We start from the raw sequence: 144,179 nt of genomic DNA on the forward strand, positions 1-144,179 counted from the left end.
GGCACTGCGCCCCTTTTAATCACTGTTTTCTTTGTCCTGCAACTAAAAGCTTAAAAGCTCCGGTGGGCGCGGCCTTGCCTGTTTTCGAGTTTTTCCTATTGGTCAAGACGCCGTTCTCTTTTCTCGCCCTCTGATTGGCCACTTCGAGCAGTTACCAGGGGGCGTGACGCAGGTAGCGGCTCGCCTCTGATTGGCTGGACCGAAAGTGAGGAGGATTCCTGTCAAAATGACAGAACCTGAGCCTGAGCATGAACCGGGGCGTGGAGATATCTGAAAAGAGGCGTGGTTATACAAATATACGCTATGCGGGCGTGGTTATTTCCTAATAAGGCGTGTGCTGGGTGTGGTTTTACCATATGTTATAAATACCAGCGCTTAGTGGGCGTGGTTTTGGAGTCAGATGGCTAACCAGGGGGCAGGTCAGTACCGCCCCCTCTGTCCCTGTCTCTCCGTCTCCCCTCCTCCTCCTGTGCCCGGTCTGTGCTCTCGGGTCGGCCCGCAGTACACAGCTCGCCGGCTGCTCTTGTTCTCCCCGAGCCACAGCTGGAGCACCAGGCGGGGAGGTGACACCATGAACGGCACACAAAGCGGCGACTATGTCATCTGCAGCAACTGCCACAAAGTGCTGAGGAAGGTGAGAGCCCAACAGCCCGAAAGTCCTGCAAAAGCAGCTGAACCCCCCTGTAACTGCCGCAACAACTTCTGCCTGCAAGTCCGGGCATATTCCTGCAGAGGGCTTGCTGGGTCTTGTAGTCCTTCTGCATTTTACAGCTTGCCCTACAATAGCGTGCACGTAATGATTGGGACGGGGGCTATTGCGCCATTTTTATCGCCGCTATCGCAACAATGGAGTGGTGATATTTACCAAGATCCGGTCACTTTTTATGGCAACTTGCAACAATTTGATACTTGCTATGATTGGTTCATCTTCCATTGAGACGATTGCACCAACTCTTCAATTAATTGCAACGATCGGAGAGATTCGCAACAATCGGACTTGAGATTTACAATAGCTGGGTCGTTTTTCGTTGAGATTCCGGACGATCAGGTCGCTTTGCCAAGAGATTGGCGGCGATCGGGGGCCGCTATGCGACGCGATTGGCGGCGATCGGGGGCCGCTATGCGACGCGATTGGCGGCGATCGGGGGCCGCTATGCGACGCGATTGGCGGCGATCGGGGGCCGCTATGCGACGCGATTGGCGGCGATCGGGGGCCGCCGTGCGACGAGACTGGCGGCCATCATTGAGATTTGCCATGATCTGATCGCTTACCATTGAGATTTGCGCAAACCCGTTCATTGTCTACTAAGATCTGCGTTAGCCGGGTCACTTTTCATTCAGATCCTCGAAGATCGGGTCGCTTTGCGCTGTGATTCGCGGTGACCGGACCGCCTCACGTTGAGCTCTGCACCAGCCCCGTTGTTTTCCGACGACGGCATGACTCCGCATTGAGATTTGTGACGTTCATTGTGAATTGTCCCAAGCGGGCTGCCGTACAATGCGGTTTTCCACGCCGGGTCGCTTTTTGTTGGCAATCGTCGTATAAAATCTATTGTCTTTGTCTTAAATGTTCCAATCAGGAAAAGTCTTGAAACGTTTGTCTGGTGGCTTGCAAATGTCTTGTGTTTTTTTGCCGCTTGTCGACGTAAGGTGAGCGCGCCAATATTCTCCTAAAATATCATTTTATCCGTAACGAATGTCCTTATTATTAAACGGTGACAATAAAAATTAACCCCCGAGGAAAAAAATGGTTAAACGTACAGAAAACCTTTTCATTGGCCGCCATGATGATCCTTCGGAGCGCTATTTATCCGCACGGCCGCATTGCATTATACATCGGTGGTTTCTGTAGAACGCCATCCTGTTGCTATGTGAAAAACATCTTCTTTCTTCCCAATGACCCCCTTCTAGATCAACATGGTTGCCCAATTGGCAACTTAGATGTGCCCCTCAGTGGACTGCGTAGACCAGCTGCGCCTCCAGCACTGAAGGGGTTAATGTACTGGTATTGTTCTCTCCATCACTGTATATACTATACGTCTTGTATATTTCTGGAGGCGGGGGGTTTGGGTAGAGGGTGATACACTGGTGGCACTTGGATACATTATACTGTTATGTTCTGCACTAATATTAAGGTTGCGCCCCTTTAAATCCCCTGAATTAACCAAATACGGTCCGGCACTTGTATTCTGTGTGATGATGAACACTGCTGCTGTGCTACGGAGCTTGCAATCTAATTTGTATTACCTTGGTTTGCCCAAGGTCACCAGGATCCGATACCGGGATTCGAACCGGCGGCGTCGGTTTTTATTTGTATGTGTCTGAGCTTCATTGACGGTTGTTGTTGTTTTCTACAATGTTTCGTTCCGGTTATGTAATGGTCACGGTCTAATCCGCCGTAGGACGTAGAGATGTAGTAAACGGCTAACTCGGCTCTGCTGCATTTCATCCCCTAAGACGGTTGATAGAAGGAAGGGTTAAATGGCGCATTCGGCTCTGCTACATCTGTAGTGTGCCGTTTAACTCGCCCTCCGGCTGTCACAGAGATTGCAGTGGGAGCTGTTGTTTGCATCATTAGCCGGTCGCCAGTTGAGTTTTGTTCTTTGTCGCTGGTAGGTGCCAGGTAACGTACCCGGCGCAATCCCATCATCCTCTGCATTCGCGGTGCCCGGCCTCATCTGGACAATTATTCTGCCTTCCTAAGTGGCTGACACATTCTTGTCACTGGCGGTTTGTGTTCTGGTCGTTGGTACGCCGCGGTGTAGGTAGTGTCAGCATTTCTTCTTGTACGCTTCGCTCACCGTCTACATTTTGCCAGGATTAAAAGGAATTTACCGCGAAAGTTAAAAAAAAGTCGCCGGCGAGTAAAAGTCCTTCAGTCGTCCTCTAATGTCAGGCATCTGTTAAGCAAGAAAGCAGAGTTAGGTTGGATTTACACAAGACGACTACGGGCTGAGTAGTCGCTCAAAATAGTCGCTAAAGTGTACGAATATTCGTTGACTAATATGGGGGCGTGAGGTTCTTTGGCGGATCTGTGTTTGAAATTTCGCCCCCCCCCCCCCTCCACAACGCACGCTTGGGGGTTGTAAAGTCCACTAAATGCAAGAGGCTGCAGCACCAAGTGTTCCATCAGACGCCAAAACCAGCAATAAGCCGCAGGAGCAAGGGTATCTAAGGCAACCAAAACCGACCAGAGCTGCTAATGTTCTCTCGAAGACTGTCAGGGACTGTTCAGTCGCGCATAATTCGTACGTTTTTGCGTTTCCAGGAACCAAAGAGCGCTAAAAGGGGGCCGCTAAAATTAACTGTTTAAATGTAGAGTCAGATACGTTAAAACACCAAAATAAACACTATTTAACTGTTCTCAGCGCTGCAGCTACGCAATTCTTCTGATCTTGTTGACAACGAAAGTCAGGTGACTGCCTCTAGCCAATCGGAGGCCGCAGCTTCACCATTCAAAACTCTTGGCATCATGGCGCTCAGGATGTGAGCGGTGATTCTGGGAGAACGGGCAGTGACGCTACAGCCTCCGATTGGCAGGTGGCTGTCACCTATCTGAGGCCGCATTGTCACTGCCCGTTCTCCTGGCATCAGCACTTGCGTCATGGGTGCCATGATGCCAGGAGTTCTGAACGGTGATGCTGCAGCCTCTGATTGGCAGGTGGCTGTCACCTATCTGAGGCCGCATTGTCACTGCCCGTTCTCCTGGCATCAGCACTTGCGTCATGGGTGCCATGATGCCAGGAGTTCTGAACGGTGATGCTGCAGCCACTGATTGGCAGGGTGGTCACCTGACTTTCACTGTGAACGTAAACCGGGTTGCAGCACAGGATCGCCGGCGCTGAGGGCAGGTAAGTACACTTTTTTTATTTTGTTGCTATAACCATTGGTGTAACTATAGGGGGTGCAGGGGATGCGGTTGCACCCGGCCCAGGAGCCTTGGGGGCCCATAATGCCTCTCTTCTGCATATAGGGAGCCCAGTACTATGAATAAAGCATTATAGTTGGGGCCCTGTTACAGGTTTTATAATGGGGCCCAGGAGCTTCATTACACCTCTGGCGGGAGCCAATCAGTGTTCAGTGGGAGATGTGCTCCAAAAAAAGGGCACACCTCCCTCCAAAGTTGTTGACTCGTCGCTCTGAGACAAAGATTACTTGTTTACACCAAACTAGAATTAATCACCCAGCGACTACTTTTAGGTGAGCTGAAGCTAAGCGGGTGAGTTCTCACTGATCCCCGGTTGGTGACCGTGTTTACCTGCATCGAGTGACTATTTGGCCGTACACCACCCTTACCATAAATGGCTTCTCTTAAGGGGGCGGTCGCCTACAATGTCCGAAGCTCTAAACCGTAAACCCGCGTATTTATGTAGCTTCTCTATTAGGCGGATTAGCCTTTCAGGACTCCAGGAAAGCTGGGGGAGAACCTTTATGGGTGGGCGACTTTCCCAGTAATGGCTATCACCAAGAAACCCTGCGGAATAGTTATTAACAGAAATGTGCAATTTGAGGACAATCTTAGGGTTTTAAGCGCTACATGGGCAACTCCCACACCAACGCCGTTGTTACCCAGTAGTCCCATTCCGCCCCTGACTTAGATGGCATCGCTCCTTGGAAAACAGTGGGGGACATTTACAGTATGAACCTTGTGTAGAAAAGTTGCAAATTTTAGCGCAAGGCCTACTTACGCAAAAAGTTTGTGACTTTTTGGCTTTCTGTGCCGCCCTTAAATAAATAAAATGGGCGTGGCTTGTATGGGAGGGGGCGTGGCCACCAAACATTTTAGCGAAAATCTGCTCCTGCTGCCCAGTTCTGCGTGGAGATGCCAAGACGCGCCTAGTATATTGAGGCCAGCTCCGGCGGAAATTATGCTCAGACCAGCATTACCAGTTTTAGTAAATTTCTCCCCGTTTTGCTCTTGCTTTCTGTTTGCAGCCGCAGTGGATTTTATGGAGAATACCTAAATAGGTGGGATTCCCCTTTAAAAATTTAAAGGGATTGTCCAGATTTTTGTAAAATTCCGTCATTCCATTTTTGCAACTTTCCACCATACTTTGTGTTTCAGTTTCTCAAACTTTTCAACATCTCTTGTGTTGTCAGTGAATGGGAACCTTCTGAAACCCCCAGATGGATGACGGCTACGGTTGGGTCCAGTCTAGACAAATCCTCCGAGCTGAATACTATCTTTCCACTCCTGTAGTTTGCAACAATGTATCAGTTGGAGCGCAGACTGTTCAGGTCACAGGCCACTGCCTAGATTGGATTACCTTGTCAGCTGCGAGAAGTATTAGATCTGTATGGGGTTTCATCTTCAAGTCACTGACAGCATGCAGAGATCTTAAATATTTTGACTTCATTGGTTTGGATGTTTATCTTGCAGCAAAAAAATGTCGGTTGATTTGATTGCAAAGCATTGTGTGTAGCGGGGGTCTCTGCTGCCCCTCCTGTTCCAAGCTCGATGATAAGGGGCGCCCATGATTATGTTGACCCACTGATATCTTAAAGGGATTTTTCTAGAATTAGATAAATATGGCCACTTTCTTCCTAATATAGCGCCACACCTGCCTCCATGTCATATGGAGTATTGCAACCTCAATCCATTCACGTTGATGGGGTTTAGCTGCAATACCAGACACAACCAGTGGACAGATGTGGCGCTGTTTCTGGAAGCAGCCATGTTTATCTAATTCTGGACAATCCCTTTAAATTTTATATTGCATCATAGTTGACAATATTTGAATTTGGAACATTTAAACCCACCCCCATGATTGTCCAGGACTGCCCCCTAGGAATGCTCACAAGTCACCCGCTTGGTGGTAAATTTGCACAAGCCCTGCCTCCTTTCTTGTTACTTCCTGGGATTGTTAGTAACAATGTTGGGCGAGTGCTATCAGTTGGCCTTGAGTGCCATCTCTTAAAGGGGTTGTCCCGGTTTGGCTCCTTTCTTCCAGCAACAGCGCCACACCTGTCCACAGGTTGTGTATGGTATTGCAGCTCAGCCTCATTCACTGCAGTGAAGCTGAGCTGCAATACCAGACACAACCTATGGACAAGTGTGGCGCTGTTTCTACTTTTGTAATGCCAGACAGCCCCTTTAAGGTTACCGGAGAGCCTTGTGCCTCATTGGTCCTGGCGGCACAGCATTCCTGCACATGCGGCACAGGGCTCGGATCTTGTTTACATCTGTGGCACTTGCTTAGACACATCCTAATTACGTTCATTAATTTTGCATGACTGTATTTGTCTCATTAGTCGCCATGGAGATTCAGAAATTGTATATTTAACACGTTTCGGCCCGACCCTCCCAGGTCGTCCACCCCTAGCATGAACCTGCGGGTACACATTAATAAACTCCTTTTCCTTATGTGTATATATCCTATAGATGTTTGTTAGCTCTCCGTAGCGGCGTGTCGTACGGCTCTTGGCGCCGGCGCCTCTTCCCAGCAGAGCGCATAATCTGATTTATTTAAAGGGAATGTAAGTGAGAAAATGACCTATTGTGGAAATCAAGTTTTTAGTTAACGTATTTTTTCATGTTTTTGTTTTTTTCAAATTTTCGATGTCTGTGTCTACATTATAAAAAGAATCCTGAAATTCTGCAGTTTTCACCCTAAAACAGCTAAAAATGCTAAGATATCTTTATTTTTACATAGGGGAATCACATACACAGCAATACACGAGTACCCCTCTCATAGTCATCACAGCCCCCCATGTAAATGCACACACCCTGAAGTCATCACAGCCCCCCATGTACTATGCACACACCCTAAAGTCATCACAGCCCCCCATGTACTATGCACACACCCTGAAGTCATCACAGCCCCCCATGTACTATGCACACACCCTAAAGTCATCACAGCCCCCCATGTACTATGCACACACCCTAAAGTCATCACAGCCCCCCATGTACTATGCACACACCCAAGTCATCACAGCCCCCCATGTACTATGCACACACCCAAGTCATCACCGCCCCCCATGTACTATGCACACACTCCAGTCATCACCGCCCCCCATGTACTATGCACACACACTCCAGTCATCACCGCCCCCCATGTACTATGCGCACACACTGCAGTCATCACAGCCCCCCATGTACTATGCACACACTCCAGTCATCACCGCCCCCCATGTACTATACACGCACGCGCGCGCAGTCATCACAGCCCCCCCATGTACTATGCACACACACCGCGCAGTCATCACAGCCCCCCCATGTACTATACACACACACCCCGCAGTCATCACAGCCCCCCCATGTACTATGCACACACACCCCGCAGTCATCGCAGCCCCCCCATGTACTATGCACACACACCCCGCAGTCATCGCAGCCCCCCCATGTACTATGCACACACACCCCGCAGTCATCGCAGCCCCCCCATGTACTATGCACACACACCCCGCAGTCATCGCAGCCCCCCATGTACTATGCACACACACCCCGCAGTCATCGCAGCCCCCCATGTACTATGCACACACACCCCGCAGTCATTGCAGCCCAACGTGTACTATGCACCCCCCCGCCATGTACTATGCACACACCCTGAAGTCATAGTAGCCCCCCCCATGTACTATGCACACACACCCCGCAGTCATTGCAGCCCCCTATGTACTATACACACACCCCCCACAGTCATTGCAGACCACCACCCCACCCACGGGAGGCAGAGCTAATCTCAATTTCACAATTCTGCTAAAGTTAAAATTGTGCCTCAGCAAAATGGCGATTAATCAAAAATCTAATTCTGATTAATTGGCCAGCCCTACTAACCACTAATCTAATTAGTCTAATAATAGCCTTCCTATTCAGTAGAGAAAACTTCTCAGCAGTCATCTCATTATCATCACAAACAGGATTACAGTGACAGGTGAAGCCTATATATAGATAGCACAGAATCCACCATTCACAATAGGTGATGGTTACAGCTCACCTCCTCCCCCTCCCTGCACACGACCAATTGAAGTGAATGAACATCTCTAGACTATGTCCATATGGCTCTTGTAAAGCATATTTCTAAATGCTGTTAATGGCTCAACCACAATGGCTGCCCCATGGTCCTGCACGGACAATAAAGAAAAAAATAGTCAGAAAATGAAAACAAATTAGAAAAAATTACCGCATATATTTTGGTTTCTGGTTTAAATGAGTAAAAATAAATCTTGGGTGAAACTTTCCCTTTTAAGCCCATTTTAAAGTGTGAAAGGAAGCCAGTCTATCCAGAGAAAACCCACACGACCACAGGGAGAATGTGCCAACTGCACGGCCTCCGTGGGGGCCATAGATTACATCACCTGATTGTGGGACCGGCGGGCACGAGTCTTAGGCGCTGCTCACATCTGCTCTGGGGATTGTTTAGGTGGTGAAAATAATGGCAGGATTACCGAAATGCTCACTAGCAGCACTTCTGTAATATCACCGGTGACCATGTTGGTCTTTACGCGAGCAAGGGGGTCCTGTATGTTCACTGATGGTCAATCGGCCAGTTGCTAGGCAGTTGTAGAGGACTTGGGCACCAGATTTGTTCTGAGGGTGTTTTTAAGATTGAAAAGCTGGGGGTACTGTTCCTCATTGTGGAGAGCACCAAATTTGCATAGGAAGTCTTGCAGTGCTCCCTGGGAAAATGGTATGTAAATTAGATTTCCTTCTTGGACTGAGAGCTGCGGCTCTAGTGCTTCCTGTGGCAGGTAGCTACCCCATACATAGCTGACCTTTAACACGTAACTAAGGGCCAGAAAAGCCAGCTCAGAAAAGCCGGTTGAAATCCAACAGGAAGTAAAACAAAACCACGTTTTTCTGTTTTGCTGCCCATCTGATGGAACACAAAAACACTCATGTGAACAAGTCCTTGGCCAAACTAGACTTTTTTTTTTTTACGGAAAATGCCCATCTGCAGACAGCCGTTTCGGGATTCTTGCCTCTCATCAGGCTTCTGGTTGGCTGTGTGATGTGCCTTAGATGTGGGCCACCTTGTGGAGTTGCCATATATAGTCTTAAAACAATGGCTTTTTGGAAGCAGAAACAGCGCCACCCTTGCTCATGGGTTGCGTCGGGGATTGCAGCTCATCCTTACTTAAGTGACTACAGCTGAGATGTAATACCAGAGACAGCCTATGGACAAGAGTGTTGCTGTTTCTGGACAAGAAGCAAACCCATTTTTCAATCCTGGACATCCCCTTTAACCACAAAGTTAGAAGAACTCTGTATGGCTTTGGGTCTGCATTGATGACAGATGTGGATGGAAGCCTCTAAAACATTTTCGTGGGAGCGGTGAAAAGTCAAGAGGAGTGATCGAAAGGAGAAGATGCAAGACAACCTTGAGGTCAGTAGGTTACTGATAAAGTGCTCGTTGTGTACCACAGACCGTGTTGGGACTCTGTAATCCTGCAGTCTGTCTAACCTCTTCCCAGCAGATGTTTCTCCTTCTTTCTGCGCTCGTTTATTTGTAGCGGTTGCTGGTTCGCAGAGTGGTAGATTACACCCCTCCATAATTACTTTATAATCATCTACTTTAGTGTGGCTTACGGCCCCTTGACACATGGGAATTATAGATCTGAACAGTTCCCAACGTTCCTAACGATGATTGCCGAGTAACGGTACACAAAACGTTGGAGACATTGTAACGCTACTATCTAGTAATCCGCAAATGGTCGTCCTCCAACCTCAATCACCAGATCGAATAGGTAAAGGAAACCCAGTAGGTCCCGCTAAATTACCTTTATTTCTAGTCTTTGCTCGTCCCATCATGCCTCAGGATGGATGTCATAGTCTTTTGACCCGGCTCAAAACTTTCTCCTGTACTTAGAATATCGTCCCCTGTTAAGAATGGGGGAAGGGAAGTGACAACTGAGTACATTTATGGTTCATTTTGTCCTTTTTGTTTTTCTTATGCCTATTCAGTCTTTGCCATGCCAGGAAACCTTTGTATGGCCAATAGCCACCCAAATAATCACAGAATGAGCGATTACGGGCAACTATTGACTCCTCTACGCATGGCCTCCAGTTGGCACTGCGAAAGAAGTTGCTCAATAGTTGCTAGTCGTTCTGGTTTAGCTCATGGCACACCTTTGTATGATGGGGCCACAAGCAGCGGGTTTCGAGCTTCCCCGGTTATCTGGGTCAGTAGTAGCCCTATCAACAATGGGCCGGCTTGTTTCCATGGAAGGGCTAGGCTGGTTTTAGTCACTTTCTTCTCAGAAACTGGCAACTGCAACATTAGGGACTTGTGGCCGTGAGAGGAAGAAGGCCCAATTTAGTGGGCGACACTGAAGGGTTGCTAGTGTATCCAGTTAAAACCGCTATTACAGGAACAACAAGACTGGCTTATTTTAGAAGAGGCAACGGTATCACAACAGGAATTTGTCAGTCTCTGCTCCCGGTAGTCCGAGATGGTTGATAAACCGTTCTTAGGCCCGTTAGCGCGGGATACTCCGTCAGTCCTGCATCTAGTTAACCGGGAATAATGTAACTGAGGAACTACTTGGCTTCTTGGTTACGGACTCCCTAATCTTCCCTTATCACCGGAGGGCACTGTCTGTAGGACAACTGCTACAAAACTTTAGCGCGACTCAGGAGAACCCTTTTCGCTTCGGTGCACAACTTCGCTATTTTCTCTCCCTACTACTTCTGGTTCCTTTCTGCTCAACCTTGTTCCTCCGCTTCAGCCCCTTCTTAAGGCACAGTATAAAAACATAAACAACTTCTAGAGGCAAAAAGTTTTATCTCGCGACACCCCTTCAAAAAAAAATCTCGTTCTCTTTTTACTCCCACCCCTATACACCCTTAAGAGTTTGACACCGTCGTTGGGAAGAGTTGCCCTAAACAACTGAGTAGAAGCAGAAAGCATATAGTGAACTTCTTCTGGTCCTGCTCCAAGCCACATACTTCATAAGGTAAAAAGAAACTTTTTTTTTAAATGAAAGTTACCCAGAAGTCTCATTTTTGGGAATCAACTGCCATCTTCCCATTTTAGCAATGGGTACTGCATATGGATGTGTGGAAAGTGCCCCCAATCAATCTGCATCATGGTGAGTAGCACAGCCCCACCAACCGCTGCCAACAGCTTCTAGTTACCAATTGCCTGTGGCCATTTAGGGCGTTGCATAGCAAACCAGGCCAAAAAAAAAAAAGTTTTGTCGGACCCCCAAATGAATAATTAGAATGGAGAAACTCAATCTTTGCTGTAATTTCTCCTGTAATAACTTGCCAAAACAGAAAATGGCAATTCAAGGACTTCTAGTTGCTGGTGGGTTTTTAGCTTTTGGTGGATGGCTTTCAGGCCAAGACCTCGAAGACTAGTCAGGATGAGTCTTCTTATTTCACATGGAATGTTTCCATTTGCTCTTTCTAGGTCAGCTGTACAGAAATATTTACTGCATTGTGTTACACATTAGTATCTCAAAGTCCAGACCAGGGAGCGTTGCTGAGCGGCCGAGCCCCACGTCTAGAATGTTGGCCGCAGGTTTTGTTGCGCAATGCTCATTGTGGTGTGTGGCTTCTTCAGAGCAGATATTTGTGGTCTTCCGCTGGCACGTAGTAGAGACCGGCAGTCCTACTGAACATCGTAGACTGAAATTCCCAATTCTTAGGAAATTCTAGCGGCTTCGAATCCGGACCCTATATATAATCAAGAACTCTTTACTGTGCTTTGTATACAGATGATACTTAAGTGACCCGGACGTTCTATTATGACCGACTTTCCGACTTTCTTGGTTTGGTATCTCCTTTGCATCCTTGAACATATGGACCATAGTCAACTGGGAAGTTCATATACCTAGTTCATAGTGAAAGATAGGTGGCCTCAAATTCTATGATAACAGCTTACCCCATACATTTTTAGGTTGTACCTGCAGTTTCGTCTTGCTCTGCGCCTAGAAGTTCAATTGTTCTCTGCTGATGGTACCAATTACAACAACCTACCGGATTGTCAAATGCCTCTTCTGGGGGTAGAGTATACTCTCCGGCTAAACCTATTGCTTGGACAATTCGTATTGTCTTCCACTAAGTGGCACTGGAGGTAGAGGGATTTTTTATTAGTGGAGTCTTTAAGGCGTTGTCTGCCTATTTTTTTTCCACTGATGACCTATGCCCTGGATCAGGGGCGTAGCTAAAGGTTCATGGGCACGGGTGCAAAAGTTTATCTTGGGGAGGGGGGGGGCCAACTTCTCTTAACCCTTCCTGGATAAGTCATCAGTAGTCGATCAGCTGATCGCCCGGCCCACTATCAAGACAGGGAAGGAAGTGCCAGAGCTGGCTTCACTCCCATTGAAATCAGCGCTCTCTTACCTTGCACTTACTAAAGAAAGCACTCAGATCCCGGCTTTTGGTGCACAGGAACGATCATCACTCAGTGAATGGAAGAGGAATGGGCTGGGGGTCATTCCGACCCGCCCCCACTCAGTGAATGGAAGAGGAATGGGCTGGGGGTCATTCCGGCCCGCCGGCCTCCATTCACAGTAAACAGGCAGTCATTCGTAGATGAGCCACTGCCTGTTTACACGGGCAGATCATCATTCAGGTTTATGCTTGCTTAAACTGAATGATAAGAGAACAAATTATTATTCGTCATTCGGTCTGTGCATCCATCTAGACTGAATGAAAAACGTTCAAATTCTCGCTGGGTGCGGGGATCTGAACGGCCTGTGTAAGAGGGCCCTAAATCGGAGTATGTAAAGAGTTTTAAAGCCCTCTTAGCTAGACTATATCTAGATAATGAGGTTATCCCATTCAGTTTCACTGTAGGCTGTAAAACGAGATGCTTTTATGCATCATAGCCTGTTGTACTGACATCTAGTGGACAGTAGAAGAAGTGTAATGTTTCATGGATATTTAAAATAGTTCCTCACAAGAAGTAAAAGCTACGCATTCTTCTGATGAGTGTCTCTTTAAAGGCCATGTCTACATGATTAGAAAAACATGGCTGCTTTCTTCCAAGAACAATGCCACACCTGTCCACAGTCTCATTTACTTCAATGGAGCTGAGTTGCAATACTATTCACAACCTGTGGACAGTTGTGGTGCTGTTTCAAGAAGAAAGTAGCCATGTCTTCTTATTGCGGACAATCTGTGGTCCTGTACCGCCTGCTTGTTCCGACCCAATATACCTGATCATTCCTTGCAGTAAACAAGGGGTAGCTCCGACCTCCATGGGGAGTAGAGGTGGTCTTAGGATGGACAGACCCCAAGTCCATTTGTGGCTGCCCTTATTTCACTTTTACCGAATGAATTCCTCCACTTTAACGCAACAGATGTGAGTTGGAACAGACGTTTCTGTGTCACATTTCTGTGTCGTGACACTGGATCAGATGGTATTCCACGGGGGTGAGGGACCGGTGGGGGCGGAGGAGAATGTAGTGCAGTGCTTCATCCAAGCTCAGCAAGAAATCGAAATGGTGACCAACGAGATCTTGAAGAGGTTAATTTGCTCATATAGCCTCCACATTCCAGCTTCATAATCTTATTGGAAAAGAAAGAGATTATCCCCTCTATTTAGTGTTTCAAGGGCCAGCTGCGTAATCTGTTTAATGCAGCGTCATACAATTTACACCGGCTCCCTTCGTGAGTCTGCAGCCGCTCTTAAAGGGCATGTCCATCTATTTGACCGCTGGGACCCACAGGGATCATGAGCACTGTGCACTACCCCCCTAGTGAATGGAGCACATATGTGATCACCGTTTCATTCCCATTGCGACTATCTCTATTAGTAATGGACGCATGTGTGCTGGCACTCCATTCACTAAGGGGCAATTGGGATGCGCCATTTTCATGATCCCTGTGGTTCCCAGCAGTCGGAACCCCAGGAATCCAATATTTCTCACCTGTGTACAGCGTGTATTATACTCCAGAGCTGAATTCCTTATTCTGCAGCCTTCAGAGCTAAAATCTCCCAGCTGCCTTTGCAAGTTCAAGATATACACAGAGCTTGTGATTTACATTATGGAAAGTGTAGCCTAGGAACTGTACATTAAAGGGATTTTCTAAATAAAGGGGATCGGTGTCTGATCGCTGGGGGTCAGGAAACCCAAACCCGGCGCACCCTACTGGAGCGTCGGTGTGTATGCTTGACTGCTGCTCTATTCGCTTCTATGGGGTGGAGGGAGATTGTCAAGAGCATCAATCTTCGACTGTCCCTGGAGTGAATGGAGTGGTGGTCAAGCATGCGCGCTCCGCTCCGTTCACATGCTGCATTCTGCTGAGTTGGACTCAAAATTGGTGGGGGTCCGAGTATTCAGATTCTCTAGAGATCAGATATTTATTGCCTATCCTGTAGACAGTGGATAAATGTCTCTAATGGCAACCACCCCCTTAATTTCATCTCTTTCCCCCCTCACACCTACCCATCCTGCATTCTAGGACCTCAGCTGGGCTGATAGGGGTGTTTGACAAGTTGGTCGTCACTTTCCAATGACCAGCAGAATTATGAATACAGCTCTGGACTGTAGGACCAGCTGTAAGATCAGTATTGTATAAGTAATATATTCATGTATGTGCTTGCTATATAGTACAATGGTGTATGAATATATATATATATATATATATACCCTTTCAGATGCCCATAAACTTTAGGCTATAGATGATTGTTCTTAAGGTTTTTTTTTCCTTGACCCAATGATCAGGCAAGAACATTCGTCTAATACCGAGCTGTGTGAAGCTGCATCTGATCAGCCAATGAATGAGCGAACACTCATCCTTCGGGTGATCGCTTCTTTTACATAGCCGGAAAAGATCATTGTGGTTGAGAGCACGTTTCCCTGTGTATGGGGGATGTGCTGCCCACAATCATGGACCAGGGGAAGACCGATTGCGTCCACCATACATTCTGAAGCTGCCGGTGTGGAGGCCGTGTAAGACGAGCAGCACTCATTGTGCCGTGTAATAGACCCATTTAGGCCACCGGTTATTCGACCACCGGTTTGTTCAATACTGAGACATCCAAAGAAAACGCAAAATGAAGCCACGGCAGTAAATGCCTAGGAGTATTGTCTACCAGTCTGCAAAAAAACTGCATTTTTTTTTAATGGACCCGAATTGCATACGCCCGTCTGAACGAGTCCTTACTGAGCGGTCCTCCATTCTGGGTCATAGGAAGGTCTGGAGTGGGGGGACCTGACGAGTCCTTACTCAGCGGTCCTACATTCTGGGTCATAGGAGGGTCTGGAGTGGGGGGACCTGCTCTATGATATTCCTATGACCTAGTAGGCCATATCAACAAGGGCTTGTACTCTTGCCACAACCTCCTTACTAGATGTGTAGGGAATGCTGGCTGACCAGTATATCTTCAGTTGTCACCCAACTATCTCAGAAGGAATAACTTGTCGAAGGACGTCTCCTCTTGAGGTGTCCTTCGGTGGGGCATTCTACTGGCGACCATTGCCGCAGATTGCCCCTTGCATGGGCCGGTTCTGCCCAACAGTAGCTTTTTGCTTTTGCAGTTTGTGCTGGCCGTCCTGCGGACAGTAGAGGCCGGGCCGTCCTATCTCTATCTGGCTTTTGAGTTCTTTGTGAAAGAGTTGGGGGGTAAAATTGTTTTTCTTGTTGAGTCCTGGCCGGGAGCCATCGGCAGTTGTTTGTCGAGCCTTGCTCTGCCTTTGGCAGCTGGATTCTATGTAAAAGGATCTTGTTGTTGAAGTGAACAGTTGCAGATAGAAGGATTTTGCAAATTGCAGACAGCGTCGTGTTCTCTTTTTTTTTTCCCAATTTTTTTTTTCTTCTTATTTTTCTGAAACTAGGAACGGACGCCAGGGCCAAAAAAACAAACAAACACCTAATAAGAATGTTTTTAAGCCTCCTATGAAAGGAAGAGTGTATGGAGAGATTTCTTCGCCTTGGCCCTTGGGATCAGATTACATATAATGTTTTCAAGGACCCCATATTGGACTTGAACAGTCCAGGAGGGAGGAGGAGGAGGAGGAGGAGGGGGGTGGTGGTGGAACTGTGCCTTGGTTTAACCCTTGCCTCCCCGGCCTCTTGCTGCATATTTTTAGGACTTGTTTTTCTCTTCAGGAATGCTTTCTATTCATACGGCAAGGAGGCGTGAGGCTTGTGGGACTGGCACCGCTGAAGTGTGTCAAGGAAAAAAGATAAATGACTCACGCCAGGGGTTATTGCTCAATGGCAGGCAATGTTGAGGTGGAGTTATATATATAAAAAAAAAAGTTGGGTATTGGATAAGGTCGGCTGCAGAAGAGGAGATAAACAACATGGCGGGGCTAAAAGAACTGTTTATGTCCTGGCTATAAGGATTTAATCGTTGGAGAGCCAGAGAAACGACAGGTCCCAGTATGTTCTCACAGAATACTGTCTGGCAACCGCAATCTAGGTATTGCATGCTAAATGGCACAGATATAGGACAAGCTATTACCGGTCCTTTGTGCCAAATAAGGTTAAAGACCCTTTTACATGGCTCGATTATCATGCAAATTGCTCGATCTGCATAATAATTGTGAACCTAGCAGTGAAAGACCGATCAGTGATTAATCTCTGATCGGATCCTTCATGCAGACTCTAAAATCATTGTCGGTCTGCATCATTCAGTTTAAACAGGCAGTTGTTCGCCTATGAATGACTGCCTGTTTACTGTGAATGGAGGCGAGTGGGCCGAACGAGCACAGGAGCGACCATCGCTGGGACAGTTGTTGGGTACTTCAGTGCCCGACAGTCATCTCGTGTAAAAGGGGCTTTAGGTAAGTTCACATTAGCCCTTTTTATTTCCGTCATGGGAACAGAAAGCTCTTCAGTTTTTGCCCCCATAGACATGCATTGAGACTGAAGACCTTCCGTCTCAATCCGTCTGTCACAGATGATCGCCTCTGCCCCTTCGGTTCAGACTTTGGATCACACCAATCAAACTTCTTCCAGGTCACTATGGTTGGTCTGAAGTTTTTTTGAAAGTTTATTTACCCTTTAAGCGAAACTGTTACAGTGTTAAAGGGGTCATATAGGATTATGGCTGCTTTCTTCCAAGCAGTTGTCCCACTTCTGTCCACAGGTTGTGTCTGGCATTGCAGCTCTGCCCCATTCACGTCAATGGGACTGAGCTGCAATACCAGACACAACCCATGCACGGATGTGGTGCTGTTTCTGGGCAGGGCCTGTGGGGCGGTGCCTGACACAAGGGTTCACTATCTTGTGAACCCTTGTCATATTGTATCCCATAAATCCATGCACTAGGCTAGGCTTTGACTGGATTGTTCCTTTAACTCTTTCAAGACTAGAGATTTTTTCTTTCTTTTTTTTTTAATTGTAATCTTTTTCGTTCCAGTCTTCCTAGAGCCATAACTTTTTGTTATTTTTCCATCAATGCAGCCATTTAAGGGATTATTTTTTTGCAGGCCGAGTTTTTTTTTCTGGGAATACTCAATGTATTATATAATGTATTGAAAATGTTTTAAGTGGGGTGAAATGAAAAAAATGCAATTGCGCCATTTTGTGAAGCAAGGTTTTAATCTGTGATCTTTACGACTACATATTTGGGTCTTTTATTGTTCAGATTTTTTATGGGAAAGGTTTTTTTGGGGGGGCTTTTTAATATTTAAGTTTTTACGGTTTCAAAAAGTTAAACCTTTTTTTTTATAATTTTTTTCTAGTCCACATCGGGGACTTGAACTTGCGATCAGTTATAATGCCAACATGTTATGTTGCGCTGTCCATATTTCCATCCCTTCTTGCCCCATTTGGGGCTTAGAATCTCATCTTCCTATCTCAAACACGTTTCCATAGACCAGTTTCGTATTGAGGCATTTTAACCCATCAGTATATTTTTGGGGTGTAGAGGGAAAACTGATGAGAGCCACTCAAACTCCATGCAGAAATATCAGATTCGGACCCAGGTCCCCCAGTGCTGCACAGTACCAACGCTAACCACTGAGCCGCATGGTTTGCTTTTTTCTGCACTGCTCCAGAGTTCTAACTTGTATTATACTCCAGAGCTGCATTTGCAATTCTGCTCAGCCTGTCAGACACACACTGCCTACAACTGAGCTGAGCTCCCATAGTTTCTGATCTAAAGATGACTTTTCACATATTGCAAATCCCCAGAAGAAGTTCTTTTCCAACATTAAGTCCACAAGAAGTGCTTATGATTTCAGCTCTGAAGCCTTTGGAATAGTGAATGCAGCTCTGTACTATAATACAGGCTGCAACTAAGGATCTGTACAAGGTACATTTAATGCAAAGTTTTTTCAAAGCTATGCAACTTTTTATGTGGGCTCTTTCTGTATATCAAGTATATTATTCGGAATATTTACAGCACCGAAGGCTGCTGGGGCATGCTGGGAGTTGTAGTCTAGTACCAGCTGGGGAACCATGGAGGGATACCCCTGCCTGAGCCTCTCCTCGCAGTTGTTATGGTCTCCGCTCCTCGGCGTGCCCTTGCATGAGACAGCGTGCAGCACAGATAATTACTATATCCGCGCCGCGCTCTCTGCAGCCGCCCGTGTTTTTATAATATGAGAAGTCTCATTCTGCTGACACGGCTGATTTTGCAGGCATGATAGAGCTGTGTACAATAAACGACTGAAAATAATCCTCCCCCCAGTTACCCTGATATTAACCAGTTAGTCGCTGACTAACGTTATTTTCCTATCAGATGAGGTGTCTGGCCTCCGACCCAATTACTTCGCAGACCATCCCTAAATAAACAGCAGGGGTGACATAAGTGGCTGCCTTCTGCGGTGGCTTCCTTTCCTTAGTTATATCCCGCTGCGCAGCGATCGCTGTGCTCGTCATTGTGTGGAGTCCCGAAGAGGAAAAGTCTGATTATATTGCCAATCCCTGCAAAAGTGCCTATCAGGAGTCTGGAAAAGCTGAATGACCATATTCCCCAACCGTCCTGGATTTTGGGCACTGGCCTGCTGTACCAGGACGCAGGAGGCATGTCACATGCTGGGATGGAGTTAAAAAAAAAAAAATGGTAATAAAAATCTTGTACTGTCCGGCGCACTGGTCGGAGTCATTACTATGGCTGTCTCGCTTGCTTTTTGGTAGCGGGATCATGTGATCGCTTCACCAATCGCTTGCGTCAGCTGCTGTAGTAGTGATCAAGTCAACCCGTAACCCAGAAGTGGGCAGGTTATAGTAGTGGTGCAGCCCAAACTGGCGTGAGAGAGCGGTGAGCATAAGATGTTTTTTTTTTTTTCTTTTAAATCTTGCCAGCAGAATAGTGAGTGCAGCTCTGGAGTATAATACGGGATGTAACTCAGGATCAGTACAGGGTAAGTAATGTATGTACACAGTGACTCCACCAGCAGAATAGTGAGTGCAGCTCTGGAGTATAATACGGGATGTAACTCAGGATCAGTACAGGATAAGTAATGTATGTACACAGTGACTCCACAAGCAGAATAGTGGGTGCAGCTCTGGAGTATAATACAGGATGTAACTCGGGATCAGTACAGGATAAGTAATGTATGTACACAGTGACTCCACAAGCAGAATAGTGGGTGCAGCTCTGGAGTATAATACAGGATGTAACTCAGGATCAGTACAGGATAAGTAATGTATGTACACAGTGACTCCACCAGCAGAATAGTGAGTGCAGCTCCGCGGTATAATACAGGATATAACTCAGGATCAGTACAGGATAAGTAATGTATGTACACAGTGACTCCACCAGCAGAATAGTGAGTGCAGCTCTGAAGTATAATACGGGCTGTAACTCAGGATCAGTACAGGATAAGTATTGTATGTACACAGTGACTCCATCAGCAGAATAGTGAGTGCAGCTCTGGAGTATAATACAGGATGTAACTGAGGATCAGTACAGGATAAGTAATGTATGTACACAGTGACTCCATCAGCAGAATAGTGAGTGCAGCTCTGGAGTATAAAATAGGATATAACTCAGGATCAGTACAGGATAAGTAATGTATGTACACAGTGACTCCACCAGCAGAATAGTGAGTGCAGCTCTGAAGTATAATACGGGCTGTAACTCAGGATCAGTACAGGATAAGTATTGTATGTACACAGTGACTCCATCAGCAGAATAGTGAGTGCAGCTCTGGAGTATAATACAGGATGTAACTGAGGATCAGTACAGGATAAGTAATGTATGTACACAGTGACTCCATCAGCAGAATAGTGAGTGCAGCTCTGGAGTATAAAATAGGATATAACTCAGGATCAGTACAGGATAAGTAATGTATGTACACAGTGACCCCATCAGCAGAATAGTGAGTGCAGCTCTGGAGTATAATACAGCATGTAACTCAGGATCAGTACAGGATAAGTAATGTATGTACATAGTGACTCCACAAGCAGAATAGTGAGTGCAGCTCTGGAGTATAATACAGGATGTAACTGAGGATCAGTACAGGATAAGTAATGTATGTACACAGTGACTCCATCAGTAGAATAGTGAGTGCAGTTCTGGAGTATAAAATAGGATATAACTCAGGATCAGTACAGGATAAGTAATGTATGTACACAGTGACTCCACCAGCAGAATAGTGAATGCAGCCCTGGGGTATAATACAGTATGTAACTCAGGATCAGTACAGGATAAGTAATGCATGTACACAGTGACTCCACCAGCAGAATAGGGAGTGAAGCTCTGGAGTATAAAATAGGATATAACGCTGGATCAGTAGAGATATGCTTGTTAACATCCTTTATACCCCCTCCCTGGCTACCATCAGTGTAATCTGGCATACTCCCTTTAAGGCCTCTCTCACACAGGTGTTTTTTTACCTGTATTAACGCTCCCATTGAAATCAATGGGGCCTCACAGACATGCGTTTGATCGCCGCGATTGTCGACCGTGTCTGCTCTATCTTTGGCCGCTTAGCGCAGTTCATCACCTAACACAATGATGGGATGCGCTACAACAATCTGCCGTCCACAGCGAGCTGCTGCCCAAAACAAAAGTAATTTGCAGCAAGGTGCTTCGATTGAAGTCGCGGCTCTTTGACGCCTTCATGTAGGACCCTCGCTCTATGCGGGATGTCTGGGGCGCTCGATCAGAAAAACAACTCTATGCAGTATAAAGATGAGTTGGCGCAGAAGCGGTTCGGACGCAGCGGTAACCCTGGAGATGAATGTTGCCTTTGCCTCTGCCTCCTTTTGTTCCAGTCTCGGAGGGGCTGGCATCACACGGGGCAGAGGAAGCGCTGGAGGGGGAAATCCTCTTCTATTTTGTGTCGGTTCCTCTTGGATAAATAATCAAACAACCAGGAAATGCAGCGACCGAAACCAACGGAGCAGGATGATGGCGAACATCTTATATTCGCCCGCTGCACGACGTCTTCAGGAATTTACTTAACTTTCTACTCTTCTTGAGGTGTAACTTCGGGCCTTCTGTGTATATCAGGGGTGTCCAGCCTTTTATTGTCTCTGAGCCACGTTAGATGAAGTAGTCGTCTTGGGCCGCACCTTAAATACGCCAACAGTAACCGGATTTGAATTGCGGATTCTGCGATCAGCGTCCGTACAGATGATCCGCGGTAAAACCCAGCAGTGAAAGGCATGCCGTTTCGAATTTTCCTTCACACTTGTTGGTATGGATTGCGTATTCTGCGAGCGGCAGAAAAATGGCAGCATGCTCTATTTCACCACAGACTCTGCGCGGACGACCTCCATTAATGTCAATGCAGGCGTGCGACCCGCAGCCCATACACAATTGACATTGCCTATGGGCTGCGGGTACCGACATCATCACTAAGCGATGGTGTGGGAAATGCAAACAACCTGTACTGCGCATGACCGCCTGTGCGTCTCCACGGTCATACGCAATACAGTTGCTTGCCGTCCATAGAGTCACAGACAGAATCCGCTGTGGGCCTCCCGCATGCAAATCCGACCTGGTCGTGTGACCCCAGCCTAAAGTAGGCATTAACCCATTATCGTGTAGACTGGACATAATGGAGGTCTTAGCAGTAGAGTCCCTAAAAATTCAGAAAAGTCCTAACTTGCTTTATTGTCAACTAGTAAAATCCTACGAGACTCGGCTACATAATGTGAGATAAGTCATTAGAAACATTAAGACCCGGCCGCCAAAGATGGCGCTGGCTCGATACTATCAAAGCCGACACCAACATGCAGATGATCGAACTGAGAGAAGCCGTACAAAAAAAAACAGTATGGAGAGGGCTGATCCAAAAAGTGTCCGAGAGTCGGCACCCAACTGGATAGATAGATATGGGTTTTGCCTTGGTCTCCCCCACATGTACACACATAGCTTCCATAGTTTTGCTTGCCCCTCTGAAAAAAGTTGGGATATATTAGTTGATGCTGCACTTTGGCTTTTTGCACCCTTTACAGTAACCCATAACAAGACCCCCTCCGCCCTTTATTATTGCACCATAAACCCCTCATCCGTATCTGCTATGTCGTGCCCCAGAATGATAGTTTTATAGTCGATATAGACGTAGACGATATAGAAATATCTTAGTTTGAAGTCAGGACAGGTGGAGCTCTTGCATAAATGGGAGCCAGGCAGAGGGTCAGGGCAGAAGACAAACCTTGTGGTCAAAGAACAAGCTGAGGTCAGGATAGACTGAGTCAGGAAAGCTGGGCACACAGGCACGGGTCAAACAGTGTTAGCAGCACTTTTGCAGAACCCAACAGAACCTTCCAGTAGGAGAGGGTGCCATAGCTAACTATGCCGTTGCAGCGCCTTTGGTCTCGGTATTGATGGAGGTCCTGGCGGTTGGACATCAGGCATTAGAAATGGTTTATCTAATTTCTATGCATCAGTTTTTTGTGAGATCCTCACAGCCTTTAGTATAATTGAATGGGTAGAATCACATGACGGTCGTGTGACTCTCCGAATTTCTATCTGCTTCTGTTGGTGTCTGATAATCATGCCACTCTGATAAGTCTTACTAAGGCTGCAGTCAGGCTCTACTTACTATGAAAATTGTATTAAGCCACACAATTGTGCCGCAAAGGCCGTGAACGCGCTCTTCAACAAATGGGTCCGTCACGAAGAAGCGTCTCGCTAATAAAAGGATTCTCTGTTTTCTTTCTCCACGAGGGAAGTCCTAAAAGTTACACCATTTGTTTCTGAGAAATGATCTGCAATGACCCCCAAATAAGTGGCTGTTCACATCACGTTTTAGCCGTCCCTTGAGCATATAGGTATAGCTCTCTACGTCATAGTGGGTCAACTGTAGCTCAAAAGTGCATACTCTTGACTACTTTTGACTTCTCCTACGTCTGTGTCGTTTTTAATTTTTTTGGTGGATAGAAAATCTTAGCATACGACCGTCCTGCCCCACAAAAAATATGCTTAATGTATACTTTTTCTTTTTAACATTACAATCCATAGCAGGCAGTAGGTGGCGCTGTAGAGGCATTGTTCCATCTTCCTATTTGCATATTTTCCCAGAGGAGCATGGGTGGCCTTATAAGTCTCCTCACACCTTCTCTCCCTAAGGAGAAAAGATACCCTTCCTGACCAATGTCAAGAGCAAACGCACGGAAATGTTAAAGCTGTACGTTACCTTATTTTTAAGGTATACATTATTTTCCCCAAATTCTTTTCAAAAATATAAAGAATTCTCTTCAACTTCAAAACTTTAATTAAGAGACTTTACAAAAAAAAAAAAAAAAAAAAAACCTAATTTTTTTTTACTAAAAACAGTCACAAGCTTGTGAAAACCTATTGCTATGCGTGCGATAAATACACTAAAAAGTACAAGTCTGCTTAAAATTGTAAGCTTTTGTATATTTGTTTTTTCTGATGTATGCTTAACGGGGATTTCCTGGGAGAATACTATTGATGACCTATCCTCAATAGTGGATCTGCTGGGGTCAGTGCCTGCAGTTACAAGCGCAGAGGCTGCAGAAAACAAACGGTTCAACATTTTTCTTAAACCCTATTGCCAAAATGACTGTCAGCCCAAAATACATTGATTCAAGTCTAATAAAATAAAATTGCCCCCTCCCCTCCCCAAAGGTGTCAATAACACTTAAAGAGTGCATGCACTTTCCCTTTGGAGCGCTTCTCCTCCTCTGGCTGTTTTCGGCTCCTTCTAGCAGCTGAAGATGGCACCATATAGCATTATTTGAGGCCGCCTTAAGCAGTCGGAAGGAGCAGAAAACCTCCAACGGAGCAGGGCCTCTCCGAAGTGAAAATGCATATACTCTTTAAACCTCTAGTAGTAGCAGAGAGCAGTTGTAAAGAGCATATTTCACCTTGGAGGACCCAACATGTTGATTTCAACGGGCACAGTGTAATGCCTGATCTTTCCTGTGGAGGTGCTGCAGAAAACTGAATGCTTACTCTTAGTTTACCACAGATTACAGTTGATGGCTAATCCGCTTATAATCTAGGAGACCCTGTTAACAAAAGATCTGGTTGAGTAGTGCTACCTCTGTAGTCCATGAGAGTCACATCTAGCATAATGTTATGTCACGTCACATTCTGTGTGTGTGTGTGTGTATGTGTGTGTATATATATATATATATATATATATATATATATATATATATATATATATAAGGCTGTGGCCTATATGCACGTCTGTGCATGCACTAAAGAGAAAATACAGAATCGAGGACGGCAAAAGTTCATACAGCTTTTTGAGGAGTGATTAATGAAGTGGCAAGTGAGTCATAATGCTGCCATATCAAGATCTCGTGTCTATCTGCAGTTTTTGCTGGCGCAGCAGAAACAGCCAGGGGAGATTGTAAAAGCAAAGAGGAGCTGTTATCAGCTTCATACACATGGATACATACATCGATAGGAACAACTAGCAGCACGGCTCCTAATGACACACTATACTGTACGTGCACAGAAACACACACGCCCCGGCCAGGGATCATCCGCCGACATCTGCTGCTTGGGGCACACAACTTTTTAACCTGCTTGACCTCAAAAAGCAAAGTCACTCTCCAAGCTCCTAATTGGATTTGGTGTCATGGAAGGGTTTAGATGTTTTCTAAATAGTCTTATCTTGAAGCAAAAACATTAGCTCCCCCACCCCGCAATCATTTTTGGTTGCAGAACAACACACAATGTTTTGGTTTTTTTTTACAACTTTTTGGGCCTGGTTTTGTTGTACTATTTGAGGGATGTATAAGTTAACATCTCATATTTCGGAATTTTCTATGAAAAATCTTTCACTTTTTGTCCCAGTCTTTGACTTAGAACACAGGCTTCTCACCCAGCCAACCAGTAAGTACTCTCCTCTGTACTGAGGAGGGGCAAGAACCTCGAAACAGCTGTTTACAGATGGATGTCCTTGTCATTGTTTCAACTTTATCTTAGGAGTCAGTAAGATATTGTGTGTGTGTATGTATGTATGTATGTATGTGTATATAATATATATATATATGTGTATGTATGTGTGTGTATATATATATATATATATATATATATATATATATTCTCTTTGCATTTATTAGGGTATCCGATTCCTTGGCTCCATAGCTGTTCCAGTGATTGTCAGCAAGGCCACCAATCACTAGTACAACAGGGGTCCTGTAAAATGGTGAATTCTTCGTGGGACTGTATCCTTAGAAATTAAGCAAGGGGTTGTAGTTTAGAAAACCCCTAGAAAATTTTTAGTTAATAGAGAGGGGGGAAGGTCCTCTGTTCTGGATTCTCATCACTTGGCCAGAGTACAGAGAGGTTTTAAAATATTGTTCTTGTTCTGGATTACACGGATAAACCATTGGTGTGAATAGACAATGTGTCATACTTCATTTCCCCTGTGGGGGAGCTGCAGGCAATTTGGACACTTTCTGCCAGACTTGATGATCTGCTTAATGTCAAGGGAGCGTTCCAACAAGTAGAGATTGTCCAAACTGGAGAACCACTTTCGAAAACATGCAGAGTCAGTAGCCGTAGCGAATATACGGTAATGACTGGTTGCGCCCCCTTGATGCCTCTGGAGGTACCAGTGGTCGATTAACAATTTGCACTGAGTTTGTATTAACCACAGCTAGAATGATAAAGCAGTTCTGCAAAAACACTTTAATTTATGCAGAGGAAGAGAACAACATCAAAGATCTGCAAGTGGAAACATGTACTGAAATATAAATACCTGAACCCAATGACAATCCAAAAACCGATCAATCTTCTCTGTGCAATAAGCATAGATGTAAACATCTAACACCTTACCTAACCTTTATCCACCAGGTCAGGTGGTCACTAAGCATATAGGTCTATACGTGAAGATAGAGCCCCAACTTTCATATCAGCAAAATATACTATGGGATTGCTTATATGTGGTCTCCTGCCATACTGATTGGATAAGCCATCCGCCCCATCCCACCCCCCAGAGACCGAGGAGTGACAGAGGAGCTGCATACAGAAGACTGACCTTTCTGTATAGTATTACTATCCTATCTCACCTACGCCTCCAACAGTATAATAAAGATGTCATTGACTCACCCACTTTCTAATAATAATGCAATAACTCTGCTCATGGTGTCTCAACCTACACAGTAAAGGTGTCCATAAACCTTCAATAACTATTGGCTGAACGATTATTAGTAGCTGTTTGCCCTGTAGTTAGACTCTCCTGTTGGCGGCTTCTCTCCCAGGGGAACAAAAGGATCACACATTGAGATTCAACATCCCTCAATCATCTCCCACAATATCATCTGTTAGGGGAACGTTGAACGGCCCCATAGATATTAAAGATTTGTCCAGCTCCTCCATGATGGGTAGGATTTGACGACTAAACACTGTGTATGGGGTCTTTTAACCCCTTAAAACAAAAAATGTATAAATGTAAACCCTTCAGTGTCGGGGTTTGTAGGGAGGGGACCACCAGCAACGGCCTCAATCAGTGCCCTTTAAATGCCACAGTCAGTTCTGACAGCATTTCAGTACCCCCCATTTGGCATTTGGTTGTCCTAAACACATACCCTCCCACCCCCAATGAGATTGCAGGGTGATATTTAGTTGTCATGACAGCCTTGGGCCTTCTGAAGGCCCCCAGGGCTGCCATATATTTATTTCTATTAAGATGGGCTGTCTTAATGAACTGCCTACAGAAATACTGAAGTATTGCGGTATATGGTAGAAGCGATCAAATGATTGTAAATCCAGGTCCTCTGCGTGGAATCAAAAAAATGGAAAAAAAAAAAGTTTATTAAGTGAAAAAAGAAAATATTTATTCCGCACGATGAACATCATTGGAAATAAAAGTACACAACGCCAGAATTGCGATTTTAAAAAAAATAAAAAATTATCACGGTCTACAAAAAAAAAGTGATCAAAAAGTGTGGAGAATTTTTTTTTTTTTTAAAGCCGTATCTTTAAGGGGTTATGCTGATAAGTGAGCTGTGTGCTCTAGAGGCCAGTGTGAAAATTGCAGTCTTTTTTAGAATTTTTTTTTTTGCTTTTCTCGCAAAACAAAAATATTCGGAAAATGTAAAAAGTTTATATTAAAAACTTGATTACATTGGTGATTTTCTGACATCGCATGCCCATTTAAATACGCCTGTTCTGAAAAAGGGATTTGTAAACCAGAGAGCCTTTTTTTCCCCCATAATGTATATATGGATCTCCTCCCTATGTATACATTTCTATACGTGACTTATTATGGTTGGTGACCTTCCCGTTCACCCTATCGCTTAAGAAGCAGCATCTGGAAAAGTGTTCGGAGACGGCCGCCATTTAGTTTACTTTAGGTTACAGCTGTGTTATGTACAATAGAACGCTCCTTACTTATCTCTAAAAATTATCTGAGGGAAGGAAAAAAGGCTTTCCTCCGCTAGAAGACGTGCCTGAAGTCAGGCAGCGAAGTAGGACCTTGCTCTTGTGACATCTGATTGGCAGGTGGGCCGATTTTAGGATGGGGTTTCTCCTATGTAAATATGTTTGGTGTACTTAAAACGTAAACAGCGGTCCCTATGCAGCGAATGCCAAGAGCGTACTGTGTAGAAAAACCGTGTCTGCTGTGCTTCCCCATATAGCTACTAGCAGTCCTTGTTACATTTTGGTTATGGGTAAGGGTTCTGTTTGGAGCCTCCACCGCAGATTTCCATTAAAATCCTACATGAGAAAGCAGAATGCTACTCTGTTTTGTCTGAGAAATTGCCAGAGGGCCTAACGGAAACCGGACGAGCCCCGTCTAGTGTCGGTCGTTTCCATCTTGTGATAGAAAGGGCTTTCTGGTTTCCTGCTTCTATGATAGAACAGGAAAACTGAAACCGTGACAGTGATGTTGAACAAGCCCAAACCTGGTTCTGGTGGCCTTCACTATATCCTTGGGTGGGAAAAATATATTTTTCCAACTGGATATTTTTTTCTTTAAATGTAAACTTTTTGCGCCTTTTTTTTTTTTTTGTTTGACCTTCAAGGAGATACAGTTGTTCGATCGCTAGGTTAGTACAGTGAAGTACTTATGTAGTGCATTCTACTAAGCCTATGATGATAGCCTATTAGACTCTGCTGGAGGCAGGGTCTAATAGGATTAGTTGCATGGCAAACATGGAGGCATTTGTTAGGCTTCCAGCTGCCATGGGAGCCCATTGGTACCTTGCAAACGACGGGGCACTTAGTGAGAAATTGTTCGCTTGTTGGAGTCACTTGGTTTTTAGCTGAACTGAGTTTTACCCAAAACTTAGGAAGACCTAAGTGATTTCCTGTAAAAAGGTGAATTCTTCGTGGGATCATATCCTTTGAGATTAAGCAAAGGGTTATCTACTTTAGAAACCCCATTTTCAGAATCTCCTTAGGGAATTTTTAGTTAAAGGGGTTGTCCCGCGGCAGCAAGTGGGTCTATACACTTCTGTATGGCCATATTAATGCACTTTGTAATGTACATTGTGCATTAATTATGAGCCATACAGAAGTTATAAGAAGTTTTTCACTTACCTGCTCCGTTGCTAGCGTCCTCGTTTCCATGGAGCCGACTAATTTTCGGCGTCTAATGGCCAAATTAGCTGCGCTTGCGCAGTCCGGGTCTTCTTCTTATCTCAATGGGGCCGCTCGTGCAGGATGCCGACTCCGTGTAGCTCCGCCCCGTCACGTGCCGATTCCAGCCAATCAGGAGGCTGGAATCGGCAATGGACCGCACAGAAGCCCTGCGGTCCACCGAGGGAGAAGATCCCGGCGGCCATCTTCAACCGGTAAGTAAGAAGTCACCGGAGCGCGGGGATTCAGGTAAGCGCTGTGCTGTTTTTTTTTTTTTAAGTCCCTGCATCGGGGGTGGTCTCGCGGCGAACGGGGGGGGGGGGTTGAAAAAAAAAAAAAAACCCGTTTCGGCGCGGGACAACCCCTTTAATAAAGGTGTGTGTGTGTGTGGGGGGGGGGGGGGGTTGTCCTCTGTTTGGGATTCTCATCACTTGGCCAGAGTATAGAGAGAGGTTTTAGAATATTGGTCTTGTTCTGCATTTCACGAATAAACCATTGGTGTGAATAGACATTGTGTAATGCTTCATTTCCCCCAAATTGCTGCAGGCAATTTGTACTGAGTTTTACCCAAAACTTAGGAAGACCTAAGTGATTTCCGTTTTGCCATAGCCCTCAGAGAACACAGGGTGCAAAAAACGCAATGAACATAGATGCTAATGCGTGTTTGCTGTGTTTTTTTGGTTTTTTTTATACACACAAACTTTAAGGCTGAGTTCACACGGAGCGGATTTGCCGCGGAAATTCCGTGCGGAATTTCGCCACGGCAAATCCGCATGCGGCCGCTAATCCCGGGATTAGCCAGCCAAGTGGACGAGATTTCTCAGAAATCTCGTCCACACGGGACGGCAAATCCGCTGCGGCTAATCTGGCAGAAACCGCCGCTGCGGCGCGGCTTTGCCGACCGCAGCATGTCCATTCTTTTTTTTTTCTGTCCGCTGCGGCCGTGCTCTCCTCTTTGGGAGCGCCGGCTGTAGCGGAAGAGCGAGCAACCGGGCCGCTTCAAAGCCGCCGCGGCCAAACCGCGGGAATTGCGTCGGGAATATGCCCCGTGGGAACCCAGCCTAATGGGTGATTTTGTCTGTGTGCTTTCTGATGCAAGTTCCACCCCAACCTCTCAGACGCAACTCGCTCTCCCGCCTAGTACGCTGGAGGCCTTAATAGAATTCTGTGAATAGCCTCCTTACAGGGTTTGTTTTAGTACCCATAGCGGTACCACTTTTACTTCTGGTAATACTATATTTTACAACTGTATATATTTATTTCATAATGTATAGGAAAAAAATGGCTGAAAACTGAAGCTTCTGTTTCTTGATTGTAAATCTTTGAACTGTTCACTTATAGGGGTTGTCTTGTTTACAAAACTAATTTTAAATTAGATGTGAAATCCCTCGTTTAATACTTCCCTTGTTCTCTCTGTAGGACCAAGCCTGTCTGTGCATTATATGGGCAACCTATTAATTTCAATGCACCATGTAATGCACCATTACCCCTGTGGTGGCGCTGCTAGGAAATCGAACATTTGTTTAGAGGTTGCCCCCAAAGTTACAGCTGATTGATGTGAATCCATGCAGAGAGACACTGTATGATCAGCTTTTGTGTGGTGAGCCATCTAAAGGGATTATGCTAAGTAAACAACCCCTTTAAATAACTTAAACTTGATAAAAAAAAATATTAATACAGTTAAATAAAAATAAAAGATTTAATTGTGCATTCAAAAAAAAAAGTTAGCTTGAATCCTATGGCTCTACCGGTTGATAATAACATGTTGAGTTGCTGCTGACCTCACTAAGAAGAAAGGGAGAAATACTGTGGGTGTTTTCTTTTGGGCATGGAGACACGGTGTGCTAGGGTGTGCTTTGATATGTAATGCCATATCAATCACCAGAATTAAGTACTATTCTGTTTTCATCTTGTACCATTGACTATAAAGTTTATTTTGATTGTTTTTAACTCTTTGCACTGTAGAAAAAAAAGGCACACATGTCTATATATTAGAGCCCAGTGCATTTTTTACTATTCTGCTTTATATAGCCTATATGATAACAGGTTTTCTTTTGGTTTTGATGTTGGATATTTATTTTTTATTAGGATAACCCTACATTATACTAATCCAACATGAAGAAGGGTCTGGTGCCGTACCCATTGCGGTGCCCCTTTTTTCAGGACATCAGTGTTTTTTTTTACAGTTATTGGACTTGTTATTTATATAATACTTAAACAGAGATAACATTTCTTGGAAAAAAACCCCCACTAGTAATGTATTATCTTTACAGGCCTGATAAATCTGTGTATTATATAAAATGATAATGTCTGTTTTGTATTGCATGCAACCTTCTTTGATCAGATGACATTTCCACACTAAACCAGCTACAAAGAACAGAAGGTTTCACTGCATAACTAATAACAAACATGTCTAGACCAGCGATAAATGGTTTTTACCAAGTCACAAAAGCACTTAATGGCTTGTAATATGCGTTTTTCGGATGGTCTGGATGTGTATGCTGAGACATGTAAAGCGTCTGTTCATTCTATCTAAACTCTTACCATGTTTCCCTGAAAATAGGACATTGTCTAATATTTGCCTCAAAGGAGGCACAGTGTCTTATTTTCAGGGGGTCTTATAATACTTAACTAGTAGCCGGCAGTACATGTAGTGTAGCTAGGGCTTATTTTCGGGGGAGGAATTATATTTTAAGCCACCCCGAAAATCAGGGTAGGGCTTATTATCAGGGAAACACAATAGTCTTAATACTCTAAAGGAACAACACAGCAGAATAGCGCAGCCCTGCTGGTGTTGCTTGGACATGCCAGATGACACCACTTGGTTTATTGACTAAAAATGTGACGTCAGGAGTGTGCATTAAAAGATGCATTAAATAATCGTCTAACTTCCCTTTTAACAGATTTTTATAAATATTACTCAGCATTGCCCTATAAAATGGAAATTCCCTTATTTTTCCAGTCTCTCGCTCTGTAGTAATAGCATAGGTCTGGTTTAGGGATACTTTTGTTTTTGCTTTCTAGAGTACACTAATTTTTGTCACTTTGTAATTAGTGCTAATATGATGAGATTTAGTATAGGAAGACCTAATATCTGATGGATGAATATCACTTCATGGTTCACTATGGAGGGAGACGGCTACATGTTGGCCCTTCTGAGACATTTCTGTTAATGGAAATCCCAGTTTTTATCTGGAGGGCTTACAGTGAGACCACCTCTTAGGATGACCTACAGTTTGAAAAGTGGTTCTCTAACTGGGACTAGATCTTTCAAGTCATGCACTGGCATTCCTGTAAATTCCATAGACTGTAATGAGCAGTGCAGCATGTACGCTCATGAGACCATAGTTCTGTTGATAATTGCACAATCCATTCATTTCAGTAATTACCATGTAATACACCATTTCGCCTGTGGTGGTGCTGCAGAGAAATTGAGCAGTTGTTGCTGGGTTGCCCCCATAGGTTATAGCTGATTGCTGTACATTCATGCGAAGAGTCTATGGAAGTCACTGGCTTTGCTGTGTCTGTGACTTACATAGACTCTACTGGAGAGAGCAGTGAGTATACGTTCAGGTTGTTTGGTTTCACAGTAGTTGGAGAACCGCGCATTCGAGGTCACTTAGTAGATGGACTTTAAAGAGAACCTGTCATCAAGTTTAAGCACCATAAAAAGTTATGGTGCTTATAGACAAAGTGATGTGGAGTTTGGGGAACTTCTTTTCATACTCACCCGATCCTCTAGTCATGCGATGTCCCCTGACAAAGCCAGGACGCTCATAGCCAGCTTGCCTCTTTTCAGTAGGCTGTGCACACGCACTCCCATTCATCTCCATGGGGATTCAGGATATTGAATTTTAGCTCTTGTCTTGATCCTTTTGTTCCCAGAGAGATAAGCTGCTGCCATAGCTGTCTGACTGTGGCTTACCTCCCTATATAGATGGCTGAGCATTCATTTGCATAAGGGAACCTGGGGTGAACAGCTGTTGGTTGAATGATCGTTCAGTTGACATTTCTTAAAAATGTATGGGCAACTGTAGAGAAGAACCAACTGATCATTCTGCTTTGTCCAACTTCCAGCCATGCGTTTAACGAGACATGAATTACAGAAGTGAAAGAGTGGTGGATAGTTTGATAAAACAAGGTCCTAAGTAGATAAGTTGATGGATACTTAGAAAAAAGTAACTTCACCTTTATTTAAACAGGTGGATTTCCCCCTCTCCCTATTGGGTGGTTTCCATTGTTATTTTCCTGTGTAAATATTGAGAAGTGTTCTCAGCCCAAGTTGGAAGACCCCTTCCCAAGCTGAAGAGGTCCCTTGTTTCAGCACATGATCTAAGCTCAAATCAGTAATAATTTCCAGAGCTATATAGATGACATTATTACCCAGACACTAGTAATATGTCATATGTCTGCTTGTCTTGGATACCATTTGAGATTCTAATATGGATATTTAGTGCTTTTGTAGATTTATTTGATATACTTCAAAACCGCCCCCGTTCCGCCTCTCCCCATTGCAAATAGTGCAGAGGGGCGGAGAGGAGGCAGAGAGGGGGCGGGAGCTCAGGTCCTGCTCCTGGGCTCTTCCAGCCTCCCCCCTCTGCACACGAGGACAACGTATATCGGCTCGGCGTGAAAACCGTGCCGATATACGTTCGTGGGAACGCACCCTCAGATGTTGACTATAGATGATCGAGCGTACTCGCTAAGGCAAACTACTCGAGCGAGTAGTGCCTTAGCCGAGTATCTCCCCGCTCGTCTCTAAAGATTCGGGGCCGGCGCGGGTGACAGGTGAGTTGCGGCGGGGAGAGAGGGAGATCTCCCCTCCGTTCCTCCCCGCTCTCTCCCGCCGGCCCCCAAATCTTTAGAGAGGAGCGGGGAGATACTCGGCTAAGGCACTACTCGCTCGAGAAATGTGCCTTAGTGAGTATACTCACTCATCTCTAATGTTGACTGAACCTGCCGATTTTGGTAGGATCGACTGACTATCTAATGTGTATGAAGGTCTCTCAACTCCCCCAATGGCAGGCGCAAAAAGAATTGGGCATGTTGCCTTTCAATATGTCCAATCTTTTTTTTCCCATGAGAGACAGAGGGTTGGGTAGCAGCTTATTTCTCTCTACGCACAGAAAAAACAGGAACGCTCGGCCATGTGTGATGCTTTCGGAATGAAGTTGCCTTTGGGCATTCAGCCTTTTGTCTGTTGCGACTTCCTTTGGATTAGCAGAATATAATGACCTTTGATTACGTTACACTTTGAACCTTGTTCATGCTATATAATTTTTTGCTGTGTGACCGCAGTATCTAGTCAAGAGAAAACCTACACAGGCGAATAGCGCTGCTTCTGCAATTTTATTTTTACTGTCTTTGCAAATAACCAATTCTCTCTTAGGAAATGCTGATGATGAGTTTTTTTGCTTATTATAATTATAAATTTAGTAATGCACCTACAGGTGACAAAGTATCTGAGTCACGGAGGGGGCCTCATAGGCATTTTTCTTGAACTACAGTGTTTCCCCAAAAATAAGACAGTGTCTTATATTAATTTTTGTTCAAAAAGGTTTAACTTTTTTACATGTATAGCTGCCTGGACACTATTTAAATTGACTTTTTTAATTACCTGTTAGCAGGGCTTAATTTTGGAGTAGGGCTTATATTTCAAGCATTCTCAAAAAGCCTGAAAAATCATTTTGCATCCTCAAAAAGTCTGGAAAATCATGCTATGTCTTATTTTCAGGGTATGTCTTATTTTCAGGGAAACAGGGTAGTTGAAGATGCAAACCCATTTGTTGCTTAGATCTTCGAACCTACGAATACTCTTTGAACTGTAGCCCTAAAGAGGGCCACACAGTAAAGAGGGTTAGAATAAGTGAATATCTTTGGACATTTTTACTTTGTCTCTAAAAACGATACCAGAAGAGGGTATCTGACACATTTGGTGTGTGTCTGGCGCGGGAAAATGCTCTCCGTACTTAAGACGAAAAAGTCTGTAGATGTGATGGGTACCAAAATTGCTTTTTTCTTATTTACCATATGGGCATGTAAGGACCCACACCCATGTGATGTATAGCCATAAAATGAGAGAGGATCCAAAACTATAGCGTGCGCCAAAATTTGGCACAAATAAACTGAGCATGCTCAGTGGACACTGAGTGATTGGTTGATGCTCTGATATAAAAAGGATAACTGGTGAGCTGAATGCCGAAGAACTGATGATTAGGAAGCTGATGTGTGGTGCCTGGGACCAGGAAGCAGTGGGAAATCTGCCGCTCTTGAGCTGATGGTGGCGCAATGCCAACATTCCAGATCCTCACCTCTTAGAGTGTAGCGTAGTTGTAAAGAGCGTCTCTCAATCTGGAGGTCCTGTATTGCACAGATATCCATTGCTTTTGACTGGGCGCCATGTAATGCTTCATTTCTCCTGTGGTGGTGCTGCAGGGAAAGTGAACACTGATCGATGATTGTTCAAATTCTCACTGGATCGCGGGAATCTGAACACTAGTTGTTCAGTGTAAATGCTTGCACAATCTGAACAACAAATTATAATTTGTTCATTCACCCATGAATATGAATGAAGGTGCGGCCGGAACGTCCCTCAGCCCAGTCCACCTTCATTCAATGACCAATGACTGCTCCTGTGTAGGACGATATCGCTGGGACGGCTGTAGGGCACTTTTGCCGTGCCTGACAGTCGGCCTATGTAATAGGGCCTTGACTAAGAGCTTTCCCCTGGATTACAGCTGGTGGTTGGGGGTTCGGCAGAGGGACACTCTGTGGTTAGTTATGGTAATAGACCCCTCTAACAAGTACGTATTGTGAAACCCTCCTTAATGTACATATTACAATGAGCCAAATGACGACTAATGTCCAATAGATCTAGTATTTACAGTACAGCTTGAGCACCATAGCTTTCCTTCTTGGCGTGTTGGGTTTCCAAGAGGCAACAGTCTCAAAAAGTTAAAGAAACAAAAAATCAAAAAAAAGTTCCTGCAGAGTCATCGCACGGCACGTCTCAACTTTCTGTTTCTGTCCTCTTAAAAATTCCCTTCTGTCCAACTTAATATTTTTCTGCTTAGTAGACAAATAGGTTAAGAGCCGAAATGCCAAGAGTTCAAATAGCCAAACGAGAGAGTAATATTAAAAGTTCACATGCTGCGATAGCTTAGATAATCCTAAAAAGCGAAATCCCTGTGGCCGTGTGGCTCGCAGCCATGTCTGCGGATAGTCATGTGGTTACATTTTGTATGATGAACGTATTCTGTTCGAAATGGGCTTTATTTTTCTTTTGTCCTCTCCTATTGAGGCTTGTTCAACCTGGTCCTTTATTCACATTCGTTTCTGCACTAAAGAAGCCTTTATATAGTTTCTTTGAAATACGGAAGAAGCCCACATGGGTACAGCTTATCAATAGGCTACTATTACAGATGTTTGTAATGAAATATTCTCATAGCTCCAGCAATGCGTGTTGGCTCTAATCAAATAAACCTATATCTTTGGACATCTACCTCTGTCCTGCGCCGCTGGCCTCCACCACACAAGACATAGTCGTAAGACATAGCCATAGGTTGGGAGGGATACTATTTCTCCTTGTGAAGACCCCAAAGTAGGCTTGAGGAGACTTATAGGCCATGTAATGCTCCTCTGGGAAATTTGGTATGCAGATGAGATGGTACAATGCCTCTGCAGCCCCACCTATTGGAAGGCAGCTTCCCTAGCAGTCAGTGTCTGACCTAACGAAACTCTTAACATGGCAGGGAATATAAGGCACCTCCAGAAGTCATGTTCAGAAGGAGAGGATAACCATGTACAGATAACTATTTGGAGGGTTTTGCCCCTCATCAGTGTACGAAAGGTTTCTGGTTGGGTGGTTGGGAGGCCTGTGAATTGGGTTGGGAGGGTTAGACTGCCAAGTAGGCGTGAGCAATAAAGTTAAAAAAAAGATGTTCCATAGCGCAGAAAGCTTGTGCACCATCTTCAATTGGGAACAACAGGAATAATGCTACCTTGAGTTGTGCTGATGGCACAACCACAGTTAAGGCCTGTCAAATATACTGCTACCAGGCCCCAATGAATTGGCAGTGCCTCTGTGACAAAGTGCAGAAGACAAGGTAAGGGTAACAAGAGGAACAGCGCTGCTTGACAGATGAGCCACAAGCAGGGAGAGGGAAACCCACTGGATGATTTTGAAGCTATATTCGTGACGGCTATGCAGTTTGGTGCCAGAATGACCCCTTACTCGGGCAGTATACTCAGTTTCTTTCTTTTTGCTTTGGCTCTCCTGTCAAGTAGGGCTGTTCCCCTCGTTGCTCTCATCCTGACCTCTGCAAGTAGACGTGAGGAGACTTATATGACATGCAATGCTCCTCTGGGAAATTTGCTATGCAAATTAAGAATAACAATAGTCATGGTGACAGATATCATCATTAATCCAAGATCTGGCTTTGCTTCATAACCAAAAAATGGCTCACTTGAATGCAGTCCATGCCAGGCCCTCTCGGAAAAGTCAAAAATCTCTAAACTGCTCACCCAAGTTACCCTCCTTCTGAGGACTTTACCGACCTTCCCTTCAACTCTACTCAACAACCTCCGGAAGAGCAAGTACTTTCTTATGTACAAATGCGAGTTTAATTTTTTACATGTAGAATCCTGTTCTGTATGCTTTCTGGAAAAAAAATCCATGTGGCCAAAACGTTGCAGTTTTTTTTTGTCTCTTGCTCTCTCCTCTCCAATCCATCCTGAATGCAGCAGCCAGGCTCACGTTTGCCAAACCAATACGCTAATGTCTCCACCCTGTGCCAGTCACTACACTGATGTCTCCACCCTGTGCCAGTCACTACACTGATGTCTCCACCCTGTGCCAGTCACTACACTGGCTGCCCGTCAAATATAGAATACAATTTGAACTCCTTCATTCTCACCCATAAGGCTCTCTATATTACTGTGCCACATATATCCTCTTCCATCATCTATGCCTACCACCCTACCCACTCCCTTTGCTTTGTTGATGACCTTAGACTAAATTCCTTACTAATCTAGACCTCCCACTCTTGACTGCAAGATTTATCCTAAGCTGCACCAGTTCTCCGGATTGTGCTACCCCAGACAATCGAGTTAATACCCAACGCCCACAGCTTTAAGCATTCCCCTAAAAACATCCTTTTAGGAAGGCCTACCATGTTACCTAATCTAAGCTCTTCTCCATTCACCCTGGAATTTCGAGTACCTTGGATTTTCTTCTTTGCTCCTCAATTGGTGTCAAATACAGATTTATTTTTTTTTGCATTGATAAACTACTGATGGAGAGATGATAAAACTTGTGTGATCACGAAGCACTCGCGAGTTAGTGTCCTCTGAAGCACTTTGCACTCTTTCTTACACTTGACATGGTTTGAGGGTTCTGACCAGAGACTGGGAGCTGACTCATTTTAGTTCTATTAGAAGCTGCACCAAGAAGTGAACTTTGCTTTGTGATGGAACATTTTATGCTCTGTTCTATGAAAACAACCGGTGCGACACATACACAACCATGTTTTTTGCTTTGCAGGCAATGACTATCATCTCCTTTTTAGAAATATATGTTTGTTTTTTTAATTGAGTACCTTCAACCTCTCGACTTCCAAAAATGTCAGATGCCTTCTCGGAAATTTAGGTGGACTTTTTTTTCCTAGAGCCAAGAATTTAAGCATGAGATCTAATTAAACAGCATTGAATGAAATGGGTGATAAATTAGGTACCAGTTTCTAAAGAGATTGTCCCATACGCCCCTCCTTTTCGAAATGCCTATCATAGAGGGCTGGTCCTTTAATCAGGATGGTCCTGTATGAGATTGAGAGTAACCAAGAAAGCACTGTTCTCTCTCTGATTCTCACATCTGGACCAGAACTGTCTATGCATTACATTGCCAATCGTTCCTGTTTTCTGGGTACAAAATGGAAATTCTGAATATGCTGAATTCTAGAAGGTACCGATAAGTAGTGGCAACCGGTACCTTTCATCCGCCGCTCTGGACCCTCTTCTTCATCCTGTACAGCCACCAAACCGCTGCTGTGTTTGCCTGCATAGGGCTTGTTTACCGACAGCACTGTAGCTCCGCTCACAGGTCCTACAACTTACCAGCACCAACCTACCTGTCTCTGAGAGTGCCAGAGAAAGCCTGCTAAAGCAGCCATATGACGGGACCTTCCGTCCCTCTGAACTCCACATGAGCAACACAGCGCATTCCAATGATTAATTGCTCTGTGTGAAAGGACCCTTAAACGGGATTTGATGATCTAAAATGTGTGGAGACCACTTTACCGATCCAATCTCTATATCGTTGGGTGGTGGGCAACAAATGGTTGGGTAGATCAGGAGATGATATGGGTTGGTCGTTGGGAGAATGATAGTTTAGCTCCTAGCTATCCTATATGCACTCCCAACTTTAGAAGCTTTGGAGATTCTTCTTCTAGGGTTGTAATTGACAAGGAACAGGTTGGAAGCAAAAATTAAGAACTTCTCCAACTCACCTGACTACACTTGACTGGGTTGAGACACGGAGGGTGCAGGAGTCACATGCCAAGAGCTTATTATGGTCGGTCTCCTAGTTTTACTCCTGGGGTAGGTGTCTTTGCAAACATTAAGGCTGATAATGTAGCTACACTCATGCCAACTTCCAAAGCTGAGGTTGATCCGCTGCATTACATACACAGGCCAGGTCCGCCATACTCTGTGGCTTGCCAGACCCCCATGCCGATAAAATAGTCGCCTGATTCTACCAAAATTGGTCAGCTCATATTTTCTCATCCCCCATATCTTCCTTCTTGTTATATCTCGGCATTGCTTTAGGCCGCTGTTTGTTAATTCTTCCTCACTTCTGTACATATGTATAATTTATGTACGTAGACTGCATTTCAAGATAACCCACATAATGCTAAAAACAGCAGAAATGTGCTATTTAAAAAAAAGAGATGTGGTCCTAAAAAAGGGAAGTTAGGCAGCCAGATGGGAACTAGAAAACTATATAAATAGTTACAGTGCACATTTTACGATTGTCTATGTGCCAACACTTCCAAACCATATCCAAGAAACCTTTTTGGGCTTCAGTTTTTAGACCTGAGGCACGACGGCATTAATTCTCTATCACCTGGCCACAAGTATAATACATGTCTATTGGGCAACGTGACAATAATACCCTTCTATCATACTCCTAAATCGCTCTGCAGGAATATCGGCCCCTACGGACAGAGAGGGTCTTATAGTTGCTGCTAATTAGATGAAGCACCAACATGTTCTGATCAGCTGACAGGAAGGGGTCATCGATTCATGCTGCTTGTGCCAAATTCTGTCCTCTCATCAGCACGGTGCAACCGAAATCTGGATCCATCTGACCAGTGATCCAGTTTTTGACTAGACCTCGTTGGAAGTCAACTGATCCACTGAAAACTTGAGTGTTTTTGTGCTGCACTCCGGGGTCACGGGTCTATTTTCCAGACAGGGAAGCGCCAATTGTGAGAGGGCTGAGGTCTGTAATAAAGTGGTTATTTAGTGTATATAGATATATGAAGGCAGCCTGTGCGTTATGCTTTACCACTGCTCATAAACGATGTATAGTGTAGCAAATTGTGGTAAACGTATTAAAGAGGAAATGTGTTAATATGTAAAGTAATTGCTTCAGATGGCATCAGGTTCAGTGGGTTTCACAAGCAATACTTCAGTATTCATGTGTGTGATATCACACCTCATGTTAGCCCCCTTGTAGTCACTTCATGCACCTCTCCCATGCCCCCATCTGTTCGGAGCATGTTCCCTTTTGACCTCCAAGTAACCACAAATCTGGACCATTGGAAGCTCTGCCGTCTTGTAGCTCTCAGGCAGAGCCGATTGTTACTTTGTACTTATCAACCGGGAAGCAGCTGATATGGCCTAATCTGCTTCCTGATAACATGGTTTGGTTGATACACTTTATATTAACTAAGCTAAGCGGTGCACAGATGTGCCGATGCTCCTTGTATCCTTGATTGACGTATTTTGGAGCTTGAAAAACAATTGCTCCCGGTTGTCGCTGCCGTTTCAAGGGCACCAGAACTACTTGCCCACTCATTTCTCCACCTGAGTACCAAGATAGCCTAGAAAATATATCCATATACATGGCCGGCCTTAGATACGTACAACCCATGTGGTCACGAAGGGCATCGGTCACCAGTTTGTAGGGAAGGGGGCACCAGGTGGATGTAGGCTGTGGGCGATCACCCCCCTTAGGTCAGTCTGGCCAGTTGATTATCTTCCTCTGTGCAGCAGCATTTTGTGGAGCTGCCAGAATCATCCACCTCCTGGTTCTGTTTCCTCCCCTCAGGTGTTCTAAAGTCAGTTAGTTCTGCTTCTGTATTCATGTTATGAGCTTGGTTCTGGTATTGCATCTATGTACTGAGGTTTGTTCATGCTATATTAGTTTTGAGCTTGGTTCTGCTACTGTATTTGTTATCAGCTTGGTTTTGGTATTGCATCTATGTATTCAGGTTTGTTCATGATATATTTGTTATGAGCTTGGTTCTGGTATTGTATCTATGTATTAAGGTTTGCGCATGCTAGATTTATGAGCTGGGTTCTGGTATTGTATCTATGTACTGAGTTTTCTTCATGCTATATTTGTTTTGAGCTTGCTTCTGGTACTGTATTTATGTTATGAGCTTGGTTCTGTCATTGTATTTATGTATTGAGGTTTGTTTATGCTATATTTATGAGCTTCTTTCTGGAGCTATATTTGTTATGAGCTTGGTTTGAGTATTTTTGAGCTTGATTCTGGTACTGTATTTGTTATGAGCTTGGTTCTGGTATTGTATCTATGTATTGAGGTTTGTTCATGCTATATTTATGAGCTTCTTTCTGGAGCTATATTTGTTATGAGCTTGGTTTGGGTATTGTATTAATGTACTGAGTTTGGTTCTGGCACAGTTTTTATTTGTTGAGCTGTTCTGGTCTATGTATGCTGCTGTCTTGCTGTTTTCTGCCCAAGCAGAATACAGGCGGACTACCCATCAGTACAATACATGTAGTTTTTATCTTACAGAAAGGGCATCAAGAAGAATTCTACACAGGGTGCCCCTAGCACCGTAAATTTAACACCAAATCGTAGAACCCCTTACCACACAACAAAGTCCTTCCTGATGAGGTACTGCTGGGAAGAAAAAGGACGGTACCAGGACAAGTTGGCCGAATAGGTAGATTGTCTTGGCAGTAGTGGGCAGTTATTCCAGACTTATGCCTCTTACTAATACAACCTAGTGAGGCCTGAGGTACAAAGTGCCTCACACCTTGAATGTGGAACCGTAGGAAAATTGCAGTTAGCTACATCTTGCCGGCTATGGTTTTTCATGGGCATGCAAATACATCTAGTAGGTTGTCCTTGGTATGCCACTGCAGCGAGGCAGTCTATCCCAGAACCCCAATGGCCTCAGAACCCCAATGATGCCTGGTGAGGTCCGAGGCATAATATGGCTCATATCGGTCTCACATCATTAACTGTAACCAATATTGAACCCAATATTATTAATCATTAACTCTTTGCACTCCCCAGTGTTTATATTCGGTTACAGGCTGCAATCTATATGGCGGTAATGTTTACCTAGCAGAATAGCATTGCAGGGGGGTCAAGCCGGAGACCCAGGGCTTGGATTTTCTCAGATATATTTTGTTTTTGGAAAGCAAAGAACACTAATGAGGTCTTCAGGGGAAAAGGAATAAATCTCGCTATCTGCCGACCTTGCCGCTGCCACGGATTTCTTGTATGCTGATAATGGCGCTGTTTCTTTTAGGATTCCTAGGCAGCAGAGGAAGAAATTGGGATGATGCTATATCTTCAGCAATAATAGGGGGCACATAAAAAAACAGTATCAGAGGATCAGACTGCTTATCTGTCCCCCATGCTCTATACTGCAGCTCTGCCTATGTATAAGTTCACCAGGATATTGGCTGATTTTAATGGTGATACATATTGTAAACTAGAAGCAACTAAATGTCATCTGAATATGATGTAACCGCGAGAATAGGACACTTCCTTCACATAAAGATACACTGGAACTTCCAACAGATTTCGATATTTTAGTCCCCTTTGTACAGAATCTAACATTGTACAATCATTTGCACAATCTATCATCGTCTAGTGTGATCTATGCAACTGCAGGGTTCTGTCAATCCCTTCTAGGGATACTTGGATTTAAAGGGCTACAGCTAAAATACCTGGGGGGTACAAATCTGCACTCACAAGACTGGATACGGCCTGCACATAGCTGAAACACAGGTGCATCCTGGGCGAGCGCAACGAAGAGTTAATGCTTGGTGTATATGTCTAGAAAACGGTAATCAGACTTTTGTTCTCCCAAAACCTGAACAAATCGCATGTGGTTTTTAACAATACATGCGATTTTCAAGAAAAGACACGTGGTTTTAGGCAGTTTCTAAAAAGCGTAAGAACCGCACTTGGGTTCACACGGGGCTGATTTGCCGCTGAAATTCCGTCCAGAATTTCTCCAGGGTAAATCCGCCTGCGGCCACTAACCCCGGTATTAGTCAGCCATGTGGACACGGGACGACAAATGTGTTGCGGCAAAGCCGGTGCTGAGGCGCAGATCCGCCGGCTGCAGCATGTCCATTCTTTTTTTTTTTCTTTTGCGGCCATGCTCTCCTCTATGGAAATGCCGGCTGCAATGGAAAAGCGTGCAGCCAAGCCGCTCCAAAACCCGCGGCAATATTCGTTTTCTGCATTTACACGGCAGTTTGAGTGACCGTTTTGAGCGATCACTTTGCATAAGCTCTTAAGAAGCTAATTAGGTACTTCAGAGCTCATTAGTGTGTAAATGAAGGCTCCCATTGTATACAGAAGACAGCTGGAGCGCTATCTTCTGTATACAGCTGCTGTGTTCTCGGAGCGCTCAGTTGGTATATAGCTGAGCGCTCCGAGCGGGGTATGTAAATGACAGCTGGAGCGCTGTCTTCTGCATAATTCTGCTGTGTTCGTGGAGTGGGATACCAGCTGAAACAATACTATCAGCGGTATCCCACTGAGAACTCAGCGCGCAGTGCCGATAAGGCTCATCGCTGATTTTTAGCTTGCTAAAAGTTAGCGATGAGCGAATAGTGCACGATGGCCGCACGTTTAGACAGGATTATTGCTCAAAAGATGGCTTTTGAGCGATATCGTTGTGTCTAAATGGGCCTTTAGAAAGCCGCACATGCTCCTCTGGGAAAGTTATGCAGATGGAACTATGCCTCTACAGCACCACCTATTGGAAGGCAGCATTCCTGCAAGTCAATGTCTGACCTTTTTAACAGGTCTTGTAATAATGACTGGGAATGTCATCCAAAGCTAGAGTTTTCTCCTGAAGGTAAAGATAACCATACACAGATGAGGGGCAAAACCCCCAAAACAGTCTGTCTGTACGTGGTTTATCTTTATCTTACTGCTGATTTCCTGACTAAGCTACTGAATCAGTGTAGCGTGCATCGTCCTGTCCTTTCCTGTGATATATTCGGGTATCAGCTGTGTCTCAGGGTATTTGTTTAGGTAGATTACTGACTGTACTTTTTTGTGTTTTCATCACTTTTTGTTTACGCGCATTATTGTTCATACACATCTCCTCTGTAGTGTTTGTGGTGCAGTGAACAGTTGTGCATTTTAATCAGCGCACACTATTTTTTTCATTCTTACCGGATGGTCACTGTCTTTGGACCTCTCGTTGAGGGGCTGTTTTTTAGCTCCATTATCTCCTTTATATACTATATTTTAAGACGTCTTGTTGATATGGCTTTATAGTATATTTCATACTAATAAAGCTCAATATCTATTTTGCCGTGCACATATACCTCATGCACTATCATGGCATGTATGCGTGCGTAATATGCGCCAAGATAGTGCATGCCATAAAAACTGCGTGGGTAATACGCAGTAAGTGTACGGCCGTGTGAGTCCGGCCTTACTCCACACACACTACCATGTTTCCCCGAAAATAAGACAGTGTCTTATATTAATTTTTGTTCAAAAAGGTTTAACTTTTTTACATGCATAGCTGCCTGGACACTATTTAAATTGACTTTTTTTAATTACCTGTTAACAGGGCTTAATTTTTGAGTAGGGCTTATATTTCAAGCATCCTCAAAAAGCCAGAAAAATCATTTTTACATCCTCAAAAATTCTGAAAAATCATGCTAGGTCTTATTTTCATGGTATGTCTTATTTTCAGGGAAACGGAATATATGTAATTATTTGGAAGTTTCTTTCTAGGTTTTATAGATCTGAATTCTCATTGGTTGCTGCAGTCTTTATGGCAGTTCCTGATTTAGGATTCAACCTGCGGGACTTTGTTCTCATGCCCATTTTGCAATCTCTTCTTTGTACTAATCTCCCGCTATGAGGGTTAAACTACTCCGGAAGGTCTATTACTCCCAGAAGCCATGGAGTGTTATCTGGTAGTTCTGACGAGACCAAGGCCAAGGTCATGGAAGTATTGCAGGCCTCCCGTTTCTGCAGCGCTATCATACAGAATAGTGCTGAGGCCACCGCTCCTATCTGTATTGTGAAAGCTTCTGTTACCGCAGCCCACTCCCATCACAGCAGAATGCAACTCTTTGTACGAAAAAATCCCCCATTTATCAATTCGCTGCTGCTGTAATCTGGGCTCTAGATTAGTGGTGTCAAACTCATTGTCCCCCAGGGCCGCCTTATGGGTGCCTTCAAAGGGCCGATTGTTTTACAATTCGTTTACATGAGCGTATTTTTTCACGCGATGCGCAATTGCAAGAAAACATACCTGGCATGACCTGTTTTTGGTGTGGATTACATACCGCCATAGGCCGCTGAAGGGAATGGATGGGCACAAATACGCAGGAAACCTGTCTATTCACTTTGTATTTGCGCACCGCGTCAAGGAGGCTGTCTACACTTTGTTTTGTGTGCGCAAACGCACAGTGTATACGCGCACATAAAAACATGCCGGAGTGCCCGAGAATCGCGGGCGTAAAGGATTTTTGGTCACAAAATACACCCTGTATTTACACAACTAAAATGTGCTTATGCTTGTGTGAGCTGGCCCGAATAGTGACCCCCCCCCCCCCCATAGTGGCCCCAGTAGTAATAGTGACACCCCCCCGCCCCCATAGTGGCTGAAGTACTAACAGTGCCCCCATAGTGGCCCCAGTAGTAAGTGACCCTCATAGTGGACGAAATAGTAACAGTGGCCCCAGTAGTGATAGTAGTCCCAGTAGTAAGTGGGCCCTATAGTGGCCCAAGCAGTAATAGTGACCTCAATAGTGGCCCCAGTAGTAATAGTGAACCCCAGAATGGCTAGAGCAGTAATAGTGAATCGCATAGTGACACCAGTAGTAACAGTGCCCCATGGTGGAACCAATAGTGATAGTGGTCCCAGTAGTAACAGTGAACCCCATAGTGGCCCCAGTAGTAACAGTGAACCCCATAGTGGCCCCAGTAGTAACAGTGAACCCCATAGTGGCCCCAGTAGTAACAGTGAACCCCATAGTGGCCCGAGTAGTAACAGTGACCTCCATAGAGGCCTCTGTAGTAACAGTGACCCCCATAGTGACACCAGTAGTAACAGTGCCCCGTGGTGGCACCAATAGTGATAGTGGCCCCAGTAGTAACAGTGAACCCCATAGTGGCCCGAGTAGTAACAGTGACCCCCATAGTGACACCAGTAGTAACAGTGCCCCGTGGTGGCACCAATAGTGATAGTGGCCCGAGTAGTAACAGTGAACCCCATAGTGGCCCGAGTAGTAACAGTGAACCCCATAGTGGCCCGAGTAGTAACAGTGAACCCCATAGTGGCCCGAGTAGTAACAGTGAACCCCATAGTGGCCCGAGTAGTAACAGTGAACCCCATAGTGGCCCGAGTAGTAACAGTGAACCCCATAGTGGCCCGAGTAGTAACAGTGAACCCCATAGTGGCCCGAGTAGTAACAGTGAACCCCATAGTGGCCCGAGTAGTAACAGTGAACCCCATAGTGGCCCGAGTAGTAACAGTGAACCCCATAGTGGCCCGAGTAGTAACAGTGAACCCCATAGTGGCTCAGTAGTAACAGTGAACCCCATAGTGGCTCGATAGTAACAGTGACCCCCATAGGTCAGAGGTCACAGATTCTGCACTGCCGCCCCTGGATCGGAGCTGTAGACGGGGTAGGTAGTACTCCTGTTAGGCTTTATGCACAGTCGGCGGGTCACATAAAATAAGGCGGTGGGCCTTGTGTTTGCCATGTGTGCTCTAGAACTTTCTTATTCCAAAATCCTTGAAGATAAAATATAGACAAACACTCCTTCACGGAAGGTCCTGACCCTGGCTAGTCCAGCACCGATGACCCGGTGTCGTTGGGAGTCGCTCAGATAGCTGGATTTTACACTAATGTGGATTCACACTGAAAGTGATCCATGGAAAACTTGCCCCGTGATTTTATGCGCACTCCGGGGTCACGGGGAGAATCTCCATACAGGAAAGCCGCAACTGTGAAAGGGCCGGTGGCTCTATTAGCGTGGCCATTCAGTATACATGCCCATATTTCCAAACAAGCACTTTGAGAACACCCATGTCATATATTCTGTAGACTATATGTATGGGGGTACAAGCTTCCCTGTAGTGCTCTGTCAGAGAATCCTGCCAGTCATTGTGGTGAGGCCGTTATCAGTTCTCAGCTCTCATATTACCGGCGCTCGCTTACCGCAATCTCTTGCCACATTATTTTCTCAGGCGCTTGTTGCTGACCAGGGCTGTAGATTGCGGGACTCTTCGGAGCCCGGTGTCATTCCAGGTCGCTGCAGGTATAAACAGGAAGGTGTGTCCCTGACGTCCAATAGCACGTTGCCCCGGGGTTAAACGTGGAGAGCGGCAGCCGGCGACCTAGGTGTAAATAAGTTATGGGAAACTCCATCGTATCTACCGAAGGGCGTTCTTTACTAACCTTTCACCAACTTTGTTCCATTGCCAAGAATTTGGTGATGCAAGACTCGCACTTCAAACAGTTTCATCTCCTCACTTGCACAGAATAGAAGCAGACATTTGATTAAAATTCAATTTTTAGGGTTATTTTTTGTTTTTTGGGAACTACTCCACTCTTGTCTAGTATTGTATTACCTAGAATGGGGCTGATCATAAATGCGAGCTGCAGCGATGACCAGAACGGTGCTGCTTCTTTGTCATGTACCAGGACCTCCGGCAGGCATAAGTGGTTTGTCTCAAGTGTTCCTTTAAAGGTCTTATCTCAAAATTGTAAGCTTATCTCCTATCCATAGGAGCTTATTGCATTCATTTCAATGGAGCTGATGGAAATTGTTGCGTGCTTGCAGTTGACTATCTCCAGCAGTTCCATTGAAAATGAAGAGTCACACCGCGCATGCACAATAGCCGATCCATGAAATTGAATGGCTATTGTGCATGTGCGGTGTGACACCTGGAGATGGCCAACTGCAAGCTCGCGGCAATTTCCATCAGCTTTATTAAAATTAATGGAGCGACAGCCACGCATGTGCAGCTTTGGCTCCATTCGATCTGAGATCAGTGCAGGTGGCATATTTTTATATTCCACAACACTTCTGCTCGACCCAAGCCAAACAACCAATCACTGTGCATCAGCCAACCCAAACAACCAATCACTGTGAATCAGCCAACCCAAACAACCAATCACTGTGAATCGGCCAACCCAAACAACCAATCACTGTGAATCGGCCAACCCAAACAGCCAATCACTGTGAATCGGCCAACCCAAACAGCCAATCACTGTGAATCGGCCAACCCAAACAGCCAATCACTGTGAATCGGCCAACCCAAACAGCCAATCACTGTGAATCGGCCAACCCAAACAGCCAATCACTGTGAATCGGCCAACCCAAACAGCCAATCACTGTGAATCGGCCAACCCAAACAGCCAATCACTGTGAATCGGCCAACCCAAACAGCCAATCACTGTGAATCGGCCAACCCAAACAGCCAATCACTGTGAATCGGCCAACCCAAACAACCAATCACTGTGAATCGGCCAACCCAAACAGCCAATCACTGTGAATCGGCCAACCCAAACAGCCAATCACTGTGAATCGGCCAACCCAAACAGCCAATCACTGTGAATCGGTCAACCCAAACAGCCAATCACTGTGAATCGGCCAACCCAAACAGCCAATCACTGTGAATCGGCCAACCCAAACAACCAATCACTGTGAATCGGCCAACCCAAACAACCAATCAGGTTGCAAATCGAGCAGAAATGTTGTGGAATATAAATATATGCGTGCAGGTGGGAGAAGCAACCCTACAGTGATGAGTAAATGGGGGGGATTGGGACCCCTGTTCTTAGGACTGGTGCAGGTCTTACCACTGATGGGGAATATATGGATTGAGGATAACATTAGATTTTGGTTAATAATTAGTTTTTTCGTATATCAGAAAGTAGTCTTGGTGGGTCTTAGAGTTGTGACCTAAGGGTTGTGCCAAGACAGAATCCCCAGTTGGTTATGAACTATTAGGGTATATGAACATCCTAGAACAGGATCCATTGCTCTTGACCGCTATCAATGACCTGCTAAGTAAGAACTGCTTGCATTCTGATGGCCCTTCCGTTATCCTGGTATTACAGGACAGCCATTCATGTAAAAGTCATCCTTCTGGAGGACCTGTCTTATATTACACACACAACCCTTTCATTGATATGAATGAGCGCGGTGTAATACTTAATTTCCCCTGTGGTGGCACTGCAGGGGAACTGAACACTTCCTGTCAGATTCCTCCACAGATTAGAGCTGATCGTTGGAGGTTCTAGCATAGTGACACTTTGTGATCTACTCTTGTCAAAGGCCTTTTCTAAACAGTTGAATAACCTCTTTAATTGACGGGATTTCTCTCTTCAGGGTCCTACTTTTTTGGTCATAGAGGACAGCAGTAACAAAGATCATCCCTCACTCTAGAGGACCCGTCCGGTATTACACAGACAACCCACTCATTTGAATGTACATTGTGTGATACCTCATTTACCCTGTAGGGGCACTGCAGGGAAACTGAACGCTTACCGTAAGATTCCTCCACAGATCAGAGGTGATTGTTGGAGGTTTCGGCAAGGGGACTCTTTGTGATCTGCTTGGCCTCTTGAAACAAGTAGGAGAACGTCTTTGCTATAGACATCCTGACGACAAAGGAATTTACCACTGTTCTTTGGCGGTTAGGGCCATCCATGTTTTTTTATGGTGCTGATCTTTTGCCTTAGGCCACTTTATTGTCCCTAAGCCTCTGATCTGAGTCACCAATGCCAAATCGGGTTCATCAAGGGCCATGTAATTGTATGGTTTGTTTACTCAGTAGGACTGAATGGCATATAATATGCCAGGTCAACAAATAATCTGGATGAATCAGTGGATTAAAGTTGGCAAGTAAAGTGGTGCTCTTATCTTTTTGCTTTTTTTTTTCTCATCTTGATTTGGAAGTTTGTTACAAGCACAATGTCAATATGTATAGGCAGCTTGGTGGCTCAGTGGTTTTGCCTTGCAGTAGTTGGGTTCCTAGTTTGAATCCAACCAGGGGCCACATCTTCTCTCTGTGTTTGTGGTTTCCTCCTATACTGGTCATTTAAAGGGGTTGTGCCAAGATGGTATAACCTATTAGGGCATAGGATTGTCACAGAGAAGGGTCCCTGGTTTAGCACCTTGCCCATGTTCTAGAACGGAGAGTTGCTCAATAAGTGTAACTCTCATCTTCCAGACCCTCAACCCCCCCCCCCCCTGCAATACCACACCGCTGCAGTGGAAAGGCTGGGCACAGTTGCTTGCCAGGGGTGCCAAGAACAGGATTTTGGACCTCCCAGAAACCCCACATTCTTAAAGGGGGTGTGCATGTTGGCACAATTGGTTTCCTATACAAATTATACTTGGGACTCAGTGAGGACAGAGACTAATGTCTGACTATAACCTGTGTACAGCGCTACAGAATAGATTGGTGCTATATAAGCAATGGAAAATCTAAATAAATCCTAAATTGTAGAATATTTTAAGCCCCACCTTTTTTTATGGAGGGGGCGTGCACAAAAACACTTTTTTTTAATTCAAATGAGCACAAACTCCGCCCTCTTTGTGTTTCTGTCTGCAGGATGGTCCTGCCAAAATTTGCATTTCACTAATAAATACTGTCCAGCTGGTATGGGACTACAACCTCCATCATGCCCAGGTAGGCGAGACGTTGTAGCTCCTTCAAAGCTGAGGACATACTGATTACAGGGCTTGTCCGGGTCTGTGGCGATTTTCAAAAAATGGATTCAGACCTCGTGGTCCTTGTTTTGGAGCAGCTGCTGCAGCCAATCATAAGTCACAGCAGTCATGTGCCCCTTGGCATCACAGCTCACATGATACCTGGAGAACTGACCGCTATGGCTTCTGATTGGCTGCAGCTTGTCAGGTGGTAGCCGTCTCAAAACTAACACTGAGAGGACTGCAGGACTACAGTTCAGGATCACCCGAGGGAGAGGATGGGTAAGTACCCCTGCTTTTATGGTTTTAGAATCCACTTTTTAAAAAATGGCCTCATACCTGGACGATAAGGAGCAGATTTATGACAGCTGTCTGAACAAATACCTATGTTGCCCACAGCAACCAATCACATCAAAGCTTTCACGCAGGGTAGTATTCCTGGGTTAAGAAGGATCTGTCTGCTCTCCTGACAACTATTGTTGGAGCATCTCTTCTCAAAATTCTAAATTGTAGTGTTCCTCTGTTATTCCTCCTGGAAATGTATGAATAAATCAACAACTGGGAGTTCCTATTCGTCATTGACAATGGGGCTTGGCCATATACACCCTAACAATGTCAGTACTGATTGCACAGGGTCAGACGAGGAGAACGGAAGCACCCAGCCGTCTACATTTCTAGGAGTAATAACAGAGGAACGGAAGAATTCTTAGAAGACATGCTCTAGAATTTAATGGTGAATTTCAAGAATTTCCTAACCGGGGTGGTGATGGGTCATTTGTAATATAAACTCTTTTCTTAGTAAAGGATTCCTAGTAAGCTGCAGTTAATGACTAATTTCCAGGTAGAAAGCGGGACGAGTTGTGTGTCTCCTGTTTTGTGTATTGTTGCCCTTTTACACGTAAAACCTGCCAGGCAATACAATGCTTGTACATCTGCATGATGTTGGGTAGGAAGACTGTAGTGCTAATGATGTTCAGCTGCAGTACCAGACACAACCTGTGGACAGGAGTGGTGCTGTTTTGCGGGGGGGGGGGGGGGGGGGGGCGGTGATGACCTTCTGTTATTCTTCTTGAACATGTACGAATAAATTGCTGACCATGTCACATTGTGTAGGGTCATCATCCCATTAACCCAGCTAACACTGACTGGACTGCACCTTATTAACAAGGACACTTGTCAATATATTCAGATGTTTCCAGGAGGAACAACAGAGGAATGACAAAGTGCAAAGTTGAAAGAAAATCTACTTCTGAATTATGTAATGGGGAATACCAGTATTAAAGCGGACCTGTCGGGAGAGATGTTAGGTCCTCTTTAAAGGGGCTGCAAAACCCATTTGAGAACGCAGGGCTCAGAGTCCGGCTGATTTTGCCAGTAGGAACCATGGTCAGACTGCGTTAACCCTGCAGCAGGCACTACAGGGGAAATGAAGTATTGGGCTGAGTTCACACTAGCGCTTTTTTTGGCGGATGCCGTTTTACAAATAAACAAAACTATACAAAACAGAAGTTAAACGGAAATGAGCTTAAATCATCCATTCTGTTTTTTGGTGGATCCTTCAAAAAAATAGTATGCTTTCTGTTCATTTCCGTTTTTTCAGCATTTTAAACGGATCCGTTTCTTTGTACCGTTTTGACTCGTCTATCTAGCTTTCCCTCCCATTATTTTCGCATGTCTCCTACCCTCTGCAAATAAAGAAGATGGAACAATACCTCTGCAGCGCCACCTATTGGATGGCAGCATTCCTGCAAATCAAGGTCCGACCCTATTGGTTTTCAATTCCCAATCATTGTTTCAAAGACCCCTTGGACATTGATTTGCTGGAAGGCTGCCATCCAATAGATGGCGCTGTAGAGGTATTGTTCCATCTTCCTTATTTGCATATACTTCCCAGAGGAGCTAGCATGGCCTTATAAAGTCTCCTCACACACCTTCTAGATTCTCTCCTTAAAGAGTGATGATGCCCCATCCTACTCTCTGCGCACGCTCGGAAAAAAAATCTGATACAAAAACAGGAAAAAAGGATGAAAATAAATTAATTTGAGTTTTGTTTTTTTCTTTAAAAAGTTTTTTACATTTTTTTGTTTCATTTCTTTTTTCAACTGTTCTTTTGTTCCAGTGTAAAAAAAAAAAACGGAATGGAGACATAAAATTGAGAAACTGATTGAAATTGAAGGCCTTCAGTGTCAACGCGTTTCTGTGAGCAGGAAAACGGAATTTTTTTTTTCCCGTTTTGCTGCTCCCACAGCGGAAAAGTTCAAAGGAAAGTAAAAGCGCTAGTGAGAAATGGCCAAATAGTAGGATAGGAAAAAGTCCAGCATGGTAGGAGCGCTCTCCATTCTAGGTCATAGAGGAGGGTCCCGAGCAGGGGATGCCCTCCTGGCACGCCCCTTTAAGGAAGGCCTGGTCACAGTCCCAATGGTGGTAGTCGCCATATTGGTTGTCTTTAGGAGAAGTGCACTTCCTTCCATTATCCCTGCTGTGATCCTGTGTAGCCATGGCGGCCCCGGTGGAGGTTGATCGTACACGTAACAGCCTGGATTGCTTCATAGAGGTCAGATTAGACGATTTACATTGCAGACTATTTTATAAGCCCTTTTGTCCATTTTATTTTAGGATAAGAAAATCATAATATCCCAACCATCAAGAGGACCAAGTGCCTATATACCTGAAAAAGAGGTAAATGCATTCAACGGCTTCATATACAGTAATGAAACCAAGTCCTATATATCATGGCCCTATAGACGGGGGCCACACCTAAATTATACAGTCAGATCTACCTGACCGAGAGAATCGGGACCAAACCAAATCAGTAATGACACCTGTACAAATCCGCTACCTATAAACACCATATATGTAAGCTGTTGTCTGTTAGTCGTTGTGGTCTTGTGTGTGTATATACGTGTGTATATGGTCTTCTGTGTATGTGTGTGCATATATAGCTGTGATAAAGGTGCAGGGAAACCTCTAAGACCACCCAATATTGCATTAATGAAGACCACCTAAAGAAGTGGTTTTCTCCAAGAATATGGGCAGCATACATAGGGCATGATGGAACTGAAAGTCCGGTCCAGGTAAGGGAATGGTCTTTCGGAGAGGTTTAACTGGTATAAAAGAAAGTTATTAGCTGCAGCTGCAAGAAAAAGTAAGTGAACCCCTTGGAATGACCTGAATTTCTGCATTGATTACTAAAAAATGTGGTCTGGTTGTTATCTAGGTCACGATAATAGACAAATGCAGTCTAATAACGCAAATAGTTATACTCTTCACAACATTTATTAAGCACATTGAATAATCATCCACAGTGCAGTGAGAAAAAGTGAACCCTTCAATTTAGTAATTTGGTGATCCCTCTTTCACCTAAATAAGGTCTACACCACGTTGAGGAAGGATTTTAGACCATTCCTCCCTGAAAGTGTGGATCTGTTAAGCAGTATTTCTGGGATGCCTTTCATGCACAGTCCTCTTCAGGTCATATGACAGCATCTCCAGGGTTAAGGGTCAGGACTTTAATTTGGTCATTCCAAAATACAAATCCTCTTTCACCCATTCTTTGGTTGATTTACTTGTGTGCTTTGTATCACCCACGTCTCTTCTGCTTGAGGTCATAGACAGCGGCCCTTATATTCTACTGTAAAATGTTCTGAGAGTTCATTGTTCCCTCAATGATCACAAGGCATCCTGGCCCTGAGGAGCAAAGCCTTCTCAAACCATGATACTCCCTCCCCCAGGCTTCACAGTTGGATGAGGTTTTTGGTGTTGGTGTAATGTCTTCATTTTCCTTTAAACATAGTGGTGCGCATTCGTGCTAAATAGTTCCACCTCTGCCTCATCTGCCCATAGAACATTTTCCCAGAAGAGTTGTTTGAACATCCCAATGCAATGAGATGGGCATCAGTGTTTTGGGGGGCTTCTCTCCTGGTGTCCTTTTATGATCACCATTCTTTTCCAGTGTTTGCTAATAGAGGATACATGAACAAAGGTTTTTGCAGGTTGTGGAGTCTTCTGTAGAACTTTTGCTGTTCCTCTTAGGTTCTTTCTCACCTATTTTAGTGTTGCAGCCCTTTTAAGCTTCATGCATCGCTATAACATGTCTTCTGAAAGTTTTGCATGTGGTTCACACTAACCAGTCGTTCCTGAGATTAGATTTGTCACTAACCAGACTTTGTGTGCTTTTATTTAATAGGTAAAACACCCGTAAACCCACACAACCAATTGAAACACCTTTTGCCAATTGGCTCTTGCAGAAGTCATTAAAACAGAGGTTCACTTTCTTTTTCCCCCTGCACTGTGGATGATTGTGTTTAACGATAATTGTGACTTAGATAACAATCAGACCAGATTGCCAAATTTTCAGTTCCACCTTATCCTATGTGTACTTGCCACCCCTCTCGAAGGCGGTCGACTCGAATAGATTTCCCTGTATATAATGTTTTCTTTGAAGCGCTACAATGACGAAACATTTTCTCCCAGCGCACTTGTGAGGATAAGGAAGGAAACTGGAATAGGAAAGAGGAAAGGGATGAGCATCAAGCAAAACAAAATGCGATTTATTATTGTGCATCCATCTCTACGGCCTGCGGGACATCACGCGAGTTCAGTACATAGAAGTAGGAGAAGCACAAAAGAAACATTAGCGGAATTACAAAAAAAATTTTAACACTCTTCCCATCCATTTGTATAGTTCACACCTTCGCAACCTGGCTGTTTTGAACCATGAGGTAGTGTAAATGACTCTTTTATCATACCACAAAACCTCAAATCCAAAAATTTGTTCCCCTGCCCCCTCCCTGACTCAAAAATAAATGCAGACCTCCGATACCCCAGTTACTTCCATTTCCTAGATTCTACTGGTGGGAAGTTTTCTCCAATAGCATGTGCCACCACATATAATGGCCCAGGGTTCAAGGCGGAGAAGGAAATGTATTTTTTCTCAACATCCAGAAACCCAACCAGGAGACTTGCTTGTTCTTCCAGGACTCTGGAAGGTCTCCTCAGGATAGATCATCAATGTTTGATTGTCAAGGGTCTGCTATGCAGGACCTCCGTTGATCAACTGTTCTCTTAGTGTACCGAATTGCTATGTTGCCGAAAGCAGACAGCTCCGTATGTAGTGCAGTGGCTGGAAGTGGTACTACAAGCTGAGTCCTGATCAGTTCAAGAGGACTCAGCCTGCAGTATTACATCCGGCCACTGCACAACTTACAGAGCTGTCTGCTTTCTGCAAAACAGTTCCATCCATTAGAACAACTAATCGGCGAGGTTCCCGGGACTGCGACTGGACTTGTTGAAGTTAATGCTGTTTACATTGTGACTCACAAGTGGCTATGACTGTGACTTCTTAAAGTGCAAGTCAACCACAGCTACTTGCAAGTTGCAATGCATCCCGCATTGACTTCAATGAAGGTCTTTGGTCATACGAACCATTTGCCCCGGCTTTTAATGAATAGCTTTCGATAGGTCTGAAGGAAAATCCAGTTGGTCTGTGGAGAAAAAGACTTCTTGCGATCAACATGTGTGAATCATGGAGTGATGTGAAATTTTCATTTTTGGCTGGACATGCCATTGAGATATGTCAGAAGATGTCATTAGTGGGGGTCTGTGCCATGTAACCCCCATCAGCGTTTAGGAGGAGGAGCTAAGACGCTCTTCTTGGGATCTCCAAGTCCATTCTAGGATCTACCAATTCACTGCACTCAGTGGGAATATTCCAATGACGAAGTATCATAAGATGTTGCAGGCAGAAAGGGGGGGGGGGGGGTACTTACTTTGTATTTTCTGTCATTCGGATCGCTTTCTACTGTCTCTACTTTCTAATTTGCAGTTTTACAGCCTCAGAAGTTTGTGTCGTGTTTGCAATAGTGAAAAGTTTCCAGGGTCAATGAAATTGGGCGGAGCAGTAAGTGGTAGGGGGCACGGAATAGTAGTTTTGTGCTCACCAGCACGTAGCCCCTTTAAATTCGTATGGAGTTGGACTTGTTGCAGTCTTCTCACCCCTCTCCCTCCTATTCTCCAGTTTCTCTGTGATCAGGGTCACTGGGTTTGTCTAGTAAAACGCTGCGCTTGCATCTCAAGCCGGGTGGAGAATATCAGCTCTGTGTTTGCATTCTTACTAAAAATACTCTCGGCTGAATAGAGAGGTGGGGGAGCAAGTTTCGATGAATGCACAAGTTTCATATGCCTTCCAAAAAAAGAAAAAAAAGCAAATATCCTATCTCTCCTGCCTCTCTCCTGCCTGAAATGGCTGATAACAGGGAACAGAAGATTATTTTCAACTGTACAGCAAATGTAGAGACTGCACAATCTGGTTATAGCGCCCCTTTTAAGTTCCCCCTTTTGATGTGCACTTCAGTAATGTCAATCTCCTGTGGCTGGAGAGTTGTCGGGGGCATTGAACAGTGACGGCTCTCTGAAGAATACTGATTTATTTGCCCAACAGTCCTTGTACAGAAAACATTATGTTTATGTGTTGGACCAGTGGCAGCCGGGCCACCAAACGTGGCAAAAAGTTGCAACTCTTTACAATGATTGCATTGGGATTGTATTGACGGTGAGACACGTTTATTAACTTTAACCAGGAACTGTATGAATCCATCTGTTAGGAGCTCCCTCTAGTGGTGGCATCTGGCGGTCAGAGTTTTGTAATTGAAACCACCCTGCAGCCCTGTGACAAAAAATTTGTCACAGGACTTGGAGGGGAGTTATACTACCTGCTGTCTGTACTTTTGTCCATTAGATCCAATGGTTACGAACCCTGTATTCAGTCGTCCGAGATGGTTGCTGCAATCTTCTAACTACTTAATGCACACTGTGCATCGGTAGCCTGAGGCAATCCCTGCTGCTCTGATTGGCCAGCAATGATCACTTGAGCAGTGCTGGCCAATCCGAGAGCAGGTATAGTGTATCGGTAGTCTATAACACTATCAGTGTACAGTTTGCATTGAATAGAAGATTGCAGCCGCCACCTTAGAAGACAATGGTGCAGAGGACAAATGGCAGATAACAGAACTCCTCCCTCCAGTCTCTGGACAGAATTTTGTCCTACGACCAGTGGGTCATTTTAACTTTCTGGCTGTGTAAAGGGCAGCAGGGAATTTGGAGCTGTGTATCAGAAAATGAAACTCTGACCCCTAATTGTGCTGGTTCATCACCCTCAATGTATCATCAGCTTCAGGTTTTTTTTTCTCTATTCTGATCCCTTTAAGCTGCGTAACATGGGCATGATAGTCATAAATCCATATATATGTATATAGCACGTATATACGGGGACATTCCTTTAATCTGGCTTCCAATAGTCCAGAAATTCTGGTGGTCCAATAATGGGCTGAGCAGAGACTACTGAGACTTCTGATTTACAGCCAAGTCATAGCATCTTCTATGTTGCTGATGTTTTATTTAGGGTGAACTTTCTAGGTGTTCTCTACTCATTTTTAAAGGCGTATTCTGGGAAGGAGACGTTACCTCTATTAGGCTGGGTCCACACGGGGCTGATTTCCAGTGGAATGTCCGCAGCGGACATTCTGCTCCAGCTCAGCCGTGGAATGCCTGCCTCCAATCCAGCACCTTTTAGTTCGGGTTTTGAATGAGATTTCATTTCAAGTTCCGTAGCTGAAAAGGCGACAAAATTGACACGTTGCGGATTTGAATTCCTTGGTGTAAGTCGATTTCCGCCTGGGTTTCGTGCAGGTTCTTTCTGCATCTTGTGAACGAGATTTTCAAAAGGTCGTCCACTTTGCTGCTACACAGAAATTACGCAGCAATTCCGCTCCGTGTGAACCCCACCTTAAAGTAATCACTTAATTTAGGTGATACTCAAGAGTGTGGGGGGTATCGTAGCCGTATCAATCTGGTATGTCTAATTATTATTTTTCGATGCATCAGAGAAGAGAACAATGAGAAACGCTCAGGTGATGTTTCCAAGCTCTTCTATTTTATTATTACAATGGGAGAGTTGACAACCTCCTCACGCCCTACATATTCCTCAAAAGGGTAAACAATTTAAGGTTTACAGCTTGTGTGATGACAAAGGTTAATTATGACAAAACTGCATGTTCAGCGTCTGGGATCCTGTTAGTAAAACTACAATACGTGACTTTTGTACACATATGTCTTGCTATGCACACGGCACAAATGTTAGGCACATGACACTACTGCAAAAAGGATTATATAATTCAGTACTTTCACATCCCCTATCTATGGGACATGGGATATCTAGCTGATTGGTGGGAGTCTGACTTCTGGGACCCCCACTGATTCTGAGAACAGGGTTCCCATTTCCCCTACTTCTGGTCTCTTCTGCATCTCTTCTCCAACCAGACTGATGGAGTGCTGGCCGCTCATGCACGGTGCCACTCTATTCATTTCAACGGGGCTGTTAGAAACAGACAAGCTATAGTGCTTGGCAAAAGGAAGGCAAAAATGAGGTAAAATGAACAGCAAAAAGCATTTTTTCTTTTTCTTTTTTGCCTATTTTTATAGCGTTTGCTGTACAGGATGAAAAGTATGTTTTATTTATTGTACAGGTTGTTATTGATGTGGTGATACCAAACATATGGATTTCCTCCTTTTTTTTTTTAAAGGAAAGTACGCAAAAAAGGGGTTTATTTTTTGATGGATTTTTTTCCCCTCCTTTTCCCCACTTTATGTCCCTTTAGGAAACTTTGAACCTGCGATCTTATGATTGTTCAGATAATAAGCTGCAGTACTTTTGTATTGCACTGTATTTGCATTCTTTTATAGTAAAGGCCATGGCAGACCCAGAGATAATTGTTAGGCCTCTGCTTACCACCAGGCCTCTGCAATTTAATGGCGGAGGGCTCATAGCGTCACAGAAGGAACTTCCTCCCCCTGAAAACTCATTACAAGCCACAGCGATCAACATTGGTCATAGCATGTTAGGGGTTGACCAGGGGGTGGGATTTGATATTCTTAAAAAAACCTCACCCTTGAAGTGGGACACCAGCTGTCACTTAAAACCTATAGATGGTGGGTTCAGCTTGAACGCCTGGCGCCATCCATATGCCTTAAATGTATGGCAATTCATGCAAACTCCTACCCAGCCATGACATACATGTACATCATGGAGTGGGATAGAGTTAAAGGGACTGTCCTATGTAATCAAGCTATCCGTTATCCATAGAATAGGGAGGTAATGTGCTGACGGGTGGGGATTCTGATCACTGGGACCCCCACTGATCCGTAGAACAGGGGTTTTGAAGTGTCCTGCAGTGAATACAGAGGCATCAGTGTAGCAATTGGATGGGGAGATGAGCCTGGCTGTTGTGTTCAGGATGGATTGGAGAGGGGAAGACCGATCAGTAGAGAGTTACAGTAGTCAAGACGAGAATACATAAGGGCAACAATAAGAGTTTCCATAGTAAGAAAGATCAGGATGGCGAGTGCAATGGTAGGGTGTTGGGTACAGCGGGCAGACAATGACTGTAGTGGAGGGGTGGTGTGTGGGGAAGAAGTATATAATTGGGGGATTTGATTAGGTGGATATCTGTGATAGTTCTATGTTGACATGAAGCAGAGTCCCTGTAAGTTGTGTGTCTGTATAACTTCCCCCACGGTGTCTCCTGCCATTAATCCAGAAATTCCTGGAATGGGCTGAATGTGAACCTGCTTTTCTCTTGATTGTAAATCTTGATGCTGTTTATGTTGGGAAGTGTCGGCTTTCCGAGGTTTTGAGTGTTGTTCTTTCTAAATTAGTTTGGCCAAACCAACGATGTGGTTACACTCGTCAACCGCCTGGTGGAAGAGTACAGCACGTCTGGCCGCCTGGACAACATCACACAAGTCATGAGCCTCCACCCGCAGTACCTGGAGTCCTTCCTCCGCACACAGTTCTACATGCTACGTATGGATGGTCCTCTGCCTTACCATTACCGGCACTATATCGCCATCATGGTGAGTTCTTCTGTCCGTATGATTTCGTTTTGGTAATTTTCTTAACTTTCTGTTCTTTTGTCCCAGCCTTCCAAGAGCCATCACTTTTTAATCCTTCTATTGACATAGCCATCTGAGGGTTGTTTTTTTTGCTGGAGGTTTGCTGTTTTTTGTTGTATTTTTCAATGGTACCATTTATTGTACCATATAATGTATGGAAAAACCTGAAAAAATTTGAAGTGGGGAGAAATGAGAAAAAAACAATTCTGGCATTCCATCATTTTTTACTTTTACGAACAAATATATGTTTTTTTTAATTGTTTGATTTTTTCAAAGGATAGATTTATTATTGTAAAAAAAACCCAAAACTTTATTAAATCTTTTTCTACACTTTTTTTATTTTGCCCCCACAGGGGACTTGAACTTGAGATCATTTGATCACTTGTACTATGTGATCATTTGATCACTTGTACTTTTTACTGCAATACTTCAGTATTACAGTATATAGCCTTCAGTAGTCTCTGGGCTGTCATGCTAGCCCTTCGGCAACCTCCGATCGCGGTTAAGGGGATACAGATGGTATGCATGAAGGGGGTTGCTCCCTCCTGCTGACTGTTTAGAGACGTGGTCCACTTTGATCGCAACACCTAACAATTAACTGCCGCAATCAGAGCTAACTCTGACCGCATTAGTTAATGGTGGCTAGCAACTATCAGAAACAGCTGTAGCCATCGACTATGAAGTGGACTCGGCTCCCGAGCCACTCCATACACAATTCAGGACGGTTTTAGTTGTTTGGCAGTACTGAAGTGGGTAATCGCAAATATTTTACTGTATCTTTGGCAATAAACCAGTATTCACCCTATTTATCAATGCACAAGGATGGTATCGGGCGTTTTGGCATTTAGGTCTAGATGAATAAGGCACCATTTAGCCAAGCCGGCCACTGTGTCCCTTTTATTTAGGGCCGGCCACTGTGTCCCTTTTATTTAGGGCCGGCCACTGTGTCCCTTTTATTTAGGGCCGGCCACTGTGTCCCTTTTATTTAGGGCCGGCCACTGTGCCCCTTGTATTTAGGGCCGGCCACTGTGCCCCTTGTATTTAGGGCCGGCCACTGTGCCCCTTGTATTTAGGGCCGGCCACTGTGCCCCTTGTATTTAGGGCCGGCCACTGTGCCCCTTGTATTTAGGGCCGGCCACTGTGCCCCTTGTATTTAGGGCCGGCCACTGTGTCCCTTGTATTTAGGGCCGGCCCCTGTGCCCCTTGTATTTAGGGCCGGCCCCTGTGCCCCTTGTATTTAGGGCCGGCCCCTGTGCCCCTTGTATTTAGGGCCGGCCCCTGTGCCCCTTGTATTTAGGGCCGGCCCCTGTGCCCCTTGTATTTAGGGCCGGCCCCTGTGCCCCTTGTATTTAGGGCCGGCCCCTGTGCCCCTTGTATTTAGGGCCGGCCACTGAGTCAATGTACCTTTTTTCTCCTCAGGCGGCGGCACGTCACCAGTGTGTGTACTTGATAAACATGCATGTGGATGAGTTTCTGAACACGGGAGGATCCTCAGAATGGTTGAACGGGTTGGAATATGTGCCACAGAGGCTAAAAAATCTCAATGAAATCAACAAGCTCCTCGCACACAGACCTTGGTTAATAACAAAAGATCACATACAGGTAAATGTGCCAGTAGGAGTTGGTCCAGTGGGTACGGCACATGGGCACTTACTACCTACTTTCATATATTGGAAATCCCAAACACAAGGCTTTTAATTGATATATCTTAAAGGCGGTCATATGAAATTCGAAAACATAGCTGCTGTCCTCCATAAACTGCGCCTCTCATGTCCATAGGCTTCAACTAGTATTGCAGCTCATCCCCATAGTTGTAGCTCACCGAAGCACAGTGCCTGAGCCTAATAAATGGTACATTAGTATTGCGCAGACGTTTGACAATGGGTTTAACAATCTGCTTGTACATTCACTTACAAACGTTTCTCTCTAGAAATTGGTGAAAACAGGAGAGAACAACTGGTCGCTGGCAGAGCTGGTGCACGCTGTGGTCCTGCTGGCTCATTACCACGCGCTGGCAAGTTTCGTGTTCGGCAGTGGCATAAATCCAGAGAGAGAATCCGAACCTTTGAACGGGCTCCACCTAGTGACGAAAAACAAGTTTTGCATTTGTGATCTTGCCAACGACAATAGTATAGAGAACATCGGCCTGATGAGCAACATTACCGAGGTCAGTGAGACGAATAAAATCTACTTATGTCGTCAAATAGAATTATTAGTAATTTCAGGTCATCTGAACGCAGAGTTCACCTATAGAGGGAGCTGTTCTGATCAGTAGATCGCCCTATATCGTGACCATAGACCGGTGGGTGCCTTTTTGGTATTATCAGGACCCCTGCCCATTGCCAGATTCCCCTATAGAGACTTGATGATAGATTCCCCTGGGATGAGCATCTATGGTTTAATAGCGGTAGACAGTGCCAGCTTTTGGTTAGATGGCACTGATAGACAATCTGCCTGTATTTTTGGGCAGAAAGCTGCAAGATGGCAGCATATCCACAGCAGAACAGCTCAGTGAATACAGTCCCAGAACCAAGCTCACAACATAAATACAGCACAAACCAACTCCAGTACATGAATACAGCAACAAAACCAAGCTCATAACATAAATACAGTCCCAGAACCAAGCACATTACAAAAATACAGTACTAGAAACAAGCTCAGTACATAAATACAATACCAGTACCAAGCTCATAACACAAATACAGCACAAATCAACCTCCATACATAAATGCAGCACCAGAACCAACCTGATAATATAAATGCAGCACAAACCAACTTCAGTACATGAATACAGCACCAAAAGCAAGCTCATGACATAATTACAGTCCTGGAACAAAGTCATAACATAGATACAATACCAGAACCAAGCTCATAATATAAATACAGTAGCAGAACTAAGCAATTATGTTGTTTGGTAGGGAGGAGGGGAGCAATGGGCTGACTGCAGCACCTTGGAACATCAGAGGGTAGCAGACACATTACCAGGAGAAGGATGATTCATGTAGCTTTACAAGAAGCTGTCACATGGAGGAGCATGATCATCTGGCTGGGCAGACCTAAATTGGGGAGATTGCCCTCAACCTACATACAGCTGGTGGCCAGTGCCCTCTGCGACCACACAGGTTGCACATAGCTAAGGCTGGCCATGGCGGTAGAGATAAGCAGCTGCCAGACACGGTACCAGTCTTCTCGGCGAAATGAATGGGATTGGACAGATTTGATACAAAACGTCTTCAATTTTTATTCCTTTTGACATGAAACCAACAATGCAGGTTAGATTGAAAAGTTGATGTCTATGGCCAGGTTATGGGGCCTATAAGGGACAGATTGTGGTTAGTGCTCCAAAATGTAGAAAGCTCTGCATTGGGATATTGTATGCATAAGCCTAAAGGCCCTTTTAGAGACAACGATTTTTGCTCAAAAATCGCTCAACGCCATCTTTTGAGCGATAATCGTTGTGTCTACCTGCAGTGACATTGTGCAGTTTTCGATATACCGTCGCTGATCTTTCAGCGTGTTGAAAGATCAGCGATCAGTTATCAGGAATTCACAGCGGGATACAGCTGATACTATTGTTTCAGTTGTATCCCTCTCCCTGAAGACAGGTGGGGTATGAAGAACAGAGCGGTCCAGCTGTGTTCTCCATACGCTGCTTGGAGCGCTCGGCTGTATAACAGCTGGATGCAGAAGACAAGCGGCCCCGCTTGTCTTCTGTATCCCCCGCTTGGAGGTAGTAGCATATAATGCCTACATACAATATTCCTACATCTTCAGTAAAGTAACCCCCATTGGGGTCAATAGATTTGCTACATCCTTTAGTATAGCTGTGTGTAGGAGGCTACTACCCCATATGTGGAGATGCGGCAGTTGGGGCCTCTATGTCAAAAACTGTGGAGTTCTGATCCCTCTTTTAGGGATCTTGTGACTGCACATGCATGCTACTATTGGAATCAACACTAGAATGGGGAGCAGGAACCACTTGTTCTTGACCAGATTGGGGGTTGAAGCTGATGGAATGACTGATGGTAAACAAAAGGTCAATAATCTGAGATTCCCCTGTACATAGGTTGCAATTTCATATTTTCATACATGGAGTTGATCATTTTGGTTGATTTCACAGAGTACAGACAATGAGAGCGAGATAGAAGTTTTGATGGAAAGAATGAAGAAACTTCAAGAAGAACGGGAAGAGGAGGAAGCATCCCAGGAGGAGATGGCAACCCGCTTTGAGAAAGAAAAGAAGGAAAGTCTTCTAGTTGTTTCTGGAGGCAAGTGCAACATCATTATAAATCATCATGTAGTAGATATCATTGTCATCCCTCCTTCCCTTCCTTCCCCCATAGGAATACATAGAGTGAAGTTGCATAGAGTATTTCTCCATTATGACAATACGCTGCTATCAGCTATGCAGGTTTTTGGGGAGCTGTAGGCAGACTGACAGAGTGGTGTTTACCATTAGCTGCATGTAAGTCTGCTGCTGATTAGCTCTCGAGGTACTGCTGTGACTTTTTGCTGGGGGAGAGGCAGGAAGAGCTGCTTCAGTCAATGCCTCTGTGTGATCAGGAACATGTGCCGTGATTTGTTCCCGACTGAACTGACGTCACGCACATGCACCTTCATCAGTCCACCTGGAAACTAGGCACAGCATATGCGCTTGATCGCACACTGTGGTGCAGGCACATGCAAGGTGGAATGCATGGTTTTTCCAGTGGGCAGAGCTGGAGACGTCACTCCACAAGAGAGGGGCCGTTTTTTACCATATGGGGCTAGAAGAGAGCCGGAATGCCCATCAGATGGTCCAAGGCTCCATAGCATATAGCATGGGAAATACTTATTCACCGATATCTTTGTGGAGGAGACCCTTTGACAAAGTATAAAGGTATCGCTGGGTTCGTTATAACAGCGCGTATATATCAGTATATTAGGTTAATAGGGCAAATGTAGCTGACAGACTTCCTTTAAGTTGCCCCTACACCTTTAATAGCTGGCAGTTATGTGTTCAGGTGTTTTCCACAGGGAGAGTAGAGAAGGAAGAACAGACGAATTGGGCGTTGAAATTCAATGTGGTCATATTTTATGTTACGTGACATTTTCATTAAAGTGTGCCGCAGTCCACAAAACGACTGCGTCCACCATGTGTGACTGATGAGTATAATGCTAGCTAGAGATGGGAGAGGTGGAGCATGCAGCCTCTAGCGATTAACCTTGAGCTGGTTATACATTAAAGCGACTGTTGGGGCCTGGACAAACAAAGATGGCCGCGCCTCTTCTCTGACTACCTAATGCATGCTGTGCATTAGTATGCATCAATAGTCGGACACCATTTTTCTTCTGTTATTTAGAGCGGCTAACTTTACATAAACTTTATTTAACTTCTACAGTAGTGTTCAAAAACGAGCAGCGAGTTTGGAAAAGCGCAAAACAATTATCGGAACTTTTATGTCCATAAAGGTAAATTCACTGGAAATTCTACTCATTCAATTCTGAAGCAAAACAATAACAAAATGTATCCAGTTTATATTAATCCTCAGCAGAAAGGAATTTTTGGTTCCAAAAAATAGCAGTTCCAGCATTTTTCTATAAAAACTCACAAATGTAATGTACGTACTGAACTAATATTTAGTGGCATAAGCATTGTTTGGAGTCCACCAACTTCTGCCACCTCTGAACATGTATGGCAGTCCAGGAGGATTGGACTAGATTCCACAGTTGTTCTTAATTATTTGGTTTTGCCTCATAAACAGCATTTTTGATGATTTTTGATCTCCCCATACCTCTCCCCCTCCCACTCCTCATACCTCTCCCCCTCCCCCTCCTCATACCTCTCCCCCTCCCCCTCATCATACCCCTCCCCCTCATCATACCTCTCCCCCTCCCCATACCTCTCCCCCTCCCCATACCTCTCCCCCTCCCCATACCTCTCCCCCTCCCCCTCCCCATACCTCTCCCCCTCCCCATACCTCTCCCCCTCCCCCTCCCCATACCTCTCCCCCTCCCCCTCCCCATACCTCTCCCCATACCTCTCCCCCTCCCCCTCCCTCTCCCCCTCCCCCTCCCCATACCTCTCTCCCTCCCCCTCCCCATACCTCTCTCCCTCCCCCTCCCCATACCTCTCTCCCTCCCCCTCCCCATACCTCTCTCCCTCCCCCTCCCCATACCTCTCTCCCTCCCCCTCCCCATACCTCTCTCCCTCCCCCTCCCCATACCTCTCTCCCTCCCCCTCCCCATACCTCTCTCCCTCCCCCTCCCCATACCTCTCTCCCTCCCCCTCCCCATACCTCTCTCCCTCCCCCTCCCCATACCGCTCTCCCTCCCCCTCCCCATACCGCTCTCCCTCCCCATACCGCTCTCCCTCCCCCTCCCCATACCGCTCTCCCTCCCCCTCCCCATACCGCTCTCCCTCCCCCTCCCCATACCGCTCTCCCTCCCCCTCCCCATACCGCTCTCCCTCCCCCTCCCCATACCGCTCTCCCTCCCCCTCCCCATACCGCTCTCCCTCCCCCTCCCCATACCGCTCTCCCTCCCCCTCCCCATACCTCTCTCCCTCCCCCTCCCCATACCTCTCTCCCTCCCCCTCCCCATACCTCTCTCCCTCCCCCTCCCCATACCTCTCTCCCTCCCCCTCCCCATACCTCGCCCCCTCCCCATACCTCGCCCCCTCCCCATACCTCGCCCCCTCCCCATACCTCGCCCCCTCCCCATACCTCGCCCCCTCCCCATACCTCGCCCCCTCCCCCTCCCCATACCCATACCTCTTCACCCCCCACCCCATCCCTTTCCCCCTTTCTCCCCCCATTTGCTCAGACCAGTATGCAGTTACTCGAGAAGAGTGATGCTGGCTCCAGTAACTACCTGAACCGAGCGTGCTCGCTCATCTCTAATTACAACCAACTTGTGCAACATTTGCCACCTGCCCACCTTAAATAAGGGCCAAAATGAACCCCCGTTATTCCACAGAATGAACGACTTCACCAATTTAACTCCTCGCTGCTATTATTTTGAAAACTCCTCTTTCAATTAATGATTCAATTACTCTGGATGAGCGGTGCGCCCGGATTGTTGGCGCTGTGTTCCTTCTATCACTCTACCTCACTTACAAGTAAATTACTTGCTATGTAAAAAATATCACTTTCACCAAAAACCGTGATTTCTCAGGTTAATAATGTTGGACTACTAGTTTTTTTGTTTTTTTTTAACACGAACCCATTTTATTTTTTTATATAAAACCGTATTGTCCCTTTCATGTCCCTTTGCAGAAAAATCCCGGAGCTCTCACATCATGTAGATAAGCAGTATTAATTTGCTCATGTAAATATCATTGAAATCCCCTTTTTATGTACTAATTTTTATTTTTCGCCTTTTCATTTACCAAACAAAACTTGTATTTTTGGATTTTCCTCACTTTTTATGTACTGTGTACTGAGGTCAGCTGCAGTGGTGATCAGATAAGCCAACCGAAACTCTCTAGACTTCTCCCCGTTCACACGGGCGTATGCAAGTCGCTCCCGATATTGTTGAGCACAACTCGCATCGGGCAGCACAGGAGCACACGTCGATCTGCTGCCTGCAACCCGCAGGCAGCGTATAGTGCATGTCCGATTCAGGTCCATAATACAGACAGAATCGGACTTTCTACAATTGTTTTTTCACACCTGTCTAACTAGCCTAATTGGCTTTATTGGGTTTGTTTGCTGTTAGTGAAATACATATATCAGAAATACTCCTGTGTGAATGGGCCCTAAATCCACTTTATGAAATCTGGTGAAAGCCATCTTCTCACATTTTCGTCTGGCTACATTGTATCTTCCTATTATCTGGAGTCAGAGGTCACGGCTGAGAGCGCCGTCTTGTCAAGACAGAACTGGTTCCCGCTAACAGCCTAACTCCGCACTGTTTACTGATCACATTGCTGATACTCGTGAAACATCAACATTTCAGGGAAAATAGACGGCTGCTTCCAAGGACAGCTATGCATATTGTGCCACTAATTACCCGGGCAGTTGGCGGGTCCATACAATTAGAAAGCTCTCCATCTCTTTTTCTTTCTCCTTTCTCTTTCTGTGGTTTTTCCATCTGTCTTTTTCTCCTTTTATTCTTTGTTTAATGTCTCTTTTTTTTCTTTTAATTTGTTTTCTTTGCCTTTCTCTCTCTTTTTTTCTCTTTCCATCTTTCCCTCTTTTCTGCTCTTTTTCTCTTTCTCCCTATTCTTTCTTTTTCATTCTTTTTTTTTCTTTACCCCTCTCACCTTTTTTTCTCTTTTCTGCTCTTTTTTCAATTTTTCCCTTGCTCTTTTCTTCTTTCTTTCGCTCTTTTCTTCTTTCTTTCGCTCTTTTCTTCTTTCTTTCGCTCTTTTTTCTTTCTTTCGCTCTTTTTTCTTTCTCTCTCCCTTTTCTCTTTCTCTCTCCCTTTTCTCTTTCTCTCTCCCTTTTCTCTTTCTCTTTCTCTCTCCCTTTTCTCTTTCTCTTTCTCTCTCCCTTTTCTCTTTCTCTTTCTCTCTCCCTTTTCTCTTTCTCTTTCTCTCTCCCTTTTCTCTTTCTCTTTCTCTCTCCCTTTTCTCTTTCTCTTTCTCTCTCCCTTTTCTCTTTCTCTTTCTCTCTCCCTTTTCTCTTTCTCTTTCTCTCTCCCTTTTCTCTTTCTCTTTCTCTCTCCCTTTTCTCTTTCTCTTTCTCTCTCCCTTTTCTCTTTCTCTTTCTCTCTCCCTTTTCTCTTTCTCTTTCTCTCTCCCTTTTCTCTTTCTCTTTCTCTCTCCCTTTTCTCTTTCTCTTTCTCTCTCCCTTTTCTCTTTCTCTTTCTCTCTCCCTTTTCTCTTTCTCTTTCTCTCTCCCTTTTCTCTTTCTCTTTCTCTCTCCCTTTTCTCTTTCTCTTTCTCTCTCCCTTTTCTCTTTCTCTTTCTCTCTCCCTTTTCTCTTTCTCTTTCTCTCTCCCTTTTCTCTTTCTCTTTCTCTCTCCCTTTTCTCTTTCTCTTTCTCTCTCCCTTTTCTCTTTCTCTTTCTCTCTCCCTTTTCTCTTTCTCTTTCTCTCTCCCTTTTCTCTTTCTCTTTCTCTCTCCCTTTTCTCTTTCTCTTTCTCTCTCCCTTTTCTCTTTCTCTTTCTCTCTCCCTTTTCTCTTTCTCTTTCTCTCTCCCTTTTCTCTTTCTCTTTCTCTCTCCCTTTTCTCTTTCTCTTTCTCTTTCTCTCTCTCCCTTTTCTCTTTCTCTTTCTCTTTCTCTCTCTCCCTCCCTTTTCTCTTTCTCTTTCTCTCTCTCCCTTTTCTCTTTCTCTTTCTCTTTCTCTCTCTCTCTCTCCCTTTTCTCTTTCTCTTTCTCTTTCTCTCTCTCCCTTTTCTCTTTCTCTTTCTCTTTCTCTCTCTCCCTTTTCTCTTTCTCTTTCTCTTTCTCTCTCTCCCTTTTCTCTTTCTCTTTCTCTTTCTCTCTCTCCCTTTTCTCTTTCTCTTTCTCTCTCTCCCTTTTCTCTTTCTCTTTCTCTTTCTCTCTCTCCCTTTTCTCTTTCTCTTTCTCTTTCTCTCTCTCCCTTTTCTCTTTCTCTTTCTCTTTCTCCCTTTTCTCTTTCTCTTTCTCTCTTTCTCTTTCTCCACATATCCATACAGTGTTTGGACAGCCCATTCATTTCAGTGAGCACCATTCAATGCTTCAGTTCCCCCGGCGGAGGTGCAGTAGGGGGATTGAACACTTGCTGCCAGCTTTCCCTGCAGATTACAGATGACTGTCCGGGGTATCAGCAGTGGGACGACCTGTGATGTTTCTTTTCAGGGCGTCTCTGTAACAACAAGGGACTGTCCAAAGCAGACAACCCTGCGGGAGTCTAGACAGGCTCTGTCCTAACCAGTACCAGCAGTGCTAACCAAAGCCATATTGATTGTCTCCCAGCTTAGAAGGATCTGGATATAATTTTTCAGAATTTGACGACATATATTAAGAGGCGATGCCAGAGAAATATGCATTTTTCATAGCGTTGCTTAAAAGAGCTTCTATTCTTCCTTCTTGCAGAATGGAGTTTTGATTGGTTAATGAAGCAGAGGGCATGACGCATCCCTCGTGATTGTATTAACGAGTGATTGTTAGCAGCCAGTGAAGGCCATATGGCCGCTATGTTCTGCATGGCTCGCAGGGGCTGTCTGAGCATCACCAACCAAGGTCAGATGCAGTCAGCCAGGAGGTAATTAACTCCATGGAAGTTAGTTACACAATGTAGCCACCTGCCTCTTCAGGAATAAAAGACGCGCTTTATAGATAAAGGAACTTTATTTGCTCAGTAACACATTGTTAGAACTCTAGAGAATTGCCTGGTGACTGCAAACACCGCATTAACATCAACTGTCCTTACCTAGACACCAGCGCATAACCCTGACATCTACAAATGATTAGTTAAGATCTGTGCAGCCAGTGCCATGAAGGGCACTGAAGGGTATGTCCTCCTGCCAACACCAGCTCCTATGTAAATATCATCACCATGAAACACTGAGTTATTATGTACATACATTAGTTATCCTGAGTTATATCCTGTGCTATACTCCACCAGCAGAATAGTGAGTGCTGCTCTGGAGTCACTGTGTACATACATTACTTATCCTGTACTGATCTTGAGTTACATCCTGTATTATACTCCAGAGCTGCACTCACTATTCTGCTGGTGGAGTCACTGTGTACATACATTACTTATCCTGTACTGATCCTGAGTTATATCCTGTATTATACTCCAGATCTGCACTCACTATTCTGCTGGTGGAGTCACTGTGTACATACATTACTTATCCTGTATTGATCCTGAGTTACATCCTGTATTATACTCCAGAGCTGCACTCACTATTCTGCTGGTGGAGTCACTGTGTACATACATTACTTATCCTGTATTGATCCTGAGTTACATCCTGTATTATACTCCAGAGCTACACTCACTATTCTGTTGGTGGAGTCACTGTGTACATACATTACTTATCCTGTACTGATCGTGACTTATATCCTCTATTATACTCCAGAGCTGCACTCACTATTCTGCTGGTGGAGTCACTGTGTACAGTACTTATCCTGTACTGATCCCGAGTTACATCCTGTATTATACTCCAGAACTGCACTCACTATTCTGCTGGTGGAGTCACTGTGTACATACATTACTTATCCTATACTGACCCTGAGTTACATCCTGTATTATACTCCAGAGCTGCACTCACTATTCTGCTGGTGGAGTCACTGTGTACATATGTTACTTATCCTGTACTGACCCTGAGTTACATCCTGTATTATACTCCAGAGCTGCACTCACTATTCTGCCGGTGGAGTGCAGCTCTGGAGTATAATGCGTGATGTAACTCAGTATCAGTACAGGATAAGTAATGTATGTACACGGTGACTCCACCAGCAGAATAGTGAGTGCAGCTCTGGAGTATAATACAGGATGTAACTCAGGATTAGTATAGGATAAGTAATGTATGTACAGAGTGACTCCACCAGCAGAATAGTGAGTGCAGCTCTGGAGTATAATACTGGATGTAACTCAGGATCAGTACAGGATAAGTAATGTATGTACACAGTGACTCCACCAGCAGAATAGTGAGTGCAGCTCTGGAGTATAATACAGGATGTAACTCAGGATCAGTACAGGATAAGTAATGTAATGTATGTACACAGTGACTCCACCAGCAGAATAGTGAGTGCAGCTCTGCAGTATAATACAGGATGTACAGGATAAGTAATGTATGCACACGGTGACTCCACCAGCAGAATAGTGAGTGCAGCTCTGGAGTATAATACAGCATGGATCTGTACAGGATAAGTCATGTATTATAGGTACAAAATAACTCAGTCATGGCTGCTTTCTTCCAAACACAGTGCCACACCTGTCTATGGCTGGTATTGCATCTGAGCCTCATTCACTTCAATCGATCTTGCCTGCACAACCAGAGCGAGCATCTGTATCCTTGTTTCCTACATTTGCTACCATGAAGTATTCTTTAACTGAAAAGAATACTTTCTTGCATCTCTACTGGCGATATTTGCTTTATGAACGTCAAGTCCTTACATTTCCCGTGACCTTCTCTTACCAGCTTTTGATGACGACGTGGTTTCGATGTCAAATGCCTCCCGTTATATAGAAGATCCTGGATTTGGATATAAAGATTTTGCAAGACGAGGAGAAGAACATCTGCCTACATTCCGAGCACACGTATGTATACAATATCTACATATACATTAACTCCTCCAGCGCAGGCAACAGTTTCATCATACAAAGCTTCACATAAGCTGCATAAACATAGAAATAATTGATAACATTTTGTCACCACTAGGGGGAGCTTACTGTATACCTTGGTTGTTATTAAGTTCAGTGCATAAACAGTATACAGTAGCTGTGCTAGCAACATTATATTATATCTTGGCCGGGAATTTGAAGCACTGTATCAGTAGATCAAAACTCCATCTGATCTAAAGATCTATTAAAAAGTTAATCTGCACAGAATCTCGGAGAAGTAATCGCAGTAGATCCGTTTAGGTGGAGCTTGTGATAGAATCGACCTCCATCCACTGCTAGCAGGATAGGAGAAGACTATGTATCAGAGAGAACAGTGTGTGCGTCCACGGAGCCTGCAGAAATGAGTCCAGTGCACACCCACACTTCTCCTTGCACTGCTGCAGAGATGAGTTTGCTGGCGCCAACTTCCACGGGTGACCTCGCGGGAACGGGGAGCCAGGTGAGTATAATAACTACATTCCCCAGACTTCTAGGAACCTGGTCGATGAGCGTCATAACTTAGATCATGCTCCTCCTAGATGGTGACAGGTTTCCTTTAAGAATATTTACAGACTCTACACTCACCATGACTAGACACGGCAATAAAGTGCAGACGTCTCCTGCTCCAAGCAAGCAAAGTTCACGCTCCCGCCTTTTTTTACGAGTTAAGATTTCACAGCTCCATCACATGATGGCAGATACAATAGAGGTTCTAGATATACGGAAGAAAACTTTATTTGTTCAGTGGAGCAAATTTAAAGGTACACGATCACCAACAAAAAGTTACATTCTGTATTATACCCCAGAGAAGCTTATTTTATACATCTAAAGGTTCCCGTATCCACAGGACTCGATAGGTGAGCTAAAAACCGAATGACTGTTGGCTCCTTTAAACAGGCAGTCCTTCATCTATGACTGCCTGTTTACTCTGAATGGAGGCTGAAAGAGATTACCAGCCCTATGAAAGCACAGGCGCGATAATTGTCGCGGCAGTATTAGGGACTGTTGTCCCGTGTAAAAGTACCCTTAGGTTCTATTTACACTTTCGTTATGCTTCCTGTTCCTATAGAAAACCACAATGCTCTGCCGGACATCAGCTGACATGATGATAACCCACAGCCTCACGCAATGGCTGCAAAACAAGATGCTTATTTGTCCACTAGGTGTCAGCATGTGCGAAAAAGTGCAATATTTCATAAAATATTTTTGGATGGATAAGCATGACAAAATAATAAAATGGACAGACCCTGCCGTACCATTAATAGGTGTCACTTCTGCAGTGATTATTTTTATTTCTCCAGTTTATCTAAAATGGAAAAATGTTTGAAGTTTACAAATTGCCTTATTGTACTTTTTTCTATATACAGATTCCATGCAGTGCTATGTATCTCCATGGTAACAGACTACAAATAAACTCTCTGTAGTCTGATCCTGCAGTCATGTGTTACTCCGCTCCCTCTGCCCACTCTTCTTGCTTGACAGTACAGATCCCGATATTAGTCCAACTCTGTATAGTCTTCTGACTAACCTATGAATAGAATATGGGGGCGGGGGGAGGGATTGTGACACATGACATCAGGATCATGGTAAACTCCACACGTCATTTGTATGTGTTCTCATCGGCTTGTTTCTACGGCACAGGACTACTCCTGGGAGGATCACGGTTTCTCACTGGTGAACAGACTTTACTCCGACATTGGCCATCTACTAGATGACAAGTTTCGAATGGTCTATAATCTCACCTACAACACCATGGCCACTCATGAGGACGTGGACACCACCATGTTGAGAAGAGCCTTGTTTAATTATGTTCACTGTATGTTTGGAATCAGGTCTGTAGTTCTATCTGCTTTTCATGCTTTCTGTATATGTTTTAATATGTTTCTTGTATTGAAGGAAGCCTATAATCCATATATAACACCATATACCAATCCCAACCATAGGCAGGCGATACAATGATCAGTTATAAACTTACCTCCAAGTTCTCTTTAAAGTTCTGCAATGCCCCCAAAATTATTTCTTTCCCAGCATGCACCATATGCGAATCGGCTCTAAACTGTCTAATGGTTGGGCCACTTACTGGAACTGGTCCAGGCTCCCTCCCATTAATCGTCCCAAACCCCATCACTTGCTGAATGATTGACGTCTTCCTTAGAGCTGGTGACGCCATGCGTTTCAAGTCCTCCTCCAAAACATTGTGTATGTACAGTGGCTTGGTCTACTGGGGGCATCAACTTCTGTGATATCACTGCACATAGAACCTGATGTGTGGCATTACCAAGAGTTGGATTTCAAAGCATCACCCGCTAAAAGGAGCTGGAGACGTCAGTCATTCGGCAGTAGGGAGAGCTCCGACCAGTGCCAGCATGTGGACTCCTTATTAGATGATTTGCACATAGCGCACACTGGAGTAAAAACTGTGATTTTTGCAGTGCTTGGTAGCACTTTGAAGAGAAAAAGAGGTGAGTTTATAACCGGTCCTTGTTGGCGCACCTATGTAATGCTATTAACCCTTTCCTATCCACTGTCTGACGTCTGAAGACATTATGATTTAAGGCTGTACAGCTCCGGTGTTGGTAAACATCTGTCGGGGGTTCTCTTACTGTATATTTCCAGCCTCTCTGCTGTCGGAGCCTATCCAACGTGTCACCTCATGCAGTACTGGCTTTAGCCAGCAGATAGCGCCATTGTATAATGGCAGAAAAAGAGTAGGCCCCCTAGGAAAATCAGGCTACAAATTGGATTGGAAAGGGTTAAAAGTGGACCTGCACATGTTCTGTATAGATGGAGGGTAATCCTCAGAATCATGTCCTCCAGTGGCCCCAAGGGACTTCAGTCTGCTGCTGGATGTCATCAGTGGAAACTGTGCAGATTAATGAACATATCTGTAATTACGTCTGTTTCCAGGCACCAGATTAGTGGAGGCGGTAACATTGGTGCAGGCATGTAATGATTAATCAAGTTGTCTAGAGCTGCTATATACTGTACTTGTACACTCACAAAAACTGGCTGAGTCGTTAACTTTCTGCGTTTGACCTGATTTTCCCTTCCAGGTACGATGACTACGATTATGGGGAAGTTAATCAGTTACTTGAGAGAAGCCTTAAGGTTTACATTAAAACTGTGACCTGTTACCCTGAACGAGCCACCAAGCGTATGTATGATGGGTACTGGCGCCAGTTCAAGCACTCTGAAAAAGTAAGTTTCCTGGAAGACGAGGTCATCCCCTACCGGAGAGAAGTGACATTTATAATGTTAGACTCATTCTATAGTAAAAACTTCTGCAACTGTCTGTTTTAGGTTTTTGTAAGTATTTTCAAGACCTTTACTTGCTGTCGGTAAATGGGAGCATTCTTGCTTACTTACAATAGTCCCTCAAAGCCTTAGTAACTAGTAAGCCAGCAGATACGTACCTTGGCTCTGTTCTCTTCAAGACAGGAAATACAATGAATCAAATAAATATTAACATACAAGCGGCCAGATATACAGGACCACAAAGCTTCCAGGTAAGGCTGGGTTCCCACAGGACGGAAATCCCACGGCTTGGCCGCACCGAAAAGCTGTAAGATTTCCGTGGGAGAGCTGAAGCTTCAAAACCCGCAGCATTTCGCTGTGGATTTTGGAGCGGTTCAGCCGCCGGCATTGCGTTGCAGCTTTCTCTCCCCATAGAGAGGAGTGAGGCCGCAACGGGAAAGAAAAAACAAAATTGACATGCTGCAGCTGTCAATTTTGCGCCGCGTCGCCGCCTCCGCCCGGCTTTGCCGCGACGGATTGGCCACCCAGTGTGGACGAGATTTTTGTAAAATCTTGTCCACATGGCTGGCTTATCCTAGGATTACGACCTGCTGGCAGATTTTTGCCGCACAGGAATTCTGCACGGAATTTCCGCGGCAAATCCGTCCCGTGTGAACCCAGCCTTAAACCACTTCCAGGTCTAGACTATTGTCTGCATCCCTGGTTAGCTAGTATAGTAAAGGTTAATATTTGTGTCCCTGGTAGTTTAGAGCAGTGAATGGTTTAATTACAGCATCCCTGGTGGCCTAGGTCATTAAAAATGCTTGTATCAGGATCCCTGGTGATCTAGGGCAGTGAAAAGGATAATGTCAGTATACACCGTATAGTGAAAGGATGATTGGCACTATTCCTGGTGGGCTGAGGCAGTAAAGGGTTAGTGTCATCATCCCTGGTGCTCTAGGGCACTAAAGATTTTTGTTTCCGCATCTCTGTTGATCTAGGACAGTGAAAGAGTTAATGTCACTATACAGTCTGGCCCAGGAGAGTAAAAGGAACATTGCTGATATTCATGGTGGCTTTGGACGGTGAAGGGATTGATGTCAGTATTCATGTTGGTGTAGGGTATTTGAGGGGGCTAATGTTAGTGTCCCTGGTGATCTAGGGCAGTGAAGAGGGCTAATTTCATTATTCCTTGTGGTATAGGCCTGTGAAGAGGTTACTGTTACTATCTCTGGTGGTTTAAAGCAGTAAAAAGGTAAATTTCAATATCCCTGGTAGTCTAGTACAGTGAGATGGTTAATGCAATGATCCTTGGTTTCTAGGATAGTCAAGAGGTTAATGTAAGAATCTCTGATTGTCTAAGCTGGTGAATGGATTAATACCATCATTCCTGGTGATAATGATATGTGTATTAGCATACCTAGTGATCTAGGGCAATGAAAAGGTTTATGTCTGTCTACCTACTGGTCTAGTAGACTGCAAGGTTTAACGACAATATCCCTGGTGGTCTAGGGCAGTGAAGAGGTTAATCGCAGTATACCTGATAATCTAGAGCAGTAAGACAGTTTATTCCAGTATTCTTGGTGGTCTAGGGCAGTAAAGGGGTCAGTATCTGTACATCTGGTGGTCTAGAGCAATCCAATTATTACTTCTACTATCCCTAGTGGAGTGCAGTAGGAAGAATTAATGTTGCGTACTTGCAGAGTAGCTGCAGTTCTCACTGCTCCAGCTTTGTCCTGCCTGCCATAGGAGGCTGAACGTTGATGGACAGTGCATTATATGTCCTTAGCTAAGCTAATCCTATAGCTCTCATTGAACATGCACATTCAGTAAACCTCTAAGTCCTGCTTGTGCAGCCATCTCCTAATGACCTTTCTTCTGTCTTTTCAGGTCCACGTCAACATGCTCCTCATGGAGGCCCGTATGCAGGCGGAACTTCTCTACGCCCTACGCGCTATAACCCGTCACCTGACCTGAGGTCTGGCATGTAATCATCGACATGCAATGCGACTTCAACTTTCAGTTCAATAACAGCGACCGCCTGTCATGTAGCATCAAACATATATGCATTTCTAGTGTCCATGCTGGCCAAAATGTGGCAGTAATGTGCAATGAATGACCTGTATTTTTTTTTTTTTTTTTTTTTTTTTACAATGCTCTAGCTAATGTTAGCAAATTGGCACTACTATGAGGTTTGGTTTTTTTTTTATGTTTTTTTTAATACTTTTCGGCAATTACTAATCCACACTGCTTTGTCGGAAAGTTTTTCTTTAGAAACCGGATTCAGATTTTTTTTCCTTTTGTACAGACATACATTGTATGTGTATAACCAATCCTGGTTTTTGCCTTGTTCCAGTTATGTGTAGTGCTTTTGTTTTTTTTTATAAGAGACAGTAAAAAAAAAAAAGAAAAAACTTAGAAAAAAAAAGAAAAAACAAAACAGGAAAATAAGCTGTACTGTCTAATTCATAGAATATATAAGCTCTTTAACCAGTATTTTGACGACACCTTGGTTAAAAAGCAGAATCTGTGCCATAAAGTTGTAGATCTGTACATACCGGTGTTACTTTACAGTTCAGCAGCTTCAGCATCCATGTAATCTCGGATCAAACTCGGTAGTTAGAATTCACCGACTTTGCCAAAAAAAAGACTTTTTTTCTGAATGTGGATAGCAGCTGCTGGCTAAAAAATATAAAAATAATGTGAAAATTATCCTCATCCCTTATGGAATATACTGCAGCATCCTACTGAAGTGCAAAGCTCTGCTATACATGATTTCTGAGTATTGGAGAGAGTAATTTTTAAGACTTTTTGTAGCCGAAAGACACTCTTTTAGCCTTTTAGGGTGGAATTTTTTTTTTTACACACATAAGCTAATTGAAGGTGTTTGGGTCACTGGTGGGCAATGGGTGGATATCTATGACCGCTGACACCATGATAATTTGGCTGTGCCAACAAAGTTGTCACTTTATGTAGTCGGTTAGTCTTTTACCAGAAACCCCTCCCTTAATGGAGGCGGTATATTTCGTTAGCTGTAAGTTAATCGGGGGCTATGTGACCTTAATTTTGGTGCTGCTTGCACAGTGTGGTGGCTACCACACTTGACTGATGGCCTTGAGTTTGACCATGAGGTGACTTCAGACTTCAGTTTCAACCTTGAACAACCTGTAGTCTCTTTACTGATTCTTGCTCCAGACCCATTTACGACTCTGAGCTCCTTGCTTGACCTGGTTATGACCATCAATAGTCTCTTTACTAACACCACAGTCATGACCACCAATGGTCTTTCTTTTCTGACCAGTGGTATTTTGCCTGACTAATGCACAACTATTGCTCTTTCTTGACAAATGTATGACTGACAATCTTTTGCCTGACCCATACCTGACTAATCTAGGCATGACTTTGTCTCATGTCTAAGAAAAATTTGGCATAACTCATGGTCTCCTGCTTCTCCCCTTATCCAAGGTCTCAACCAAACCTATCATTCCCTTGCTCAACTTTGGCATGACTGTTAATGGTCTACTTTCTATATAACTAGGCATGATAAGTGGTCTCCCATCTGATCTACACAGTTAATACTAGTTGTTGACCATAGCGAATCTCTTCTGACCCATACTTGACCGTCAGCCCCTCTCAGGAGCGAAGTATGACCCATTAGTAGCCTTGTTTCTAACCTAGATATGACCCGTGGTCTTATTTCTGACCCATGCACAGCGGATGCTAAATCCTGACTAGACTATCTCCTCTTCAACCTAGACATGACCATCAGTGGTCTATTTTCTGGCTCATACTCATTTTGACCAAGACATTGACAATCTCTTGCCCAACTTAGACATATGGCCATCAATGGTCTGTTTCTCTTTTCTGTCCCTTACTCATCCTGACAAAGTCAGAGTTGAAAATTTGGAGTCCACATTAGGCATGGCCATTAATGGCCTTTTTTCCAACCTAGGCATGACCACAGGTCTCATTTCTGACCAATGCACAACTTCCTGACCTAACTAGGTTTTCTCCTTATCGGCCCAAATCAGCCATGACCCATTAGCCGTATAGGGCAGATGAAAAACTCACATCACTACGTTATTGCCAAAAGACTGGCAGGATGTGATGGAGTCGCACTGAACTGTATCCCCAGCTATTAACAACAAGCCGATACAATTATATATTGTTCATCAGCCCTATTTAACCCCGCTTAGAGTACATAAGATGAGCAAGATCCCTACACCTGCATGTCATACAGGTCACCAGCTAAATGCAAGATTTTGGCACTTAATATGGGAATGCTCTCGCATTATAGAATTCTGGGCAGATACCTTTACCTTTTTATTTTCACTTCTATCCTCTCCCTTAGTTCGGACCTAAAGATAGCATTGTTTGGCCTAATGGATGGGGAACTATGGCCGCATTGCACCCGGATTTTCCTTAAGGAAGTCTTATTCCTAGCCAGAAAGGCAATTGCTCTGAGGTGGATGGCTGTGGAGTCGCCCTCTGTCTCAGGTTGGGTGAAATTGGTGGATGCAATAGTCCCTTATGAAAAAATAATATATCAACATGGGATGCCCTAATAAATTTTTAAAACTATGGGGACCATGGCTCAACTTTCACCAAACTCTATAAATTGACTCACTTGAACAGCTACATTACGTATTACATGACAAAGAGATAAAAACACTTAGAAGCCAATATGTTTGTTGAAATGTTTATTGCAATTCATGTTAACAGATTTAGTTCAATTCCTGTTATCGTAAGAGGGAGAAGAAATCCTTTTTCTCTTCTGTTTTCTATGTACGATTATTCTCCTTGTACCAACTTTGCAATATTTTGAATAAAACAAAGTTAGAAAAAAACGGTTTTCTCCAACCTAGACAATGACGGTCCATGGTCTATTTTCTGGTCCATATTCATCTTGACCAAGACATTGACAATCTGTTGCCCAACGTAGACTTGGCTATCAATGGTTTATATTATGGCCCATACTCAACTTGACCAAGACATGATTGACAATCTCTTGTCCAAACTAGGCATGACTATCAATGGTCTCTTCTCCAGCCTAGACATGATGTTGTTATGACCTTTTAATAGTCTCTTTTCTAACTTAGGCAAGACTCCTTTTTGACCCATGCACAAGTATCTGACCTGTGTTTTCTACAACCTAAATATGACCATCCATGGTCTATTTTCTGGTTCACGCTCATCTTGATCAAGACATTACTGACAATCTCTTGCCTGACCTGGACATGGCCATCAAAGGCCTTTTTCTATTTTCTGGCCCTTGCTCATCTTGACCATGACCTGATTGACAATCTCTTGTCAAACCTAGGCATGACTGTTAACTGCCTCTATTCTGACCCAGCATACTCTAGGTTGACTCCTAAAAAATTGATATTGCCCACCACTGACCGCTCACCTCAATCCTACAGGAGCTGCTTTGCTTTTATGATGCTTTCTTTCTGTGCAGCCAGTGATTGCCTACCTTACCTGTGCTTGCCCATCTAACCTGCGCTTTAAGTGGGTGCCACATAATGTGCCATATTAGTTGCCCCAGAACGTCAACACAAATTTTTTTAGGAGTTGTGTAAACTGAATTAAGGCAACCTTAAAAAAAAACAACTATATATAATGTTACAGTAGCCTAAACTAATATATATATATATATATATATATATATATATATATATATATATATATATATATTACTGTAACATTATACAGGTATATTTGTAAAAAAAAAAAAAAAAGCTATGTACTAAATATAATATGAATATTAAATAGGATTTAATGGGGGAAGGCATTTTCCATCGCACATCAGACTTCCTGCCCCCACGCTGTCAGACGCTGTGTTGTAGCGGGAATACAGGAATCAACGGTTGCACTCCGGTAACGTAGTCATGGCACATGGGATAGTATTTAGTGACTATAATTATGTAGCTTTTTATTGGGTTGTTAAAATTGACCAGTTTGGAAGTAAAGCGACCCTCTAGTCCTGGAGAAACAAAGATGGCCGAACCGATTCTCGGTCATGTGAGACCCTACATGCTGCTCTTACCAGCCAGCACTACTTATGTGGGCAGCATTGGTCAATCAACATGGGTGTAGTGTCTGAGCCTAATGATGCATGCTAATGAACAGTGTGCATCAGGTAGTCCGAGAGGCTGGGGCGGCCATCTATACTTGTCTAGGACCAGAGGGTCGCTTTAATCTGTAGCTGTATGTAAGTTTTTTTATGCTTTAAGGTCAACCTGTCAGATACACGCAGTGTAAGTATTTATCCTGTGTGCCAAACCAATCAATAATCATGACGTCCTATCCACACAAGTCGGCATTCTGTCAACTAGTTTGGGGCATCGTTGAAGCACTTAATGTGCCAACTTTGCGGCTTCATATTGCATTGGTGCAGCTCATAGAATATATTCCTGCACTATGATGGGTTTACTCTAAATTGCTGCCCCCTAGTTGTATCTTTGCAGTGGTTGGAGAGCCCCAGTTTTAGAACCGCTGCTCTAAATGGTACCTCTGCGGTATCTAGTCCTATTTTAAAGGGATTGTCCAGTTGTGAACTATTGGTGGCCTATCCTCAGGACAGATCAGCAATAGTAGATTGGAAAAAGTATATCACCTGGGACCCCTGTTGATTAGCTGTACACGTCGTACTCTGTCTGCAGGAACCACACAGCTCCATTGTCACTAGAGTAGCCAGGCTTGATATTGCAGGCCTGGTCCTGATTAAAAAGAATCAGAACTTGACTTGCAGTACCAGGTTGGGCCACTGCAGTAAGAATGGAGCTGTGTGTTTCCTGCAGAAATCAGCGCAGTGTACGAGCACACCAGCCCAGAGAACAACGGATCATCAGGGGTCCCTAGCAATGGACCTCACCGATTTATCTATTGATGATCTACCTTGTGGATAGGCCATCAATAGTTTATAACTGTACAACCCCTTTAAATTGCAATATCTGTGATTCCCTAATATTCCCAATGCTAGCAAGAGCCCGTTAAAAACTATGGTCCACTAGTGGTCTATTATTTGCGCTTTAGGGTGTAAGCTACACGCTATGCTCCAAAGTATAGTACTTTGTCTAAGGGGAGTTGCAGGGGCTTTGATTTCCTTGCAGCTGCCATTCTCAAGCTTCAGATTTGCCTGCGAAGAGCATAGTAGGGGGTATACAAATTATGCAACTTCTTAATAAATTAGTCTGTATATCCCTGAACCAGAGGTGCACTTTTATGGCACTGTGTGCAAAACCACATTTATTTAGTCTAAGGTAGGTTACTAATTTTAAAGGGATTGTCTGGTTTAGACAACCCATTTTCAAATCCTTTTAGGAAGTCCTAAGCTAAGGGAAGAGAGTGTCCCGGGTACCCTGAATAGAGAAGCAGCAATAGTGTGTCTCTTTCAGCAGACAGCCCTTTGATTTTTATTGGCATCATGCAATACTTCATTTTGCCTGTGGAGGTGCTGCAGGGAAATAGAACACTTGCTGCTGCATTCTCTTGCTGATCTATGGTGGTACCGGAAGCAGGACAATCTGTGATCCAGTTATTTTTTTTCTGAGGGGGAACTGTTCTAACAAAATGGGTAAACCCCCTTTAAAACAACAGTGTTCGTTAAAAAAAAAGTGGTGTCAGCACAGCAGGTACGGCTCATAATAAATACATTGCTGCTCCTTCATTTCTGGGGGTTGGTATGCAACATATCCAGGAGGCTGAATGTAGTGAGGAATCCCCCAAGCTCTCCCTGCTCCTGTTATACCAACAATGCCCCAAAGTCTTGCCAACAAGCAATAAAGATATCAGAAATCTGCTGTGCCAGCACATGTTTCTGTGATCTGCTGCCCATGCAGTAGTGTATGCCATGGTGCCAACCGCACATTTTTATGGTTAGAGTGTTAAAGCACCCTCCCAGTGAAAGTTTTTTAACAGCTTGCAGTGGGTTGTTTGCCTATGTAACTATGTAGCTGCCTCATATGATAAAAGGGTGTAGGGTAAAGGAAAAGCTGACCAAAAAAAAAAAAAAAAAGTTTTGCACATACTTTACAGCGCCCCCTTCCTGTACGAGAGCGGCGGGTGCCTGTTGTACTTGATTGCTATATTTGTATGTTTTTTTTTCTTCTTCTTTTCATTGTATGAGATGTTTACTCCAGATCATTTTACCTTCATTCATCAGTGTACTAATGATGGCTCCAAGCTGTGATATTTTGTATGCAATGTTGTAAGTGAACAAAGGTAAAGTGCAATATTCACAGAAGGCAACCACCTTGCCCCCCTTGTATGAAACTGAAGTGTCCTTTGTAAATCTCATCGGAATCTGATAACCCGATTGGTGGCGATTGTAGAAAATGATTTTTTTTTAAAGGTTTTATTTTCAGATTTTGGCTAAAGAGGAGGTTTAAAAAAGAAGCAAATGCCAAAGTCATGAACCACGAGTCTCGCAAAAATGTATCTGCAGCAGGAATGATCCAGATTGTGGGGTTGGGATGAAGTACTGCAGGCCAATTTAATAGAGATGAAAGTCGAAGACCCAAAAGTTTAGATTTATGGGTCCAGACAGACCCTTTTCATATTGAGGGGTCATCATGGCTAACAGCAATAGGACACCCAATGACCATTTTTACAAGCCACTTTCATATCTCACTGGTCCTAAAGAGCCAATTGCCAAAATAAAGGGGTTCTGGATGGACATGTGTCTTTTTTTCGGCCTCGCATACTATGATAGGACCAAGGGTCCACACGTCAGGCTAGCATGTGCTATCAGAGAAATTGTCTGACTCCTTTTAAAGGGGTTTCCCACTCTTACAAGTGATAGGATTACCTGTAAAAACTTTTTTGAAAGGTCGGCCTGTCTATTTTGGTCAGTTGCCAATAGAATTTGGAAAATGGTCACTGACCTCATGACTATATATAGGTTCAAACTAATGCTGGGCTATCCACATAATAGGCCATCGAAAGTGGATTAGAGGGGGGGTCTGCCTCTTGGTACACCCTATGATCAGCTATTCGCTGGGTCAGTGTGCCTCTGCACTGATATGATTTCTGCAGGAAGTAGAAAGCTCTGTTTCCACTGCATTGGCCAAGCTTGGTATTGCAGGCATAGTTCCCATTGAAGTGCGGATGAGCTTTGTATGCAATACCAAGCCTGGCCACTGTAGTGAGAATGAAGCTGTCTACTTCCTGCAGAAATCAACTTTGTTTACAAGTACAATGACTGAGCGAATAGCTGATAAAAGGGTGCCCCAGGGTGCAGACTCCCTCTAATCTACTAATTATGGCCTATCCTATGGATGTGGCCATCAATGGTTTACAACCAGATAACCTTTTTAATAGCGTGTTTACTGGAGTTGCCCTTAAAGGGTTTGTCCAGGATTTAAAAAAAAGTTCTTTCAAAAACAACTCCACCCCTGTCCATAGGTTGGTTGTGGTATTGCAGCTCAGCCCCATTCACTTCAATGAAGCTAAGCTGTAATCCTATATTCAACCTAGGGGCGGGGATGGAGCGGTTTCTGGAATAAAGCGACCATATTTTTCTAATTCTGGAAATCCCTTTGAGACTTACAACAAGGTAATCCAAAAAGTCCACTGGAACCTCCAGTGAAGAAGTGCCGATGCAGCCTTCATCAAAGGATACTATATATTTGAGAACGTTCAACAAGGGAAGTCAAAATTTAAAGTGGGTCTCCATTTAGATGTAGTTGAGTTGAGCACTAATCAGCATGTGTGGACTTCGTTCCATTATTATGACTTGGGCTACTTGCTCAGCCATTGAGCAGTAACCGATGTGAAGCACATAGCATGGATGGGACCCCATTTACTGTGTAACATCTGCAGTGCACCTCAAAAAAGTGCCACAAAACTCTGCATATGAAAGAGGCCTAGGAGAGTCATTTTGGTTCAAGTATGTTTCAGTGTTTGTATAATCTCACAATGTGACGGATAGGTACAGGTAGGGTTTATTCGCCCAAATAGCCATGATAAACATTGATGCGCTCTATTTTCTAGATCTGCAGTAATTTAAAGGGGCTGCTTGAGACTGGAAAAACAAGTTTGGGTATTTTTTGCTTTCTTATCTTTTTCTTTAGAGGGGTTGTCCCACTTCTCGCTGTTATGCTGCAGGAAGCAGGCAGTGGCCCAGGTTGGTGCTGCAGGCTCAGTCCTATTGAAGTGAATGGGACCCAACCTGCAGTACCACCCTGAGCCACTGCACAATGTACAGTGCTGTCTGGTTCCTGCAGCAAAACAGCTAGAAGTGGGGCAACCTTTTTAATCTAGAAATGATGCTAGAAACCGTTCCCAGAAGGGATCTAGCCGCAATACCAGATATGGACAAAGTTGGCGCTGTCTCTGGACTAAAAAGAAAAAGACCCTTATCTTTCTAATCTCACACCCCTTTAAAGCTTGACTCGGCGAGCAGAGACCTCCCTCTTGACCACCAAGGCTTGTTTAATAAAACGTGGCATGCAGATTACGGGCTGTAGTCCTTACCAACTAATCTGTCGTTCTACAGCAAAATGTTTGGTATACCTTGGAGCATATCATCGCCATGTTATTAAATGAGACCCAATGGTTGAAGTTTGATCATTTTGCTTTTAAAACTTTATATTGTTGACGTGTCATTTGACTGATTTCTAGCAGTAATCTGGTTACTGTATTTCAATGTATCCGACATCTTATAGAGACTCTGTATTTTATGTAAATAAAGAGAATTTTGCATAAGTGGCTGCGTTTATATGGAATCATTCCGTGTGCTTGAGTTAAAATCTACTGAATGGGATTGGAAAATTGTTTGCTTTTAAATGGATGTGACTGGTCTGCTATATAAAGGTATGTAGGAAAGAGGGGGAGAAACTGAGCTCACAGATGCAGGGTTTTCTGTTACTTGAGTCCGTATTTTTATTTAAAAAGCTATTTTAACTGCTGCTAGGACTTCTAGAGCGAACCTGTGAGTCCTGCTTCCCCACCCACTAATAGGGAAAGCCTGTGAGTCCTGCTTCCCCACCCACTAATAGGGAAAGCCTGTGAGTCCTGCTTCCCCACCCACTAATAGGGAAAGCCTGTGAGTCCTGCTTTTTCCATCCACTAAGAGGGAAAGCCTGTGAGTCCTGCTTTCCTCACCCACTAACTGGGAAAGCCTGTGAGTCCTGCTTTCCTCACCCACTAACTGGGAAAGCCTGTGAGTCCTGCTTTCCTCACCCACTAACTGGGAAAGCCTGTGAGTCCTGCTTCCTCCACCCACTAATAGGGAAAGCCTGTGAGTCCTGCTTTTCCAACCACTAATAGGGAAAGCCTGTGAGTCCTGCTTTCCTCACCCACTAACTGGGAAAGCCTGTGAGTCCTGCTTTTTTCACCCACTAAGAGGGAAAGCCTGTGAGTCCTGTTTTCCTCACCCACTAACTGAGAAAGCCTGTGAGTGCTGCTTCCTCCACCCACTAATAGGGAAAGCCTGTGAGTCCTGCTTTCCCAACCACTAATTGGGAAAGCCTGTGAGTCCTGCTTTCCTAACCTACTAATAGGGAAAGCCTGTAAGTCCTGCTTTTTCCATCCACTAAGAGGGAAAGCCTGTGAGTCCTGCTTTCCTCACCCACTAACTGGGAAAGCCTGTGAGTCCTGCTTCCCCACCCACTAATAGGGAAAGCCTGTGAGTCCTGCTTTTTCCATCCACTAAGAGGGAAAGCCTGTGAGTCCTGCTTTCCTCACCCACTAACAGGGAAAGCCTGTGAGTCCTGCTTCCTCCACCCACTAATGGGGAAAGCCTGTGAGTCCTGCTTTTTCCACCCACTAATCGGGAAAGCCTGTGATTACTGCTTCACCAGTTTGCTTATAGAGAAAGCCTTATGAGTACAGCTTTCCTCATCCACTAATGGGGAAAGCCTGTGAGTCCTGCTTTTCCTATCCAATAATTGGGAAAGCCTGTGAGTCCTGCTTTCCCCAACCACTAATAGGAAAAGACTGTGAGTCCTGCTTACTTCACCCGTATACTTTTTGAAAACTCTACATGTATACAAACTCCTACAGGAAATGCTTTCAATCAGCTGTCTGTGGCATGGGAAACTGGACTCTCAGGCATTGGTTACCTCTGGTCATACAATAGCTGGCTATGTAAGGATACTATTACATGGGCTGACAGTTGCCAGGATAATCACTCAAAAGAGTAATTACAGGCAACTGTCGTCCCATGTAAACACGGGATCCGACAGGGCAAGTGAGCGCGAATGGCTTGCTCGTCGGATTCACAGTTTTTGTTGCTCACGTCTGTTGGCCTCTGTAAACAGGCAGTTTTCATCTATGAATGACTGTTTACTCGGAGAGGGTGACCGGAAGACGTATTCAGCGCTCCATCTCCATTTATGAAATCACAGGAGCGATGAACGTTGGGACGGCTGTCGGCTGTCTAAGCATTAACAGCTTTTACGAGAAAATACTAAATCAAAGCTAGCAGGGCCACACCTGCCATGAAGCAATTTGGGACTCTTGCCTTAGGCGGATTTAAGTACTGCCAACCTGCTTACTCCAGTACCTGCTCATTTGCCTAACAGCCTCCTCACCCACTTTTTAGCCTGACTGTATCCCAGGTAAGGGGCTTTTTATGTACTGTACCTTGTGGTCATGCATCTGTAGAGTGAATGTTTAGTGCATGCATGTTTATAGTGAGCATATGAGTGTACATATGTGTGCGAGTACATTGCACAGGAGCTAGAAGTGCTAGGTGGCTTTTCTAGTCGTATAACCATTGGTTGCCTACAACACAAGTAATGGTTTGTGCTATAGTAGGGAAGAATAAATAGATGACACCACCTAATTTTTCCCATGATCACTCATGCATGTGTACTCTTGCTCCATTTATCTTCATGGTACTAATGGCTATGGCCAAGCTCTGTGCTTGACAACCTCTGGCAGTCTTATGGAGATGCATGGAGCCATAGTGTGCAATGTGTAACCACGGATCTATTCATATGGGGGGACATGAAACCAGATTCCCATGGTCAGTGGAGGTCAACTTGGCATCTTGTGAGCTTAAGAGCCATTGATCAAATGCCACCTTATGACCTTGATGGACATCCCGCTCCAAAACCATAGATGGTGTTAGAGTTTGAGACCCATTTTGCAGCTATAACATCTTCTGTCCTTCTCTGAAGACTTTCCACAATATTTTCTCTGCTCTGTAGAAATTTGTGCTCATTCGACCTCAAGACTATTTGTGTGCTCAAAGTTGACTTAACATCCATTCCAATGGTGTAGGTTTGAGTTCAGGTTGGGGCTCCATGCGGTCACTTCATTTCCTCCACATTAGACTTGTTACTTCATGCCTGTATGAAACACACTTTGTACATAGGGTGCAGTCATGATGAGACAGGAAAGAACCTTCCCCAAACTGTGGCCACGAAGTTGGAAGCAAGCTATTATGTAAAATGTGTTTATGCTCTGGTATTAACATTTTCCTTCACTGGAAGATCCAAACCCTTAAAAAATGCGGCCAGATCAATATCCCTCCTCCAGTAGTTGTTATATTAGGAAGTGTACATTCTGGCAGGCAGGGGCGTAGCTAAAGGCTCTTAGGCCAGGGTGCAAAACGTTAACTTGGGCTTCCCACTGGTCAGATATCAGTTCTACACAGTGATAGTGATTAGAGTGCACTTACCTCCAGTTATCACACATGATTCACTGAAAAAGGCAAAAATACAATACCTGAAGGACACGGTCGCCATAGGCACGATCGCCATAAGGCAGGCACAATTGCCACCGGCACAATCGCCGTAGGGCAGGCACAATGGCCTTAAGCCCTGAAGATATGTAGTCAGCCAGACAATAATACAGGGCAACCCGCTGTCATATCAGCCAGGGTTGATATCCTGTATGGTGGGTCACCACCCATCTATGGCTGACATCTTTGGTATCGTTCACATGTGCAGGCTATTAGTATATGCAGTCACTCCTCCCCATTCTGGGCTGGGTTGAGTGGGTGACTGCATATTAGCCTGCCAGGAACAAGCTGCTCCTCCACACATTATTGTCTGGCTGACTACATATCTTCAGGGCTTAAGGCGATTGTGCCGGTGGCGATTGTGCCTGCCTTATGGCGGTCGTGCCTATGGCGACCGTGTCTGCTTTGCAGACCTTCAGGTATTGTATTTTTGCCTTTTTCAGTGAATAGTGTTGTTTTTTTTTCTTTTTCCTCACCTCTGTGATTTCAGTTATCACACATGACATCATCTCTGATTGATGTCATCTGCAGCCATGAAGATTTTTTTATAACTACGACTCTACTCTGTACACTTTCCATCCTGCCATTACCCCCAATGCCCCTCACAGTATCTCCCACAGTAAAAGTGCCCCCTCTTGTGCCCTACAAAGTAATATTGCTCACACACAGTAATAATTCATCCATATTGACCACCACAAGAAATAATGCCTGCTTTGTGCCCTCACACTGTAATAACACTTCTTTATGCCCCACATAGAAATAATTCTTTATGTTCCCTGCAAAATCATAATGCCCATGTTGTGCTCCAGAAAGGTAATAATACCCCCCAATTCTCACTAAGAATTAGTGGTCTCTTTGTGCCCCTTAAAGGGGATGTCCAAGCTATTCATTTTTTTTTTATTCCTGCTCCCCATGTATAAAAATAATAAACAATCATATACTCACCTTTTCCAGCTACTGGCAACAGGACTGTGTTGAGAAGCTGAAGTTAGCCTTTTTATGGGATGTCACAGGCTGCTGTAGCCAATCAGAGATGTCAGCGCTTGAACACTGCGGTCTATGATTGGCTGCAGCAGCCTGTGATGTCCTGTACAAAGGCTGACTGCAGGCTGGCAATAGAGCGTCATGGTGGAGATTTAAGTATGTGGTGCTGCAGGGAGCTGGGAGAGGTGAGTATGCAACCCTTTATTAGTTTTATACATGGGAGGCAGGATTGTTTATAAATTTAACATTGACAACCTCTTTAAAGACATAAACACCTCCCCCTTCCTGTGCCCCTATAAATACAGCCCACCTACAATAGATGCACAGTAGCATCTGTCTCACACACTCACACGCTGCTTGTTGTTCAACTCTTCTAGCTGTGGCGCTACACATTCTCACGTGCTGCTCAATTCGGTCCGAATGTAGCACGACTCCTCCCTTTTCCTGTTCTTTTTGTGACAACAGGAGGAGTCACGCTATGCTCTGACCAATCTGAGTGATGGACAGCATGTGAGAATTCGTAGCGCTGCAGCCGGAGGAGTCGAGCGATATGTAGAGTGTGCAGCGTTGCGGTGTGTGGAGCAGATGTTACTGTGTACTGATTGCTCAGTCGGATGGAGGGCAGGGGGGAAGCCTTGCACTGATATAAATAGGGCCGCGACCCCTATTGCTATGCTAGTGCCGGCAGGTAGTGTTTGTTGGACATCCACTAAATATGGTAGTTCTGTAGAAACTGTTTGGGTAAGAATACAAGGAGAGAACGGCAGAAATGTCACCATTGTAGGCATTTACTATAGGCCGCCCGGACAAGCAGAAGATATGGAGAAACTCTTTCTACATCAGATGGCCAAGCTCTCAAAGAAGCACAATATAGTGATCATGGGGGATTTTACCTATCCAGACATTTGTTGGGAATCTCTCAGGTAAAAGTAATGGATCCAACAAATTCTTATCTGCTTCTTACTGACAACTTTATCATCCAAAAGGTAGAAGAGAAAACAAGGGGATCTGCTATCTTGGACCTAATTCTTACCAACAGGGAGCGAATGGTTGAGGAAGTAAGGGTGGCTGGGACCTTAGGAGGCAGTGATCATGCCTTCCTGGAATTTTGGATAAAAAGGGAAGAAAGACCAGAGAAGACTCAGACCTCAAGGTTGGATTTCAGAAAGGCAGATTTTAATGAACTCAGAATAGGATAGGAAAAATCCAATGGCTGGATGTTGTTAAGGACAGAAATGCCCAAGAAGGTTGGGAAATATTGCAGAATGAGATTCTTAAAGTACAATCGTTAACAATCCCTAAAAGAAGTTAGAATGGGAAGCATTTAAAGAGACCAGGATGGATGAACACAGAACTTGCACACATGTTAAAAACGAAGAAAAATATGTTTATTAAATGGAAAGAGGGGGGAAATATCTAAAGAAGAATATAATGCAGTCTGCAGAAACTGTAGGACAAGTGTCAGAAAAGCTAAAGATAAGAATGAATTGAGGCTTGCAACAGAGGCCAAAAGCAATAAAAAAGGATTTTGGAGGTATGTCAAAAGCAAAAGAAAAGTCAAAGATGCTATTGGATGCTTACAGGATGAAAATGGTGAATTGGTTAAGAATGATGTTAAGAAGGCCGAACTTTTAATTTCCTATTTTGTATCTGTTTTCTCTCAGAAAGTAGATGGGACATCAACTGATCTTCCCTGTGCAAGAATGCAGGCTATCTATAAGCAGAGAGATGGTGAGGAAACACTTAGCTAACTTAAATGAATTCAAGGTCCAGATGAATTACATCCTAGAATACTAAAGGAAGCAGCGGAGGTAAATGCTGAACCACTCGCCATAATCTTTGAAAATTCATGGAGAACAGGAGGAGTTCCAGAAGATTGGAAATGGGCAAATGTTGTCCCTATCTTCAAAAAAGGAAAGAAGGTGGATCCAGGAAACTACGGACCTGTGAGCCTGACTTCTATACCAGGAAAGATCTTTGAACAAATTATTAAACAGCATGTATGCAAGTACTTGGATGAAAATGGAGTAATTAACCAGAGCTAGCATGGGTTTGTAACAAACAAGTCATGCCAGACTAATCTAATTTCCATCTATGACAGAATCACTGACTGTGTTGATCAGGAAAATGCAGTGGATATCATATATCTTGACTTTAGTAAAGTATTTGACAAAGTATCTCATACCATACTTACTGAAAAAATGACCAAATATGGGATTGACAAGACAACTATTAGGTGGATTCACAACTGGCTGAGCGATTGTACTCAAAGAGTGGTTATAAATGGTTGCACATCCAAGTGGAAGAATGTATCAAGTGGGGTACCACAAGGCTCTGTCCTAGGCCCAGTGTTGTTCAATATTTTTATAAATGATCTGCAGGAAGGAATTGAGAGGAAATTGATCAAATTTGCAGATGACACAAAGCTAGGAGGGATAGCTAACACTAGGGAAGAGAGAGTATTCAAAATGACCTAGAAAAGCTTGAAAAGTGGGCGGCGACTAACCAAATGGTATGTAACAAGGAGAAATGCAAAGTTCTACATCTGGGCTAGAAAAATGAAAAATGCACACACAAAATGGGAGGAATTGGGCTAAACAGCAGCACATGTGAAAAAGACGGGTATACTAATAGATCATAGACTGAACATGAGTCAACAGTGTGATGCAGCAGCCAAAAAGGCAAACACAATTCTGGGATGTATTAAGAGAAGCACAGAGTCTAGATCATGTGAGGTCATTATCCCCCTCTACTCTTCCTTAGTCAGACCTCATCTAGAATACTATATCCAGTTCTGGACACCCCACTTTAAAAAAGACATAGACAAACTGGAGCAGGATCAGAGAAGAGTTACCAGGATGGTGAGCGGTCTGCAAATCATGTCCTATGAGGAACGGTTAAAGGATCTGGGAATGTTTAGCTTGCAAAAACAGAAGGCTGAGAGGAGACTTAATAGCGGTCTACAAATATCTGAAGGGCTGTCACAGTGCAGAGGGATCAGCCCTATTCTCATTTTCAAAAGGAAAGACCAGAAGCAATGGGATGAATCTGAAAGAGAGGAGACACAGTTGGATACTAGAAAAAAACTTTCTGATAGCGATGGTGATCAATGAGTGGAACAGGTTACCACAGGAGGTGGTGAGTCCTCCTTCAATGGAAATGTTCAAACAAAGGCTCGACAAATATCTGTCTGGGATGATTTAGTGATCCTGCACTGAGCAGGGGGATGGACCCGATGACCCTGGAGGCCCTTTCAAAATCTACCATTCTATAATTCTAAACCCACATTCATCCATCACACTGCAGATAGTGAGCAGTAAACCATCAGCTTAGCAGTTGAGTGCCCTCTTACCAGGACTTGGGTGACTGTATCTGCCTGGCTAATTCAGAAAGCCGGAGTCACAGAAGGCCTGAAGATGGTGTTCCTGATGCCATTAGCACTGTGAAGCTGCAGATCCCGCCTGATGTAAAGGCTTAGCCTGACTGTCTGTCTAGTAAAGAACTCTGAATTGTTGACCGCAGAAGGTGTCACGTTTCTTTTGAATTTGGGCAAAATAGTTTGAACCAGAACTTCACCAATACGCTTAAAACTGGTGTATAACACTGTCTAAGAGCCAAAAAACACCTGTATTCCAAAAAATTGGGATGGTGTGTAAAATAAAAATAAATGTAAAGAAAAAAAGAATGCAATGATTTACAAATATGTAACCATATCTTATTCACAGTAGACCATAGTATACATACAAGAAGGTGAAAAGGAGATATTTCTCCACTTCATTAAAAAAAAACAAAAAAAACTCGATGTCAGCCACACATCTCACAAAAGTTGTGACAGAGGTAACAAAAAACTGTAAAAAAGTGGTACTAGTGACAATTAGCCGTCTCAAATTTGACTCAGCCTTACACCTTTCCGAAGTTGGCAAAATGATTAACCATCCTGCTGGGGGGTAAAGATGACCGAGAAAGGCAATGGCAAACCCCTCCGCAAAAACAGCAGGCCAGGAAAACGTCACAATGTGCCATCGCCCTAGGAGTCAGTCATGACTGGGTGCTTGCACCAGGGGACTTTACCTACTAATGAAAAACAGCTGAAGGACCAAGTTTCTACTAAGTCACATGACTGTGTATAAAGCGAACGTATAAGGCTACATTCACACGAGTGAGCGCGATATCGGGATGAGTTTATCGGTTCAATATGGCACTTGCCAACATGCACTTTTCCCACCAATGTGAAGCATTTTGATTCAAAAACGCCTTGCATCACTTCTATGAAATTGTGATGCTCAGATGCGGGTTTCACGTGCGTCAAAGGATCACAAGTGTTTCCCATTGATTTCAATGAGAAACATCGCAATCTGGAGAAATTAATGTGCACAAGGGAGAAGGCCAACAGTCAATATTGGATGCTTGAGATCTACGGGCCCTCAGGCTTCACTGCATTAATATCAGGCATGATTCTGTAATGCAGATCACTGTGTGGGCTCAGGAATACTTCCAGGAATCATTGTCTGTGAACGCAGCATGCTGTGCAATCCACAAATGCAAATTGAAGCAAAGAAGAAGCCATATATATATATATACACATACATACATATACACACACACACAATCCAGAAACGCCGGCGTCTTCTCTGGGCCAAAGCTCATTTATAATGGACTCAAGTGAAAAACTGTTCTGTGGTCATATGAAACAAAATGTGAAATTCTTTTTGGAAACTGTGGATGCTATGTCCTGAGGGCTCAAAGGGAGAGAGACCATCCAGCTTATCAGAACACAGTGCAAAACCCTGCATCTCCTGTACAGTGTTACATTAGTGCCTATGGCATGGGCAGCTCACACATCTTGTAGGACACTATTAATGCTGAGCCGAATACAGAGGTTTTAGATCAACATATGCCCCATCCAGACAACGTCTCATTCAGGGAAGTCCTTGCCTGTTTCAGCAAGAGAATGCTAAAATGCACACTGCATCCATCACTACAGCATGGCTTCACAGAAGAGTCCGGGTGCTAAACCCGGCCGCCTGCAGTCCAGACTGTCCACCAATAAAAAACATTGGGCGCATGACCCAAGACTACTGAGCAGCTGGACACCCACATCAGACAAGAATAAGACAACATTCCTCTCCCAGAACTCCAGCACTCGGTCTCCTCACTTCCAGATGTTTACAGACTGTTGTAAAAAGAAGAGGCTACACAATGGTCAGCCAAGATGAACCACCCGAAGTTCAGAATCGCTCTGTACCAAACGTCTAGGAAAGTTTAAATGGAAACGGGACTCGATTGTTTTGGTTCGCTCAATACTAGTCCCGGGTGACAAGCAGTCAGGCGATGCCAACTGGAATCTAGCTTTTTTTTCTGGACAATTCATCTAAAAATGACAGACTGCCAACATTAATTACAAACAAATTAGAAAACCATAATGATTGATATTGACAATAAGTGATAAATGTCAATAGCTCAACATACTGATATAATAAACTAAAGTATTACTGCCATTTACTGTGCGCTCTAGAATGATACAAGGACCTGATGAAGTATCACCAGCCGAAAAAAAATCACAGAAACCTCTATATTTTAACATATATACAAACTTACAGCTACTTGTGCATCCAGTAATGAGGTAGATATTTATGCAACAATGTGCTTTTATTAATAGTCAATGTTATATCTATACAGGACAGTAGGTGGCAGCAGACACACAGCCAATAAAAGGATCAGAGTTGTAGTATATTTATACTGTATATATATTTTTTTATATTATTATTAATATTATTTTTTTAAATCCGGGAAAGCTTTATTAAACCAGAATGAGGACAAAGAGAATACAGGATACAAAAGAGTGCGGCAGTATATTCACTTTTCTGTACAACGACCACAGGCATAGCTGATGTGTCGCTTTTCTATATGATTAGACATTTTCGTCTTAGTATTTTTTGTTTTTTATTACTATGACAGTAGTAAAGGCATTTACAATATTTTAACACATAGCTAGAATCGTACATATACAATATATATATATATAGTGTGTGTATATATAATGTGTATATGTATATATTGGGCTACATAATGAATGTATAAAAAAAAAAAATCACCGCATTGGCCCTTTAAGAAAAATTGGTTAGTGTGAACTGTGAGATTCATAATGTGATCCCCGCCCACCACTACAGCAGGTACAGCTCACTATATACAGATGCTACCTCCCTCACAGGAACCTTCAGCAATTCTGCTGTATTTAGAGGTAGAATATATTAAATACATAACAATTAGGATACTATTCCAATTTGACTATTATAATTTACTGTATTTCTTGCATACATAAGTTGTGTGCATTTGCGTGTGCAAAAAAACATGTAATCATGCTCTCATTGACTGCAATGGGCAATTAAGTTAACCCCTTAAGGACCAAGCGCTGTAAATTTACAGTGCTTGGTCCTGAGCTGTAATCCCGCTCGATCGCAGAAATACCTCGGGGGATTAAAGCCCCTGCTTCTGCAATCAAGGTAAATCAGGTCGGGTTGTCACAGCTGAGAACCTGTAGGAGAAGGTAGAAGCATTTTTTAACCCCTTGCCTGCTCCTTTCCCTAGTATACAGTGCTAAGCCCCACCACCATCCCACCCCTCTCATTGCAAACAGCGGCAAGGGGCGGGAGCTCAGCACACTAGCTTCCGCTCCATCCCGCCCCGCCTCCCTTGCAGAGAGCTAGCGAGAGGGAGGGAAGGAGAAGACAGCGGAACGGCATATACGCCGCCCTATGCATCACACGGTAGCGTATATATCGGCCAGCCATTTTCAAGGCCGGCTGATATATGCTCGTGTGAGTAAGCCCTTACACTACATGGTGAACGTAGTTAAAAATAAAAAGCATGCCAGCATTGTAGATTTTGTTAGTCTTGCCTCTAGAAAAAAATGGAATAAAAAGGTTTTTTTTGTGCATAAAAATTGAAAAACATGAAAAAAAAAAACTTTATAAACTTGGTGTCACTGGAATCGTGCTGATCTAGAGAATAATGTTAACACATTATTTATTTTGCACGCTGTAAAAAGGCAATTTAAAAACAAATTCCCCCCCCCTCCAATCCTCCTAAAAAAAATGTAATAAAGTTATACAACATATTATATGTACCCAAAAATGATGCCCTTAAAAAAAAAATACAAGTTGTCCAGCGAAAAAAACAAGCACTCATATGTCTGGCTAGGTCAACAGAAAAGTGAAAAAAGTTATTGCTCCTGGAATGTGCCGATGAAAAAAAGAAAAATTCGTGGGTTATTAATGTGCAACCAGGCTTGGTCACTGAGGGGTTAAGCTGATTCTTAAACTGCAGCTTCCCCCTGGGTGCAGATAGTAAATCTATTCTCCCTCTTATCTGGAAGCGATTGGTTATTTTTGGATCTCCGCCATCAGTGCCTGGACGCCAGTAACTGGCACTGCCAGCCGCTGCGTCATGTTGTGGGCGCTGCGAGAAGACCCAGGCCTCGAACCCTGCAGAGCTGGAAGGCTTCACTCCAGTAGTACAGCAGGTGACATCAATCTGCCTCAGCCGAAATATGCATTTCCCGAAGGAATTTTAGAAAGACGGAGAAGTATCCAAACAACACGAGGAGCAAATTTCCGTATAAGACCATTCCTTGTTCGCCGGATGTCACAATAAAAAGATATTGTAAATAAAGCCGTTGAGTCTGGAGGTTACATTTTATCAGAGGCAGCTTTGTAATCCAGAATACACGCCCTCATCTACAGAGAAAGGCCTGCGGAAAATGTTCTCTGCTGGGTCAAATAATACCGCCATACAATGAGGCAAATACACTGACATGCCAAAAGTCATGGGATAGCAGTATGACGTGGCGTTATCTCACTGAACGGCTTGGGAATGCCAAGTTGTGAGGTTGAACACTGGCCAGCCTGCTCATGTGCGAATTATGGGAGTTTGAATGAGGCCGGAGGGACGAACATTTCCGAAGTCGTGCGGGCATTTAACATTCCTCAATCCACAGTGTCATGTGTGCGCAGCAGGGGAGCAGGTGGTGGATTCACGTATGTGGACACGCTCCATGGATTGGGCACTGGTACAACACGTCAATCCAGAGCTCAGAGTCTTCAATGCTGCTCAGACACTAACTTCATGGGACCTTTCACACAGGACAGAATATTCCACAACAGCGTGGAGGAATATGTCCTCCTGCGGAATAATCAGCACCAAAATTCGCACAACTAATCATATAGATTTTGGTGAGGAGTTGAAAATAGCAAATTCCTGCCAGCACTTCGGCATCAAAATCCGCAGTTAGCGGCGCAGAATTCAGAGACAGTTTCACTTTTCAGGATGGATAGTATCACACAAACCCGTAAGGCTTCTTCTTTTCTCCAGGACATAGTATAAAAAGAAAGCTTCTCAATGCAACTAAGTTTTCTCTCCTTCTTACCAGACGCTTCCCATCGCACTCACAACTTCCGTTTCCGCTGTGTCGGTCACTTGTCTCTGCTTGCTGCGTGTCCGGCCTAAGCTTAAAACATTAAAATGATATAAAACAAACATTTCTCTCTTTGGCCACTAGGTGGAAGCACAACCCAACAATACCTCTTGTTGGCGGACTAGTATAATGCTAATGCAATTAAATGGCACATAGAGGGCTCCCCCTCTACACGTGTACCAGGAATAGGTCATAGAAGGGATTACCACTCACAGTGAATCTTTTTTATTATAAAAGTAAAAAACATAACAGTGGGTAATAACAAAAATTGCAAAATAAAAAAAATGGAAAAATACTAAAAAATTGCTAAAAGCATATATACATATTTAGAAAATAACAGAAAAATTGCCAAAATATAAAACAAGGAGGAGAAAAAAAAAAAGCTGTTCCGGCCGCATCCCCAATCACACTTGTCCCATTTATACAACAAATTTACATAATACAAAATATATTTTAAAAAAATACAAAAGACCTATCCCATAATGCTGCATACCCCAACATACTAAAGAGAGAAAAAATACACATTAGTAAAACAAGAATTTTTTTATTTTTTCCCCCCCTAGACAGCAAACGCATTACCCTCAACCCATCCCCTGATCCACTGCCAACACCTACCAATCATACTTGTAAACATACAAATAAAATGCGAATACAGTTGTTGTTTTTTGCTTTTAAATTATACACCCATATAACATAATACAAACCACCCATGAGAAACACAATACCACCCCCGGAACCATGTAATGCATAATAACATGCATGTTTTTGCTGTACTACTTTCATTTTTTTTTCAAAAACATTTAATTTTTTGCACGCGATATCTTTTTTATTTTTCCATCCAGATAGTTGTCCTGTAGTTTGCGTTAGTACCATTTTGGAATACATACATCGCTTTTTATTGCATTTTTTTCTTGGAGACAGAATGACCGAGAAAAGCGCATTCTTAATTTTTTTTTTCGGAGGGTGTTCACCCCGCTGGGAAAATAATGCATTACTCTGATAGATTGGACGTTTATGGACACAGAGATACCAAACCTGTGTTTTTATTTTATGATTTTGATTCTTTTATTTAGTCTAACCAATGACCTGTAAAAACACAGTCGATTAATTACAACTTACTGGTGGATGATCGTAGTGTTTACACCACGTGGAAACATACCCTATATGTTACATAAACCTACCCTTATAGTGCTCAGTCAGCATGCAGTGTGTAACTGTGATTGCAATATAGTTGCTCAATCACTTTTGTTATTCTTTTTATTAAGCAAGGTTAACGGCGAGCCTACTGGGTTAATTAATAGACATATTTCCAAAAAATACAATACAACGGCAATTGGATTACATTATTCCCCATAATTGGAAAACCTTACGTGGCAGAAAAAAATGGATGTCATATTTGAATTCAGCGCATTAAAGTTTCTATAACCCACCTATCTGCTTATCTGTTACAAAAATTGTGTTGCACAGTGTATTCCACAGCCTAAATACATAGAACAAATGACAACAACCTGGCCAATACCTCCCGCGTCCAGCCCTGGTTTGGGTTCCATAAGCCTTTCATTCAACTTTTAGCTTACAAACAAAACAAAAAGCTAGGGTGACCCCCTCATTGACTCAGGCAGAACGCTCAAGGATAGACATTCATTAAAAACCTTCAAGAGGGGAACCAAAATTTCCTTAAAGGCTTTGTGAAACTCAGATGTTAAGCCATTTGGACCTGGCAATTTTTTGGACTAAAGCCCATCAATCGCCAGTCTGACTTCCTCTTCCATAATTGCTTCCGTAAAAACATCAAGAGAGGGGTCTACTCCTAGTTCAGGAACGGTTTCCGCCAGCAAAGCCGAGATTCTGTCCTGATTAAGTTCCCTCCCACCCAAGAGATGCAAGTAGAAGAATCTGATGACCTGCAGGATCCCTGATGTGAATCTTTTCAGGGAGCCTGTACTGTGTAACAGACCCATGACCAATTTATTATTCACTGACATCTTACATTTCTTGTAGGGGTCAGGCGAGCGGTACTTGCCAAAATCCCGTTAAAAAAGTAAAGATGTGCATCTATAATACTGACATCTCTTGAGCAAGGATTTCACCGTGGAAATCTCACGGCTACCTCTAGTCGAGACAAAACACTCAAGTTTCCTTATCGGTCTCTGATACATACACTTTCTGTTCAGGCTTCTGAGGTTGGAGAGCTGTGGGAAGAACCTTCTCACCCAAAGTTGTATAGGCCCATTAACGGTTCCTTGCTCTGAAGAAAATCCTCAAAGGACCTTCTTATTTCCAATTCTTCCAGGAGTGACAAATTCAACTTCCACAAACCCTTTGCCCATGCAAAGGTAAAGCCATCTCTGTGACATTCAAAAAAAAAAAAATCGAACAGTGATTGGAGAACTTCACCTCCACCACTGATAATGATGAGGAGATGGCTTCCTCCTTTAAATATAACCTATACCTACAATAACTAACTTTAGAGTAAGTGAACGCCGTGCGCCCTGGGGTGTGCCGAACATGGACATCCACAAGGCGTACCCCAGTAACTTTAATGTGACGTTATGTTAGCCCTTGCAGGCTTGTAAAAAGTTAAGGCTTAAAGGGGTTGTCCCGAGCCGAAACGTTTTTTGTTTTTTTCAACCCCCCCCCCCCGTTCGGCGCGAGACAACCCCGATGCAGGGGTTAAAAAAGAACACTGCACAGCGCTTACCTGAATCCCCGCGCTCCGGTGACTTCTTACTTACCTGCTGAAGATGGCTGCCGGGATCTTCTCCCTCGGTGGACCGCAGGGCTTCTGTGCGGTCCATTGCCGATTCCAGCCTCCTGAATGACGGGGCGGAGCTACACGGAGCCGGCATCCTGCACGAGCGGCCCCATTGAGAAAAGAAGAAGACCCGGACTGCGCAAGCGCGTCTAATTTGGCCATTAGACTCCGAAAATTAGACGGCTCCATGGAAACGAGGACGCTAGCAACGGAACAGGTAAGTGAAAAACTTCTTATAACTTCTGTATGGCTCATAATTAATGCACAATGTACATTACAAAGTGCATTAATATGGCCATACAGAAGTGTATAGACCCACTTGCTGCCGCGGGACAACCCCTTTAACTCTCATAAAGAGGTCTTTGCACCCCCACTTTGACTGGGATCTATAGATGTTAATAAGACGCAATTCTTGACCTCACATGAGAATATCCAAGATCAGGCACCTCCCCATTTCCAGCTCGATAACCTGTCTCTATTCTACCTGTGTGGTCTTAAAAGGACCGCCACCCCGCTATACGGCTCAGCCACAAGAGACCAATAAGAGGCTCAACACCTCCACTCATGCTTAGCCTTGTATATGACTGACAAATTTGTCAGCCTTGTTTCTTGCAAAAATAAAATATCAGTTTCAACTCAGCTGAGAAAATCAAAGGCAGCAAACCTAGCAACATTAATGGATGCCAGCGTCAACACAGTCAGTGCCGCCATCATTGGTGATTGAGCTGGATGGCTTTTCTCTTACTCTCCGCCTCCCCCCCATTGGAGGAAGAGATCTCCCCTTTGTTTCTTTTTAGAGAAACTGAGACATTCATAGCACCACTCACATCATTACCTTCACCTTCCGGCTTCAAGGTAGCCCATTTACGGGAGGAAATCTGATCCCCCCCCCCCCAGCGTTCCCTGGAGTTCGTTCCTCAGAGATCTCTGCCACCACTTCTGACATCTCACCCCTGGCCTCTCCCCCTGGCAGGGAAGAGGAGGTGTTATCGAAGGCTTGGAACTGCTTAGAGAGGTCTACCAGAGGGCAACCACTTGGGCCTTCCTTTGGTATCTGCCCCATAGTGAATGTGACCAAATGATCCCACTCTAGAGAGCAAGAAACACTGTTTTTCCTTCTTGTTCTTTCTTTACCCTTTTTCTTCTGTTTTTTGCCATTTTTCGCAATCCTTATCTGCACTGTCTTCGCAGGAGGATGCGGCAGAACTGGCAGCCATTTCCTTTCTTTGCATCCTTCTGGTTTCCTCATCCACATTACTATCGCTTGGGGTCTCAGCAGCAGGGTGCACCACCCTACCAGGGCCAATCTTGGCCCCCTGGAGCTTATTTCTTCCCCCTGCAGCTTGATGGCCCTCCTGTCCAGGTCAGACAGACACCCCGACGAGACCCCATAGCTCCTCCTCCTCACCAGCCTCACCCTCAGATCAGCTGACCCTCCAGATGAGCTCTGTTGGTGTTGGCAAAGGAGAAGGGACAATGACTGAATGGATGCCCTAAAGCACCACACAGGTTACACCAAATGTCACCACAGGACAAGGATGTGTGTTCTCTTCCCCCACACAGTGCAAACATCAGCACCTTACACTGTGCACTAAATGTGTGGGGTCACCACACCTGTGGCAGACCTTCAGCTGCCCCTGGTCCCTTCACCCGGAATGCAGAAGAAGGGATGTGGGTAATGGAATTAGCTGCATGTTTCAACTTCACCATGAAAGTCCCGGCTCCTGACCAGATACCGTGTGCGTCCCTGTTTTTCTGGGGAGGATGGAGAATTTCCCCATACCTGCTCATCCAGGTCATGATGTCAACATAAAAGTGAAACTCATTACTAGTCAAAACAGTCACTCTCTTAGTGTCAATCTAGTGGGAAATTGCTTGAACCACAAAATCCCGCCACTTGGGTTTCATCTGAACCAGCTCGTACTTTGACCAGAAGAGCTCAAGCGCCTCTGGTCTCATGAAGCTGACATCAAACAGGGAGGTACTAAAGGGATGCATCAGGGCAAAGATGTCACTCACCCTGAATTCTTTCCCGAGGAGAAACTTCACAACCCTAGCACGGCTAGGGCAGGCATCACTGCCTCCCCATCGGAGATGGACCCCATTCCTCCTAGACCCCCCCTGCCCAGCTGTAGGAAGTGACCATGCCTCTTCTCCCTGCCTTTGCTCTCAGAAGGCCCCTGTGCCAAACCTATCTATCCAAAAAGACAGGTCGCGCTTTTCACCCTCTATAGTGACCGACCTCTCGCCTCTCTTTAAGGTATACAGGAAAAGATAATGTGACCTGGGGTCCCTGATGCTAGGAGATGAAGGCCCCCCCCCTTACCCTGGCGGTAACACTCGCATAGCTCCTATAAGCCGCCACCGCTGGGGGAGGGCAAATGGACCAGGGCCCCCACTCCTCCCCAAATCACCAGACACAATCCCACCAGACACTCCGGCCTCACTTGTGACTCTTGTACATTTACTACCACCTTTAACACCCCCAGGTACTACTCCACCAGCAGACACCCCAATATTTAATACTGTATTATTTAGATTCCCCACACTCCTAGACTCTCCATCATGCACACCACCCGCTATCATGCTCCTTTCTTCATCCCTTTCACACACCTTCAGGTTTTCCATATTCTCCCTCTCATCATTCTCACCCTTCTCTGCGACCAGACCAGTAATGGCTCTCTTCTTGGGAGAGGGGGTAAAAGGCACTTGTGTTGAGCAACCCAGGGTCAGCTTCTTAAATATAACCTCCTCCAAGCCACCAGCCCCAACCCCTCTTTAAGTAATAGGGGGAACAGGACTTCCAGACGCACATACAGGAAGGACCTTGGCCTCATCCCCTCCACCATATATATTGTAACCCCACCAAGGGAATTCCGTCGCGAAGTTTCATGAGAACGCTGACGGAAAACAGACCCTCCGGCCGTGCTCCCCATCACCATATTTGCCTTGGGTTTACTCGGCATCGGGTAACCACCTTTCTTTGGGCCCACTACAGGGCCCTTCTTGGGGCCACCTGATGCCGGATGACCCCCAACTTCCCGGGATGCTTGGGATCACCCAACGCTAGGCAACCTCGTTTCCTTAAGCCTGCCGGATCTGGGCAATCCCCCTTACCTAGGCCCACTGCAGGGCCTTTTTGGGGGCCACCTGATGCCATCATTTCCTCTAGTTTCCTTGAACCTTTTGGATCACCCAACGCTGGGCAACCCCCCTTATCTAGGCCCACCTCCACAGCCTTTTTTGATATTTTTCTTGGTTCACCCAACACCAGATGACCTCTGCACTTAATAATCTCGCTTTCAGACACCACCAGCTTTTGCCCATCACCTCTCCCCTTATTACAAACTGTGTGTGTGTGTGGGGGGGGGGGGGTTGAATCAGGATGCCTAGCACCCTCTCCCTTCCTGTGCAGTGAACCCACATTAGCAAGGTCCAGGCTGGTTCAGACAAGGGGGCTTCCAATGCAGCTGCCTCCATCCCCTGGTTCAGAGGCTTGCCCTGGGAGGTTGACATACCTGTTCTCCACCTGGGTCATCTTTTTGCCACTTTTCTTCATTTTAGCCCAGGAGTCTCGTTCAGAAAAGGTCATTGACAAAATAGAGACCCTCCAGGCCTCCAGTGGATTGCAGGTGCCTTATATATGCCATTAGTCAGCCTCCCGGGCTGCTGTCCTCTCCTTCTTCACCAGAGGAGTCCGAGCTTGAAATAACTTGCCCGGCTGGAAGATCACTGCACAGGGACTGCTGACTATCAGCTGTGTGCAGTTCTCTGGCAGAGGCCTGCTCCATATTGGACACTGGGTCCTTCATATCATCACATACCCCAGCCAGATCCCTTCAAACAGGTCATCATTCCCTAGCTTTTCTGCAAATAGACCTGCACCCTTTAAGATGGCAATCCTTCTCTCAACCAGGGGGAGGATCTCTCCACTTAATTCCTGGATGGCCTGGTTGTTTTGGGCCCTCCTTTCCCCACCTGAGTTGTTGGCCAGGTACCCAGCTGACTGCAACTCCTTTTGGAGTCTTTTGTTGGTGAGACTGGTACTCCTGGGTTCTTGCAGCAATCCTGGAGGCAAAACTGCTAACCTATTATGCAGCACAGTGAATAACGAGGCTGCATGGGACTGGGGGCGGGGCTTAAGGGAACAGCGAGCTAAATGGGGGGAGGAGCTAAGTAAGGAAGAAGAAGGAGAAGACAGGAAGAAGACCAGAAAGAGAAGAAGCGTGGAGGAGAAAGGACGGAGCCGGGCAAGACGCAAGAAGAGGTATAAAGACAAAAACTAAAGGCAGAGAAAGTTGAAGAAGAGGAGAAGACAGAAGCGGGCGACTGAATAGGTCGGGAGTCATTGGGAGAAGATAAGAAGAAGAGAGACGGCTGGAGAGCAGAGAAGAAGAGACAAGATGGAGGACCTGAGGGCACGAATCCAGGCGGCGGTCGTACAGGATGGCACCGGCTGGCTGGAGGAGCTACTGTCGAGCTGCAGGACGGCCGCGGGTGCGGCGGAGCCGGAGGGAGCCGGGACGCAGCAGAGCGGAGCCAGCGAAGCACCGCCGGAGGCAGAAGAGCAGTTGCGGGGAAGACCGCAACGAAGAAAACAACCGCCAGCGAGGCTCAGCCCGAGCCCAGCGAACAAACGCCGCGGTCAGCGAAGCAGCCGGGGAGACGAGAGAGCGGCGGGAGCCGCGAGCGCCGGAAGAAAGATGGCGCCTAATTCAAATCGGGTGGCGGGAAAACGGCCCGCCACGAGGCAGCGCTCACCGCCGGCGAGCGGGAGCAGAAGAGGAGACACGCGCCAGGAAGCAGCAGCAACAGCGATCCCTGCAGCAAAAGAACAGCACGCGTCTGGGCGCAGGACAGCGCAGAGAGGGAGAGGTGAGCCAAGGAGTGAGGCAGAAGAGGGAAGGGACACGCGGGGAGGGCGCGTACCCCACCAAGATGGCAGAGCACCACAAGCAGAATGTAGCACAGCACAGGCGAGGCGACAGAGGGGGGGAGGGGTACAAGTATAGGGGGGAATAGATCACAGGCAGCGGCCCCATTTAGCACCTCCACCAGCAGCGCAGCGAGCAGCCCTGGCCCCGCCTCGTTACCCCCACGGAGGAGACAATGAAGGAGGGGTAGCTCTTCTTCGGGGTCATGTAGCCTGACCCCTGAGCCCCATGCATCTAGCCACACGGCCCATAGACACAGCAGAGCCGCTTACCATCATAGGAATAGAGCTGAGGCTGCCCTGTACCGGGGGCAGCAGGAGGCGGTATACCCCACCCAAACGCAAAGCAGACATGCTTCACAAGTGCCGCCACCCGCTGCGGGCATACAGCGCCGTTGTTACGTTAACCCCCGATACTTAGACCCAGTGCTACAAGAAACGCTGGGTTACTCTTCCCAAACGTCCGACAACCGCGCTAGCAGTAGCCGCCAAGGGGAAGGGCGCCAGGCGTAGGCAGAGATAGAACCAGAGCGCTAAAACAGGAGGCTAGGCGTTCCAGGCAGTTAGAGCAGGCAAGTAGAGCAGGCAAGTAGAGCTTCCAGTAGCAGCAGCTGCAGGGCGCAAGGAGTAAGCAGGATAGAGAGGGGCAGTTTAGAAGAAGAGACACGGCGCTCAGAAGACCAGCGTCAGCCGCTTCACTCGCAGTGGAGGCTACATGGCAAAGAACACAGGAATTACAAGAGTCAAGGCCACGCGCAAGGACGGTCAAGCAGACACCAGCCTGGTGTGGCGCCACAGCAAAGGGCGCAGGAGGCTACGCGCACGGTCAGTCGGGAGCCCACGCCCGATCAAAGGATTCGCAGGAGGGAGACAGCTGGGACATCACCCTTGGCATCGCCGGAGGTCGGTCGAGCTGGTGAGTTATCATTGCATAATGCTTGGTGTAAGGTGATGGATCCCGCAAAGGGTGCGGATAAGCAGGATTTGGTCACGGTGTTAAAATCTTTGTTGAGCAAGGTTGATACGCAAGAAGGGCTTTTAGTGTCCTGTGGTTCACCGGGGGGCAGAGGCCCGCCTGTGAGTAATGTTTCTGGAAGCTCAACCCGGTGTACGGATGGTGACCCAACGGAAGGTTTAAGATATTACGATTCAATGTTTTGTGGTGTTGCCCCGCTAGGGGTAGGTTTGGCTGACGATTCGGTTGAAAAGATTAAAAAAAGTTTATATGTGGATATTTGGTCCTTACTATCAGCGGACCATGTGATGGTAGACAAGGAACGGTTGTCAGAACGTGGTGAGAAAAATCGCTAAGACGTTTGGGAATTGGCTTCAAGCTTATTTGGTGTTGGCTCATGTAGCGTGTCAACATCAGCCTGAAAAAGGACCGGAGTTGATGGTCTATCTGAATACCATTTACAGCGCCTACAAGCTGCACAGTGGGTCAGCTTGGTGGCGTTATGATGAGGACTACAGGCGACGGGTATCGGGTATGAGCCACATAAGCTGGGCCACAAAAGCAACTGATGTGTGGATACAGCTTATTCTGGCGCAAAGGCCCGCTAGAGCGTCCTTTCCTACGGGAGCCGCGGGAGGCGGGCAACAGCCCTCCGCGGCTGCTCAGAGACCTAATGGCTCATGTTGGCTCTACAACGAGGGCCATTGCAGGTTTTATGCCACCTGCAAATTCCGACACGAGTGCTCGGTTTGCGGGGGGCAGCACGCAGCAGTTCGCTGCTTCAAAAAACAGAGAACGTCTGCCGCAGTGGGTGGTGGCGGTGGAGCACCGCACACCGGTGAAAAGCCGGGTCCTGGATCGGTGGTTAGACAGATACCACATGAAACAGGCGGCAAGAATTCTTAAGGACGGTTTTTCAGTTGGTTTCGTGATTCCGTTTGCGTTTTCACCCGCGTCGATGTTCGCCCCTAACCTAAAATCGGCGTTGGACAATATCCATTTAGTCAAGGAGAAATTGATTAAAGAAGTGGAGCTGGGCCGCATGGCCGGCCCTTTCGAAGCGCCGCCGTTTACGAATTTGCGGGTGTCCCCCTTGGGTTTGGTACCCAAGAAGGAAACCGGGAAATTCCGTTTAATACATCACCTATCCTTCCCAGCGGGAGATTCAGTTAACGACGGAATATCAAAGGAACAGGCAACTGTTTCGTATACGTCATTTGATTCCGCGGTTCGCTTGGTAAGAGCGGCGGGTAAAAGAGCCCAGTTAGCAAAGACGGACATTGAGTCCGCCTTCCGATTGTTACCAGTCCACCCCGATTGTTTCCACCTTTTGGGATGCCGGGTGGACAGCCAATTTTTTATTGATATGTGTTTGCCGATGGGATGCTCCATTTCATGCTATTATTTTGAATTGTTTAGTTCCTTTTTAGAGTGGTTACTCAAGTATGAGACGGGCATCTCATCGGTGATACATTACTTAGATGATTTTTTGTTCGTCGGGTCTGAGAACTCGGGCAATTGCGTATTCTTGCTTAAAACTTTCCAGGCCCTCATGCTGAGGGTAGGGGTCCCTTTATCAGAAGAGAAAACGGTGGGCCCCATGACTCGGATCACATTCCTAGGAATCGAGATCGACTCTGAGGATATGATGTTCAGGTTACCAGTGGAAAAAGTAGCCAGGTTACACCAGACAGTCAATGAAGTTGCCAGCTGCAAGAAAGTCACGCTGCGGCAGATTCAGAGGCTGGCAGGCTTGCTTAATTTTGCGTGTAAAGTCATCCCTATGGGACGGGTCTTCTCAAGAAGACTGACGTTAGCTATGGCAGGGGTACGGGAACCCCATCATTTCGTGCGGGTTACACAGGGGATGAGAGTGGACCTACATATATGGAAAGTGTTTTTGCAATCCTTCAATGGGCAAGTGATGTGCCCAAAGGAGGAGGTTACGGGTAGCGACATATGCCTGTTTGCGGACGCGGTTGGGTCGGGAGGTTTTGGTGTCATCCTTAATAACCATTGGTGCAGGGAACCCTGGCCGGTGAGTTGGGTGAATAGAAAATGGACCAAGAATGTGACACTATTGGAATTTTTTCCACTGGTGGTAGCGTTGGAATTGTGGAATTCAGAGCTCCAGGACCGCAAGGTCTGTTTTTGGTCTGATAATGCGGCGGTGGTGCAGGTGATCAATAGGCAGACCTCGGGGTCTCCGCCTGTGTTGGCATTGTTGAGACATGTGGTTTTGAGATGCCTGCAGAACAATATTTATTTGCGAGCCAGGCATGTTCCGGGTCATGACAATGGAGCGGCTGACGCACTCTCTCGTTCACAGATGGAGGCGTTCAGGGAACGGCACCCACAGGCGGAGGCCGAGGGGGTCCGATGCCCTCCTCACTTATGGGATCTGGTCGAGCAGAGTTGTTGAAGCTGGTGGAGGCATCGGTCACGGGCGCGACGTGGAAGAGTTACAATTCTATATGGTTGGAATGGCTATCATTGGCAGGCGGTTGTGTGGTCGACGGTGAAAGGGCGCGGGCGGCCACGCTAGATATGTTGTTAGATTTATGGAACAAACATCGGTCGGTCGGAGCAGCTAAAAAATATTTAGCGGGAGTAGCCTTTTTGCTTAAACTAAATGGTAAGGCGGACGTTACTAAAGAGTTTATTTTTCGCCAGATAATTCGCGGTTGGAAAAAAGATAAGACGCATATTGATAGACGACGGCCCATTACGTTTTCCATGTTAATTAAGCTATTAGAGTTGTTAGAAAGCGTGTGCGTTAATAGTTCGGAAGCGTTGCTATTTAGAGCGGCTTTTTCGGTGGCATTTTTTGCGGCGTTACGGATCGGAGAGCTGGTCCCGGCGAGTAAAAATAAGCCTGGCGGCTTGCGGCATAACGATGTTATTTGCTCGGGTGCATCGTTACGAATATGTATCAGAAAGTCCAAGACGGACATTTGTGGAAGAGGCGAGTGGATAGCAATTAATAGCCTTGGATCCAAGTGGTGCCCGGTGAGCACGGTCCAAGATTACATGAGCTCGCGTAATATTTGCGACCAATTTTTCGTGCACGCGGTGGGCGATCCCCTCACCCGGTTTCAGTTTACGGCGGTTTTCCGTTCAGCCTTACGCACAGCAGGTTTGGATGTGTCGGAGTTTGGTACGCATTCGTTTAGGATAGGTGCGGCAACCATGGCAGAAGCACATGGTATGCGGGAAGAGGATCTAAAACGGCTGGGTAGATGGAAGTCGCAGGCATATAAATCATATATTAGACCGGACTTAATATTATAAGAACGCGAAGTGGCATGATTTTGGCCTGGAAAATGGCGTTTTTTCGGTTGCTTGGTACGGGTTTTGTTTCTTGTTCTTATGTGTTGCAGCTGCAGAGCCGTGGAGAGTCTGGATTATCGGGCATTCATTCGTGTATTGGGCCGAAAGGAGGGCAGCAACTCGACCATTAGGAAGGAGTTTAGGAATGACGGACACAGTGGTAAATTGGTATGGGATTCGAGGACTACAATGGCCAAGGTTGCTGCAGATCGTGACGGAGATTAGCAGGTGGACCCCCCGGCGAGTGATATTGGTCGTGCACGCCGGGGGAACGACCTAGGAAAAGTAAAACTGGGCGATTTACTCGTTCTAATAAAACAGGACTTGCTCCGTTTTCGGGAGTGCTTCCAAGAATCCGTGCTAGTGTGGTCGGATATTATCACCAGGAGATGTTGGAGGGGGGCAAAGAACCCCGAGGCAATCGAAAATGTAAGGAAAGTGATCAACCAGAGGATTTCGAAATTCGTGCAATCCTTGGGAGGGATTGCTGTACGCCATTGGGAGTTGGAGGACAGAGAGAGAGGTGCGCTGCGAGATGATGGAATACACCTGAATGACGTGGGATTGGACACATTCTTGTCAAGACTGCAAGATGGCGTGGAAGCTGCTTTAGCTCGGGTCCGTGGGGTGGGGTGGGGCGGAATGCGCCGTAGGTGATACGGCGCATGCCGTGTGGCCTGAACTTTCCATGCTGGAGAAGAGGAAGGTTTACAAGCCCAAGGAAAGCGGGCTTACAAACGTCCTGTGGAATAGTTAAAGCTAAAATCAGTTTAAATTAAGCGGGTTGTAGCATGGGAAGGGTTATGGAGTTAAAATAGTTAAATAGTTAAAATAGCAGAGGTTAAATATTTAATAAAAGCTGTGGCCTACCCCACATTTACACACAAGAAGTCTCTGGGTAAGTTTTTGTTATATAGTTAAGGGAGCGTCAGTCAGGTTGATGCCCCCAGTCTCTTATGCAGCACAGTGAATAACGAGGCTGCATGGGACTGGGGGCGGGGCTTAAGGGAACAGCGCGCTAGATGGGGGGAGGAGCTAAGTAAGGAAGAAGAAGGAGAAGACAGGAAGAAGACCAGAAAGAGAAGAAGCATGGAGGAGAAAGGACGGAGCCGGGCAAGACGCCCACCCACCCGCCCGTGAAATGGGTGAGGAAAGACTTTATAGGACTTTATGCGTTCGGAAGTTGTCACAGCTGTGGATTGGCCTGAACTTTCCATGCTGGAGAAGAGGAAGGTTTACAAGCCCAAGGAAAGAGGGCTTACAAACGTCCTGTGGAATAGTTAAAGCTAAAATCAGTTTAAATTAAGCAGGTTGTAGCATGGGAAGGGTTATGGAGTTAAAATAGTTAAATAGTTAAAATAGTAGAGGTTAAATATTTAATAAAAGCTGTGGCCTACCCCACATTTACACACAAGAAGTCTCTGGGTAAGTTTTTGTTATATAGTTAAAGGGGTTGTCCCGCGAAAGCAAGTGGGTCTATACACTTCTGTATGGCCATATTAATGCACTTTGTAATGTACATTGTGCATTAATTATGAGCCATACAGAAGTTATTAGAAGTTATTCACTTACCTGTTCCGTTACTGGCGTCCCCGTCTCCATGGTGCCGTCTAATTTTCAGCGTCTAATCGCCGGATTAGACGCGCTTGCGCAGTCCGGTCTTCTTATTTTCTCAATGGGGCCGCTCGTGCCTGAGACCGCCTCCTTGTAGCTCCGCCCCGTCACGTGTCGATTCCAGCCAATCAGGAGGCTGGAATCGGCAATGGACCACACAGAAGCCCTGCGGTCCACCGAGGGAGAAGATCCCGGCGGCCATCTTCAGCAGGTAAGTAAGAAGTCACCGGAGCGCGGGGATTCAGGTAAGCGCACTCCGGTTTTCTTTTTTAACCCCTGCATCGGGGTTGTCTCGCGCTGAACGGGGGGGGGGGGGGGGGGGTTTGAAAAAAAAACAACCCGTTTCGGCGCGGGACAACCCCTTTAAGGGAGCGTCAGTCAGGTTGATGCCCCCAGTCTCTGCCAGAGGCTGCAGTGTCCCCCAGTCCTTGGTGGTAAAACTGGGGTCTCCCCCAGAAGCACCTGGCTCGGCTCCAGGAGGGCCTTTGCTGAAACTCCCTGCAGCCGGTGGTCTGAAGGAAGAGTGCAGGAGACACATTGTTGTGTCTCCGGCTAGATCTCCTTAGTCCCTCCTGGGTAGCCGTTTGCAATGCATCCCTACCCTCCGCCGGCTGGCTCCGGAGAGTGGGGCTAGTGGTCCTCCCTCTAACCATAGCCCAGGACCTCACCCTCCCCTGAGTAGTAAAGAGCAAAAGTCCCAGGCCCTGGAAGTAGCAGAGGAGGCTTGGAGCTGCTAGCATCTGCACACAGGTGAACCACAGCCACCCACAGGAAGTCAGAGGGCTGATACCTGCAATCCTATGTGACACCACAGATAACGCCAATAAATGACACTGCTGCGTTATATTGTGAGCTCTGTGAGAAGACCCAGGCCTCGATCCCTACAGAGCTGGAAGGCTTTCTGCTGTGTCACCTTCACTCCAGTAATACAGCAGGTGACATCAATCTGCCACAGCCGAAATATGCCTTTCCTGAAAGAATTTTAGGAAGACGAAGAAATATTCAAACAACACGAGGGAGAAATCTCCATATAAGACAATTCCTTGCTTGCTGGATGTCGCAATAAAAAAATATTGTAAATAAAGCCGTTGAGTCTGGAGGTTACATTTTATCAGAGGCAGCTTTGTCCTCCTTAATACACACCCTCATCTACAGAGAAAGGCCTGCGGAAAATGTTCTCTGCTGGGTCAAATAATACCGCCAAACAAAGCGGAAAATACACTGACATGCCAAAAGTTATGGGATAGCAGTATGTAAACGGATTATGATGTGGCGTTATCTCCCTGAACGGCTTGGGAATATCCACGAGTTGTGAGGTTGAACACTGGCCAACCTGCTCATGTATGAATGATGGGAGTTCAAACGAGACTGGATGGATGGAACAATTCATTGCTGTGCGGGCATTTAACATTTCTCAATCCACACTGTCATGTGTGCGCAGCAGGGGATCAAGTGGGGGTTACGCGTATGTGGATTTGCTCCATGGATTGGGCAATGGTACAATGTGTCAATCCAGCAATCAGAGTCTTAAGTGTTGCTCAGACACTAACTTCATGGGACCTTTCATACAGGACGTAATATTCCACAACAGCGCAGTTAGCGGCGCAGAATTGAGAGACAGCTTCACTTTTCAGGATGGAAGGCGATGCACAAGTCCTCTTTTCTCCAGGAAATAGTCTAAAAATAGAGCTTCTCAAAGCAACTTAGTTCTCTCTCCTTCTTACCAGACGCTCCTCACTGCACCCACAACTTCTGTTTCCGCTGTGTTGGCCACTTGTCTCTGCTTGCTGTGTGTCCGGGCCCAAGCTTAAAATATTCCAATGATATAAAACAAACATATCTCTCTTTGGCCACTAGGTGGAAGCATAATCCCAATACAACCTCTTGTTGGGGGACTAGTATAATGTTAATGCAATTAAATGGCACATAGAGGGCTTCCCCTCTACACGTGTACCGGCAATAAGTCATAGAATGCATTACCTCCCACAGTGAATACCGCAGTGGCTTAATGATTGTGACCGGTAGCATCTGGATAGAATTGTCCATGCAAACATATATGAGTGACTGAAGAAATCACATCCACATTCACTGCAGAATGCCCGATGCATATTCCGGAGGTCAGTGCAGCGTTCTTCAGCTTTCATGGGATATGGGAGCAGAGGACCCTGTGTGAACACCATGACATTGGACACAGCGTCTCACCTGGGCTTGTGAGGTTGCTAACTGAACCCTAGAGGACTGGCAACATGTGGCGTGAGTCACTGTTCCAATTGTTATGGGCTGTTGGTAGGGTTCATGTGTGGCACAGATCCCATGAAGCCATAGACTCCAGTTGTCAACAAGGTACTGTGCAGGCTGGTGGTGACTCCATACTGGCATGGCATGGGTTGGATCCAATGTGCCGCCTAAAAATGTAATTGACCAGTGCCTGCTACGTTTCACTGCTTGGTGACCATTTACTGCCCTTCACGGACTTCATGTACTCCCACAATGATGGGATATTCCAGTATGATAACGCACCAGGCTATTGGCCCAAGTTACCTAGAATTAGTTTGAAGAGCATTCTGAAGAGTTCCTACAAATAGTGTGGCCTGCACACTCACATGAGCCCAATTGAGCATTTATGGGATGTGGTGAAGAGGTCCATCCACACCCAGGATCCTGCACCTATAAATACCACGGAGCTGTGGTTGGCTATCCAGATGGCATGGCTAAACATCCCTCCAGACGTCTTCTGTCTAGCTGTAAGACTGATGCCACTTTGGGTTGCTGCACTTTACCAAGCTAGAGGAGGTTCTACACAATATTAGTCCCTCTCCCATGACTTCTGGCACATCAGTGTAATAGTGCCATACTCTGCTAGATGCAGCTGTTCATGTAACTTCACAGAAGAGCTGAGTGTAGTGCTGGACCATGGAGGAGACACATTTTGCATTCTACTGGCCAGAGTGGTAGTTAAGGTTTAGAGATGAGCGAGCATGCTCGGATAAGTCAGTTACTCGTGCGAGATTTCGCTCTTCTCGAGTAACTGCATTCTTATCCGAGCGTGCTTGGGGGATGGCGGGAGTGAGCAGGGGGCGGTGGGGGGGAAGAGACAGAGAGAGATCTCTCTCACTCTCTCCCCTGCTATTTCCCGCCGCCCCCCAAAGCACGCTCGGACAAGAATGCAGTTATTCGAGAAGAGTGAGGCTTCCTCGAGTAACTGACTAATCCGAGCATGCTCGCTCATCTCTATTAAGGTTTCTTTACCCTGAGTCGGAGATTCTGTTTTCAGTCCCGTATCTACACTATCCTACCAAAAGTAATTGGACACCTGAGCAAGAATCAAAAGTAGTATTTATTTCTATGTGTTAATATTTAGTGGGGCTCCTTTGGTTCTAATGATATAGAAACAATAATTTAGGCCGAAAAAAGACATATGTCCATCCAGTTCAGACTATTACCCCACAATGTTGATCCAGAGGAAGGCACTCCACATTTAAGAGCAAAAAAATTCCTTCCCACCCAACCTTCTGAAGTAATCAGTGATATAACATGTAATATTGTAACTCTCAAAAAGGCGTCCATGCCCCCTCTTAAGCTCCTTTAACCCCTTTGTGACATGTCCTATTTTGACAATAAGCAAGCGACAATTTGGGGAGATTTTCATCTCCACTTTTTCAAAAGCCATAACTTTTTTGTTTTTCCTTCGACACGGCCGTATGAGGGCTTTTTGTTTGCATGGTGAGTTGTAGTTTTTATTGGTACCATATTATTGGATTTGTGATGCTTTGATCGCTCCTACAGTATGATGTAATACCATAGTATTAAATTATACCTCGATCTAAGAGGTTATGCTAGCAAATGAACAGCACTTTCACAATCTCATTGTGCAAGTGTGGGGGGGGGGGGGGCGTGTTCAGGACCCCTGAACTCTGATCAGGTTATTTAAATACCACTGTCAGAATTTAAAGGGTTAACATCCACTGTTGCCAGCGGGTGTCAGCTGTGAGAAACAGCCAGCACCTGCATTGTATTAACTCTTTCCAATCCATTTTTTATCCAAATTTTTCTAGGGGGCTTACTCTTTTTCTGTCGTTACACAACGGCGCTATCTGCTGGCTAAAGCCAGTACTGCATGAGGTGACATGTTGGATAGGCTCGAACAGCAGAGAGGTTGGCAATATACAGTAAGAGAACCCCGACGGACGTCTTCCAACATCGGAGCTGTACAGCCTTAAATCATAATGTCTTTAGACGTCAGACAGTGGATTGGAAAGGGTTAATCGGCTCCCAATCCCCCTCCATGCAAGCCCCAAACCTCTATGACGTAACTGTATGTTCAGATACATTAAGGGGTTAAAACCAGTTTGATGATCTGAAACATTGAAGCTTGACAAATATGCAAAAGTACAGGTAATTGGAAAGGAGACAAATATTTTCACAGCACTGTATGCATGCAGTATAATAGAATTGTCAGGTCTGGTCATGCTGGGAGCTGTAGTGTCCAACGTCTGCAGTTATACTCTGTTCGTGTTGGACGGAGGTTTCCTTTTATGTGTAACAATGCGACCCGGTCGGTTTAGTAGCAGCGGAGTGTGTGTGAGCCTGAGATAAAAGTCATGTGAATCCTATTATGGAAATGCCCCACAAACTGTAACAAATTACCACTTGTAATGTAATCTAATAATCTCCTGATTAGCGGAGCCATGTGTACAATTTCAATTACTGAGATTAAAGGAAATCCGTGCAGAAGAGCACAGGCAAAACTGGAGACGTGACTTGGAAGGGAGCATGAGCTGCAGCATGGCATGGGTTAATTGATGTGTGCCAAGGTATGGCAGGAGAATGTGCTGAATGCCATACTTACTGCACTGGGGGCACATTACCCCATATTAACCCTGTATTTTGACCACATGGTTGGGAGGTGTGACAGTATGAATGTAGTATTTAAAGGCAATGTCCAGGAATTGAAATAAATGCTTGCCGCTTTTAGAGCCATGCTAGGATAGAAGGATGCATTTCCAAACAGGAGGAACAGGGCCCAACATTACATTGCTCATTGCCATCAGGCTAGCTGCCTCACACCCATACATCTGCAGCATCCGAGGAGCAGATCCTCAGCCGAGGAGACAGCGGGGTAGAGATGTTAACCTTGTCACAGGGCTCTACCATCTCCTTACTAAGGGTAGCTTGGACCCCACCTCGTTACTGCTGGGGGAGATCACAGGGATAGTAACTGGAGGTTACCTTAAGTGTCGTTGCCACTCGTGACGCCACCGTTCCTCCTTCTGAAATTGATCTTGTAGACAAATAAAATAGTGCAACACCAAAAGAGTATATTTTGGAACAAAACTGGGAACGGTCGATCTTTCTCAAGGAAGTCAATAACAGTTGCAGAAATCACAGCATAGAAAGAATTCTATCTCAGTGGAGCTCACGGGGTAATGAATAGAGATGAGCGAACACCAAAATGTTCGGGTGTTCGTTATTCGGAACGAACTTCCCGCGATGTTCGAGGGTTCGTTTCGAACAACGAACCCCATTGAAGTCAATGGGCGACCAGAACATTTTTGTATTTCGCCGATGCTCGCTAAGGTTTTCATGTGTGAAAATCCGGGCAATTCAAGAAAGTGATGGGAATGACACAGAAACGGATAGGGCAGGCGAGGGGCTACATGTTGGGCTGCATCTCAAGTTCACAGGTCCCACTATTAAGCCACAATACCGGCAAGAGTGGGCCCCCCCCCCTCCCAACAACTTTTACTTCTGAAAAGCCCTCATTAGCATGGCATACCTTTGCTAAGCACCACACTAGCTACAACAAAGCACAATCACTGCCTGGATGACACTCCGCTGCCACTTCTCCTGGGTTACATGCTGACCAACCGCCCCCCCTCCCCCCCGCAGCGCACACCAAAGTGTCCCTGCGCAGCCTTCAGCTGCCCTCATGCCACGCCACACTCATGTCTATTTAGAAGTGCGTCTGCCATGAGGAGGAACCGCAGGCACACACTGCAGAGGGTTGGCATGGCTAGGCAGCGGCCCTCTTTAAAAGGGGCGGGGCGATAGCCCACAATGCTGTACAGAAGCAATGAGAAATAGAATCCTGTGCCACCGCCATCAGGAGCTGCACACGTAGGCATAGCAATGGGGAACCTATGTGCCACACACTATTCATTCTGTCAAGGTGTCTGCATGCCCCAGTTAGACCGGGCTTTTTAATTCATAGACACAGGCAGGTACAACTCCCTATTGTGAAGTCCCTGTCGACCCACAGCATGGGTGGGTGCCAGGAAGCCACCGGCGGTACATAGAAATATCCCATTGCATTGCCCAACACAGCTGAGGTAGTAATGTCGTGCGTAATACAGGTGGGCTTCGGCCCACACTGCATGCCCCAGTCAGACTGGGGTTCTTTAGAAGTGTACAGATGTATTAAAAACTCCGTGTGCACCTACAGCATGGGTGGGTGCCAGGAAGCCACCGGCGGTACATAGAAATATCCCATTGCATTGCCCAACACAGCTGAGGTAGTAATGTCGTGCTTAATGCAGGTGGGCTTCGGCCCACACTGCATGCCCCAGTCAGACTGGGGTTCTTTAGAAGTGGACACATGTAGGTTAAACTCCCTGTGGACCCACTGCCAGGGTGGGTGCCAGGAAGCCACCAGCGGTACATAGAAATATCCCATTGCATTGCCCAACACAGCTGAGGTAGTAATGTCGTGCGTAATACAGGTGGGCTTCGGCCCACACTGCATGCCCCAGTCAGACTGGGGTTTTTTAGAAGTGTACAGATGTATTAAAAACTCCGTGTGCACCTACAGCATGGGTGGCTCCCTGGAACCCACCGGCGGTACATAAAAATATCCCATTGCATTGCCCAACACAGCTGAGGTAACGTCAGCTGTAATGCAAGTGGGCTAAAAATTAATTTGATTACACTGTAGGCGAGGGCCCACAAAAATTGCTGTATCAACAGTACTAATGTACATCCCAAAAATTGGCCATGGCCAGCCAAGAGGGCAGGTGAAACCCATTAATCGCTTTGGTTAATGTGGCTTAAGTGGTAACTAGGCCTGGAGGCAGCCCAGTGTAACGAAAAATTGGTTCAAGTTAAAGTTCCAACGCTTTTAAGCGCATTGAAACTTATAAAAATTGTTCAGAAAAATTATTTGAGTGAGCCTTGTGGCCCTAAGAAAAATTGCCCGTTCAGCGTGATTACGTGAGGTTTCAGGAGGAGGAGCAGGAGGAGGAGGAGGAATATTAGACACAGATTGATGAAGCAGAAATGTCCCCGTTTTGGATGGTGAGAGAGAACGTAGCTTGCATCCGCGGGTGCAGCCTACGTATTGCTTACGTATCGCTGCTGTCCGCTGGTGGAGAACAGAAGTCTGGGGAAATCCAGCCTTTGTTCATCTTGATGAATGTTAGCCTGTCGGTTGACAAGCGGCTACGCTTATCTGTGATGATTCCCCCAGCCGCACTAAACACCCTCTCCGACAAGACGCTAGCCGCAGGACAAGCAAGCACCTCCAGGGCATACAGCGCGAGTTCAGGCCACGTGTCCAGCTTCGACACCCAGTAGTTGTAGGGGGCAGAGGCGTCACCAAGGATGGTCGTGCGATCGGCTACGTACTCCCTCACCATCCTTTTACAGTGCTCCCGCCGACTCAGCCGTGACTGGGGAGCGGTGACACAGTCTTGGTGGGGAGCCATAAAGCTGGCCAGGCCCTTAAAGACTGTTGCACTGCCTGGGATGTACATGCTGCTCGATCTCCGCACCTCCCCTGCTACCTGGCCCTCGGTACTGCGCCTTCTGCCACTAGCGCTGTCGGCTGGGAATTTTACCATCAGCTTGTCCGCAAGGGTCCTGTGGTATAGCAACACTCTCGAACCCCTTTCCTCTTCGGGAATCAGAGTGGGCAGGTTCTCCTTATACCGTGGATCGAGCAGTGTGTACACCCAGTAATCCGTCGTGGCCAGAATGCGTGCAACGCGAGGGTCACGAGAAAGGCATCCTAACATGAAGTCAGCCATGTGTGCCAGGGTACCTGTACGCAACACATGGCTGTCTTCACTAGGAAGATCACTTTCAGGATCCTCCTCCTCCTCCTCCTCCTCCTCAGGCCATACACGCTGAAAGGATGACAGGCAATCAGCCGGTGTACCGTCAGCAGCGGCCCAAGCTGTCTCTTCCCCCTCCTCCTCATCCTCCTCATGCTCCTCCTCCTCCTGTACGCGCTGAGAAATAGACAGGAGGGTGCCCTGACTATCCAGCGGCATACTGTCTTCCCCCGCCCCCGTTTCCGAGCGCAAAGCAGCTGCCTTTATGGTTTGCAGGGAATTTCTCAAGATGCATAGCAGAGGAATGGTGACGCTAATGATTGTTGCATCGCCGCTCACCACCTGGGTAGACTCCTCAAAATTACCAAGGACATGGCAGATGTCTGCCAACCAGGCCCACTCTTCTGAAAGGAATTGAGGAGGCTGACTCCCACTGCGCCGCCCATGTTGGAGTTGGTATTCGACTATAGCTCTACGTTGTTCATAGAGCCTGGCCAACATGTGGAGCGTAGAGTTCCACCGTGTGGGCACGTTGCACAGCAGTCGGTGCACTGGCAGCTTAAAGTGATGTTGCAGGGTGCGCAGGGTGGCAGCGTCCGTGTGGGACTTGCGAAAATGTGCGCAGAGCCGGCGCGCCTTTACGAGCAGGTCTGACGAGCGTGGGTAGCTTTTCAGAAAGCGCTGAACCACCAAATTAAAGACGTGGGCCAGGCATGGCACGTGCGTGAGGCTGCCGAGCTGCAGAGCCGCCACCAGGTTACGGCCGTTGTCACACACGACCATGCCCGGTTGGAGGCTCAGCGGCGCAAGCCAGCGGTCGGTCTGCTGTGTCAGACCCTGCAGCAGTTCGTGGGCCGTGTGCCTCTTATCGCCTAAGCTGAGTAGTTTCAGCACGGCCTGCTGACGCTTGCCCACGGCTGTGCTGCCACACCGCGCGACACCGACTGCTGGCGACATGCTGCTGCTAACACATCTTGATTGCGAGACAGAGGAGGAGGAGGAGGAGGAGGGTGCTTTAGTGGAGGAAGCATACACCTCCGCAGATACCACCACCGAGCTGGGGCCCGCAATTCTGGGGGTGGGTAGGACATGAGCGGTCCCAGGCTCTGACTCTGTCCCAGCCTCCACTAAATTCACCCAATGTGCCGTCAGGGAGATGTAGTGGCCCTGCCCGCCTGTGCTTGTCCACGTGTCCGTAGTTAAGTGGACCGTGGCAGTAACCGCGTTGGTGAGGGCGCGTACAATGTTGCGGGAGACGTGGTCGTGCAGGGCTGGGACGGCACATCGGGAAAAGTAGTGGCGACTGGGAACTGAGTAGCGCGGGGCCGCCGCCTCCATGATACTTTTGAAGGACTCCGTTTCCACAACCCTATACGGCAGCATCTTAAGGCTGATGAATTTTGCTATGCGGACGGTTAACGTTTGAGCGTGCGGGTGCGTGGCGGCGTACTTGCGCTTGCGCTCCAACAGTTGCGCAAGCGACGGCTGGACGGTGCGCTGAACTACACTGCTGGATGGGGCCGAGGACAGCGGAGGTGAGGGTGTGGGTGCAGGCCAGGAGACGGTAGTGCCTGTGTCCTGAGAGGGGGGTTGCATCTCAGTGGCAGGTTGGGGCACAGGGGGAGAGGCAGGGGTGCAAACCGGAGGCGCTGAATGGCCTTCGTCCCACCTTGCGGGGTGCTTGGCCATCATATGTCTGTGCATGGTGGTGGTGGTGAGGCTGTTGGTGTTGGCTCCCCGGCTGAGCTTTGCGCGACAAAGGTTGCACACCACTGTTCGTCGGTTGTCAGGCGTCTCTGTGAAAAACTGCCAGACCTTAGAGCACCTCGGCCTCTGCAGGGTGGCATGGCGCGAGGGGGCGCTTTGGGAAACAGTTGGTGGATTATTCGGTCTGGCCCTGCCTCTACCCCTGGCCACCGCACTGCCTCTTGCAACCTGCCCTGCTGATGCCCTTGACTCCCCCTCTGAAGACCTGTCCTCCTGAGTAAGCGTTGCACACCAGGTGGGGTCAGTCACCTCATCGTCCTGCTGCTCTTCCTCCGAATCCTCTGTGCGCTGCTCCCTCGGACTTACTGCCCTTACTACTACCTCACTGCAAGACAACTGTGTCTGATCGTCATCGTCCTCCTCACCCACAGAAAGTTGTTGAGACAGTTGGCGGAAGTCCCCAGCCTCTTCCCCCGGACCCCGGGAACTTTCGAATGGTTGGGCATCAGTGACGATAAACTCCTCTGGTGGGAGAGGAACCGCTGCTGCCCAATCTAAGCAGGGGCCCGAGAAGAGTTCCTGGGAGTGTTCCCGCTCCTGAGCAGGTGTCATTGTAGTGGAGTGAGGAGGCTGGGAGGAAGGAGGAGCAGCAGACAGAGGATTCGGATTTGCAGCAGTGGACGGCGCAGAACTGCGGGTAGACGATAGGTTGCTCGAAGCACTTTCTGCCATCCAGGACAGGACCTGCTCACACTGCTCATTTTCTAATAACCGTCTCCCGCGTGGACCCATTAATTGGGCGATGAATGTGGGGACACCAGAAACGTGCCTCTCTCCTAATCGCGCAGCAGTCGGCTGCGACACACCTGGATCAGGAGCTCGGCCTGTGCCCACACCCTGACTTGGCCCTCCGCGTCCTCGGCTGCGTCCACGTCCTCTAGGCCTACCCCTACCCCTCAGCATGCTGTATTACCAGTGATTTGATTTCACAGGCAGCTAATAAATTGGCGCAAGACTGCAGGCCAAATATAATTTTTTCCCTTTTTTGAAAACGAAAGGCCCCACTGCCTCTAGTGAATGTATAATCTAAGTTTAATAACTGTGCTGTTTTCCTGCTAATGTGTCACAGAACGTGAGGGTAGCAGAGTTATTAACTGTGGCAGAGCAGGTATTTTTTTTCCCAATTAAGGAAAGCAAATGGCGAAGCCAGGAGTAAAACGTAGCTGGGTGCGTCTGATTTTTACAGGTTGCACACGCAGCCGACACGTGTCCACCGCCCTTAGGACGGACAGAGGCAGGACAAATAGAATTATTTTCCGTTTTTTTGCACCAAAAGGCAGCACTGCGTATATTCTATGAACATGAGAAGTTTAATAACTGCCTGCTAATGTGTCACAGAACGTGAGGGTAGCAGAGTTATTAACTGTGGCAGAGCAGGTATTTTTTTTCCCAATTAAGGAAAGCAAATGGCGAAGCCAGGAGTAAAACGTAGCTGGGTGCGTCTGATTTTTACAGGTTGCACACGCAGCCGACACGTGTCCACCGCCCTTAGGACGGACAGAGGCAGGACAAATAGAATTATTTTCCGTTTTTTTGCACCAAAAGGCAGCACTGCGTATATTCTATGAACATGAGAAGTTTAATAACTGTGCTGTTTTCCTGCTAATGTGTCACAGAACGTGAGGGTAGCAGAGTTATTAACTGTGGCAGAGCAGGTATTTTTTTTCCCAATTAAGGAAAGCAAATGGCGAAGCCAGGAGTAAAACGTAGCTGGGTGCGTCTGATTTTTACAGGTTGCACACGCAGCCGACACGTGTCCACCGCCCTTAGGACAGACAGAGGCAGGACAAATAGAATTATTTTCCGTTTTTTTGCACCAAAAGGCAGCACTGCGTATATTCTATGAACATGAGAAGTTTAATAACTGTGCTGTTTTCCTGCTGTGTCACAGAACGTGAGGGTAGCAGAGTTATTAACTGTGGCAGAGCAGGTATTTTTTTTCCCAATTAAGGAAAGCAAATGGCGAAGCCAGGAGTAAAACGTAGCTGGGTGCGTCTGATTTTTACAGGTTGCACACGCAGCCGACACGTGTCCACCGCCCTTAGGACGGACAGAGGCAGGACAAATAGAATTATTTTCACTTGTTTTACAAGCAAAAGGCAGCACTGCGTATATTCAATGAATAATAACTGTGTTGTGGCCCTGCCTATACAATTCTTTCCCTGCAGTATCAATGGAGGGTGCAATGCTCTGCAGAGGCGATTTTGAGAAGCAAAAAAAAATGCAGCACAGCTAACAGCAGCCTGGACAGTACTGCACACGGTTAAATATGGCCCTAGAAAGGACCGTTGAGGTTCTTGAAGGCTACACTCACTCCTAACACTCTCCCTGCCTATGCAGCACTTCTGTCCCTAATGCCAGGTGCAACGGTCTGCAGAGCCGATTTTGAGAAGAAAAAAAAATTGCCACTGCTAACAGCAGCCAACACACAGCTATCAGTGGCCCTAATAAGGACCTTTGGGGGGTCTTGAAGCCTACACTAACTACCAATTCTTTCCCTACAGCAGCTCCGGTATAAACAGCACTGTCCCTCATCTAACTCACACGGCATCTGAGGCGAACCGCGGGAGGGGCCGACTTTTATGTTCGGGTGACACCTGATCTTCCCAGCCACTCACAGCAGGGGGGTGGTATAGGGCTTGAATGTCACAGGGGGAAGTTGTAATGCCTTCCCTGTCTTTCAATTGGCCAGAAAAGCGCGCTAACATCTCAGGGAAGGAAGTGAAAGTAACCAGAACACCGCATGGTGTTCGTTACGAATAACGAACATCCCGAACACCCTAATATTCGCACGAATATCAAGCTCGGAAGAACACGTTCGCTCATCTCTAGTAATGAACAATCCACAGTCCAAGTTATCTGCAGGTCCTTTTACTCCCGGCAATCCTTTTCTCCACCGGCAAAACACTCACACTTGCTTTCTTCTCTTCTCGCTGATAAGCGGTTCAATTCTCTCGGTACTCAGCAGTAGTACAGAGGGTTCCTGGGTTGAACGGGCCCAAGTTGAGCATCAGGCATTCGCTTGGCCTCCTCCATACTCCACACACAGACAAACCTGGCAGCCTTTTTATAGTGGGTATTATTGTATCTTGATACCACCAAGAACTATTGGTGGAGTCAAGATTGACAGTGTGGGAAACCCCCCCTCCCTGTAGCTGATTGACTCCAGAGGTGCTTCGGCTGCAGGTTTTGGAAGGGCACTACAGAGGTCATAGAAGGGATACAGTGGCCCCAGCTGAAGAAGGCATACAGCGGCTCCATCTGCTGCAAGGGCTTCCCCGCCGGTAATCCAGAAGCCGGAACCCGCATAAGCTTGCCAGCACATTGGGAGGTTAAAAGCAGGGAGGGAAGCACCTTTAATATCGCATTTAGTGCTCACTCAAGCGGCACCATCACTTCAAACAGCGCCGTACATTGTATAGTGGCTGTGCCTGGTATTCAATAAGATTGAGCTGCTCTCAGGTCATGTGACCGATGAATGTGACATCACAAGCATGAGAAGAGGCCACAGAGACCATCCAAGAGCCGCAGCCTCCTCAATCTGTGGACCCTAAAAATCAACTACTGATGATCTTTCCTCAGAAAAATGTCATTAATAGTTTACTCCTGGAAAACCCCTTTAAACCCCCTACAGTTTAGGATGAGCTCTGTTCATCCTGCAGTAAAAGAGAATTACAGTTTTGGACAAACAGAGCTCATCCTGCTCAACATGGCTGTAGCTCCGATTCTTGGCTTTAAAATGACACCAAAAGCATGGCGGTAGCCCTAACAGAAGCAGAGCTGATTAGAGGTCAGGAATGCTGAATTTACAGCTGTCACTTTTTGGTAGGTGTATGAAGCACAAAGGGAGGGGAAGAGCGAGCCAGTGATAGCAGAGAGGTTCTGTGACTCTCCTTTCAGTCAAGAGAGTCACCCCCATCAATCAGAGAACACATTTGTTCTCGAATTGTCACATATGGTTTATTTTTCCCAGAAAAAGAGTAAAAAGGTGAAGACTTGCTTATTTCATCAGTCCTCTACACCATTTAATCCTGAAGATGCCACAGTCATTGCTGACCGAGGCATCTAAAAGTTTTTACCAAATAACAAAGTAAAAAGTTTTCTCTTCCTATACAAGGCTTTAAATATATTTATATTGAGCAAAAAAAACCCTACACATAATAGATACTGCCACATCCATAAAAACCCGTACTATAAAACATTAGGCCTCATGTCCACGGGGAAAATCAGGCCCGCTACGGATTCTCCATGGAGAATCTGCAGCGGGTCCCTCCTGCCCCGCGGGAATGATGCTGAAAAATAAAAATAAACTCACCTGCAGCGGTCCGTGCGTGTCTTCCTTCCGTCGCGGCCGGATCTTCTTTCTTTGGCCCGGCAGATGTGCTCAGCACGTCAGCTGCGTGACGTGCGCGTGCGCCGGGCACATCCGCCGGGCCGAAGAAAGTAGTTTCCGGCCGTGAAGGAAGGAAGACCTGCATTGCCCGGATTCAGGCGCGGGTCTCCTGCGGATCCGGACGGCTGCCATAGGCCTCAATAGAAGCCTGCGGGAGCCGTCCCCGCGGGAGACCCGCGCCTGAATGGAGCATGTCCGGATTTCGTCCTGCACGCGGGACCCGCGCCTGCAGGGAAAAATGACATCCGCAGGTATTTAACTACCTGCGGGTGTCTAATGCATCCCTATGGGCGCGGATCCGCGTGCAGGAAAAACGCTGCGGATTTAAAATCCAAAATGGTAAATCGCACAAATAAATAAATAAATACAAAACAAAATGGCAAAAGCAGTTTTCTTTTTTCCTCTCTTCAACAAAACAGGAAAGAAAAAATCAAAAAGTTGTATATACCTCAAAATAATACCAACAAAAACTCCAAGTTGTCCTGCAAAAACAAGTATTTTTCAACGGTGCTATTTAATGTACTATTTAATGTACTGAAAAACTTTAAAACATTTCTAAGTGCAGTAAAATGGAAAAAAAAAAGAACTTCCATCATCTTTCAGTGCGTCTTTTTCTACGGCGCACAAACTGCAACAAAAATGACCTGATAACTTTATTCTATGGGTCGGTATGTTTACTACGATACCAAACGTAAAAAGTTTTTTTTTTTGCGTTAGTACTTGTATTTTTTTCAGAAATTTAATTTTTTTAATTATTTTCTGCTGCCATCTTCTGGGCGCGACAACTTTTTAATTTTTACGTCGACATAGTTGTTCAAGGGCTCATTTCTTTTAGGACGTCCTTTAGTTTGCAATGGGTCCATTTTGGAACACATACGACTTTTTGATCGCTTTTTATTGCAATTTTTCTTGGAGACAGGGTCACCAAAAAAGCGCATTTCTGGCGTTCTTTATTTTATTTTTTTCGGATGACGGTCATCGTGCGGGGTAAATAATGCACAGCTGAAATACTAGTCCTGTGTTTGGAGTGGGAACAGGGTTATACGACTCCTGTTATTGTGTTATGGCTGTGAATGCACTATTGTTGGTTTGGATATTTGACACCCAACACGAATAGATATAGTGGCACAATATACTGATCTCTCTTCTGTTGTATTAGAGTTCTGATGATGCAAGTATCAGAATTCATGTTTATAGAGTATTGCTTATACTCGCACACGCCAAGACAATGTTAAATTCTATTTATTTAATAAAGGTTATATTTTAAGTGTAGTTCTTTTCAGTGATTGGATTCTATTTAAGTATAAGGACTTTTCTGCCACTGTGACTATTAGTATATAAAAGCACCTAAATGGTTAACTTGTTCATATTTTAAACTAGAATGTATTAGATTCTTGTATCTACCTCCAACAGGCTTTTCTCATGAACAGTTCTATACTCTGATAAGGGTAGCTACTCCCCCCCCCCCCCTGCGTTTTGTCTTTGTTTCTTTTAAATCACGTGTTTTAGTTAACTTTAAGGCGTTAACATAAGTTAATCATTAGAACCTAAAGCCAGTCATGAGTTCTTATGATTTTAGGGGGACGTATTTTTTTCCATAAATTCTTTATTTATAAGTTTTCACTTTTTCCAAAACAACAAGTTGAATAACTGTTCAGGAGTGCTTAGAAATCGACAACCTGCAACCCAAACAGCAGTACAAAATTCCCCAACTGGATTAAGACAAAGTGCTAAACCTTAAAGCATGTACAATAAACCCCCCGCAGGCCCATTTAAGTACTACTTATGGTATTGCAAATGTGAACTGCAATTATGCTTGGTCCTGAATTTTACAACCCCTGTGAAGAGGGAAGAAGACCATCATTAAAGGTCAATCTCCGACCCATTCCTCCCCCCCACCTCTGCCCAGTCTCCACCCCCCCCCCCCCCCCAATGTGCCCTCTCTATTCCTCTATCCTCTTGATAGTGAAGGATAACCTCCTAATTTTAAACCCCTGACTGTGGCGTAACATGGAAAAATAAACTGTAGGGAAAAAAAGGGAAAACAAAATCTGAAAAGGAAAGGAATAGAAGGGACGAAGAGTACATCATAATGCATAGTCTTGCATTTGTCCCTGTATTATTTGTCAGGAGCTTGGTGTACCGCAGCATCACTTTCTGAACTGTACTAAGGGAATCCTGGAATTTGATCCAATAAAACTGAAATTTATCTTGCGTACCTTTTACTGAAACAGTCAAATCCTCCATCTCCATTATCTCTCTAACCATTCTAAACCACATCTTAATTGAGGGAGACACATTCTGCCGCCATAGCTTAGGAATACATGCTCTTGCTGCATTTACCAGATGGTGCACCACCGACTTTTTGTATGTGGACACAGGTATGTCGTTGAGATGCAGCGCGGGTGATTTGGGTAGAATGAAGCTTGTGAATTTGGAGGTTATCCACCATACTTCAGACCAGAAACTGGCCAGCATTGGGCATTACCAAAATATGTATTGTACCTTGTTCTCTTCCACAGCTCCAACACTCATGGAAGGGAACATCTCATGCAAGTGAGAGGGCACCCTGTACCAGTGCATAAGGATCTTGAAACCTGATTCCTGGACTTTGCTAGAGATAGAAGATTTATGTGTGAATGAATAAATCCTATGTCTCTGCTCTTCTGTGAATGTAATCGACAGTTCTCTTTCACAGTTCCGTATGAATGAGGGAGCTAGCGAGTCAGGCTCGGCATTCAATACATTATAAATATGCGAAAGCACTTTCGGCGTATGAAACCTCAGGGTTGGGGAAGGGATGTAAGGAAGTGTTGAAGTTGAAGAATTTGCCATGTTGAAATGGTGGCTGGATCCGTGGCATTGGCTAGGAATTTGACTGAGAGACCATTTTCCTCTTGTATAAAATCAATAGCCCTGAATTTTTTCTTGTTTAGCCATCTACGGAAACCACTGTTCTGTAATCCCAATGGAAAGGAGAGGTTTCCCAAGATTGGGAATAGTGAAGAGGGGTCAGTGAGAGATCCTTTCTCTGAAAGACCTCAAGAGTCGTCTTTATAATAGGATTGTGGGGTGATCTTTGACCTCATGGGGCAAGTCACCTTGTAACCAGGGTATTGCTATTAAGGGCACGGTGAGGCTCCCCCCTCCACAGAGATGCATTGCTTGGTATCCCCGTGTCCGTGCCAATCCACCACCCTCTGTAATTTGGCAGCTTGGTGGTATGCTCTTATATCTGGAAGACCCAGACCCCCCTCCATTTTAGGCCTTACGAGTGTGGCCGGAGCTATTCGAGAGCGGGATGTATTTCTATTGCTACGTCATTTGGAGAATATATGTACCATGATGCTATTAATAAATCAGAAGGGTACTGATGTTTACAAGCATTGTGTCAGTCTCAGGTGCTCAGCATGCATGCACTTTCTCAATAACAAATTTGGAGCAGCACAGTGAAGTCAGATGGATATGAGTTGTTTTCCGTAACACAAGGGTGCCATTTTTTTTAGAAAAAACAACAAATACTTAGATATGAATTTTAATATATCAACGTATTTATTTTTAAAAACAAACAAAAAAACTGGACATTTGTTGTAGGTTAACCATGCTTTTTTTCCCCCCTTCTCTCCTCAGTATGTCCTTTAAATAACCTAATGTGATCTTTAAATTTTCAATCCTGAGCAGAATGTTAGACCTCTTTCCTCACAAACATGATGACTCCCTTTCTTCCTCTGCACCCCTCACTTTTTTTCTTTTCAGGTTTCTCTTATTATTTTATTTTACTGCTGGATTATTCTTTGTACAGAATGTAAAGTGTATTATTTTGTACAACGTTATTAAAAGAAATGTACTTAGGGCAACCGAGTTTTGCGCCGAATATTTTTAAGTCAAAATGTATTTTTATTAGAGACTTTGTGCAATACAATCAATGAAGCAGACATCAATTTCACAGTTAAACATCACTGTAATACATTTAATGTCAATATCAAAATAAATAAACCGTACACTTTATAATAAAATGTCGTCTCACAGGTCTGTACTCTTTATTATATTAATAGCCTGAGTATTTATAACAGCTCTTGTGAGCTAAACACAAACATAACTATTCATTAACGCAACTTATAAGCATTTAAAAACTGTTTAACCTGCTCATGTGAACGAGGTCTTGTTCACATAAGCGTGTTTTTCTGTGCGTCTATGTGCGTGGAAAAAAATGCACTCCTCGGAACACGTGTAAATGGGCAAAGTTTGGGGCAGCTACTCCATGAAGGTTGCCTCATCACTGAATACTGTGCACTGAATCCCCTGCAACAGCTATGGAAGAGGATCGCGAAGCTCTCTATTGATTTCAATGGGGCCAGTGCTGCTGCCGCCCCATTGAAAGCAATGGGATGAAGGCAACCCCCGCAGTGATTTTCGGGGAAGGGCTTCAAATATAAGCCCTTCCCTGAAAATCATCCCCAGCTTGTGTAAAAAATAAAAAATATATAATCACCTCTTCGCCATTGGCACGTCTTGTCGCTTGGCTCTCCAGCACTGCTCTGAATCTCTTTTAGTAGGTAGGAATTTAAAAATCCCCACCTCCTGAAAGCACTGTGTTTGATTGGCTGAGCGCTTAGCCAATCACAGGCAGCGCGCAGCCATTCAGTGAAATCTATCTGTCTGCCTATCTATGTCTCTCTGTCTGTTTATCTATGTATTAATCTATGTCTGTCTATGCATCTACCTATGTCTATCTATCTGTCTGTCTATGCAAGTATCTATGTATGTCCATCTATCACCTATCTATGCATCTTTGTATCTATCTGAATCTATCCATCTTTCTATGTATATGTCTACCTGTCTATCTGTCTGTCTATCTATGCATCTACCTATCTGTATGTATCTATCTGTCTATCTATCTCATACCTATCTATGCATCTATCTATTTATCTGTCTACATATTACTTTAGAGGAACACAGGAATAAAATATGTATACACATTGAGGAGCATTATATTCTCCTCATACTGCATGTACCAATGTCCCTCTGCAGAATGTGCCACCCCTCCCACTCTCCTCACTTATTTATTGAAATCTATCTGTCTGCCTATCTATGTCTATCTATTTATGTCTATTTGTCTGTCCATGTATCAACCTAATGTCTGTCTATGTATCTACCTATGTCTATCTATCTGTCTATGTATGTATGTATTTATCTATATCTATCTATCTATTTATCTATCTGTCTACCTATGTATCTATGTATGTCTATCTATCTATCACCTATCTATGCATCTTTGTATCTATCTATCTGTCTATCTATGTATCAATCTATATCTGTCTGTCTATGTATCTATTTATGTCTATCTATCTGCCTTTCTATGTATGTATCTATTTATCTGTCTGTCTACCTATGTATCTATGTATGTCTATTTATTGCCTATCTATGCATCTTTGTATCGATCTATCTGAATCTATGTATATATCTATCTTTTTATCTATCTATATGTCTACCTATTTATCTGTCTATATGTCTACCTATTTATCTGTCTAGCTATGCATCTTTGTATCTATCTATGCATCTGTCTACATATCTATGTATCTATCTATGTATCTATGTCTGTCTATCCATCTATCTATGTGTCTATATCTGTCTATCTATCTATGCATCATTCTATCTATCTGTCTATGTATCTATGTCTATCTTTCTATCCATCTATCTATCTTTGTCCATCTGTCTATTTGTTTGTCTATGTATCTATCTATGTCTGTCTGCCTATGTATCTATCTATGTTTATCTATCTATATCTATCTATCTGTCAATCTATGTATGTATATATCTTGGTATCTGTCTGTCTATCTGTCTGTCTACGTTTCTGCGGAATAAGTTGGCATTATACAAATAAAGATTATTATTATCTATATCTATTTATCTGCTATCTATGTCTATCTTTCTGTCCATGTATCTATTTCTATCTTCTAATCCATCTGCCGATCTTTCTATCTATCTGCCTATCTATTTGGCTATGTCTATCTATCTATGTCTGTCTATTTGTCTACCTCTCTGTCTATGTATCTATCTGTCTATGTATCTATCAATGCTAATCTATCTGTCTATATATGTATGTATATATCTATCTATGTATCTATGTCTGTCTATCTATCTATATATCTATCTATCTATGCAACATTCTATCTATCTATGTCTATGTTTCTATTTGTATACCTCTCTATCTATATATATATATATCTATGTCTATCTGTCTTTCTATGTATGTCTGTATCCATCTATCTATGTCTGTTTATTATGCATTATTCTATCTGTCTGTCTATCTATGTCTACCTTTCTGTCAATGTATCTGTGGAATAAGTTGATACTATAGAAATAAAGATTATCATTTTAATTGTTATCTATCTATCTATGTATCAATCTATGTCTGTGTGTCTATGTATCTATGTCTATATATCTGTCTGTTTATGTATCTATCTATATATCATCCAGTATGAGTCAAGCTCAGTTCTCTGGCTAAAGGCCCATTTAGACACAACAATTATCACTCAAAATTAGCTCAAAAGACGTCTTTTGAGTGATAATCATTGTGTGTAACTGCACTTACGTCATGCAGTTTTCGTTATGCCGTCACTTATCGTTGTTATTCAGCAGGCTGTAAGACGACGATGAGCCTTATCAGAGCCTTATCACAGCTGATAACAGTCTGGGTATGAAGAACAGAGTGGTCTAGCTCTGTTCTTCATACCCGGCATGGAGCGCTCGGCAAAAAACACATGGATGCAGAAGACAAGCAGGGACACCCCGCTTGTCTTCTGCATCCTCTGCTCTGAGCGCTCAGCTGTATAACAGCCAGGTGCTCTGAGCGCGGAACAGCTGGATGCAGAAGACAAGCGAGGACAACCCGCTTGTCATCTGCATCCTCCGCTGGCAGCACAAGGTGATCGCTCATCTTGAGCTGTGAATGAAACAACAATTATCATTCAAAAGTCGCTTGAACGACATCTTTTGAGCGATAATCATTGTGTCTAAATGGGCCTTTAGCCATCTTGTTAATTGAAAACAAAGTAGTGAAAGGAATTGATTTTGATGATGCGGTATAAAAATTTGCAGAGAACAAAGGAGACAAAGGCTTTAAGTGTTTATCCTCGCAATGTTAAAGGAGATGTCTCGAGGAAGCAGTGAATTTTTTTTTTTGCCCAGTCCCCCTAATTAAGCAAACATAACTAATTACCCCTGTAAATGACATTTCTAGCTGGTTTGTACTTACCGTTCCAGCGTTTCAGCAACTTATAAAAGTTTCCCCAAGATGGCCGCCGGCTCTTTTCCCTTCGCTCGCTGCAGCCCGACGTGCGCGCTCCAGAGACGCTACCAGCTGTGTCTCCATGGCAACCAGACGCCCCACAGCCGCCGACCGGACCCCTGGAGTGAACACGGCCGACCAGTCACCCACCGCCAGGCAGAAGGTAACCGGTGCAGCGCGCCCCCCCCCCCATCACAGCGGCAGCCCCCCCCGGCCCAGCACTAGTTCCCCCGGCCTAGCGACAGCCCCCCCCGGCCCAGCGCTAGTTCCCCCGGCCCAGCAACAGCCCCCCCGGCCCAGCGACAGCCCCCCCATCGCAGCGACAGCCCCCCCCCAGCGCAGCGACAGCCCCCCCATCGCAGCGGCAGCCCCCCCCCCGGCGCAGCGACAGCCCCCCCATCGCAGCGGCAGCCCCCCCCGGCGCAGCGACAGCCCCCCCATCGCAGCGGCAGCCCCCCCCATCGCAGTGACAGCCCCCCCGGCACAGCGACGACAGCCCCCCCCCCCCGGAACAGCGACGACAGCCCCCCCCGCCGGCGCAGCGGCAGCCCCCCCGGCCCATCACTTACCAGGACGGCAGGACAGCTGGGCGGCAGGACAGCTGGGCGGCTCTGCACCTTCCTCTAACAGAGGATGGTACAGAATGGCCGCTCCAGCGCGCTCCCGAGCAGTGACAGCTCATCTGCGCATGCGCAGAAGAGCTGTAGCGGGGAGCACACTGAAGTGGCTCGTGCTGAAAGGAGAAGACCGGACTGCGCAAGCGCGTCTAAAAAAGCAAGCTGCCAGCGAATTTAGACGGAACCATGGAGACGAGGACGCTAGCAACGGAGCAGGTAAGTGGAATAACTTCTGTATGGCTCATATTTAATGCACGATGTATATTACAAAGTGCATTAATATGGCCATACGGAAGTGTATAACCCCATTTGATTTCGCGAGACAACCCCTTTAAGTAAATAAACCAGAACATTACACTTGCAACTGTGTTTTTCCTTCTTTTAATAATTTCAAAATTGGTGGTGGTGGGGGGCCTCTTCCAGACAACGCTGGGTGGCGGTTACCTGAATAGGTCTAGTGGACTTGAAGTTGTCATGCATGATAGCACCGTTCCTTTCACACCGGCAAATCCTCAGTGGTTAAATAAGAGAGTCCGCACACAGTTAACTTAGAATACCAAAATCACTGGGAACGGGCAGTGACTGAAAACTTTACTCTGTACTTGCAGAAATACAGCTTACTCACACCTGCAGGACATATGACTTTAGCAGACGATCAGGGAGGAACAACTCAGGATGATATCAGGCCTACAGTCTCGGTTATCTGTAGTGCCCCGCTCCTGAACACACTCACTCCCTCCAGGACTGAATACCTCCAGAGGGGAACATGACTCTCCACTGACACTCACTTAAAACTTGTTTGTAGAACACTGCACGGTGGACTACTTCACCCCTTGCACTCCTCAGAGGTGGTTCCTGGCATGAAAGGCCTTGGGATTCCTTTCCTCCTCTTCCATCACTTCACCACATGAGAGTTGAAGATACCAACTCCAACTCCACTCGCAACCATAGAAGATGAAAGACCACACCTTGCTCACAATCACTCATACTTATAGAGGGGAAGACATCACGTGACTAGACAGAATTGATACTTTTCCAGACATATCCCAGCCACTTTCAGATGTTAACCTCTTGCATGCTGCAGCTGTGCAATACACATAACAGAAGACAAGACACTTTGCACAGTGCATCCATATAGAAGACATGACATGTATGACAATTATAGAGGGGCCAGAAATAGGTGTTTTGGGCCACTACACAAGTTGTTGCACCTATAGCAGTTCTCGAGATCATCTAGATGTGACAGAATGTTCACCAGTTGTAAAGCTTGTGCATTTATAACTTGGCTATGGGCATCAAGCATAGAGAAATCTTTATCCTGAGACTCCTCAACTGTGTTTAAATGGTTGCCCACTTGCCTAAGCTCCTGTTGTAAAAGAGAGGGGGTTTCCTTCTAGAACAGATGTGTACAATGTGACCAGGATGGTTTAGTAACAGGAAACGCTGGCTGTGATTGGTTCTCGAGCATCGTGGCTCAGCGAATCAGAGCCAGTGCTCGATGAACAAATCAGTGCCATTCAATGAATGGCTGTGATTGGTTCATCAAGCACTGGTTCTGATTGGCTGAGCTGCAGTGCTTGAGAATTAATCTGAAGAACGCTCCCTGGAGGACAGGGTTTTTCAAACTTCTGACCAGGAAGTGTTGCCTGAAGACTGAAAACAAGTGCCCAGCACCTTTAGAGAGGACATGCGGCGGAGCGGACAGTGTCTGTCAGGTGATGTATTAGTTTTTTGGGGTTTTTGTATGCAGCTAGGGCTTATTTTCGGTGTAAGGCATATATTTCAAGCACTTTACCCCCCAAAATCCCAGTAAAAGAGCGCTACAGAGTTGCCCGACTTTGTAGCAACACAAAATAGCAATATCGCCACGAGGAAAGGCAGCGATATCACACAGAGCAGCGATGCGATATTGGTGCGATTTTCTCACAGCAATATCACTGTTGCCTGTGTGAAAGAGGCCTAAAGAGGACAGGCAGAACTGGGGACGTGACTTGGAGGGGAGCATGAGTGGCAGCATGGTATGGGTTAATTTATGTTTGCCAAGGTATGGCAGGAGAATGTGCTAAATGCTATACTTACAGCACTGGGGGACATTTGCCCATATCAACCCCATATTTTGACCAAATGATTGGGAGGTATGACAGTATGAATGTAGTATTTAACCCCTCAATGACACGGCCCCTTTTTTTCCCCCTTTTTTGTTTTTTCCTCCCTCCTTCAAAAAAATCGTAACTCCTTTATTTATCCATCGACGTCGCTGTATGAGGGCTTGTTTTTTCCGGGACGAGTTGTATTTTTAAATAGTGCCATTTAATGTACCATATAATGTACTGAAAAACATTTAAAAAACTTCTAAGTGGAGTAAAATGAAAAAAAAACCCGACATTCCGCCATTTCGCCAGTGCGATTACAACAATACCAAACTTGTATAGTTTTGTTTTTACTGTACTACTCTTTTTTTTTTTCAAAAACATTAAATTTTTTCCAATTATTTTCTGCCGCCATCTTCTGCGCACAATAACTTTTTTATTTTTCCATCAATGTAGTTGTGTGAGAGCTCATGGGAGACTACAGTATGACGTACTGCTATAGAAGGCCCCCGGCTGCCATAACACCTGCACGGCTCCCCCGGTCTCCCCCAACGCTCCAGGACGTACCCTTATGTCCTTGGTCATTAAGTGGTTAAAGGGAATGTTCAGGAATTGAACTAAATGCTTGCCATCTGTGCAGCCATGCTGCAATAGAAGGATGCCATTCTAAACCAAAGAGACAGGGCCCAACACCACACAGATCATTGCCGTCAGGCTAGCTGCCTTCCACCCATGCATCCTTCCCCCTCTGGTCTAGAGACACATTTTCCCATCCTAGGACAGGATTTCCACAGGCTTCACAAAGAGTGGCCATTTTGATGAATTGCTGGACAACCCCTTTAATAGAGCCTATAGTGCAGACATGAATAAAGCCTTATTTTATTTAATCTTGCGGGTGTTAGGGAAAGTCAGCAGGCTCCAAACTATAGTGACATGACCGGTCCTGAGAACGCAGAGACACACAGAGATGGTGTTATGTGTGTAGCATTCTGGTTTATTATGTCACATGCTCAATCTTCATAGGATTTTACAAAGCAAGTGGCTTTATGTCAAATACAATTAATATAGCGGTTTAATATATATCATTTTATTATCAATTCGTCCTTCTCTCCCCAGATGTTAGCCTTGAGATTAGAGATGAGCGAGCACCAAAATGCTCGGGTGCTCGTTGCTCGAGTCGAACTTTCCGCGATAATCGAGAGTTCGTTTCGAGGAATGAACCCCATTGAAGTCAATGGGCGACCCGAGCATTTTTGTATATGACCCATGCTCCGCTAAGGTTTTTATTTGTGAAAATCTTGAAAACCTACGAAAGTGATGGAGACGACACAGAAAGGGATAGGGCAGGCGAGGGGCAACATGTAGGGCTGCATCTCAGGTTTCCAGGTCTCACTATTAAGCCACAATAGCGGCAAGAGTGCCCCCCCAACAATTTTTACTTCGAACAAACCCTCATTAGCAAGGCACACCTTAGCTAAGCACCACACTACCTCCAACTAAGCACAAGCACTGCCTGCGGGACACACCGCTGCCTCTTCTCCTGGGTTACATGCTGCCCAACCCCCTCCCCCCCCGCACGACCCAGTGTCCACAGCGCACGCCAAAGTGTCCCTGCGCATCCTTCAGCTGCTCTCATGCCACACACTGGCTTCATAGCCACACCACCCTCATGTCTATTTACAGGTGCGTCTGTGATGAGGAGGAACCGGAGGCACACACTGCAGAGGGTTGGCAGGGCCAGGTAGGGGAGGGGGCGATAGCCCACAATGCTGTAGAGAATCGATGAGAAATTGACGTTCGATCTTCATTCCAATCCTGTGCCACCTCCGTCAGGAGATGCAAACGTGGGCATAAAGGGGAGTCGGCTGCCAGTCCAGCACTTCTACACATGTCTTCAATGCAGCAATACTCGGTGTGAGTAGTATGTGAGCGGGCCCTGGGTAAGCCTCTGTCCCAGCAAACACCCTGTGTTGCCCAAGGTGCTGCGAGTGACATAGCAATGGGGACTCCATGTGTCCCTACTCATTCTGTTTGGGTGTCGGATACCTCATTGACAAAGCAAGGGGTAAACCATCTGTACTCTGCACCCTACCCAAGTCTTGACTATCAAGCGACATACTCTCTTCCCCCATCTCCTGTTCCGACCGCAAAGTGTCAGCCTTTATGCTTTTCAGCGAACTTCTCAGCAGGCATAGCAGAGGAATGGTGACGCTAATGATTGCAGCATCGCCGCTCACCATCTGGGTAGACTCCTCAAAGTTTCCAAGGATCTGGCAGATATCTGCCATCCAGGCCCATTCCTCGGTAAAGAATTGAGGAGGCTGACTCCCACTACGCCGCCCATGTTGGAGTTGGTATTCCACTATTGCTCTACGCTGCTCATACAACCTGGCCAACATGTGCAGCATAGAATTCCACCGTGTGGGCACATTGCACAGCAGTCGGTGCTTTGGCAGATTAAACCGATGTTGCAGGGTCCTCCGGGTGGCAGCGTCCGTGGCGGACTTGCGGAAATGTGCACAGACGCGGCGCACATTGCCGAGCAGGTCAGACAAGTGCGGGTAGTTTTTCAGAAACCGCTGAACCACCAGATTGAAGATGTGGGCCAAGCATGGCACGTGTGTGAGGGTACCTAGCTGCCGAGCCGCCACCAGGTTACAGCCGTTGTCACACACGACCATGCGCGGTTGGAGGCTCAGCGGCGAAAGCCAGAGGATGGTCTGTTCTGTCAGACCCTGCAACAGTTCGGGGGCCGTGTGCCTCTTGTCACCTAGGCTGAGGAGTTTCAGCATGGCCTGCTGACGCTTGCCCACCACTGTGCTGCCGCGCCACACCAACTGCTGGCGACGTGCTGCTCACATTTCTTAATTGAGAGGTAGAGGTTGCGTAGGAGGAGGAGGAGGAGGGGGAGGGTTTAGAGGAGGTGGCATAGACCGCCACAGATACCAGAACCGAGGAAGGACCCGCTATTCTGGGTGTGGCTAGGACGTGTGCGGTCCCAGGCTCTGACTCGGTCCCAGCCTCCACCAAATTCACCCAGTGTACCGTGAGGGAGATATAGTGGCCCTGCCCGCCAGTACTTGTCCACGTGTCCATGGTTAAGTAGACCTTCCCAGTAACCGCGTTGGTTAGGGCACGATTGATGTTGCTGGTGTAGGGCTGAGACGGCACACCGGGAAAAATAGTGGCGACTGGGGACTGAGAAGCGTGGGACTGCCGTCGCCATCATGTTTTTGAAAGCCTCTGTTTCCACAAGCCTGTATGGCAGCATCTCCAGGCTTATCAATTTGGCAATGTGCACGTTTAAAGCTTGAGCGTGCGGGTGCGTGGCGGCGTATTTGTGCTTTCGCTCCAATGCTTGCGTTAGCGACAGCTGGACGCTGCACTGAGAGACATTGTTGGATGGGGTCGAGGACAGCGGAGGTCAGTGTGTGGGTGCAGGCCGGGAGGCACTCGTGCCTGAGTCCTGAGAGGGGGGTTGGATCTGAGTGGCAGGTTGGGGCACAGGGGGAGAGGCAGTGGTGCGACCCGGAGGCGGTGAACGGCCTTCGTCCCACCTTGTGGGGTGCTTGGCCATCATATGCCTGCGCATGCTGGTGGTGGTGAGGCTGGTAGTGGTGGCTCCCCGGCTGATCTTGGCGCGACACAGGTTGCACACCACTGTTCGTCGGACGTCCACGCTCTCACTGAAAAACATCCACACCTTTGAACACCTAGGCCTCTGCACGGTGGCTTGGCGCGAGGGGGTGCTTTAGGAAACAGTTGGGGGATTCTTCACTCTGGCCCTGCCTCTGCCCATGGCCACCCCACTGCCTCTTCCAACCTGTCCGGTTGCTGCACTTGCCTCCCCCTCTGAAGACCTGTCCTTAGTTGGCTTAGCAAACCAGGTGGGGTCAGTCACCTCATCATCCAGCGGCTCTTCCTCAGAATCCTCGGTGCGCTCCTCCCTCGGACTTACTGCCCTTACTACTACCTCACTGATAGACAACTGTGTCTCATCATCATCGTCCTCCTCACCCACTGAAAGCTCTTGAGACAGTTGCCATAAGTCCCCAGCCTCATCACCAGGACCCCGGGAACTTTCCAAAGGTTGGGCATCGCTCACGATAAACTCCTCAGTTGAGAGAGGAACAATTTTTTCCCACTCAGAGCAGGGACCCGAGAACAGTTCCTGAGAGTCTGCCTGCTCAGAATATGTCATTTTCATGGAGTGAGGAGGCTGGGAGGAGGAGCAGCCAGAGAATTCAGAGGTGCAGTCCCTAGGCCGGGAGTTGTGGACTGCTTAGAAGACTGGGTGGTCGATACGTTTCTGGACGCGTTATCCATGATCCATGACAGGACCTGCTCGCACTGCTCTGTTTGTAATAAAGGTCTACCACGTGGACCCAAAAATTGTGATATGAAGCTGGGGACCCCAGAAACTTGCCTCTCTCCTAATCCCGCAGCAGCCGGCTGCGATTCACCTGGACCAGTAACTCGGCCTGTGCCCACACCCTCACTTGGACCTCCGTTTCCTCGCCCACGTCCACGTCCTCTAGCCCTACCCCTACCCCTCAGCATGGTGTATTACGAATAGAGCAGACACAGAGCGGTGTAAATAATTATAGAATTATTGGCGTACACTTTCATGCTGACAGCGATATTGTAACGCTAACTCCAGGTGTAGTGGAAACCCAATATTTCTATATTTTTGACTGTGGGCCTTTGGTAGTGGACATTTGTGAATTAACATTCTCTATAACATGTTTGCCTTCTGTTCTGATACAAATATAGAAATATGTTCTTACATTTATGCAATATGTATACTTCCTTTTAAATGAAACATCTTTTTCTCTAACTCTGCTGACAAAGATGTAATTTAATATAAACACGCTATATTTTTCCATCTGTTTTATAACTATTAGAAGAAGTAAGGATCAGACAGATAAGACAGCGCTTAAGACAAGTACCGCTTTTAGATACCGCAATATTTACCCAAGCAATTCTACTGGAAACGTATGCAAATAACATGGGAGATTTATGCAATTACTAATTCATGATATGGCCTCCAATCATATCAGCCGGCTACACGTGGGGTATGAGACAGTCTCCACCCTCTCCAAACTGCTACCACGTGACGGGCAATACCAGACGACCGGATGAAGGAAGACGCTTATCCAATAATCAAACAATACATTGTATATATGTAACCTTTGGCCTGCCCCAAAGGGGGAAGACATGTTAAACTTTATAAAAGAGGCTAGATGCCCATCAATAAACAGGAAGTTTTCATAAGCTGAACGTGTGTCAGAGTGATTACTTCAGACGGTGCGCACTGCCCCCCATTCAATCTGGAAGGGTGTAGACATTCCTAATTGATCAAGTTGGTGGACACAAAAAGGAAATCCACGACACAGGCAGAAACAAAGAATAAGGAAGGCTGCAAACAGGCCTAGCCGTGCAATACTGATGCAGTAGAACTCCCACAAGACACCCAGTAAATTGCAGACGGTCAGAGGTAGCCGTAAGAAGGAGCTTTTATTTAAATTTTTTTGAAAAAGAATACAGGCTATATAATGTGTATATGACTTTCCCTCTATCAGGGGCTGTGGTTGTACGCTGTGCGTTAAGTTGACGGCAGACACAGAGCGGTGTAAATAATTATGGAATTATTTGCGTACAGTTGGAGGCTGACAGCGGTATTGTAACACGAACTCCAGGCAGAAACCAAGAATACAGAAGGCTGCAAACAGGCCTAGCCGTGCAATAGTGATTCACTACAACTCCCACCAGACACTCAGTAAATTTCAGACGGTCAGGGGTAGCCCAACCAAGGAGCTTTTATTGTAATTTGTTTGAAAATGAATACAGGCTATATAGCATGTATATGTCTTTGCCTCTATCAGTGGCTGTCGCCGCACGCTGTGCGTGAAGTTGACGGCAGACACAGAGCGGTGTAAATAATTATGGAATTATTTGCGTACAGTTGGAGGCTGACAGCGGTTATGTAACGCAAACTGCAGCTAGAAAAAAATTATACGGAGGGCTGGAAAAAGGTCTGGCTCTGCAATTGTAATGCACTACAACTCCCAGCAGCCAGGCAGTAAAATGCAGACGGTCAGAGGTAGCCCTAAGAAGGAGCTTTTATTTAAATGTTTTTTAAAAAGAATACAGGCTATATAGCGTGTATATAACTTTCCCTCTATCAGTGGCTGTCGCCGCACGCTGTGCGTGAAGCTAACGGCAGACACAGAGCGGTGTAAAAAATTATGGAATTATTTGCGTACAGTTGTAGGCTGACAGCGGTTATGTAACGCAAACTGCCGCCAGAAAACAATTATATGGAAGGCTGCAAACAGGCCTAGTTGCGTAATAGTGAAGCACTACAACTCCCAGCAGCCACGCAGTAAAATGCACACGGTCACAGGTAGCCCTAAGAAGGACCATTGGGGTTCTTGTAGACTACCACTGTCCCTGCCCCACCAGTACTGCCCGTATACTCTGTATAATTGACTGCAGACTGAGAACGCTATAGTTGTAATGGTCTGCACAGCCCGAGATGAAAAAAAAAATTGGGGGTGCAAAACTGCTCCCAGCAGCCACAACAGTAATGCACACGTTCAGATGTGGCCCTAAGAAGGACCGTTGGGGTTCTTGTAGACAGGATCCTACACTAACACTTTCCCTATCTCGTCTGCAGCACTGTCCCTGATCTCTCCCAGTGTGTGTCTGTGGCGAGCCGGGGGCGGCCCCACTTTAAATACTCGACGGTCACTTGATCTCGACAGCCACTCACTGCAGGGGGGTTAGATAGGGCTAGAACGTCACAGGAGGAAGTGGT

General features: G+C 45.4%; 2 protein-coding genes across 3 annotated transcripts; one reads left to right on the plus strand and one right to left on the minus strand.

Moving 5' to 3' along the window:
* The first annotated feature begins 480 nt into the window (after positions 1–480).
* On the plus strand, positions 481–82,026 carry SESN3 (sestrin 3). 2 transcript variants are annotated; one of them, XM_066586700.1, is made up of 10 exons: positions 481–634; positions 53,629–53,691; positions 60,724–60,921; positions 62,380–62,562; positions 62,891–63,127; positions 65,081–65,228; positions 73,001–73,119; positions 74,824–75,014; positions 76,236–76,380; positions 78,307–82,026. In XM_066586700.1, exons 1-10 carry the CDS (start codon positions 572–574, stop codon positions 78,391–78,393), a joined length of 1,434 nt encoding a protein of 477 aa, XP_066442797.1. In that variant the 5' UTR covers positions 481–571; the 3' UTR covers positions 78,394–82,026. The 2 variants fall into 2 exon arrangements, with proteins under 2 accessions (XP_066442797.1, XP_066442804.1); XM_066586707.1 differs by lacking the exon at positions 53,629–53,691.
* On the minus strand, positions 69,320–70,562 carry LOC136616960 (RNA-binding protein 25-like; the record flags this gene model as incomplete). The annotated part of the gene is given in 2 exon segments (XM_066594224.1): positions 69,320–70,181; positions 70,183–70,562. Coding segments are annotated over 2 exon segments (1,242 nt in total), but the record flags the coding sequence as incomplete, so codon positions are not given.
* Positions 82,027–144,179: the final 62,153 nt, after the last annotated feature.

The sequence above is a fragment of the Eleutherodactylus coqui genome, chromosome 1 (assembly GCF_035609145.1).
Source record: "Eleutherodactylus coqui strain aEleCoq1 chromosome 1, aEleCoq1.hap1, whole genome shotgun sequence".
In the NCBI taxonomy this organism is placed as follows: domain Eukaryota; kingdom Metazoa; phylum Chordata; class Amphibia; order Anura; family Eleutherodactylidae; genus Eleutherodactylus; species Eleutherodactylus coqui.

Excerpts from the sequence above, each read along its gene's own strand:
- SESN3 (XM_066586700.1), top strand. The coding sequence starts at position 572 with ATGAACGGCACACAAAGCGGCGACTATGTCATCTGCAGCAACTGCCAC. Across the intron at positions 635-53,628 it reads GCCACAAAGTGCTGAGGAAG|GATAAGAAAATCATAATATC; the intron begins GTGAGAGCCCAA and ends ATTTTATTTTAG. Across the intron at positions 76,381-78,306 it reads AGTTCAAGCACTCTGAAAAA|GTCCACGTCAACATGCTCCT; the intron begins GTAAGTTTCCTG and ends CTGTCTTTTCAG.